Source organism: Heloderma suspectum, chromosome 3, assembly GCF_057233095.1.
Source record: "Heloderma suspectum isolate Gila_16-S chromosome 3, 16-S_ref, whole genome shotgun sequence".
NCBI classification, from domain to species: Eukaryota; Metazoa; Chordata; class Lepidosauria; order Squamata; family Helodermatidae; genus Heloderma; species Heloderma suspectum.
In genome coordinates this window covers 221,710,230-221,850,947 of record NC_139460.1, presented here as the reverse complement: position 1 = coordinate 221,850,947, position 140,718 = coordinate 221,710,230, and the positions used below count along the sequence as shown (strand labels likewise).

General features: G+C 42.1%; 1 protein-coding gene across 5 annotated transcripts; it reads left to right on the top strand.

The window, feature by feature from the left end:
• Nucleotides 1–36,498: 36,498 nt before the first annotated feature.
• Nucleotides 36,499–137,490, top strand: SGMS1 (sphingomyelin synthase 1). 5 transcript variants are annotated; one of them, XM_084845724.1, is made up of 8 exons: nucleotides 36,729–36,816; nucleotides 81,583–81,641; nucleotides 96,668–96,742; nucleotides 125,512–126,360; nucleotides 128,715–128,832; nucleotides 130,713–130,866; nucleotides 134,489–134,655; nucleotides 135,895–137,490. In XM_084845724.1, the coding sequence occupies exons 4-8, from the start codon at nucleotides 125,738–125,740 to the stop codon at nucleotides 136,072–136,074; spliced, it is 1,242 nt and encodes a 413-aa protein (XP_084701850.1). In that variant the 5' UTR covers nucleotides 36,729–36,816; nucleotides 81,583–81,641; nucleotides 96,668–96,742; nucleotides 125,512–125,737; the 3' UTR covers nucleotides 136,075–137,490. The 5 variants fall into 5 exon arrangements, with proteins under 5 accessions (XP_084701853.1, XP_084701852.1, XP_084701850.1 ...); XM_084845725.1 differs by lacking the exon at nucleotides 36,729–36,816 and adding an exon at nucleotides 37,084–37,123; XM_084845726.1 differs by lacking the exon at nucleotides 81,583–81,641 and having other exon boundaries at nucleotides 36,529–36,816.
• The last annotated feature ends 3,228 nt before the right edge of the window (nucleotides 137,491–140,718 follow it).

Here is a 140,718-nt window from a genome sequence, read left to right as displayed (position 1 = left end):
TTCTTGCCAAGAAAACCCCATGGAACGTATCACAAGGCTAAAAGATATGACGCCGGAAGATGAGCCCCTCAGGTCGGAAGGTGTCCAATATGCTGCTGGGGAAGAGCAGAGGGTATTTCCAAGTAGCGCCAGAAAGAGTGAAGCGGCTGGGCCAAACCCGAAAGGACACTCAGCTGTGGATGTGTCTGGTGGTGAAAAGAAAATCCGATGCTGTAAAGAACAATATTGTTTAGTAACCTGGAATGTCAGATCAATGAATCAAGGTAAGCTGGAGGTGGTCAAACATGAGATGGCAAGATTGAACATCGACATCTTGGGAATCAGCGAACTAAAATGGACAGGCATGGGCGAATTTAATTCAGGTGACCATCATATCTACTATTGTGGGCAAGAATCCCTTAGAAGAAATGGAGTAGCACTCATAGTCAACAAAAGGGTGGGAAAAGCAGTACTGGGGTACAATCTTAAAAATGATAGAATGATCTCAGTACGAATCCAAGGCAAACCATTCAACATCACAGTAATTCAAGTCTATGCCCCAACCACTGATGCCGAAGAAGCTGAGGTTGATCGGTTCTATGAAGACCTACAACACCTTCTAGAACTAACACCAAAAAAGATGTCCTCTTCATCATAGGGGATTGGAATGCTAAAGTAGGAAGTCAAGAAATCACCGGGATAACAGGCAGGCATGGCCTTGATGTACAAAATGAAGCAGGACAAAAGCTAATAAAGTTTTTCCAAGAGAACATGCTGATCATAGCAAACACTCTTTTCCAACAGCACAAGAGGCGACTCTACACATGGACGTCACCAGATGGACAATATCGAAATCAGATTGATTATGTCCTTTGCAGCCAAAGATGGAGAAGCTCCATACAGTCAGTAAAAACAAGATCTGGAGCTGACTGTGGCTCAGATCATGAGCTGCTTCTTGCAAAATTTCGGCTTAAATTGAAGAACGTCGGGAAAACCACTAAACCGTTCAGGTATGACCTAAATCATATCCCTGATGAATATACAGTGGAGGTGCGGAATAGATTTCAGGGATTAGACCTGATAGACAGAGTGCCTGAGGAACTATGGACGGAGGTCCGTAACATTGTTCAGGAGGCAGCAACGAAATCCGTCCCAAAGAAAAAGAAATGCAAGAAAGCCAAGTGGCTGTCTGATGAGGCTTTACAAGTAGCTGAGGAAAGAAGGGAAGCGAAAAGCAAGGGAGAAAGGGGAAGATATACCCAACTGAATGCAGAGTTCCAGAGAATAGCAAGGAGAGACAAGAAGGCCTTCTTAAATGAACAATGCAAAGAAATCGAGGAAAACAACAGAATGGGAAAGACTAGAGATCTCTTCAAGAAAATTGGAGATCTCAAGGGAACATTTTGTGCAAAGACGGGCATGATAAAGGACAAAGAAGGCAGGGACCTAACAGAAGCAGATGAGATTAAGAAGAGGTGGCAAGAATACACAGAAGAACTATACAGGAAAGATCTGAATGTCCCTGATAGCCATGATAGTGCGGTCACCTAACTTGAGCCGGACATCCTAGAGAGTGAAGTTAAGTGGGCCTTAGGAAGCATTAGTAACAACAAAGCTAGCGGAGATGACAGTATTCCAGCCGAGCTATTTAAAATCCTAAAAGATGATGCTGTTAAAGTGCTGCATTCAATATGCCAACAAATCTGGAACACTCAACAGTGGCCACAAGACTGGAAAAGGTCAGTTTACATTCCAATTCCAAAGAAGGGCAGCGCCAAAGAGTGTTCAAACTACCGCACAATTGCGCTCATTTCACATGCCAGCAAGGTGATGCTCAAAATCCTACAAGCTAGGCTTCAGCAGTATGCGAACCGAGAACTACCGGAAGTACAAGCTGGGTTTAGAAGAGGCAGAGGAACTAGAGATCAAATCGCCAACATTCGCTGCATCATGGAGAAAGCAAGAGAATTCCAGAAAAACGTCTATTTCTGCTTCATTGACTACGCTAAAGCCTTTGATTGTGTGGATCACAACAAACTGTGGCAAATTCTGAAAGTAATGGGAGTACCAGACCACCTTACCTGTCTCCTGAGAAACCTGTACGAGGGTCAAGAAGCAACAGTAAGAACCAGACATGGAACAACCGATTGGTTCAAAATTGGGAAAGGAGTACGACAAGGCTGCATATTGTCACCCTGCTTATTTAACTTATATGCAGAGTACATCATGAGAAATGCCGGATTGGATGAATCACAGGTCGGAATTAAGATTGCCGGGAGAATTATCAACAACCTCCGATATGCAGACGATACCACCGTAATGGCAGAAAGCGAAGAGGATCTCAAGAGCCTCTTGTTGAGGGTGAAAGAGGAGAGTGCAAAAGCTGGTTTGAAACTCAACATTAAAAAAACTAAGATCATGGCATCTGGCCCTATCACTTCCTGGCATATAGAAGGGGAAGAAATGGAAGCAATGACAGATTTTACTTTCTTGGGCTCCAAGATCACCGCAGATGGTGACTGTAGCCATGAAATTAAAAGACGCTTGCTCCTTGGGAGGAAAGCTATGGCCAACCTAGACAGCATAGTAAGAAGCAGAGACATCACCTTGCCAACAAAGGTCCGTCTAATCAAAGCTATGGTTTTCCCAGTAGTAATGTATGGCTGTGAGAGCTGGACTATAAGGAAGGCTGAGCGCCGAAGAATCGATGCTTTCGAACTGTGGTGCTGGAGAAGACTCTTACGAGTCCCCTGGACTGCAAGGAGGTCAAATCAGTCCATCCTAAAGGAAATCAACCGTGACTGCTCATTGGAAGGACAGATACTGAAGCTGAAGCGCAAATATTTTGGCCACCTAATGCGAAGAGAAAACTCCCTGGAAAAGACCCTGATGCTGGGAAAGACTGAAGGCAAAAGGAGAAGGGGACGGCAGGGGATGAGATGGCTAGATAGCATCACGGATGCAATGAATATGAACTTGAGCACGCTCCGGGAGAGAGCGCAGGACAGGAAGGCCTGGCGTGCTATGGTCCATGGGGTCACGAAGAGTCGGACACGACTGAACGACTGAACAACAACAACAAGAGGGTTTCTCCTAGAAAAAGATTGGTAATAACTGTGAAGCCTCCAAGTTGCTGCCTCTCCTGTCCAGCCCTCCTGGAGGCAGACAGAACCATCAGCACTCACCAGAGGCTGCCTGGGAGGAAGTGACAGGGGAAGAACCCAGAAGTGGCTGGTAGAGATTGGAGGACCCGGGACCACTGACATGAAGGCCAGAAAAGCCAAATGGGAAGTGGATCATAGAGAAACAGGAGAAGGGAACACCCTCTCCTCCCGTACTGAGGACACAAATGGGCCTAGAGCTGAGCGGAGGGCCAACACAAAAGCAGGGGCAGCCAGGGTCATCTGACAAACTGACTCCCAAGCGTCCTCAGTAAGATTTTTTTGTAGAAAATGTTGTGAGGAACAATTTTGATAATAGTTAATTTTCTCGTAGGAGCAATGGTTAACAAGATAAATGAGAAAAACAGATTCAGGCAGTGGCTATTTTGTTTTCATTCAGCACTTGATTCCCAATGCTCTAACAAGAATATTGGTACCACACTCATACCTCTATCATCAAGGAACCCACGGATAAATGGGAAAAAACATTTTAGGTGGTGGCCATTTTGTTTTCTCCCTGTAACTCACAACTGAAGAGGTTCTGAGCCTATCACCATTCAAAATTTGAATCCTCATGGTCTAACGAGAAGATTGTTACCTCACTCATACTTGTATCATCAAGTAACCCACGGATGGAGTTTTGACAACAGACTATCAGTCTTCATCATGGGCTTTCAAAAGCATAACTAAGGGTGCAATCCTATGCAAGTTTAGACAGAAGAAAGTCCTACAACTCCCAGCATTCCACAATGAGCATGGTTGGCAGGGGAATGTTGGGAGTTGTAGGGCTTTTTCTGTCTAAACTTGCATAGGATTGTGCCCTTAGAGCACAATTCTATGCATGTCTATGCAAGGTGCTTGAGCGGGTGATTGTAGGACAGCTCCAGGCACTGTTGAATGAAACGGATTATCCATTTCAATCGGGCTTCAGGCCTGATTTTGAAACGGAAACTGCCTTGGTCACCCTGTGGGATGACCTCTGCCGGGAGAGGGACAGGGGTAGTGCGACCATGTTGATTCCTCTGGACCTCTCAGCAGCTTTTGATACCATCGACCATGGTATCCTTCTGGATAGGTTGTCTGGGTTGGGAGTTGGAGGCACTGCACTACAGTGGTTCCGCTCCTACTTGGATGGCTGATTCCAGAAGGTGGTGCTGGGGGATTATTGCTCTGTGCCATGGCAATTGTGCCATGGGGTTCCACAGGGCTCTATTTTATCCCCTATGCTGTTTAGCATCTACATGAAACCGCTGGGGGAGGTTATCCAGAGGTATGGGCTGAGGTGCCATCAATATGCAGATGACACCCACCTATACCTCTCTTTCTCATCAAAACCAGGTGAGGCAGTGGCTGTTCTGAATCAGTGCCTGGGCATGGTAATGGACTGGATGAGGGCCTATTAAACTGAAACTCAATCCAGACAAGACGGAGGTACTGTTAGTGGGTGGTTCGTCTGCCCGGCTAGGTGATATTCAACCTGTTCTGGAGGGGGTTGCACTCCCCCTAAAGGATCACGTTCGTAGTTTGGGGGTGCTCTTGGATCCAGAACTGTCACTTGAGGCATAGGTGAACTCAGTGGCACGGAGCACTTTTTATCAGCTTAGGCTGGTATACCAACTACGCTCTTATCTGGATAGTGATAGCCTAGCTACAGTTATCCATGCTCTGATAACTTCTCGTCTGGATTACTGCAATGCGTTATACGTGGGGCTGCCTTTGAAAACAATCCGGAAACTTCAGCTGGTCCAAACTAGGGCAGCAAGATTGTTAACAGGGACTGGCCTGCGAGCTCATATTACACCAGGACTTTTCCAGCTGCACTGGCTGCCAGTCCATTTCCGGGCCCGATTCAAAGTGCTGGTATTAACATTTAAAGCCCTTAATGGGTTGGGGCCAGGTTACCTGAAGGATCGCCTCCTCCCATATGTGCCTGCCCAGACCTTAAGATAATTGTCAGCGGCCCTTCTCCGTGAACCCCTGCCAAAGGAAGTGAGGCGGGTGGCTGCTAGGAGGAGGGCTTTTTCTGCTGTGGCACCCCGGCTCTGGAATGAGCTCCCTAGTGAGGTTCGCCTGGCACCTACATTGCATTCATTTAGGCGTCAGGTGAAGACCTTTTTATTTTCCCAGGCATTTTAGCATTTTAGCTTTCTAAACTTTTAGCTTTGCTGTTTTAAATCTGTATAAAGTCCTGCACTGCTGCTAGGTTTTATTATGGTTGTATTGTTATATTGTGGTTTTAATGTTCTATATATTTTAAATTGCTTTATTGGGTGCTGTTTGGTTTTAATTTTTGAGAACTGCCCAGAGAGCTTTGGCTATTGGGTGATATAGAAATGAAATAAATAAATAAATAAATAAATAAAAATGTCTAGCCATATAAAAGTCCTACAGCTCCCAGCATTCTCCAGCCAGGACTATGCTGGAAATTATAGGACTTTTTTCAGTCTAAACATGCATAGGATTACACCCTAACTGATTTGCAGGATGCAGCCTCCTCAGAACCCACACTTGGTTTTTAGGAAACAAGTTTCCAGCTGCTGTGACTGCTGCAAAGGCTGAGAACGTCTGGCAAAAGATCAAAAGCAAGAAGGCAGCTGGACAGAAATGCCAGTGGCCACAGGAGAACTCCAATGCACTCCTTCATCTCTGTATATTTCCTTTTCCTATTTGTCCAGTTCATTCAGCCTCTTTGGAAACCCAGACCATTAGAGGTGGAATGAGCCATGCATAATAATTAGACCAAACGCATATCTAACTGATCATTCCTTTGTCTAGAGATGGGTGTTCTGGTTATTTTTGTTATCGCTTTTGTCACTTTCAGGGTAAAAGTAACAGCAGCACCTAGGAAACAATAAAGAACTATTAAACTTCAGCATAGCAGAAATTGGGCACTTTCAAGCAAGACCAGGTGTTCACGATCTTTCTAACTCGCCTCTTATTTTCCTCAGAAAAATGTGGATGGTGTAAAAGCCAGAATGATACTAAAAACAGTGGGATGTGCTATGCACACATGAGAAGAATATTTAAGAACAGAAATGCATTCAATATTATACTTTTATTAATCCTTTCAGAGCTAGAAGCCATCCAGAATAGAAAAGAATGGCCTGGAACATAAACTTGCAAGCCAGCCAAACCAATGAAATTCACCCTTCACATATGACTAGATGGGGCTAATGCAATACGCTACAAAAATCCAAGGAATTCATATTCTGGTACCTGTTCTGAGCAATGTTCAGTATTCCAGAAAAACAGCCAAGAATGCCAAGTCTATGTTAGCCAAATCAACCATATTCACAAACCACATATGACTAGAAAAGACTGATGCAAATAAGCCCCCAAACTTCCACAGAATCCACATTCCTGTACCCGTTCTGAGCAACAAATGGTATAAAAGGAGTGACTAGATTGACCTTTTCTGGTCCTCCCTCTTTGTAATCAAAATCTCCCCTCACCGGTTGTGTTCCTACTTCAGGGGAAAGATATGAGGACTCTTGCAGGTTGGAAACCACATGGTGCTGGTAGGAAGCTTTTTTTTTTTTTTTTTGGAATATATTTTTATTTATTTTATATGAATGAAATAAACAGTACCAAAACTACCAACAACCTCATCAATGCTGCAATTTCCCAGCAATACAATATTCTGATGAGGACACCACAATAACAAAAAGAGAAGGAAAAAGAAAAAAATAAAGGGAAAAGAGAGGAGGAAAGGAAGTGAAGAAAAAAAAAGAAAATTCTTTCCCCCTCGCTCCCCCCCTCCCTCAACCTCCCCTCTAATGAATTGAATTTAAGCTCCAACACCCCCCAGTCTCCAATGTCATTCTATTTTAAAGACTATATCTATAACCATAACAATCTTACAATTTAGTATACAACCTTACATTTCTATATTATATCATCAATCTTACATGAAAAAAGAGGTCTAGAACTCATTCCAAAAAGCCTAGTATTATTAGTAATTCTATCTATCAATAAAACTTAATATAAACGTTCAACATTCAGTAATATATTTTCTACTATATTATAAAAATAATAAAATAAAATTAAAATTAAAATAATTTTTATTTTTTATTTTGTTTTAAAATAAAAGCAAGAAAAAAACAAGAAATGAAAGAAAGTAAGCATATATATATATATATATATATATATATATAATCATTTATCTTCTGAGTTAGCCTAGGTCAAATAGACTAAATAGAAACAATTAACAAAGCTTGTTTAAAGATTCCAATTCATGGGTTTGTAACAAAGTTCTCATGCTTTTTTACGTTCAGCCAAGCCTCCGCCATTTCATGATTTTGAAACTTCTTCATCTGATCTTCAGACACAATACAGAGAGTAGCAGGATATTTTAAGTAGTATTGTAAATTCATTTGTTTTGCCAAGTTCTTTGCTTTCATAAATTGCCTTCTTTTATTCGCCACCTCTTTAATGTAGTCTGGAAATAGCATAACTTTATCTTCTTTCCAGGAAAGGCTTCGTGCCTCTCTAGCCAAACGTAGGATAAAATTCTTTGTGAAGACTTTTGCAAATTGAGCTATGATGCTGTAATCAGTCCCTTTAGCATTTGGCACATGAAATGCCTGCTCAATATCAAGTAAATAATCAGATTGAATAGGGAGTATTTCATGCAAAAGTTTATCCACAAAAACAAGCAATTTTACATCATTAGGCAAATTTTTAACCCCCAAAATACGTACATTGGATTTCTTCGTGAAGGCCTCCAGTTGAGAAATTCTATCAGAGGTGTTTTTAAAAGATAATTGTGTCATGGTTTCGTTTCCAGCCACACGGTCTTCAAGCTCATTAATTTTTGACTCCATTTTTTGCCATGGAGTCAAAAACAGCTCCTTGCAGGGTGGTGATGGAATTTTGGATTAAATCCAAACTCTTGACTTGCTCTGTAAATTGCGAAGATAAGGTCTTTATCAGTGTAAATAATTCACCTATATCTTCTCTTCTTGACACTTTTGACACAGAAGGTTCGGGGGGAGTATATGTGAGCTCCCTTCTCCTCAGCACAGACATGTTTCTCTCAGGCAGATCTTACAGGTTCTCAGATGTTCTCAAGTATTGTTAAAATCATCTGTCAAAGGTTGTTGATATTTCTTAAAGCATATATTATATGGGACACGTCAGCCCTGTTTTCTCCTATAAAATAGGACTCTCAGTACAGCTTTTTGCATTGGTAAAGCTCTGGGAAGATAGTCCTGGCATCCAGCCCCACCACTATCGCGTAGGAGTTACCTTTCTCCAAGATGTTGTCCAAAGCTTGCTTGCCTTGCTCCCCCTTTCCATTCCAGGGGGGAGATGAAAAGGTTTTTCAACCTTTTAAAAAGCTGTTTGAGAAAGCTCCCACAGAGCCCCGTGGGAAGCTACCAGAGCGACATTGGTCCCAACTGGAAGTCAGTAAGAAGCTTTTTGACTGCAAAAAGGCACACTGGAAAAGCAGTTAATTACCCTGCATTCAGTGCCCATATTGCAATCCTTCCTGCACCTCTTGCCTGTATTTCTCTGAAAACAAAAACAAATCAACTTCTTGAAGATCAGCCTCAGATTTACTGTATCATCATGTGTAGTTTGAGCCTCAGGGTTGTTACAGTTGTGCTTAGCACATTCTTAAACATCCTTATGCAGAAGTAAGCCCCACTGAGTTCAGTGCGTCTTATGCCCTAATAAATGAGATTAGGATTTATTGGTGCAATGGAAATTATACCCTACACCAGGTCTCTTTCTGTTCCTAGTTGTTTCCGATAACTGGCAAGAATTCAGGAGGTGATAAAAATCACTTGTTGATTTTCATCAATATTGCGCTTTTAAAAGTACAATGGGTTGCATCCAATTGCATCATTCTGCTAGCGTAAAGCTTCTACTGCTTGTGGAAACCCTGTTTTTATCCTTGCACAAGTGTCAGATCCAATACTTTGATTCTGCTTGCGCAAGTTGTTGCACAAGCCATTGTGAAATCTTTTGTGCAAGAGATTGCACAAGATGTTGCACAAACCAGGTTTCTGCAAGCTGTAGAAACTTTGCACTAGTGGAATGGCACCACTGGATACAACCCATTCACTCTGCTAGAAAAAGAGAGGTGGCAATTCTATATACCAAGTGAGCGTACCAACTTTGATGAAAATGCAAAAAGCCCAAACCTGGTACATTGGCTTGAAAAAGGAACAGAACCACAAAGACTGGATCTTAAGCTGAGGCTAGAAAATAGTATTTTATTTTTATGAAGAACACTCAACGTGTCTCTCTTCCTCAAAGTGTCTTCTTGCCCCCATTCTAGTTCGACAGAAATAACTCAGTATAATCATGAGGAACGTGAGTGGGAGAGTGCTGTTGCACTCATGTCCTGATTGTGGGCTTCCTGTGGGCATCTGATTGGCCACTGTATTAACAGAATGCTGGACTAGATGGATCCTTGGTCTGATGCAGCACGGCTCTTCCTATGTTCTTATACAAGAGTATAATACATTAATACTTTCTCACACCAGCTTCAGGCCTACCCCTTCCTGTGCTCTTCTGTTGTTTGTTGGTGCTCTTCCCTACCACATTCTCTTCTACCTTGGAAGAAACCCCACTGGGGGCAAGAGAGACAGGACCCTCTGAGTTTTCTGTTTTAGACATGTGGAAGGAATGAAGGTTTCAAACCCTCCAATTGTACTTATCTTATGTAATAGCTAATTAAAAGGGGAAGGGCGTAAGGATACATTGGATGCTGAAAATCAGTGCCGAATAGGAAAAAACCAAATTCAAGTAATTAATACTTTAACATTATATTATTTATTAATTCTAATAAAAATTAAAAATAAGTCCCAACATATGCCCCTCATATCCCTATTTACCAGGATAGTCCCTGTTTTGTGATCCTAATTTGTCTCTGTTTTTATCTTTTGAGGATGCCTTGTCAAAGTTTTGTGAGTGTCATTTGCTAGTTTTGTTAGGCTTCAGGGTTCAGCTCTGTACCCCAGCTCTCTACAAGTTAAGACTGAAATCCTGTACCCACTTAGCTGGGAGAAAGTGCCACTGAAATCAGTGGGACCTAATTCTGAATAGACATGCATATGATTGCACTAAAACCTTTGAGTGAGCAATGGATGCCTCATATCTCTTCTCTAGCATGTAAATAAATGCATGTTCCTAAAAACAACAATGAACAATGCATTACACAACCTGCCATATCACACACTGCAACTACTGATGCATGTTTTGAACTGTTGATAACATATGGGCTATTCAGCCATTAGCCTGCCACACATATGGAATTTGCATGGAGCGAGACCACCCCTGCCCTCTGCAGAATCAGTAAAATGCTGGGAAGGAGAACCTGTGCATGTAGAGCTGTGCGTACAAAGGCTCTCTACGTCGGGTTGGATCCGATTTAGTCATGCTTTCATTTTGTTTTTATCACGTTTTATTATTGTACGCTGCCTTGGGGAGGCTTCTGCCTCGAAAGCCGGCCATTAAATATTTAAATAAATAAATAAATAAATAAATGCATGCTTAGAGTAGACTTGTTATAGAAATTTCAGCTTTAATTTGTCTAGTTTAGCTTAAGCTGTTCTATGTAGCTAGATTTTTGTGTGTGTTCTACCTCGTATAAAACTGCCATCTTGGCAAAGACACAGTGCCTTATCAGAGACTCAAGAATGTCAAGAATGTAGTATGCAAGAGTACGTGACTATCTCTCTGCTGTCTTTCTACGCATGCTTGAGTGTTGCAGGGCGTTGTTTGTGCCAGCTAGCCAAAGAAATTAGTAGAGAACAGGTATAAGACAACCCCCAAAGACTTTGTGTATATAAGCTTCTGGATCACATTACTTGGTTGCCATCTTTCTTGGTGCGTTAGCCCCAAAGGTTGCCTTATTTTGCAGAATAAAATCGTGTTGGGCCAGATCTCTGCCTCCTCTCGTTCTTGGTAAACAAATTGGATGAGTCTACCAGGGATACAATTTTTGCAACAGACCTATTACCATCAGTGGGACTTAAGTTAGTCATGACTTTTCCCATTGATTTCAATGGGTCTGCTCTAAGGATGACTAAATCTGGATCCAACTACAGATCAGGAACCCTGCTGTCTAAGTGAGCGACTCATGCTACAACTCTTCTCCCTAACACACCAGCTTGTTATGTGCAGGATGGAGGTGTGGATTTCCCCTCATGGGGGAAGTCTGCTTATTATGTAGAGACGACTATTTGTCTAGAACCTGTTATATCTTAGACAAGCTTTCCCCAGCCTGGTGCCCTCCACATGTGTTGGACTACAACTCCCATAATTCCCAGCCACCGTTATGGGAGTTGTAATTCAACACATCTTGAGGACACCAGGTTGGGGAAGGCTTCCTTGGACCATGTGCTTCAATCATGTGGTATTACCACCTTGTGTGGGGAAAGTAAGAAAGTGGTATCCTAAACATATGCTGAATTTTAACACATCCATTGTTGTTCTTAAACCTTCTCACAAATCTGCAATGATTCACACCCATTGACAAGACTTCTTCCTGGGGGAAATCACACTGAGGCTGCCTAATAAGCAGAGTGCCAGCTCCCAGAAACTAACCAGATTGCTGTTATTAGCGGCCCACAAACAGATTATTAAGCATTGCAAACATCCCTCCCTGGCATGTTACAGTGAATGGATAATTAACACACATGGTGGATAATAAGCATGGAAAAACTAACGTCAGTGTTCAAAAATAAACCAGAGATGCTGGATGAAGTTTGGACAACACCCTGAGTGGGCGGGCTGAATAATGAGCTGTAATGGGATAGAACAGAAAAATGGACATGTATCTCAGGGCAATTGTCTCTGTTATAGTGTCTTCACACAGCACCCATAGCAAACTGAGTATCATGTGAAGGGTACTCAAAAGACTGCCTCTCCCTATATGATTCTGCATGCCCACTCAGGTCCTTTTGAGAGGCCCTGTTATGTGTCCCACCACTCAGGGCCAGCCTCAAAGGTAGGTGTGGTTGGGCACTTGCTGAGGGCCCATGCACCATCAGGGCTCTACTAAAAAGAGCCTCCTGGACTTGCTCCTCTTTTCACCATTGTAACTTGCTTGTTCACCTATCTCTTGTGATGATGAGGAGCAATAGCAGCTAGTGACAATAGCAATGAGAAGGTACTCATTGAGGGTGTCTTGCCCAAGGCACCTCCAAAACCTGGAGCCAACATGCCACCACTGGCAAAGGTTTGGTTGGTGGGTAGGCAGGGCAAGGCTGTCTCCACTGTGGTGTGCAGGCTTTGGAACTCTCTGCCCAGGGAGGTTTGACTGGCCCCATCATTGATGGTGCTTCAATGCCTTATAAAAACACTTTTTTTTCACTGTGCTTTTAGCCCGGGGACTTGAATGTTATGCTTCTGTACTCCCTGGGCAGAGGGAGTTAGGCTGCTTTTACACCATCTTATCATACATTGTTTTTACTTTGCTGCCATTACCTGTTTTTTTGTTTGCCACCTTGGAGAACCAGCTATTGGGACAGAAAGCATAGGCCAGAAAGATTTTAAATAAATAAAGATGTCCTACCCTGCCTTGCCATCTAATTCATACTTCCTTCCATAGTTACACGTTTTCTCTTTTTTCAAACTTCCACCTGATTCTTTTGCTTTTTTAAAATTTCGATTTAAGTTCAAAATATAGCAAATGTAATAAAGCTTCCATTAGATTCTGCATATAATAACACTAAAATGAATCACTTGTTTTATGATAGTTTTTCCAAATCAGTTTTTTAAAAGGGGAAAATAGCAAAGAGTCCTCAGAGAACTCCATCTGGGTTGGCTACTGTCTGGCATCTAATATCTGAGGGTAGACGAAGTAACTCTCTTCTTTGACCTACCAGATGGTGACCTGGTCCAAACGTCTTGGCTTCATAGCTTTAATAGCATCCATTTTCCCCATTCAGTTTTATATTAAACACAGGAATTGAAGAAGCTGCTCTGTACAAAGTTGAACTGTTGGTTCATTCAGCTCAGTACTGTTTATATTGACTGGCAGCAGCTTGCTAGGGTTTCAGTCCTGGTTCTTTCCTGGCACTATCTGGAGATAGCAGGGACTGAACCTGGAACCTTCTGCAAGCAAAGCATATGCTCCACACACTGAGTTATGGCTGTCCTTTAGCAAGTTAAAACAAGTATTTTGGAGTTATGTTTTATGTCCTGGACTATGTGGGAGGAACCTACACTGTGTGGCTCCTCCCCACAATGTGAACCCTGAGGAAACTAAGTCAACAGTGGTCTGGGGAGAAGCTGAAGCACAAGCTCTTCTTGCATGGTCCTGGGTGTCTCAAATTAATGGGTAGCATAGGAGGGTTCCTGCACCAGCTGTATAACATGAATACTCTGCCAGAGGGAGGTGGAGCAAAAAGGATCAGGAAAGAAGAATCACAAGCTGATACAGCAGCTTTCTGGACACTGCATCCCATAAAATGGTACACTTGGCTTGGGACGCAATCCTATGGCTGCTAGTCAGCAAGTAGATGGCCATAGGATAGGTCGGTTCCCGGAAAACTGACCCCCAACCCCTCCCGTGCTGCTTCGTGGGCAGCGCAGATAGGCCCCGTGCTCTTAAGATCAGCATGAAGCGGCAAAAGCGGGGCATTCCTGGGGGCAGGGTGGGGTGGGAAGGTCAGAAATACCAGTATGACACACCTTATTTGTCATCCGGCTGCCACTTCCTTTGCTCTGAGGTCCTGTGGCTAGACGTGGCTAGACAGGTGTCTAGCCGCAAAAGCAGGGCAGTGGGAGCGAGGAGGACATCCTCTCCTCACCACCCCTCCCGCCCTGCACTCAATAGGTGGTCAGCCCTGTGATCGGAGGTGACCCTCGATCCACATAGGATTGCTCCCATAGTGACTTTTCTGACCCTGAGGAATTAAGGCTGAGAAAGGAGCCCATGATGGCTTGATCTTCCCCATCTAGCACTTAAGTCAGGGCCCAGCTTCATTTGGGAATATGGTAGAAATAGATAAGATTCTGTGGGATGGTTCCTAAAAACTATAAGGTTGAGACAAAACCCTCTGTCACTACTCCCTTGGATTAATTAAGTTACTTTTTATTATAAGTGGAGCCTGCAAATTTTTAAATCTAGGTTTCCCCATGGAGTCAAATTAGCTTGAGAAAGTGGTTCAAAATGTAATTGATGTGACATTATATGCCACACATGTCCTCCATTCCATTTTTCCTCCAACAGTTAGCCAGCATTCTGGGGTCACCAAGCATGCTCAGTCCTCATTGGCCTGTTTTTCCCCCTAAAATCCCCCCACTTTTTTCTACTCTGCAAACCTCAGAGTTTCCCCATAATGGCTGATACCTCCCTCCTGTATATGGATGGTGCTGTTTTGACTGCATAAGGATACACACTTGTAGAACAAGCTCACTGTTAATAAGGTGATACTTCCTGTACAACTGTATTGCCAAAGAACACAGTAATAATAAGCAAAACATAAACAGAATTAAAATGATTAAAAATGTTGATTTAAGATGTCTTTTCTTGGGACATGAGGCCCTACAATAAACGGCGATCCCTTAACAGAAGCACTAAGACTGCAATCCTATTTTCCCATACTTGGGAGTAAATTACACTGAAGTTGCGGGGGTCTTACTTTTGAGAAAAGATGCATAGGTTCAGGTTGTAACACACTATCCAAAATGAGGATCAGGCTAAAAGCAATTGAGCTAATTGCACTTATTGTTTCCAGCTAAGCCATATCCTGAATTCTTGGCTTAACTGGGTCATTCTAGGAAGTGTCATCTTGGGTATGTTTATGTACCAAACAAGAGAGTAAGTGAACCCTAAGGGGCTGGACTGTTTTTCACAATAAATCACTTTTCAGCACCTTGGACTTCTTAAATTTATTTTGGGGCTGGTGTCATCCTCCCACCTTTTGATTCTCATTTGTGTATGCACCTTTATTTTATTTTTAGATGTCTGTCCCACCTTTTATTCTTAAAAAAGGGGGGGAAACATAGACGGCTAGCGATATGATAGTTGAAAACAATTCAAAATATCCATAAAAATAGTAAAAACAAAACATAGAACAAGCAAGCAGTAAGTGGTCTTAATTCAGTTTGCCCTCTAGACATTTTGGACTACAACTCCTGTCATCCCTGACCATTGGCCACTCTGGCTGAGGATTGTGGGAGTTGTAGTCAATTGTGTAGTGGAGCCAGGGCTCGAAGGGATGTGGTACCGATTAGCAGGGGTGCTGATGTCATCTTCCACCCCCTATCCCCCAAGAGTTCCTTGTTTCCTCTGAGCTTAGCTGAGATCCCCTCAGTTTCTGGAGGGAAATTAATCTTCCCAGCAGCAGTATATTGTTCCCTGTGGTGATGCAAAGTATTTTGGGGTGGCTTGGTCTTGAAGGACAGTTAAGGGCACAATCCTATAGGTTGCACCCTTGTTAGATGGAATCCTCCGAACTCAGAGGCTTCTGTATACCCAATGCTCTGTTGGGCTTCAGCCTGCAGGGAAGGAGGAGCAATGGAGGTGACTTTTGCCTCTGGAGTTCATCACACGTGCTTTTATTCTGTTATTGAGATGGCTCTCTCAAAGAAGTTTGCGGGTTCTTTAGATGACACGATTACCCTCCAGGGTGTCTCCTGCGTCCTGCCATTTCCTCCAGCCTATCTCGTGTTTTCCCCAAATGCAAAAAATGTGGCATTTTTTCCAGCTCACGGAACAAGAGCACTATGACCTCCATGTGAAATTCTCCAATAGCAGGAGAAACCGCTGTGTCTGCCTGCTGTGGGCGTTTGTTTTCAGTTGTTGGGGGCACAGTCAGGATGAGATTTGACAGGAGCGAGGGCAAGAATCCTCTGCCAATTGCGTCTCCTGCCTCGGCATTTCTCAATCAGAGGGAGGGTAAAATGCCTCCCTGCAACAAAGGGACACATCTGATCCCCCACCCCACCAAGCTCAGAAGCAATGTCCTCTGTTGTTTCAGAGCAGCCTATTAAGTTCAATGGGGCTTACTCCCAAGTAAGTGTGCCGAGGGTTGCAAACTTACAGGGTGATCTTATGTCTACACAGAAATAAGTCAGAGGTTTCCTGGGGGCTGCAAGAAAACAGTACAGCAGAAGTTAAGCTACGAAAACAAGACTCCCCCGCCCCCGCTCCTTTGCACACGTGCCAGGGAGGGAGGGAGGCACTCCTTCGGTTCAAACTACGTGGCTGCCATGTAAAGCCCTTCCTAATCCTGCAAAGAAACTGAAGCAGGAAGCTCTGGAAAGGATGTGGGCTTTTGTGAGTTTATTTGCTTAACGTAGAAACATCCTCTCTGTGCTCATGCTTTTTTTCTCTAGATGGGCCTGTGAGCTAGCGTCGTGGTGGTGTGCTGGCAAGGACTGGGCTGGGGAGGCCATAGGAAACATCATGTCCTGGCCTCTCCTCACCCTTCCCACTGAACACTCCCTTTCAGACCTGAAGTCCTCTGAGGCTACTTTTGCAACTTTGGAAAGCAGCCAGCATGTTTTTTTCCAAGGTGGCTGCGGGGGGTGGGCAGGGAAGGATCGGACTGGGGAGTCCTACTTCTGAAGTCATAGTAGTGTCTATACCCCGGGGGCAGGGAACTTCCAAAGAATCCTATGGTCCCTGGGACACTCTCCCAGAACCATAGAATTGCTGTCCCCAACCCATTAGCTTTACAAAAGGCCTGCTCCTGGTGGTGATGAAAACTACTAGAATAGGTTTGTTGATAGACATCAACACAGCTGCCTGGATTTTTGGACTCTCCTTGGGGCCATGGCTATGGGAACTGTCATGAGGACCACCTGCACTTCAAAATTTACCACCAGTCATTGTAGTCCAAAACATCTGGAGGGCACCAAGGTGGGAAGGCTGCAAGCAGGGATGTGATGAGGACTTGCTGAGAGGTGGTGAGGTAAGGGGTGGGGAAATCTGGCCTTGCACTTTTCAGTGAATATATATGAAGTGGCCCATGTCATCTGGAAATCTTTTTAGAGTTGGACTGGATGACAGATGAGAACTGGTTCAGAAAGGTAACTTCCTCTCGTGTGCAATATGCCTGTATGAAGTGGACTTTCCCCTTAAAACTACAGAGCAACACCCTCTTAATAGCTCTACTCAAATACATGCTAGTCAGAGAGTGAGAGAATCACACCTTTAATTAGTGCAGAGGCAAGAAGAAAACATCATATGATAGGAAGAACTGGGAGGTGTCCACAAATGCACTCTCTCAGTGTACCCTGAAAAGTATTGCAATGTCAGCAAAGCAAAGGTAGCAGTTCCAGCAGAAAGAACATTTGGTTGCCTCTTCAAAGTTCATGTGGCTCTGAGTCACATCTTTTTCCCATTCAATCTCTGCTGTTGGGTAATCTTGTATTTATATAACAATGAACAGATCACTGGATTTCTGTTCCTATAACTCTGAATGAAGAGCAGGCACTGGATGAATCCATGTGGATTTGAGCACAAAAGTTTTGAAAGCATCTGAACTTTGGTGTGCAACAATGCTGAAGAATAATGAAAGGTCCTTTAGAAAGGTAATGTACGTATTATTTATTGATTTGGTATATCCCACCTCAATTCCAAGAAGCTCAAGGCAATAGACATGGGTCCCCTCTTTTATCTTCTCAACAACCCTGTGAGGTAGGTTAGGTGGAAGAGAAAGTAGCCTTAGTTCACCATGTGAGCTTCACTGGGAATTTGTACCAGGTCTCCTCAATCCTAGTCTGATTAGAGCGTATTTAAAGAATTCCATGGATGGCATCCATCTTAATGATGCCATTAGGTGGGAATGAATGGAAGAACATGTTAACACCACAATGGTTTCAATCTTTCCAAACATCTGATAACGCAAACAGAACACAGCACTGACTGATGACATATTTTCCTGATTATTGAGTAAATATTAACTCAAATTGTTAACATACATCTGAGCGAATGAAAAACACTGTGCTGCAATGACTAGTTGCTACAATTGCGCTGACAGGACTGGCTCGCCTAGTAGGTGTGTAAGTTTACTTCCTATGCAAGCAATGTTGGGGTGGGTGGGTGCAAATCATCTCTCACCTACAAGGCTGGACTCTGTTCCTAGTCCCACACTAGAAGTCTTGTTCTGCACACTTGTATTGTGCTAAATTGCTCAGGAAGGTTCCCCTCTGTTTAGAATATTTCATGTGTGTGTGTGTGTGTGTATTTTCCCAATATTCAAAGCAGTTTACACAGCAATAAAAGAATACAATTTGAAAGAAAATAAATACCATCAGCAACACCAAACACTCTGAATCTGACTGCTACAACAGGGGAGCAGAAACTCCAGCCTGGGGGCCAAATCTGGCCTTCCAAGGTTCCCCAGATGGCCACACACACCTCTCTTGGCCCCATACCCTTTCCCCCCACTATCAATTGTTCAGTGGTTTCCAATTTTTTGTGCAGATTTTTCCCCCTTCTAAAAGGTTGAAATGCCTAAGGGCTGAGTTACTGGCAGTAAGAGCTTTAAGCTAAAATAAAAGCTGGTATTTTTTGCCTCACCCCATGTGCCTTTGGTCCCATCTACCACTGGAATGAACCCCCCCAGGAGCTTGTCAGACATGGAATTTGACCCTTGGGCAGAAAGGGGTTCAGCACCCCTGAACTGGGGAAACAGGTAAAAGCCTGGTAAAAAAAGAAGGCAAGTCTTGGGGTGTTTTGAGACAGACAGCTCCTCCTAGTGGATATGTGTCAAGCAGAGGTAGCTGTCATAACTCAAGGCATGCCAAATCTCTCCCGCACACACACTTTTGCAGGATCGTTTATCCCCCATAAAAGTGTGTGTGTATGGGGAGTGGGATATTTGGTGACTTTCTGGGGGCAGGAACATTTTAAGAATGTTTTGAAGAATGTACATTTAAATACAAGAGGGTCAAGGTTTTTCCTGCCCCCCACCCTGAAGCTTTGCTGCCTCTTCAGCAGTTGGGCTGTATTCCTGGGCGAGAATGTCATGTAGCATCGTTCCCAGAGGGATTCTGCTCCAGGAATGCAGCCAGGCTGCAGAGTGCTGTCAACCTAAGCAATGGCAAAGCTCTTTTCTGTTAAAAAGAAAAAGAGACAAGCAAAACCCGCTGGCACCTTGTATTTACAGGTAGGACAACTCCACTGAAAGTTCTTAACCCCCCCGCCCCCATTGATCCAATTTTCAAGGAGCGTTTTTGCCTCACTCCTGCCAAAACTTGCACAATTCAGGTGGGCTGAAAACGTCAGGCCCAGCACTAGTCCTAACTTTCACTGAGAAGAAGTTCCACAGCGTTGGAGTGGTTCCTGCAAAAGCCCTAATCCAAGCTATAGCCAAAGCCTGCGAGTGGACTCATATGGGGAAAGATGGTCCTTATGATATGACATTCTCAGCAGAGGTTTAAAGGTGAAAACTAGCACCTTGCATATTGGGCCTGGAAGTAGATTGGCAACTAATGTAATTGGTGCAGAACAAACTGGCTATGAACACATCTTCCAACACCAGTCAAGACAGTGTGCAACAGCTTCTGCACGATTTCAAGCTTCTGAGGTATCTTCCAAGGGAAGCCCCAGAGAGAGCACATTGCAGTAATCAAGCCTGGAAGTTACAGAAGCCCGGCAAGAGCTGTCTAGAAGAGAGGAAAGTCTCTAGATTAGCGGGGGGGGGGGGGAGAAGCACTCCTGGTAGCAGCTCTGGCCTGTTTCTCAAGAAGTAATGCTGGATGCAGAAGCCCTCAGCTCTTGGCCTGATCAAAGCCTGGGTTATAGGCTAGTCCCATACAGGCCACAGCCATTTCCTAACAGCACTATCAGGAATAGAGGTGACCAAAGGAAGTGGAAATAACTGGGGTGGTACTGCCTGTCCCTTGTGCAACTTAAGGGGTTTGGTACAAGAGATCTGTCAGATGTTTTCAGCAATATGATCCTTCTGACACAGGAAAACAGTATTTCAGCCTGCTCTATACTGCCAAAACAGGGTACTTATAGAATATTGTTTCCTACAGGGTCTTCACAGTTAGCAGTTCTGTTTCAATGTTATCACACACCACAGCAGTTAACACCAATGGTTTCAACCTAGCCCAAGGGTGGGATGCCTCTGCTGCTATTACTCCTCTGAACATGTTTGTGTGAACATAACCGGTTTATATTTAATTTTGTATGTACAGGTCAATTTGTATGGTTGCTAGTGGGAATCCCCCTCCCCTGAGGTCTGTTAAAAGATGTACAGATGACAGATTGCGACATACTTGTCCCATATTCCTATTTACTTTCCTGGCTGCCACTACAATTCCACCCGTCTCCCAATCTGATGCGGATTAATGAAATGTGCATATTCCTGCAATCTGTTGCCCATATGGCTAGGATTCCTTTTGTCTGGAGTACAGATCAGTATTACTGACAGCCTTCTTAATCCAGGTGCCAAAAAAACCAACATAAATTATCAATCTCTCATAAGAGTGTTCAGCTTCCTGATTTAAACATCTTAATGGCATCAAACTGCTGGAACATCTGAGTCCATAAAGAGCACTTGAAGACTCTCTTTCCACCTGCTTTTGCTTTTCTTTAACACTTCCCCACTTAAACTCTGTTCCTGAGACAATACATTTGAACCAAGGACCAGTGTGAGCCAACTGTACTCTTTTGACTCTCACGAACATTTGCATATTTCAAGTAGGACTGAGAAACAATCCCATTCTATGCAATGTTTTCAAGAAGGGCCATATTTTGCTGTCAAGGATGTACAAGTGATACTTGGATGATCTTTTCTAGATGATCTTTTTTTTTTTTGCTATTGGAAAGCCACATTAGGTTCCAAGAACTAATCAGTATAGCTTAAGACTTCCTTGTATTCATTTTGTCTTGCATGTATACACATATTTTTAAAAGAAAAGCTCTATTTAGAATATAGAAAATTAAGGTTTTTCATGAATTTAGAAAGGTACCCAGCTGCTCTTCCTATTTATTTATTTATTATTTATTTATTTCATTTCTATACCGCCCAATAGCCGAAGCTCTCTGGGCGGTTCACAAAAACCTAGTACTGCTTTCAGATGCTGTGTTGGTGTATTCCACTTGGTGGCATCATATTTCTGTACAATCAGACATGGCAAAGAGAGGCATAGGTCAGTGCTGATAATGAATAAGTTCTATTGGCTAAAGGAAAATTACAAGTATGTTTCCTTCTGATTCAATAATATAGATCAGGATGCATTTGCATATCTTCCATATTTCTTTCTGGTACTGTCCCTCAAATACAGGGTTTTGTGTAGATATAGATTTCCAGGTATGCTTAGAATACCATTACTACTTAAATGTATAACAATAATGATAGCAGGGCCAGCATTAGGGGAAGGCATGGTTGGGCACCTGCTAAGGGCCCATACCCCAGTAGGGAGTCCCCTGGAGTTGCTCCTCTTCTTCAGCATTGCAACCTGCTTTTTCACTTGCCTTTCACTTTGGTCCCAGCAATGGTGGTGAAAAGGAGCAGCAGCAGATGACACTGCCTACTTGCTCACTGCCTCTCTGCCTGTGAAGCCAGCAAGTGGTAGCAATGATGAGAAAGATGAAGAAGAGCAATAGCAGCTAGTGACAATGGTGGTGAGAAGGTAGACTTGTAGGTGGAAATGGACACATAGCCCAATCTACTTCTGCAAGGCAGGAACACCTTCCCTTACAACTGGTGTCAATCCAGTTGCCCAATACATTTATTTTTTTAAAAAAAATATTTTTATTTAATCTTTATTAATGAAATATACAATACCAAACATACCAACAACCTGAACCCAATACACTCATTGATGAAGCAACAAAATCCCAATATCTTTGATGATGCAAGGATGGCAAATGGATCTACCAAATCATAGAACCATTATTTAGATCCCAGTCATCATCTTGTTGCATTTTTTGCTATATGGATTTCATGCTGAACTAATGCCAGGAGAACTTCAGCCACCCAAGGTACTCCAAATACTTCCAATGCCTGTTCAAACATATGGTCAATGTTTTCAGCTGGCAATGGTGCACATTCCACTATAGTTTAGATGATGCAGCACAATCCTAAACTGTTTCCACGGAGCTAAAGTGGATTTTAGCAAGGCCTCTTTTAATCATCTTGGTAATGCTGGTGGTTTCGTGCTGTTGCTGTTTTTGTTTTTACTGACAAACAAATGCCCTTGGATTTTTAATTGGGTTTGCTTGATCTGTTTTCATGGTGCTCCTGTATTTATGGATCTTTTATTTTGCTGCTGTGATTTGTTAGTTTTAGTCAAAGTTGTTATTGTGATGTTTTTAAAGTATTAAATTTTGTTAGCCACCTTGAACTTTCTAGGAAATCTGGGATTTAAAAAAAGACATGAATAAATTAATGTGTACATAGTATTTCAACCTTAGGTTGAAATAATAGAAACATAGAATAGTAGGGTTGGAAGGGGCCTATAAGACCATCAAGTCCAATGCCCTGCTTAATGCAGGTATCCAAGTCAAAGCCTCCCTGACAGGTGGCTGTCCAGCTTCATCTTGAATGCCTCCAGTATGGGAGAACCCACTATCTCCCTAGGTACAAAATCCTATGTATTTCATAGAAACAGGTCCTGTTGAAACTATTCTACATCCTTCCAAGTAACTATCCTTAGGACCAGGCTATTAACTTAAATAGTTATAGTGTTGGATCCAAAGGAGCCCTTCCATGAGTAGCAGGGAACCTTTGGATCCAACCCAGAATGTTTGTAATTGTTTTCCATATTTGTTTCCTCTGAATTGAATTGATCCTCAACCTTTTATTTACTTCATATAGACATATACTGAAGTGGGGTTTTGAACAAAAACTCCATTTAATGGCAGATTCCCTGTAGTTTAGCTATGTTTCTAAACTAATTTGATTTAAATTCTCTCTCCCTCAAGGGTATTAGCTATTTTCTATCCCTGGTGCTGGCATTATAATGGGTGACACATCAGAATTAATAAAGATTAATGGTAATGTACTTCCTAGCAGAGCCAATATAAGCACAAATCTCTTTTCATTCCTGAACTCTCTCCTTGCTGATCTCCATTTCACACTGTTAATATTTCTATTAACCTTTCTTACCTGTGCTATCAAAACATCAGTGATTTACAGTATCTTTTGACTGGGCTTCCCTAACCCCTTGAATCTTCAACCATGGTAAAGAAACAACAATTAATTAGTCTTTTCATATTCTGTGCAGTGGAGACATGGGAGAGGTTTATATAAAATATATCAGTGTCATAAAGAGATGTAATACGGAAAAAGTATTCACATAATCTTGACAACGCAAAAAGTCAAGGAAATCCGCTGAAATTGATAGGTCACAGGGTTAAGTAACATATGGGATTGCACCAAATCTCACCAGTGTAAATAGACCTGAGGAAAGATGGCTGAAGGCTGCTGATATCATGACTCCCCTTGCCCCGCTCTAAGCTTCTGTAGGCAACATGAACACGCTTACTGGCATGGGTAAGTGCTCATCCCCAAAAGTAAATAAAAATGTAATGTAAATAATTTGAAATTAAATTTAGCAATCTGGAGTGGGGGTGGGGGAGTGTATTTATTTTTACCAGTAGTAAAAGTACACAAACACAATATATACAGCACTCTGACAACAAATGGAAATGATACTGGTGGGGAAAGTTTCATTTCCTCAGCAATAATATGATGCTCCCTACCATTTAGTTAAAAGAAATGTGATTTCTTCACAGCTGAAGTGCTACTTTTCAAAATACTGGCTGGATCCTCCAAAATGAAAATGAATTTCCAGTGCAATGAAGGAATAATCTGGAAAAGTTCTGAGTGAGACTAGTACTCCACCTTTGTTGGACAATTTTCAGTGATTGTAACCTGAAGATGTGGACAAGGTGCCTGGTCAATTCCAGCCAATCACTTGTGTGCTTGACCTTCAACCATCATGCCTTATTAAATCTAGCAGGGAAGGGATGTTCGGCAGTGTTCTGGAGGATGTAAATGACATTTTGAGAGATGGATTTGTCCCAGCTTCTTTAAAACAAGCAATAATTCCATCACTCCTGAAAGAGCCTAACCTGGATGCAGAATATGCCAACAACTATAGGCTGGTGGCCAACAATCCTTTCCTGGATAAAGTGCTTCATAGAGTGGTGACCAATCAACTCCAGGCACTCTTGAATGAAACTGATTTTCTGGATCCATTTCAATTTGGCTTCAGGCCTGGTTTTGAGACAGACACTGCCTTTGTCACCCTGTGGGATGATCTCTGCCAAAAGATAGAGGGGGAGTGTGACCCTTTTGATTCTCTTGAATCTCTCGGGGTCTTTTGATACCACTGACTATTGTATCCTTCTGGATAGGCTGAGTTGGGTGTGGAAAGCACTGATTGGCAGTGGTTTCACTCCTATTTGGTGGTGGTGGGGAATTACAGGTGTTGTTAAGAGACCATTGCTCAACACATTGGCAGTTGGCTTTGGGATCCTACATAGTTCTATCTATTTTCCCCCTATGCTGTTTAACATCTACCACTGAATGAGGTCATCTGGAGATTTGGATTAAATGTTACCAGTATGTGGGTGACACCCAGCTTTATCTCTCCTTTCTATCAAATGCATGTGAGACTGTGGATGTTGTATGTGGTAATGGACTAGATAAAGGTGAATCAACTGAAACTCAATTCAGACAGAGGTACCGCTGGTGGGTAATTAGTCCAATGAGGTGAGTGGTGTTCAAACTAGTTTTGGAAGGGGTTGCACCCCTTAAAGGATCAAGTTCACAGTCTGTGGGTCCTTACAGGACCAGTGTTGTTGCTAGAGGCTCATGTAGCCTCTGTGGCTTGGGCTGTCTTCACACCTGGCATATTATCCCACTACAAACCAGTCCTTTTGATTTGGGATCTTTTCCAGGATTTAGACTGGGCCTGAATACAGGGATCTCATATAGCACTTCCCTCCGCTCTATACCTTTTCATGGCTGGACAGAGCTGCATGGAAAAATCAGGACAGAAGGGGGCTGCTGGCCCCATGTCCCCTCCCCTCATCATCAGTTCCTGTAACATGATTGATGGCTCCGCCCCATCACTCCACTCCTCCACAGCAGGAGGGAAGTCAAAGGAAGCCCTTCTAGTGACTGCGATAGTGGGCTATGGGAGATGGTCCCCTGCCCCGCTCTTTCCTCTGACCTTGTGGCGAGGGAGAGAGAGTCTTCTCGGTGGTGTACCCCAAGGTTGCTGGCACTGTTAGTCCTTCTCTGCTAAATATGTCAGTGTGTAATGGAATTAAATGCAGTACATTGCTTCCACTACTGAGTTTGAAGGGTATGCGGATTTCCGGGTTCCCAACTATAGAAGTAAGAAATCCACAAACGGACTTGTATACAGTCAATGTACCAAGCCATCCCTAACAGCCCCTGCCCACTTAGGCGACCGCTTCACAGGGACACCTTCGTCATTAGACCTGGTATGCTCCCCCCCCCCGCACTGTTGTTGCTCTTTGCCCTTATTCTGGCTTCCCAACAACCCTGTAAGGTGGGCTAGGGGAAGAGATAGTGGTTGGCTTGTTTCCCAATCGTACGGCTGTTTTCACAGGCATGAGTGCAAGTCCATTCAATGGCTGTATGAAAAAAGCCCAACAAACTGGTGAGCAAAAGGGAGAAGAAGCAGTCAGTGAAGTCAATGAGAGGGGGAAGTTCCAAGTAAATGCATTGAAGGGGATGGGAGCCCCAATTTAAAGTGCTAGTTCTAACCTTCAAAGCCCATAAAAGCATGCGACCGGGTTACCTCAAAGATGGCCTTCTCTTGCATATGCCTACCCAAATGGTAAGATAATCTTCAGAGACTCTTAACTCTGTGTGCCCCCACCAAATGAGCTACTAAGTAATTGTTGTGAACCACCTAGAGACCTTTGGCTATTGGGAGGTACAGAAATGTAATAAATAAATAAGTAGTGTTGCTATTAAGTAGGGTAGCTACTGAGGAAAGGGCTTTCCTTGTGATGGCACCCTGGCTATGGAATAGCTTTCCTATTCCTAAAGGTGTCATCTTTTCAGCATTGGGTGAAGAATTTTTAGGGTGAAATCCTATTACCATGATTGTAAGCCTCCGGATGTGGAGGCTTATAGTTATCCTATGCAGGGCGGGAGGAGCAGCAGAGGTGATCTTTGCCTCCCTGTCCTCCCACCCTGCATTTTTGCTGGACTGGCTTTTTTGCCCGTCTACTGAAAACGTCTCGGAGGGGGAGGGAAGGAGGCCAGAGAGCCCTCAGGGTAGAGTATCCTGAGGCCTTAGGACTCCCCTCTCAGCCAATCAAAATGCCTCCCCCCCCCCCCGCGGTCATATTCCTGGCCTTGGCGAAGCAGCTGGTGTGTTTCTTTCCACACCGGTCGCGAGGGGGAGGGGAGCTGAGCTCCAACTGTCAGTTTGATCTGGGAAGCTGAACTATCCTATGGCATCTCAGATGCTGTCTAGGGGCCATAGGATCGTTCCCTTATTCACCCAGGCCTTTTAAACAACTTGCATTTAAAACAACTATATCCTTATTTATTTATTTATTTATTGCATTTATACCCCGCCTTTCTCCCTCTCGCAAGGAACTCAAGGCGGCTTACATTATCCTCCTCCTCACCGTTGTATCCTCACAACAACAACCCTGTGAGGTAGGTTGGGCTGGGAGTGTGTGACTGGCCCAAAGTCACCCAGTGAGCTTCCATGGCCGAGTGGGGACTAGAACCCGGATCTCCCGGCTCCCAGTCCGTCACTCTCACCACTACACTACACTGGCTCTCTTGAATATCCTTGAATTGTGCTTTACTTGAATAATCATCTGAACTGCAAATCTGGTTTTATTTTCCTTGGCTAGTAAGTTTTTGGTTCATTTTATTGTCTTTTTTGTTGTATTTTCATTATTGTTATTTGTATTTTAATATTGTGTCTTATTCTTTGTTGTATGAGCTACTTACAGAGCATATGCTGCTGAGTGGCCATACAAATTTACTAACTTCCTAAAATACTATACCAATGAATCTGGTATAGACTCATTCCCTCTAAACCAGTTTTGAATTATTTGTCCTATATCTGTTTTAGTAGTTCCGCATGAGATAAAGAGGCTTTAATTTATTTGATCTACTAGAGAGGACTGTACCTCAGGTAAAAGGGTACAGTGATTTGGTAAAACCGCTAGTCAGGCTCAAAACTCTCTATGCATAAAATAATAAAATCATCATAAAAACTTAGGATGGTTACAGAGCTCTCTTATACTTTACCATTTTTCAACATGCATATGAACTGTTCACAAGCTGAGGTCTCCTGTAGAAAATCAAAATGTTGATATAGTTTATAACTGTTCTATCCCTAGTTTTCCTCTTCCAGCCCACTATATTCCAAAATAGGCTTCTTCTAATCAGAAAGAGGAATTATAACCACCAATAAGAGGAATTATCAGGTAAACATCAATGGTTTAATTTCTCTAGTGCTTCTTCCTCATCAAAGAAAACACAGCCACTTTTCACTGGTCAAGTTTGTTAGGCCTGAAAAAGGGATCAGAAGTTGGAGGAGAACCCAATTCATCAGGTTATAAAAACAGAAAACTTGACCAATCCTTGGAGCACAAGGAATCAGTAGTTGATCTGACAAGATTAAATTCCAACCTTTGGAATTTGTCCATGCTCTTTTTCTGATCTTATTTTCCAGTAACCAATTAAGAGTCAATTAATCTTAACAGAAAGTTAAGATTAGCTGCAATAAAATATTTCAAACTGGTAATTATATCCTTTCCCATACATTTATTCAGCCAATAAAATCTATTTATTATCGAACAGTTCATTAATTGCATAGGAAAATTAATCCTAGCCACTGCCAAAAGCAGTATTATCATTAGACAACTGAAGATAACAGACACTTCTCTAAGAGCCTTCCATTTAGATAATTATTTAATTTTGGGCAAATTATAAGTCTGGAATAATGGTGTGATATACTGTAGTTCTTGACTGGTAACTGTGAAATATTGTTGCTGTGGCTGCAGTGAACTCCTGTAATAAAATTCTATTTTAAACTCTGTGTGACTTCAGCCTGCAAAAATCGTGCGATCTGAAAATCATGTTTCAAGTCCAAATGTGGAGAAGCTCCTTTTTAGTTTCACACAGCTTTCTCCCATCAGACCTGAACATAAGACCAGGTCCATGTAGTCTAGAATTGTATTTCCTATAGTTGCCAGCCATGTTGTGATCAACTAGTTTTACAAGAGGGCCTGTTTAAGGACTAGACGGAGAAGAGGCCCCCCACCGACATTTTCTGTCAAATCTTGTTGCACAGTTAGCTATCCAACCCTCTTACCTAGGGCATGATTTGGCCCTAGGATCTCTAGTTGCTGACCCATAGTCTAGTGACTTTAGCTGGACTTGTGACAAGGGACATCTCCAGACTTCTGCCTTGAGACTATGCAGCTTTGGCTCCTATAAAACCACTTCTTTTCAGGTTGAGGGCTCTCCCTCTCCATCCCCATCCTTTGAGCACTTACATTTCTAAAGAAAAAAATAAAGGAAGAAAGAAAGGGGCAAGGTTCATATGTTAGAACCATGAGCAAATACAATTTCATATTAACTGTTTTTAGCTTCATTGCAGCAGTGTGGACCAAAATGGAAAAAAGCCTTTTATCTAATAGCCATGGTCTATATCTCAGGATCTCGGAAAGCTTAGCAGGAAAACTCCCTCCCTAGGTTTTAGCAATTTCAGCCAAGTCATTATAACCCGAAGAAACTTAATGCTACAGGAAGGTATGTATACAGATTTCGCCTAAAAACACAATGTTGCAGCATGGTTTACATTCCCTCTCTGCAGAAATGTTGAAAACATCAAGTTAAAAAAACCTTGGGTTTTGGAATGCACCTACACAGCTTATGTAATCTTTAATGAAGATAAACAACATGATCGTGCCTGGACTGTATGATGGATGGAAAAGGTTTAAATTATGGGAGGGACCAAACTGGATAATACCAGCAGGCTCAAAGAAAAGCCGTCACAGTGGCTCTGTAATATCTCAGTTTGCCAGACCATGTAATAGAGATCTCAGCAGCAACCCCACTTGCTCACTGCTTGAGTCATTGCTAATGAAATACCATAGAGGCAGCAGCAGTGATAAATTGTCCCTACATCTCTAAAGGGACTAAAGGATCCCATTTTAGGGTGTTATGAAATGCTCTTGCAGATGTACAAATGGGAACAGCACCCTAATCAATCAAGGTAGTTCGGCATGTGGTGATCCAAGACTGAATTCAAGTCTGTTAAAAACATTTAAAAAGGTAAATACTCAAAAATCTCACATAAATGAGGACATTAAGGATGAAAATACATCCACTTTCAGAATTATTAAAATGCTCTACAGGTTGTTACAAAGTAACCTAATATTTGAGAAATAAGATTGAATTATCTTCTCTATATATATAAACAAGCAATGTTAAGTTTGGTACATAAAAATGCAGTAGGCATAATTTCACAAATAGCCAAAGGAGACATTTAGGGAAAAGAAAGGTAACAAGTGCTAAAACCTGTCACAGGATCTATATGATATAGCAGCCTTCCCCAGTCTGGTGCTGGCTGGGGAATGCTAGTTGTCGTCCAACACATCTGGAGGGCACAGGTTGGGAAATGCTGGGATGTAGCTTTGCTTCATTCCTTCAGTTACAACAGATGAAATGGCAAGCAGCCCAGAAAGACATGTATCTCTACAACAGATGCTACAGAAACCATTCCACAGAAAGACTGCACTGGCTAATGCAGACTTACTGTGCAGGAGCTCAATAACAACCAGATTTCAATCTAACCATCTTCAAAAAATTTCAAGGATGCCAGACTGCTGAATTATTATTTATAAACATATCCATCTAGAGTGGAAAGTCCATAATTTCGGTACATAATATGGAAAGTTTATTTGTGTGTGTGTGGGAAGCAAACAAGACATACACATGTTTCAATACATGTGTACTGAAGCAATCAAGCTTCTACAGTAGTCATGCTGTGCAGTGGCCAGTGCTTAACAACTGAAATGCGGAAAGACTGCCCGACTCTTTGAATATTGCTTCAATACCAAACCATTTAAGGAAAGAGGAAAATCAATAGCCCTTTTCACCTCCCCACTCACACCTCCATTAAAAGATTTTGTCATATCATCTTCAGCATCCATTGTTGTTAACTGATCCAAAATGTGATCATGAGCCGTCATTAGGAAACACTGCTAGAATTCTGCTTAAAGCCCAACTCACCTTAAGCAGAACTACAAACTGAGACAAAGCTGTTGTATAAAGGCAGCCAAAAGAACAGTTCAGGAAGAATGAAATTAGCACAAAATGGAACCACTAAGGCAACAGATTAAGGCAGGAGTTCAGACATGCTGTCATCCTTTCATATTCTTCAGAAATAGCTTACATGAAAAATGTATAAATCAATCCATTACCATATGTACAACTAAAGCAGCCTTCCCCAACTGGATGTCCTCCAGGTGTTTTGGACTTCAACACCCATCAGCCCCAGCCAATATGGCCGATAGTCAGGAATGCAGGGAATTATAGTCCAAAACTTCTGGAGGATACCAGGTTGGGAAAGACTGAACTAGGGGGAGGAAGTGGGAGTATGCTTCTATTCACCACAGAACTTTTGCATGGATGTTAAGTAAATGTATTTGAAACCCCAGGGGTGCTCATTCAAGACCTACCATAGCGGCACCTGCTGTCTTAAAGGCACCTCCAAAATATTTTCATTGTATATAGCCCATATAAAATAATGTTTTATGGGTTTCCTCCAAAATCACAAAGGGGGAAGAGGAAATAAACGAGATAAGACCTTCTGGGGAAGAATAAATAACCTTGTGATTAGCAGCCGCTAAATGATGTGGCAGCAAGTTGAGGTTGGGAGCACACATGGGCCTGTCATAGAATCCATTCCCTAAGCTTAATAGACTTTTACATCTCTTTATCCACGTGCCATATTTCTAGATCCTCTTCTAGACCTCCAGTTCAGTGCAGAAGTCACATTTTCCTAATACATGGTTTTGTGATCTTTAATCCCTTCTCTTATCACCACCTGTATCCACATCAAGCCTTTTTAGCTCGGTTCTTTGCTGCTTTGGATAACTGCATATAGAACATTGAAAATTTAAAAACAAAACAAAAACACTTTTATTGGAAACCAGGATGACAAAGAAAGAGGAAGTTAGGAATAAAGAGCATTTTGCATTCCTGTTAGTGACTGAAAAAAAAATCTTAAGGCTGAGATTTCATTTTCTTATTTGCGTCTGCAACAGAACTGAGAAAGGGCTTGTTTTGTTGTTAGTTCAGATGAGGCTGACTTTTCCAATATGAATTACAAATAGAAGCCATGAAGTTCCTCTACTATCAGGAAATACTGCAATCAAACCAATCTATACAGAAGCACATGTAATATTTTTGAAATAGCAATTGCCCATTTCTCTGAAGTATGCTTGTAGATAATAGAAAAGATACATACAGAAAAATTATTTGCACAGTGATTTAGTGCTGGAAATTTCCTGGTTGCCCTGTAGGATTATGATTCAAATCCTATGCTCCCCTTGCCACAGGCTTTGGGAAGAGCCAGAGCTCAGTAAGTAGAATACCTATTTTGCATGAAAAAGATCCCTGGTTCAGTCCCAGGCATCACCAGTTAAAGGGCGTCCAGACCCAAGATACCTAATATCTTGACAGCACTGGGCTGGACAGACCAAATACCCTGTAACATGGTCCCCAACAGGTCCCCTGGGCACCACTGTGCCTACTGATCTCTTATTTGGCAGCCACCAGGCTCCCTGCCCCTCCTGATTTTAATTTTTTAAAAAAATTGTTTAATTAAGAATGTTTTTAATTGGGATGCTGATAAGCTGCAAACTGGAGCACTGGCCTCCGTTGACATCTTTATTTCCAAGAATGCCTTTGGGCCCCAGAGGCAGGCTTAGAAAATAACAATGGTGGGTACACTTCGCTTCGTGCCCAGTCCCACAGAAAAAAGAAAAAGGTCAACTGGGGAGGTAGTAGGGAGCATCCTGGGGGGCTAGAAGGGGTGGGTGGGAGAAAGGGGTGTTCTGCCTGTGCTTATGTGTGCATGCTTTAAATGTTTTCTGGGGGTGGGCTAGCCAATTTGTTTATTTTGGTGTGGGTTGGCCTTTTACTTGTGTATGTCTGAGCATCACCAGTTTGCCTTCTGTGAAATGGATATTTTGTTGAGATGCTGCAAGGGTAGATATGTCATTTGGGACTGTCCCCACTTCTGTCTTCTGTTCCATATCCTGGCCAAGTTACTTGTCTCTGAGCCCCATCGGTTTTCCTTGTTCTACAAAATGGGTGGTGGAGCAGAAAACCGTGGACTCACAAGACTGGTTTTGTGTTTTGGTGCTCAGCCCCTACCTCTCCTTGTGCTTAGATTCTTGGGCAAGTTACTTATCTTTTAGCCTCACCTGTTTGCCTTCTGGGAAATGGGTGTTTTGTGACTGGCCACATCCACTATCATAGCATTTTGCGAATGGATAACCCCTCTCTTCCCCTGCCAATGGCAGATTTGGAATTGCATTACATTACAATAATGCATTCATTATTTCGTATAATCCAGCTTTGGGGGCATTCATTTATGTAACATTTACTTCATCTAAAGTGCTTTACAGTGTGCAAAGGTATTCCAGCCTGGGCCCAGTCAGGAATTAATCTCAATAATTAACAATTTTAGACCAGCTATTACTGCAAGGAAGACATTGTAGTGAAAGCCTATACTAACTCATTGTTACAGAGGAGGTCGTCTGGTCTTTTGGCAGAGGTATCTTAAAATATGTTGACTACTGATAAAAGTTCATCTACTTGTATTTGGAGTGGCTACATGCCTTTTTCAACATAGGTACACACAGTTGGGAGCTACATCTCCTAACTATAAGTACCTGTAGCATGCATAGTTTTGAAGACATGTAACTGACAAGAAGGCCTGGCGTGCTATGGTCCATGGGGTCACGAAGAGTTGGACACGACTGAACAACAACAACAACAACTGATTCAAACATCTAACCATTTCAGAGGATACATGACATATTTGTAACATGTGCCCATTAAAAGGATAACATAGCATCTTTTACTATCTGACTTATTTATCACTTATAGATCCATTCTACACCCTCCCAGTCTCAAGACATTGCTCTTCCTTATCCATTCAACTGACTTGGTTTGCACAATCAAAACAGTTTATTTAAGCCATGGTGGGCTGCCGTACGTGCTGGGCAAGATTTAAATATTCAATGCCTGGCTGCGGCTTGTTGTGTCATGCGAACCTGGGTGGCAGGTGTTCTCCAAGGGTTAAACAACCCTCACATAACCCATGGTTTCTTGCTATGTTATGGGAGGGTTGTTTAACCCTTGTACAACCCCCACTGCCTAGGTTCTCATGACACAAGCTGTGGATGGGCACTGAATATTAAAAATGGCCACTAGCACACACTGTAGCCCACTTATTCGATCATGCAAACGGCCCATTTTTTCTAGCAGTTCAGAGGCCCATCTCCTTCACAACCACCTCATATCTCTTCCCTGTTTCCCTCATTTCAGAATACCACATCAAATATATTTCTGTCTGTGGACTGGCACACTGGTGCAGATTCAGCATTATAATTGGGGACTGGAGCAGTAGTTAAAAAAAAAACACCTGAGCCCACAATCCCAAGAGGAGAAGTGCATCTCTACAGGCAAAAATTAAATAGCATTGGGATATGGAAAAATGGAAATGAAATGTGACAAGAATTATGGTGTTGCAGACATATCCTAAAGTCACTAGAACCATGATTCTCTGCATGTGCAAGTGACCTTTACTAAGGAAGCACAAGTAATTGAAAGCAGAGGCATGAGCTCTTGCCTGTTTCTGGCTTTTGGTTGCTAACAGAGGACTCCTCCTTGGTTTAATATATCAAGCTTTCAATACTAGTTGTATTATATACGCAAATAGCCAGCCCATTGGTTGCTGAATTTATATAGGAGAGATGAACTGCAAAAATTCCAAGTCAGAGTCTGACTTTGGCTGAGGAGTAATCTGGAATTTTGTTGATTCTTTCCCCTTTACCTAATTTACCACATCTTGCTCTTTTTGTACTCTATACCCCTGCCCCAAGTCTCTTCAAAGTCTGCGGTATATTTTTGTCCCTTCTGTTTTTTAACTCCTTCCTCATTACTTTTCTTTTGAGTTTCTTCCTTAAACCACTGAACGATTTATCATATAGCAAGGTCTAAAGGTTTAGAGATTCCTTGAACCTTGAAGTGTAAGTGCTTCTATAACAGGTTATTTGTTATGGTTGTCACCTAGGAACAATGTTCAAAACTGCTGTTGCTTCTGTTACTTCTCTGTAGGTTCTGTTACTTCTCTCATGTGAATTACTGCCTGTAACATCTTATAGACAAGGGAAAGGCAATCTTTTTGGTCCCATAGGTTCATTTGGCAATATGAGAAACTGTCCTGGGCACCACCACAGAATGGCTGCTGTGAGAGGCATGGCAAAGAAATCTGCCCAAAAGACCGAATACAAAGCAGAGGTGGGTTCAGAGTCCCAACACACAAAACAACTCCTTTGAACCCAGTTTTCTGTGCCAACATAAACCTATTTCACATAAGGCAAAAACTCTTTTTCTGTCTCCTCTCTGCCAGACAAATCATTCCCCACCTCTTTTTCTCTCTCACCCCAGTATACAACAGCACCTGAGGGAGTAAACTAACCCTCATTAAATTATCTTGTGCCTAAGTCCTCTCTTTCATAAAGGGAGCCAGAAGATACCATGCTACATCTTAGACATATCCTTTAAACATGATTATTTGGAAACAGATCCTACAGAAACGAGCAGAACTAGTATTAAGTAAATGTGTTTAGAACTGAGGTGGCTGATTACTCATTTGCTGGGAGCCCTCAGTATATTCTACAACCTGCCATTCATGAGGATCTTCCTTCTGTGATAGGATAGTGATCTGGTTGGCACGTAATGGCTATCTAGTTGTTTAACCCATAGTTAGTCATGGCTGCATGGCAGCAAGCGAGTGCGCTGCCTCCCATCCACTCTTCGCTTCCGCTTTCAATAAACAACCCAGGAACGCCCAGAGTTAACACAACAACAAGCCATGGGCAATTGTTGGGCTAACCCTGGGTTGTTTAACTCCTAAACATCCAAGAGTTCCGGGTTTGGACATAACGATAACAACCCCAAATGCCCCAGGGTGTTCCTGGATTGTTGACTGAATGTGGAAGCAACACGTGCACGGGAGGCAGCACACTGGCTTGCTGCTGCTCAGCCCTGACAATTCCTTGGTTAAACAACCCAGGAATTGTCATTATGTGTAACCTGGGTTGGTCATTTTTATTTTGCTAGTAGTCCTACTTCAGTGATCTTTAACAGCCTGCCATATAGAAATAGAAGGAGCTGAAACTTTTCCCCTCCCATCACAGTTTATCTCAATGCCAGGAAAAGCCTGTTCGGTGCCTCTGCACTGGGCTGCAATCCTATGCAAACTTATCTGAAAGTCAGCCACACTAACTCAATAGGATTTACTTCTAGGTAAACATAAGTTCAAACCACAATCCAATGCACACTTGCTCCTAAGTAAACAACTGGACACCATGGGACTTACATCTGAATAAATCTATTTCAATATGAAGGTACACACAGCTCATAGCTGGTTTCCCAATCAGGAGTTAACTCTTTCTGCCTTATTCATCCCCCCCCACTCCATTTTAAAAATTAAAATACATTTATACGAACGTTAAAACAAAACACTTCTTGTAAGAAGCACATTTGTATTTGTAAATACATTTACAAATGGCAGAATATTATCCTCGATATGGGGTCTAACCATTCAAATTGGTCATAACCCAGTGACAAAGAGTTTTTAAAAAAAAAAAAACAAATAGGCTCCCTACTTCATTAACGCATCCAGCCGGATTCTTATTCATTTTTACACCCCACCCCACCCTTCCTCCAAGGAGCTCAACACAGTATATACGGTTCTCCCCCGACCCCATTTTTTCCTCACAACAACCCTGTGAGGTGGGTTAGGTTAAGCTCCGTGCGTGTGAGCGGCCCCAGAGCTGAGCAAGAATTTGGACCTGGCTCTCCCCAGTCACCAGACTGGCTCTCTCAACCTCCGCCAGAAAGCCACGCCGACTGCCTCCTGACGTCCATATATGCCCGACTCGCCGCCCTTTCCTCCAAGCGGGCGCTCGTGGCCCTTGACCTCATCACCCCCTTTCTCAGGCAGGCCACCGCGGGCTCATCGTCGCCTCGCTTGCAAGACCGACTGAGCGGCGAGGGCCAGTCTGGCGAGCCTCACGTAGGCCACGCGCGGAACGCCGGCTCCTGCGGCGCTGGTACGCCGCCGCGCCGCGCCGCCTTCTTCCAGCAGGCGGGGCTACCGGGACGTAAGATGGCTGCGCAGAGTGACAAGGCCCGTCACGTGGGAGCGTCGTCGCTCTCCAGTCCGCTCGCCCGACCGCCTGTCCCCTCCTACGTCGCGGTCCGGGACCCCACGGGCCGCCAGAGGCTGCCGGCGCTGCTGTTATTGCTGCACGTTGCAGCGGGCGGACCAACGAGCAGGCAGCCCGTCTAGGGAGACCCGCCCAGCCTCCACCTAAAGCCAGCCCGACGCCCCGGCCGGTCCTGCTGCCGCTGCACGCCAGGCTCCTTTGGGCGTCCCGCGCTTGCAACCGGGACTCGGGAGGCGGCCCGCGGAGGGAAAGGTGAGTGCCCCGTCGGGCGCCCCCCCGCAGCAGCTGCAGTTCTTGCCCTTCCCGGGGTAGCTGCCAAAGGCGGCGTCGGGGGAACGGGAGCGCGGGCAGGGAGAGGGGCACTTAGGGAAGGGTGGGAAACATTCGCAGAGACGGAGGTGGGGGGAAGAGCTGACCCGCCAGAGTCCGGAGAGTTGCGGAGGAAGGTGGGGGCGAAAGGCCCTCGCTCTCCGTATAAGGGCATGATGGGCTGGGTTGTCGGGAAGACGGAAAGGCCCGGGGGGGGGGGCGGGGAGTCGCTCGAGGAACTGGAGCTCAGGTATTATGGTGGTTGTTGTTCGCCCTCTTTCCCCCAAGTACTTGGCCAGGGAGCGGCATGGTGCTGCGATGGGGCTGGGGGACGTGGGATGGATGCATGCTTGGACGCGGGGATGAGGGAGCGGGTGGGGAGGGGGAAGAGGAGTACGGAGTGCAGCCGGGGGAGAGGTCGAGGTATGGTGTGTTGCGTGGGGACGGGGCTGCGGTTGGCCAGGTGAGTTGCTATGAGATGGGGGAGGAGGAGGAGGAAATTGAGGCTGAGGGGACTCGGCGTCGTGGCCAGGCGGAGGTGACCAAGTCACAAACCGGTCCGGGGGCGGGGGGGGGGCGCACAACCGAACTGCTCAGGTAGATGGTTACCACTGGAGAGGGGGCCAGGAGTTTGGGTGTTCGGGGTAGGGCGTGTGTGTGAGGTGGGGCGGCAGCACTGCAGTGCTAAGCAGGATTACTGGCAGGCTGGACCTATGCAGGTTTACTTGGAGGTAAGTCCCGCCGGGTTCGATGGGGCTGATGCTCAAGTGTGCATAAGAAGGCAGCTTGAGGTAAACCTGTGGCAGGAAGTGGTTAGGAAGGCCAGCGTAGTCAAGTGTGTTTGTGAGCGCGGGTTCTGATTCAGAGTACTCCAGCATATGGTTGAGTGTGTGCGTGGCCAGTAGCCTACATGATGTTTGGGGATGAGAGCTAGTCAATAACAATGCTTAGCACTTAAGTAGCATTTTATAAAAATTCAGTGAAACTGCTTCATATGCGTCATGGCAGTAATCCTTGCAGCAAGCCTGCAAGTTAGGGCAGTATTATATACCATAGGAGTGGGCAACCTCAGGCCCAGGGGCCAAATCTGGCTCTCTGGGGTTCCCCAGATAGCTATGCCCACTTTCCCTGACCCCACCCTCTTTCCTGGCTTTTAAGCAGTCTCTCCCCCTCTTCCCCAATTCTTAGGGTGCAATCCTATGCGTGTTTAGACAGAAAAAAGCCCTACAACTCCCAGCACGGCCCAGCCATGTATGTAGGAAATGTCTAACCTAAGGCTTAGTTACTGGCAGTAACAGCTTTAAGCTACAATATGCTAGAATTGTTAGTTGTTGTTGTTGTTGTTTGTAATTTGGCCCTAAACCTTTTGCCTTTGGTCCTTCCCACCACTGGAATGTGTCCCCTGCAGCTTAGAGAAGACATTGAATTTGTTACTTGGGCTGAAAGAGGTTCCCCAAGCCTAATATAATAGGGCATCTCTACACAAGCCTAAAATCCTGCATTGGAAACCAGGCTTTCTGCTTCCATTTTAAATGCAAGATCACAATGACTGCCCTTCCCCCCCCTTCTCCCTGTATCTGAGTCTTCCATTATCTTTCATTGATCTCACTTTTCCTCTTTTCACAGAGGGAACTCAAGTGGAACACAATGGGGTAATTGGATAGCTTATTATCTGCAATCTATTTAAAAACGGAACAAAGGGCATTTAGTGCAGGAGATGCCCTGGAGGGTCAGGGCTCATCTAAAGAGCCCACAAAAATCTGTGAAGGAACAATCTCAATTGCAGGATAAAAGCGGGGTGGCATTGGCTGAGATGTGATGGTTTCCTTAAGGCTCTCTACTGAGTACATGGCTGAGGTAGGATTTGAACTAGTTATTTAGAAAGCTGTTAGAGGTGTGGAACGGTTAGTTTTCATAATGGAGGACACAAGGATTCAGACGAAGGTTAAAAAGGGTTAGAGTTGTGCAGCTGTCGGAGGTTGATTATTAAAGTAAATTATTTAAGCAATAGTGGAGTTGGTTAGCATTCTGGCTGTCTGGGACCTTCGTGCTGATAGAATTTGCTAGTCCCTTTAGGTTTGCTGTGGTGAATAGTACTAGCAAAACATTCAGGTTCCTAAATCATGTGCCATATTATATGCTTATTAGGATTGCCAAAGATCCCTTATTGTAGTGCAGGGTTGGGCAGACTTTAAGCTTGTGGGATCTACTCTTTTTTTAAATTAAAACCCCAAGATCTACTAAGCGGAGTCTGACCCAAAAGACATAGACTTTGAACGAGAGAATTCTAAGCCCACCAGTACTGAACAAAGTAGCAGCACCCCATGCGTTCTTAATTTCAGCAGTATAATTTAGGTTATTTTGCTGCCATTGTTAAACATTTGAAAGTCAGAAAGCCTTGCTGATCCAGAGATCTACCAGTAGATCCAGATCTACCTTCTGCCCACCCATATTTTGAAGTACGATTATTCTGACTAGATCACCAACATTCCATTGAGTGTGATCACTGTCTTTTAAATAAATGCATTATCTTCAGGTTGTTGTGTTGTTGTTGTTGTTGTTGTTATAGTTTGACGCTATGAAATAGCAGCTGTACAGGCAGATGAAAGGTCTTACTGTAAGGGGAACTCTCCACTTATCTATTTGCTAGCTCTTTGCTAAAACAATTTCCTGTCCTCCTGTAAGGTCAGGTATAGCCTTGCTGTCATGTGGGGGGGGGGGGCGGGTACAGCATTTTAAAAGCAAATAACATTCTAAAACAGTTCCAAGTGATCTGTGCTTCAATGCTGGAAAGGAACTCTTATCTGCAGACTGTAAAGTGGTGGTTCTTCTGCCATTCGTTTTCTTATAGTTTTCAGTAGGCAGCCATGAGTCAAAGAATTTGTGTATTTAGGTGTTGAAGTTGGAATGATGGTATTATATTGTACATTGGTGGAGTTGAGATCTACTGTTAAAGTCCCTTTACAAATGACACAATCCTGGTTACGCAGCTGGGTAACTTTTTGAAAAAGAGAGGCCAGGGTTGAATCATTGTTTGTATCTTTTCCAGGTGTTCTAGTAGATACATAAATCTATGGATATTAGAATCCTTCAGCGTATCTCATGTGGCTGGAGTAATTCAAGGTAGTAAGACCGAGAGTGCTTCTGGGAGGAGAGGCAGCAATTCAGTGCGTAAAGCACATGCTTTGCATGCAAAAGGTCACAAGATCAACCCCTGACATCTCCAGGCAAGGCTGGGGAGAGTGCTATCTGAAACCCTGGAGAGGCACTGCCAGTCAGATGAACCACTGGTCTGACTGATAAGACAGCTCTGTATAGCTAAACTCCACCCTGACTGAAGGTTTGCTATGATGACGGGAACAGAGCCTGTGCTCAGTCCTCTAGGCAAAGTAGCACTTCTTGAGCTGCCAACTATTTATACAAAATAGTAAAACCAGCTCCGAGACTGGTTTTACAGACTGAGATAATAATTACAGGCTGTTAGTATGTCAGTAGTTTGGCTAATCCATGTGTTTAAATCACCTGCGTATTTTGAATATAGGATATTCCCGTATTTTGTTGGTGGACTTGTATCCTGGTTGTGTTGTCTCACTAGAAGTTTCACCTCTTGCACATGTTCATTTAGGACAGGGATGGGAAACATGTGGCCCTCCAGATATTGTTGGACTCCAGATCTCATCAGCCTTCACTATTGGTTGTTCTGGCTTGGGCTGATGGGAGTTGCAGTCAAACAACATCTGGAGGACTACGCATTCCCCACCCTGGACTTAAGAGTTTCTTCATATGTTATGTTTTTTAGGTGTACGGTTAAGATGACGCTTGCGTATATGCAAAAAACAAACTAAAGATGTGAAGATGGCAAACATGTATTTGAAATTACGTGTACACTCATCAGAGTTGGAATTGATGTGTTTATCCTTATTCAGCATACACTGCATGGCAAATCTGGATTGGGTTTTTTTTGGTAGTGTGTGAAATGGCCTTTAGAACATTGAGTTAAAAATGCATTCAGTTTCCCAGGCATATTGTCAGGATCTGCAAACAGACAATAGCATAAATTATGTTTGTTGGGTGATTTACACATTCCATTGAGGCAGTAGTAGTGAAAATATGAGCAACTGGCATAACTTCTCTTCTGCTGTCTAGTGTTATGTGTGAACAGAGAACTTGTGCATCTTTCTCCGTGGTGATTTTATTTAGAATTCTGTCTTGCAACCACTGGAACTATCACTGAATAATATTGCTTCAGTAATGCCACTTCTTCCACCCTGTATCAGGAGGTGTCCTAGGACTTGCCAAGCTTCCACATTCTGCAAATCCCAGGTACCTGATCTGTACCATGTGGGTCAGGCTTCATTTCTGGGTGAAAATATAAACTTTCTTCAGATTTATAAAAATTGTTAGCTAGTTGTCCTCTGTTTAAGACAGTGATGGAGAACCTACAGTCCTCCAGGTGTTGTTGGACTACAGCTCCCATAATCTGACCAGTGGTCGTGCTGGCTGGGACTGATGGGAGTTGGGGTCCGGCAACATCTGGAGGGCCACAGGTTCCCAACTCCTAGTTTAAGTTCTTAGGAACTAATGACACTTGGTTGTTCACAGAATAAAGTTTTATGCATGAACTGAATGGAAACTGAGAGATGACTCCTTGGTATGTAATCTAGTACATGGTACAATATGGCCTGGATGCCATTATACCATAAAATCTTTCCATCTGTCCCTTAAGAGTTCCAAATGTTACACAGGAATTGCAGTCAAGATGTGTGAGTCACATGTGCTTCTGCTGTCTCTGCTTTTGTGTAATGTACAAAATTGTGCTCTGATGTTGTTGACTTTGATTTGGAAACAATTATAAATACAGTCTTGAAACAATGCTTTTCGAGGGGAGCAGTATCTGTTTTGAAAAAGTTATTTACAGACTCAAATAATGTGAGGTGTTATCTTTTATCTTGGTAGATGGGCATTACTCCTAGACTTACTGTGCTCCAAATGTGGCTTTGTGTAAAATATTAGTATTGGTTAAATGAGATACTGTAATCTTTAGTTACAGATGGTGAGCTGAAGCACAGTCAGAAATAAAGAATTTTTGCACTTTGTGCAGCAGGGAATTCAAACCATAATCTAGATTCTTACAACAGGCTACTTGAAAGAGACTCCTGGTAATGTGCTAGTATATTAAGGACTTCAGCCTTATATTTTGATCTTATGCTCTGCTGTACATATGTTACTGTTTTAGCAACTGCAGTACAAGTCAGTAGTATATCCACTAGTTTTATTTAATTAACTTCTGCACAACTTTGCTTCCATTGAGATATTTGTTGAAGTGGGGCATGTTTGTTTTAGTTAATCAGTGGCTTCCCCTGCTTCCTTTAGATTTTTAGTATTCAACCTTGGCTCAGGTCTGATTAAATGCTAAAAATATAACAGGATATATAGAAGTCGTATTTCCAACACACCAAGGTCTGTACCAAAGTCTGCAAATTCCTAATTACTGGTTTAATGTATTTTAATTTGTTGTTGGTTTTAGTTTGTCCTGCTGAACTTGCAAACAACAGATCATCTGCTATAATTAAGCTTGCAGTCCTAAACGCATCCACTTGGAAGTAAACCATAGCTGAAATGTAGTTTGATCTCTAGTTCAGTGCTCTCAGTTTTGGTGTGGTAGCGTGGTTACCAATGTGCATAAAACTAGTTTTTGAAAGATTGAAATGATTGTTTATAGAATTGGGCCATTAGAGAAAATGTTATCTATGTTGTTGGTATTATCTCTCACATTCCATCTCAGACCGATATGTAAAATTTCCACAATATCATTTTGTAATGCACTTTGACCTCCTATTGCTGACTTGGCACACTACGCAAACTTCTGGCACAATCTTTCCTTTGTTTTCAAGTAATAACTTGCCACACTATTTCAGAAGTTTCTCTGGCTCTGCCAAACCAGAAGAGGCCTATTCATATACAGAATAGAACATAATTGTTGTGAAATGTTCTGCAGTACTACCACCTGTGTACTGAAAGGCACTGTAAAGACACTTGCTTGGACCCTTGCCTGTGAGAGCTCGGCACACTCAATCAGACTCTTTCAAAGGTGCCACAGCACTTTTCAGTGTTTGGACGCTGTAACTATGGTTGGAAAGTATCCCCACCCCCCACCCCCATGCCTTCTCCTCCTAGGAGCAATATGAATATTTGATATCAAGCCAAAGCACAAAGCTATTTTTCTAAGTTGTTTAATTGTGATAAATCAGTGCAATGTAAATGTGTCTAATTGCAAAAGTAGCATAACACGTACTTATTGTGGTATTAAAAGAAATTCCATTTGGGGTGGGAAAGCCATTGGGCAAGTACTGAACAATACAGTGTTGCATCTTTTGGGAGGAAACTTACTTTCTTGCTCTAAAAAAGAACTAAACTTGTGATACCTTTTATGTTGTCCAATGAAGAAGACTTTAGTTCAGTCCAGTTCATTATGGCCATAGCAGAGCTTTGGCTTTGAATTAGTTTCAAAGCCAGAGCTCTGCTATGAAAATCCTCTGTTTCTTATTTATGGGGAGGTCAGCTTAACCAATTAAGCAGATGAACATTTAAAAGGGGAATAAGACTGAGTTTCTCAAGATGAAATCACTGGGTTTAAATGACAAATGGATCATAGCGCTGGTAAATATACAATGATATACAGGAAATTAAGTGAGGGACTCCCTTGTTTGACATGGAATCTACCACTTGAGCCTGATATCTAGGTACTGTAGATCTCTTTCAGACCACAAGACCTGCTTTCTATTTAAAGATGGTAAAAATGCATGTTACGTTAAGAGCTCTTAGGAAATTATTTAATTTAATACAGAGAACCTAATACAGTTACAGGCTCAGTAGTATTCTCACAGCTACATGTTCCTGTTCTGCTTTAGGAATATAATAAAAGATAACCATGTATTTAAATATATAGGTAGATGACAAGATAGGGCTTGCATAGTTAAGAAAGGTAGGGGAATTTGAGGGTACTTCAAAGACTTAACCATTTTATTATGGCATAAGCTTTCCTGGGTTAGAGCTCACTGGTTGTAATAATGAAGTACTTTGGAAAGTATTATAAGTATAGATTTATTGTTGCAGCACTTCTCTGTCATTGCAGTTTACCCCAGCTAGATGTAACAGTAAGCCAAAGGTAATTCTATATTATCAGTAGCTTATATATAAAGTCAAGAGAGTATATATTCATTTTAATAAGTTACATAGGTTACAAACTTTTGTATTCAAATAAAAGCAAAAGTTGCGATAGAAATTTGGTTCTTAATTTGAGTCCCCTGGAGGTATCTGTAGAAATGATAAATTATAAACTTCTGTAACTGAAAGGCTAAAAGAAAACGCTTATCTTAAAAAACAATATAGGTAATACTTCTTCATAGGGTAGTAGTCTGTAATTTTCAAAGTGATAGTATTATCATTTAAGATGTATTTGTGTTGAGCTGTAAGATAATAACAAATATGTTTGGTGATATTTTGTACAGTTTACATAAATGTAGGCAGGCAATGGCTGGCTGACAAATAGAACTTTCTGTTTGGGATATTCATTACTTCCTGGCACCTTTCCTCCTCAACCACACACACCAAAATGTTAAGGGCAAAATGGGGAATATATTAGATTAGACATATAACACATTTGACTTCCATATGCAGATACTCTGGCAACATTTGAAAAATCAGATGGATGTGAATGAGAGTCCTGTTCTCAATTTTTTAGAAGCAATTTGTGCTTTTTTTTAGAGAGCAATCCTATGGTCCCTAGATAGCGTCTAGACCCCTAGACATAGCAGATCTGGGAATCTGTGCTCCGTCTCCTCTCCCTCCCAGCTGGCATAGAAAGAACTGCATTGGCTGCCTCTCTGAGGTTGGGAACCTGACCTTGGAGAGGGGGTCAAGGAGGCATTTCAGTGGGCAGGGAGGGGACTCGAGAAGCCAGTATATGAACTATCCCAAGGCCTCTCCAGCCTCCTCCCCTCCTCCTCTGGAATGCCCCAGCTATATGGGCAAAAAAAGGCCAGCTAGTGAAAATGCAGAGCAGGAGGAGCAGCAGTGGCGACAATTGCTTCCGCTGCTCCTCCCGCTCTGTGTTGGATGCTCGTAAGCCTCCGAGTTCAGAGGATTACAAACACCACGGGTGGAAGTCATAGGATTGTGCCTTTGAAGTATTTCTGTCCCACTCCTCAGCCCAAAAGGCTCCCAGTGCAGCTTATGTGCAGTCAGTAAACAAAGCAGTCCCTGCTCACAAGTGCACGGTCTGAAAAGACAGGACTCACAAGGAAAAAGGGAAGAAGAAAAAATTAAGTGCAATCCTATGCATGGATAGACGGAAAAGAGTCCTATGACTCCCAGTATTCCCTATCCAGCCATGCTGTTTGGGGAATGCTGGGAATTGTAGGACTTTATTCTGTCCATACATAGGATTGCGCTCTGATTCCTCACTCATCTCCCTCTGTATAGCAAGCAGGAATGGCTTTCAGTTGTAGTTCAGCAACTTCAAGTAATGAGGGACAGGAAGGAGGGAAAACGTCAATTGCCTTCAGTCAGATAAAACACATATAAATACATTTGCAGTTTCCCATCATGAGCCACAGGTCTTCAACTCTGTTTCTTGTATGACCGTTCATTCCAGCATACTGTGAAATGTGACAAGTCTCTCTTGCCAACTGACATTCCCATAGCTAGGATGCCCAGGAGTCCTGTAATTGTTAATCTTAATTCTAAAATGTTACTTTGGCACTGAAAATATAGCATAGTTGACACTCTTTTTGCCTTCTGGTTCTGAATATTGAGCATACCTGCTTGATACCTCTTTCTCTCCGCTGTGGATGCTAGGAACTTGTATTTTTATTGATTTTATTTAGAAGATATATCCAGCCTTTCCCTAAAAATCCAAGGTGGTTTACAGTCTCAAAACATGTGTTAATCTAGGGTCCTGTCAGGACCTTTACCAAAATAGATTTGGGATAAGCGAAAGTGAGACAAAGTCACAAATGAATCAGTTCAACGATTTATTTATTACACATGTGGTGGTAAGCGAATGCAGAAATAAAGCAAAGCACCTCACATGTCCCTTGTGCTGACTGAAGCTTGCAACTTCCCCACAGCCACGCATGTATCTGGGTCCCAATCAAGATACACAGGGTGTCTCTCCATGGACCGATAATCAATTCTCCAAGTTGGTATGCATGGAGATTCTCCTTGGAGGGAGACCAACTTGGCATGCTTTAAACAAGGCTTATATACCTTTTCTTCTATGCCCTAGTGGATGCATAAAGCATCACAGTCAAGGCAATAAATTCCCTTCTTCAAGGGAAAGAAGGCAATTCCAATCTGGGCTCAGAAGCTTTCCATCTCTTCATGGAGGTACAGCACTGCACTCTTATCTGAGAGGGACCAGAGCGACCTGACAAGGATCAAACAGCTTTGTGCTTGCGAAACTGGCCTTGATAATAGCTTTACCGTGTGAGGTAGCCTACTTTGTTACCTAGATGCTGCCTTCTATACTGTATTAACACAGGCCTCTATGCACTTAACAAACTGTGTAGAGCGTGACTGTGGAAACTCATTGTACTCCTTTACTCACCATGTCTTCCGGTGTAACCCCCTACAAAACAATAAACAGTATCAAATAACAATATGACTAAAAGTTGAATTTTTTTAGTTGGAGCTGAGATATTTGCAGTTATGACACTCTCATGGAATGGGGAACAGCTTTCTTTGCCAGTCTTCTGGGAATTGGACAATAGATGACTGTCTTAACCCATTCCCTTGAGCTGCTTTCCTGATGAAAGTCCTCCCCCAAAAGGAAAGACACATTGTGGGCAAGAGTCATAAGCTGATTGGTTGGTGCAATTTTAGGTTTGCATGCTGGGGTGCCTTTATATATATCACAGAAGTTAATCTTTGTCTGGAAAGTTTCAAACAGGTTGGGGATTTATGAGTGGTGGTTTGAATGGATTAGCTCAAGTACGGTGAGCTGTTTCCTGGGAAATTCTTTTTGTTATACTTTGAACAGTTACACAGAAATGAATGCTTAGCGTTTTATGGTTTGTACTAGCCAGTGAAACTGTTTTTGAATGGCAGGCATATGGAAGGAGTACCTGGAGCAGGTTTTGAACACTGCCAGTTTCGGGAGCAGAGCATCAACTGCAGTTATTTGTTATTTATATTTCTGATGTATTTAGGAGCTAAATCTAAGCATAGAGAAACTGTAACTGTTTGAGAATTACTATGATTGAAAAATGACAAATTGTCATTAAAATATAAATATCACAGTACGTTGAAGCACAACCTTGATTAAAAATATATTTGCATCACTGTTGCAGTGACAAGAAAAAAATTAGTTTGCATTTTTTAGGTTATTTCCAACAGGATGTAATTTACAAATTCGGAAAGTCTGGTAATTCACATATTAACAAATATTGCACCCCTGTGTACTGTATTGTCAGGGTGGACAGTGAGCCCATAGAACCTCAGAGCAGTTCTGATTCTGAGGAGGAACAGCCATCCATGGGAGAGGAGCGCGTTCATCCCTCCCAGGCCCTGCAGCTGGCAGAGATTCCTCCTGCCGGCATTCCAGACATAGATAGCAGTCCTGGGAGTGAAAGAGCGTGGGAGGAGGGCTCGATGCAGACGCAAAGAGGGACGAGCTATGGAGGGCATGGAAAGGAGGCGTAGCACCCGTTTGGTGTGCAAGCAATGGTTGTGTCCAGAGGACCCAAGGGAAAAGGGGAGGGACTCTCCCTAGCCCATAAGTTTAGGGTCTGCAAGTGATTCTCGTTCAAACGGGGACCAAGCTGTCAGGGGGCCCTAGCCGGCCTCTTTCAGTCTACTCCAGTAGCCAACTTCAGACACAGACAAAGGATTCCTTTCAAGGCTTTATTCCATTTACAACTTAATAACTCTATCACCAGCGACTAAGCTATGAACAGCAGAGTAACCTATGCCCTGGGTTGGAAACAGTTGGTCCCTGCAGTTGATCAGCTGCTTTCCTTTCACTCAGGGCTGCAACATGCCTTCTGCATATGTTTCACACAATGCATCCTATCTAGTATCTTCACTCTCCATCCATGGTTTAACAGCTAATCAGCTGTTTGGTCAACATCAATGGGCTTTGCTTTAAGACCATAAAGGGTTGCTGCCTTATGCCTGTTAGAAAGCAGAACGTTGCTAAGGCTATAGTATTGCAACCCAACAGGGCACAACAAGACAATGAACTTATTTTAGAAAAGTAGGATTGGATCAAGACCAAAACTGTTCTGGCTATCCACACGGGGGGGGGAACCCTTCCTTTTCTCATGAACAAAGATACTTGTTCACAGAAAAATTAATAGACATTTGTATGGTGTGGTGTGCTCTGAAAATAAAAGATGGAAGGCTTGATACAGCTATATAATTATTCTGGTATGTATTTTATTAAAAATAATTGTTCTCTAGTATCGTGCTTGTCACCTGAATTTTTTCTGAATGAATGACAGCTGAGATTTGCTTTGGAGAACACTGGACACATTATTTTCATGCTTTGAATGAGCTTGCCAGGTTGTTGAACAGCAAGGAGTGTTAATACCCTGTTGAAAAGGCAAGTCAAATGTATTACTGAACTTAATTTGTTGGGGAAGATATTTTTTTTAAACCTTCCAATTTGATATGTTTGACACTGAACAAAACTGTAGGAAATTAGAAGCAAGGTATCTCCAAGAAGTATTGTCATAACCTTGCTTTAGTTGAGTCCACTGTGAAATAGCAGATGTGTGTTTACAGAAAACAAAGAGAGATCCATTATTGTTTGTCAGCATAAACAATGCCTGGAATAGATCCATATTGTGGAGTTATCCAGTTGGGACTTTTGTTGTCATTCGAGGTGTGTCTTCCCCTTTGCATCCCTTCCTTGTCCCACAGTAAGGGCGCAATCCTATTCAGATAGGTGGCCGCCTCCAAATGCGGAGGTGACCGCCTATCCAATGCAGGGCAGGAGAAGCATGGAGGGGATTGTTTCCTCCACACTCCTCCTGCCCTGCATTTTCGGTTAGACAGCCGATTGTAGCTGCCTAGCCACGGGAGGGCTGAGCGGGGGAGGAGGCTGCTGTATGACATATTGGATGTGTCGTACAGGAATTTCCTCCCTCCCTACCCCAGAACGCCCCTTTTTGGCAGCTCTGTGCTCCTCTTGTGAGCATGGAGGATGGGGCAGTTCTGTGCTGCCTCTGAGGCAACGCGGAGGTGGGGGGAGGTCAGTTCCCAGAAAACCAGATATCCTGTGGCTGTCTAGCCGCTGTCTAGCAGGCATAGGATTGCTCCCTCTGTCTATTAAGTTTTGAAGAAAATGTCTGTTGTGTGCAAGACTCTGTTGATCTCTGCTAGCAATGTTTTGGGCCATGAATAGGTTTGTTATTGTTTTTGTTGTTAATGGAGCTATTTTTCTAGCACTGTTTCCTTCTTATATTGTAAATACAGATACATTTTCCACCTGACACAAACCTACAATTTTAGTAGGACATATCTAAAGGTTTTTGGATACTCATTTGGCATATTTAAATTAATCAGTGCAGTATGTTCACTGATTGGGTGAGAGAGTACAAATGAGTTAGTTGACCATTGGGCTTTTAAGTTTATTAGATATTTGAATCAGCTCTTGTTTCTTAATTAGGCAGTCTTAAAACAGCCCCCCCCCCCCATATATAGATGAAAGGAATGATCTAAAGATGTTTGTGTACGGTCATTTCCTGGTCTCTTATTTGAAGGGAAGTGTTGCAGGGAAGCATTGTATACATAGAACTGCGTATATGTACCGGAGTTGCTGGAGTGCCAGAAAAGTGTTTCCTCCTGCTTGTTTATAATGCATTAATAATAAAACAGAATTCAGTAAGTCCGCAATCCAGTCTTTTCCATCCTGGGTACTCATAAGCCTCAGACTTATGAGTATCCAATGCAGAGCGAGTGGCGCATTGCATCTCCCACTCTGCATTTTAGCTAGACAGGTGACTTCGGCCATCTAGCAGAGGCTTTGGGCAGGGGGAGGGAAGGAGGCTGGGAGCGGATGTACACCACCTGCAGTGCAAAATAGCACTAATCAGGTTATCTCCCATCTCCATACACTGCTGTTAACATATTGATAGAATATAATAAGAAGTTGTACAATTAGTATTCATGATGATATCTTTGACCTAGGCTCTTTTTTACTAATTGTTGTAAGAAAATTTTGAAACCTGATTTAAATTTAAAAAATGGTTTAAATTTTTTAAAATGCTTTAAAAAAAAGAAAAAAAAAAGAAAATAATTGATTCTTATCAGCCCTGCCATGTCCCCAGTCTCCTTCCCTCCTCGCCCCCAAGAATGCCGCCGCATGAGCTCACATTTGTGAGCTCGTAACACCAGCCAGCATGGTTCTCTCCACTCTGGGGGTGAGGGAGGAGGCAGGGAGTGTGGTTTCTTGTCTCTGAGCCCTGTCTCTTAGCTCAGAGCCAGGAAACCAAAACACCCTGTGTCCCCCAGACACTGTCTAAGAGGCATGGGATTACTCTCTAAATGTATTTAGAATTTATAGAAGTTAGAGTTTTGTTCTGTCTGCATGTAGAAGAGTAGCATGTAGATGCTGAGCAATCTGTGTGTCTACTTTTAAGATACTTGCTCGGGTTTGTTCTATAACAGTACTGGCTTTTGACTCTTTCATGCATCTGAAGTGCAAAAGGAGTCAAAATGTTACCCCCACCCTCCCCTATCCCTGCTTTGGACTAAGACCCTTCATTTTTTTTAATCCAATGAAGTGGAAGCTGAGATGAAGATGAAAAAAGGACACTATAGAATCTGCTGTTTGGAGCAATTGCATCATGGGAGAGCTGGCTCTATTCAGCTGTTTTTTGTTCATAATCATGTTTGACTGAGATATTACTTGATTGATGTTTCAAAAGCGGAGTATAGGTTTTGACTTCTTTGGTGGATGGATTGTCATAAGAGAAAATGGAAATGCCCAGCTAAATTTTGAATATGGTTGATATTCTGTCTGTGTGCCTACTAAAATAAATACAGCTACTTTTTCTTCCCCATCTCTGTCCTACTTATAATGGCTACTTCAAAAACTATAGTTTTCATGTAGTGAATTTTTACTACAAGTTATACCTGTGTCTAAAATTGGAAAACAAATTGATATTCATGTCTATTTGTGAATCAGACTTTTAAAAAAAGGGTTTTGCAAATATAACAATAACAGTATTTGTGGATCAGACATGACTCTGGGAGCTCAATAGTACATACATGTCATTCCAGCATAGAAATAAGTATAAATACTTGTGATGTATGAGTAAATGATCCCATGCATTGAAACAAATGTTGTGACAGATGTTTTAAATGTTGGTTTAGCCAGTATTATCAGAAGTGGAAATGTTAATGCTTAGGTCTGATTAGGTTCTCGATGTCAAAGGACAACTATCTCTAATCAGCCAGTTTAGGGCTAAATCACATGCTATGTTAAATAGGTAATGTGCAGCTGATCCTCACTCTTAATTCCATGTAAGTGGACAGGGTTCCTATCTGCATCAGGGCCAGCACATGTGGGTAGGGGATGTTTAGATCTTCCACTCAGCCATTTTTTTCTTTAAGTTCACCACTGCCCCTCTGTGTGGGGGCTAAAAAGAGAAACAAACTCCATTGTGCCAGTGGACATTAATGTAGCATGTAGGTTAGCCCTCAGTCATCTAACCAGTAGAACCTAGGTGTGCATAGAGGTGAACAATTTCCAGGCGTTTTGAAGCCATGGAGAAAAAACCTAGAAATTTTGGGGGAAAACTGAATATGCAACAAAGTTAAACTTATTCTTAACAACCTAAATGTATTCTTAACACATCTAAACTTATTTTAGTGCTTTAGTAATATACGATGCATGTTGTAAAAACTTGGCATACAGAGTTGCAGTATTTGGCACATTGACAACATTTACAGATCAGTTCTGTTCAGCTATTTTTTTAGGTCACTTTTTATGGTGAAATCCCTCCTAAAACATCTCACATAAAAGTATCCTATGCATCTTTACCCAGAAGTAAGACCCATCTTGTTTAGTGGAGCTTACTCCCAGTTTTGCAGCCTCAAAAATGTAAGTGCCTTAGTTTTGTACAATGGAGGGAGCAATCCTATGGCTGCTAGTCAGCGGCTAGACGGCCATAGGATATGTAGGTTTCTGGGAACTGACCTCGGAGCCCATGCTCCAAGGTCAGTTCCTGGAGAACTGACTTTCACCCCTTCTGCGCTGCCTCACAGGCAGTGCAGAACAGTCTTGCTCTCAGCACTCGGAAGAGGAAGCTGGAGCGGCCAAAACAGGGTGTTCTCGGGTGCTCCGGGGCAGGGAAGGCGGAAACGCCAGCACGACACATCCTATGTGTTGTCTGGCAGCCTCCTCCCCCGCTCCACCTTCTGGCGGCCAGACAGCTGAAATTGGCTGTCTAGCCACAAATGCAGGTCCAGAGAAGCGCGGAGGGAATGATCCCCTCTGTGCTTCTCCTGCCCTGCATTGCATAGGCGGTTGCCTCCGAATTTGGAGGCGGCTGCCTATCCCCATAGGATTGCGCTCTAAATTGTGAATATATTGAGAGAGAGAGAGAGATGGAAACTGCTGCATCTTATGCTACTTAAGCTCACATATCTTAATTGTTGCCATCTGAGAAGTAGGAAAAAATAAGAGTTGAAAATAGAAACCACAAATGTTGTAGTAAATAAAAGAGTATTATTTAGACAAAAATGGTCTTCTATAGTCATGATATTAAGGACTTATAACACATTTGGGTATCTAGTTTTCTAACAGAATCCACAAGAATTATTTCTATAGAATCCACAAGAATTATTTTCGAATACTGTAGATCATCTTAAATAAAAATCTTCATAGTATACATTTTGAGCAAGTAAAACCTTGCTTTAAAAGGCATTCTACTCATTCCAAAGGAGAAAATAAGTCATAGGAGATTTTCTTTAGTGTTCTTCAAAATTTCTAGTTTTTCCATTGGAACAATTGAAAAAACAACAACACTTGTCTCTTCCCAACCCCCGTAAGACCTTCATATCTCTAGGTATGCACAAATATTTATTGAATCTTTAGTTCATTGTTTAGTGAATTGCATAAATGGAGCATCCAGTCTTAAAGCATGGTCTTTGTCACCAGGGGTGCCCCTTCTGTCAGTGGGAACATGCCCCTTTCTCCTATTTTAATCCCATATAAATAATGTGACCATGTCAATACAGCAACTGTAGTTTAATAAGCCTTGTTACAGCATAGGATCATTAAAGTTAGTATTTGCAAGCTCAGACTCACTTCCTAAGGATTGTAGTAAGTTGTTGCAGGATAATGTGAAAAGCCCTCCAAAACAATACTGCTAAGTAGCTGCAGGACCAGGATGAATGCTATGGAGTACAGTAAGTAGAAGGAGGATCAGGATAAATGCCTACAGGACCAGATTGAAGATCCATGGTGTGGGGTAAGTAGCTGCAGGGCTAGGATGAATGCCTGTAGAGCAATAAAGGCAAGTAGCTGCAGGATCAGAGAGAATGCTTACATAGTGATGTCACCTGTAGATAGGTAGTTGTAGAGTCAGGTTGATCTGGTACTGAGTTTGCTGTAGAAGTGATAGGCTGGGTTTGGACGATCATCAGAGGAAAAGAAGCCAGTGGGGCTTCTTTTCCCTGTCCTACTCCTGTTGCTTACGCACCTGCCATTTCCCTAATTACCTGTGCTGCAGTGCAGATTGCTGTGTTGTCCAAAACTGATGAGGTGATTTTTGGGCTGTTTGGAAGCCACTCCTGCTGCATATCTTGCCAGGTTCTGATGCTATGACACTCCCCCCCCCCCCCCCGGCAAGGGTAATTAGGAAAAAGGCTGATGTGCAGGGCAGGGAAAAGTGACTTCTTTTCCCCTCCGATCGTCCAAACCCAGCCACTGAGTCTTTTCATGTCCACTTAATCTTTTATTTTCCTGACTGCTGCTGTCTGCACTGGAAAGTCTTTCTGTAGCTACTCCTCTGCTTCAGCTCTCTGGCCTTCTACTGAGCTAGCTGCTCTTCTCTCATTTCCTCTAGCTCCCTCCAGCCACTCCTCTTGACCTTCAATGGCTCCATACAGTCTTGCCTGAAAATTATTACATTGTGTATATTAAAATACTGCTTTTACTTGCTCTCTTCTCCAGTGTGCATACAGGATGAAAAACATGTAGAGGAGTAGCTTATTGTTAGAACAAATGGTTTCTTTCCCACATGCCTTATTTTAATAAGTGTGCGTGTTTATGTGTGAGAGAGAATGAACGAACATTGGCTCCTGTATCATCATCTAGTAAGTATAATCTTGCAGTCATTCATAAGCAGAGAGAATTGAAAGAAAAAAAAAGTATTTGCCTTACACCTAGATTGTCTGAACTTGAGAAAAAGGTAATTTTAATGAGCATATTTTGAATAGTGAAATTAATCATATACATATTTAACTTTGTCTTCCAAACTAAACATTCTTGATCTCCAGCTCTTTTTCAAAGGTCTGTTGCTGCTGTTGCTCATCAGTTTTTTCTTACTTAATCTAGTAGAGAAAGCGATCTTCTATTAACAACTGAGAACAGATGGCCTTTTAGACTGCTTCAAGGTACAATTCTATGCATGTATAGACAGAAGAAAATCCTACAACTCCAAGCATGCTGGGAGTTGTAGGACTGTTTTTCTGTCTAAATATACATAGGATTGCACCCTCAGTTACAACACTGTGGCTCAGCTCTAAAGTTTACTGAGTTTTTTGTTTTTCCTGTCTAGCTGATGATACTCATGTCCTGACCTCAGGGGAAGGTAGACCAAAGGAAAAGACAGAGTACATTATGCAGAGTTTGTAAATGGTAATTAAGCTGGAAATCTGAAGATTTGAATGGGAGGCTTAAGGTCTATATTATGAATTGTTAAATGGCTGATGTGGTGTGGTTTACCCAAACCCTCAATTTGAACTATTTAACTGTGCTTCAGTTTGATTGGGGAGCAACATATATCACTTGCATTCTGTATCTGATTATTATTCTGTTGGTGCTTATTAAAAAGAATGAATGCTTTGAAACTTAAGTTACTGAATTTGTACTGTTAAGTATATAATCAAACATGCAATGTAGAGGCTGCTTTGCATTTAGAGATTTATGGCACTTTGCACTTTTTGATATTATAATGTGACTGGTAGTTTTTGCTACTGGATTCCATTGTGGAATTGTTGGTATGCTCCTTTGTTCAGTCTTTCAGTCGTGTCCGACTCTTCGTGACCCCATGGACCATAGCACGCCAGGCCTTCCTGTCCTGCACTCTCTCCCGGAGCGTGCTCAAGTTCATATTCATTGCATCGGTGATGCTATCTAGCCATCTCATCCTCTGCCGTCCCCTTCTCCTTTTGCCTTCAGTCTTTCCCAGCATCAGGGTCTTTTCCAGAGAGTTTTCTCTTCACATTAGGTGGCCAAAATATTTGAGCTTCAGCTTCAGTATCTGTCCTTCCAATGAGCAGTCAGGGTTGATTTCCTTTAGGATTGACTGATTTGACCTGCTTGCAGTCCAGGGGACTCGTAAGAGTCTTCTCCAGCACCACAGTTCGAAAGCATCCATTCTTCGGCGCTCAGCCTTCCTTATAGTCCAGCTCTCACAGCCATACGTTGCTACTGGGAAAACCATAGCTTTGATTAGACGGACCTTTGTCGGCAAGGTGATGTCTCTGCTTCTTACTATGCTGTCTAGGTTTGCCATAGCTTTCCTCCCAAGGAGCAAGCGTCGTTTAATTTCATGGCTACAGTCACCATCTCCAGTGATCTTGGAGCCCAAGAAAGTAAAATCTGTCACTGCTTCCATTTCTTCCCCTTCTATATGCCAGGAACTGATAGGGCCAGATGCCATGATCTTAGTTTTCTTAATGTTGAGTTTCAAACCAGCTTTTGCACTCTCCTCTTTCACCCTCAACAAGAGGCTCTTGAGATCCTCTTTGCTTTCTGCCATTAGGGTGGTATCGTCTGCATATCTGAGGTTGTTGATAATTCTCCCGGCAATCTTAATTCCGACCTCTGATTCATCCAACCCGGCATTTCTCATGATGTACTCTGCATATAAGTTAAATAAGCAGGGTGACAATATGCAGCCTTGTCGTACTCCTTTCCCAATTTTGAACCACTCAGTTGTTCCATGTCTGGTTCTTACTATTGCTTCTTGACCCTCGTACAGGTTTCTCAGGAGACAGGTAAGGTGGTCTGGTACTCCCATCACTTTAGGAATTTGCCACAGTTTATTGTGATCCACACAATCAAAGGCTTTAGCGTAGTCAATGAAGCAGAAATAGACGTTTTTCTGGAATTCTCTTGCTTTCTCCATGATGCAGCGAATGTTGGCGATTTGATCTCTAGTTCCTCTGCCTCTTCGAAACCCAGCTTGTACTTCCGGTAGTTCTCGGTTCTCATACTGCTGAAGCCTAGCTTGTAGGATTTTGAGCATCACCTTGCTGGCATGTGAAATGAGCGCAATTGTGCGGTCGTTTGAACACTCTTTGGCGTTGCCCTTGTTTGGAATTGGAATGTAAACTGACCTTTTCCAGTCTTGTGGCCACTGTTGAGTGTTCCAAATGTGTTGGCATATTGAGTGCAGCACTTTAACAGCATCATCTTTTAGGATTTTAAATAGCTCAGCTGGAATACTGTCATCTCTACTAGCTTTGTTGTTAGTAATGCTTCCTGAGGCCCACTTGATTTCACTCTCTAGGATGTCCGGCTCAAGTTCAGTGACCGTGTATCATGGCTATCAAGTTCAGTGTATCATGGCTATCAGGGACATTAAGATCTTTCTTGTATAGTTCTTCTGTGTATTCTTTCCACCTCTTCTTAATCTCATCTGCATCTGTTAGGTCCCTTCCTTCTTTGTCCTTTATCATGCCCGTCTTTGCACAAAATGTTCCCTTGATCTCCAGTTTTCTTGAAGAGATCTCTAGTCTTTCCCATTCTGTTGTTTTCCTCGATTTCTTTGCATTGTTCATTTAAGAAGGCTTTCTTGTCTCTCCTTGCTATTCTCTGGAACTCTGCATTCAGTTGGATATATCTTCCCCTTTCTCCCTTGCTTTTCGCTTCCCTTCTTTCCTCAGCTACTTGTAAAGCCTCATCAGACAGCCACTTTGCTTTCTTGCATTTCTTTTTCTTTGGGATGGATTGAGTTGCTGCCTCCTGAACAATGTTACGGACCTCCGTCCATAGTTCCTCAGGCACTCTGTCTATCAGGTCTAATCCCTGAAATCTATTCCTCACCTCCACTGTATATTCATCAGGGATATGATTTAGGTCATACCTGAATGGTTTAGTGTTTTTCCCTACGTTCTTCAATTTAAGCCGAAATTTTGCAACAAGAAGCTCATGATCTGAGCCACAGTCAGCTGCAGGTCTTGTTTTGACTGACTGTATAGAGCTTCTCCATCTTTGGCTGCAAAGGACATAATCAATCTGATTTCGATATTGACCATCTGGTGATGTCCATGTGTAGAGTCGTCTCTTGTGCTGTTGGAAAAGCGTGTTTGCTATGATCAGCGTGTTCTCTTGGCAAAACTCTATTAGCCTTTGTCCTGCTTCATTTTGTACATCAAGGCCATGCCTGCCTGTTATCCCAGTGATTTCTTGACTTCCTACTTTAGCATTCCAATCCCCTATGATGAAGAGGACATCTTTTTTTGGTGTTAGTTCTAGAAGGTGTTGCAGGTCTTCATAGAACCGATCAACCTCAGCTTCTTCTCAGGTTGGGGCATAGACTTGAATTACTGTGTTGTTGAATGGTTTGCCTTGGATTCGTACTGAGATCATTCTATCATTTTTAAGATTGTACCCCAGTGCTGCTTTTCCCACCCTTTTGTTGACTATGAGTACTACTCCATTTCTTCTAAGGGATTCTTGCCCACAATAGTAGATATGATGGTCACCTGAATTAAATTCGCCCATGCTTGTCCATTTTAGTTCACTGATTCCCAAGATGTCGATGTTCAATCTTGCCATCTCATGTTTGACCACCTCCAGCTTACCTTGATTCATTGATCTTACATTCCAGGTTCCTAAACAAGATTGTTCTTTACAGCATCGGATTTTCTTTTCACCACCAGCCGCATCCACAGCTGAGTGTCCTTTCGGGTTTGGCCCAGCCACTTCACTCTTTCTGGCGCTACTTGGAAATTCCCTCTGCTCTTCCCCAGTAGTATATTGGACACCTTCCGACCTGAGGGGCTCATCTTCCGGCATCATCTCTTTTAGCCTTGTGATACGTTCCATGGGGTTTTCTTGGCAAGAATCCTGGAGTGGGTTGCCATTTCCTTCTCCAGTGGACCACATTTTGTCAGAACTCTCTGCCATGACCTGTCCGTCTTGGGTGGTCCTGCACGGCATAGCTTATGGCTTCACTGAGTTACGCAAGCCCCCTCGCCACAACAAGGCAGTGATCCATGAAGGGGCTCCTTAGCATATCCCTATAAATTTGCACTTAAAAGTGTTTGTACAGCAGGAAAGAAATGTGCAAATAATACATAACTCGATTAATTGTCAAGAGTTGGTCATCATGTATACTCAAAATAAACTTAGGGTGCAATCCTATGCATGTTAAGACAGAAAAAGAATGGGCGATTTAGGACTTACTTCAGTCTAAACATGCATACTATTGCATCCCTGGTTGCCCAGATTATGACATATGTAACAGCTGGTGGTCTTCTGTCGAGCCATTTCAGTGAATCCTAGTATTAGGATGTGCATTGCAAAAAGCTTCTTCCAAGCAGTACAATTTTTACTGCTGGGTTGTTGCTAACTATACCTCTTAAATATTTCTATACTATATTGAATATAGTAATTGGTTATTTTTAAAATTTTGTTAATGCTGACATTTGGGGAAAACATGTCCAAATGCTGTTCAGATGGCAAAGACTCTTTATGGCATTAAAATTTTTTTTTTTCAGAAGAATGTTAGTTTGACAGATCTGCAGAAATGCTCATGAAACTTGCATCTCCTTTTCATCAGACTTTAAAAATCCTGCCAAGTTCTTAACTTATATAAAAACTAACAATGGAACACATTATCATTTCCTGGCTACAGCAGTGACTAGTGCCCTATATATTCAAACTTTGCTGTTCCCCTATTTTTTTCAGCTGTAAGATGCTATGAATAATTTAGTCAGATGTTAATGATTGTCTTTTCAGTGTGCTGTACATATAACCGATGGTGTAATTGACACATTTTTTGCAGCTCTTGGTGGCTTTGAATGCTCTTGACCCATTTGTGCAAATAAATTGCAGTGCAAATAAACTCTCTGCCCTCTCACAAGCTATTCTCCAGATCAGAGGAATTTCTGGCCGCTTCCAATAATATGTCGCACTCTGTGGTTTTAATTTTTGTGAACCGCCCAGAGAACTTTGGCTATTGGGCAGTATAGAAATGAAATATAAACTACAGTTTATTTAATTTAACAAAAAATCCCTAAGGGCATAATCCTTTGCATGTAGGACTTTTTCTGTCTAAACAACTCCCAGCATTCCCTAGTGGCTGGGGAATGCTGAGAGTTGTAGGACCTTTTTCTCTCTAAACACGCATAGGATTGTGACCTAAGGCTGCAACCCTATACACACACTTACCTGGGAGTAAGCCCCACTGAATTCAGTAGAATTTATTTCTGAGTAGACATGCATAGGACTGTGCTGTAAGCCAAGGGGTTAAATCTGTTTCAGCCTGAGGGCTGAAGTCAGTTTAGGAGAAGCTCTCAGGAGCCATATTTCAGTGGGACCAAAATACAACCTCCCCCAAATATCAGCATCTTTTTGCTTAAATGTCTTCCTACCAGTAATTAGGCCTTAGGAGAGGTATTTCAACCTTTTAGAATGGGCGCTGGGAAACACACAAAAGCCAGGAAGCGATCAAATGGTTGGAGAAAATGGGTGTGGGCACCTGAGGAACCAAGAGGGCTGGATTGGGCCCACAGGCCTGAAGTTCTGTACCCCTGCTGTAAGCCATCTTTGGTATGTGTAGACCATTGGTGCTGTTTAGAAAATGAGCATAGTCTACATATGTATGCTTAATTGAATGTGAGTTCTGTTGAAAACCAAAGTATACCAAAATGCCATGTATAGGTATTTATTTTGATCAATTTATATCCAGCCCTTCCTTTCAGAATAGCATCTTGGTCTCACAATAATCCTGTGAGGTAGGTTTGACTGAGAGATAGTGACTTCCTCTAGGTCAGTCTCTACCTGGTCCCCTTCAAATCTTTTGGGCTATAATTCTCAGCACTCTAGACCATTGGTAATGCTTTGTGAAGCTGATGGTAGTTGTGATCCAAAACATCTGGAGGGCACCAAGGGGGGGAAGCCCATCTGGCTTGTAATTTATTTATTTTTTACATTTGTGTACCATCCAATAGCTAAAGCTCTCTGGGCGGTACACAAAAATTAAAACACAAAGCACAGCATAAAAACAATATAAAAAACAATATAAAAGCTTAAAATGACAGTATAAAAATACAACTAGAATAAAACCTAGCAGCAATGCAGAGAAAAATATACAGTAACAGATTTAAAACAGCAAAGCTAAAAGGCTAGAATACTAAAATGCTGAGGGGAAAAATGGTTTTCACCTGGCACGGGAAAGTGTATAACGTAGGCGCCAGGTGAACCTCTGTAGGGTGCTCATTCCACAGCCGGGGTACCACAGCAGAAAAGGCCCTCTTCCTGGTAGCCAGCTGCCTCACTTCCTTTGACAGGGGCTCCTGGAGAAGATCTTGGGATCGGTGCAGGTACATCTGGGAGGAGACTATCCTTCAGATAACCTGACCCGAAGCCATTCAGGGTTTTAAATGTTAATATTAGCACTATGAAGCAGGCTTGGACATGGACTGGCAGCCAGTACAGCTGGAAAAGCACTGGCAAGATACAATCATGTTGGCCACTCCCCGTTAACAATCTTGCTGCCCTGTTTTGGACCAGCTGAAGTTTCTGGACCCTTTCCAAAGGCAGCCCCACATATAACACATTGCAGTAATCCAGACAAGAGGTTATCAGAGTGGGTAACTGTAGTTAGGCTACTGTCAAGGGCTCCTTGGAGGCTTCTCTCAGTCTAATCCAGTAGCTAAGTCCAGACACAGACAAAGGGATTCTTTTCAAAGCTTTATTCCTCTTTTACAACTTAACAACTCTACTGTTAGCAACTAGATATGAGCAGCAGAGTACTTATGCCCTAAGTTGGAACAGTTGGTCCCCGTTTGAAGGAGAATCACTGGCAGACCCTGAATTTATGGTCTAGGGAGAGTCCCTCCCCCTTTCCCTTGGATCCTCTGGGCGCAACCATTGTTTGCGCGCCAACCGGGCACTACGCCTCCTTTCTGCGCCCTCCATTTGGCGCCGCTCCCTGCATCGGCGTCGCGCGTCCAGCAAGTCTGCTTCCTGTGCTCTGTCACTCCCGGGACTGCTATCTATGCTAGGAATGCCGGTGGGAGGAATCTCTGTCAGCTGTTGGCCCTGGGAAGGATGGGCGCGCTCCTCTCCGAGGAGCAGCTGCTCCTCCTCAGAATCAGAACTACTTTGGGATTCTATGGGCTCAGTGTCCACCCTGACAGCTACCTCTGTCCAGATAAGAGCGTAGTTGGTATATCAGTCTAAGCTGATGTTAAAGAATGGGGCATGCTACATATCTAATTATCTCAGCTTTAACAATCAGTTACATAGATCAGCTTTCCTTAACCTGGTGTCATCTAGATGTTTTGGACCAACTCCAATCAGCTTGGCCAATCAGGAATGCTGGGAGTTGTAGTCCAAAACATCGCAAGGGCACCATGTTGGGGAAGGCAGTTGGGGAAGGCTAGAGCACCATGTTGGGGAAGGCTAGAGCAATAGGAAGTCTAATGGCACATGCTAGATCCTGCAAAAACTCCAATAAGCATAAATGTCCCATACCAAATAAGTTGTTAAGGATTTACAAGGTAAAATAATTGAACCTATTTGTCAAGTTCTGGTTTTAGATGGCAGGCAATTAGCAATGTTTTTTCCATTTAAGAACATAATCAGTTATCAGTAATAGTACTAATAACTTTAGTATTGCTATCCAGAGCAATATTGGTAGTTTTATGTGTATGTGTTTTCCTTTCTCCATTCTTGAATTAATTATTGGAACCCATTTGCAACTGGGATTCCCTTTTTAAAATAATTCTGAGATGTCTGTGGTTTTGCAGATATGCAGCTGCTATTCTATCTCATGGACAAGGAAGTAAAGGAAAAGGCAGATGCTTAGAGATAAATGAAAAGGTGTATCTCCTTAATTTGCTCTTGTCGCTGATAAATGCATAGACTCAGGGTAATTTATTTAAAGAGATTGTCTGTCCTAAAGCTAAGGTTTGGTAAGATTGTATTAATCTTCACAACAGTACCGTTGGGTATTATTGAGTGAAACTGAGCTGGATTTAAACTTAGATCCCTTCAGTACAAGTCCAGCATCCTATTTACTGGACTACACTTCAAATTTACAGTTAACAAATCTTGAAATTGTACCATATAGCATGAAGTCTTGCTTTCAACCATGTTACAGAGGAGCTTTAGATGTGCTGGCTCCCTGACATGTGATTTGTGCGCTATGGACTTACTGGCATTGTTCTGATACTTTGGCTCAAGAATCCCTTTTTGTTCCCAAAGGCACAGCCTGAAAAAATGCCAGGAACAATGTTAACGTTCTGGAACTGCTGCAGAGGCTTTCTCCTTGATTAAATTAAAGAGGGTCTTTCCCTGTTGACCATAAAATTAAACGGTTTTACTCTTTCTCCCCCCCCATCCCACTGTATGTTGAACATATTAAGTTCACCATGATGTCTTCTCATGTCCATATTTAATGTCTATCCCTTTATTTAATCATCTTTACAACTGTATCTATTCTCTGGGAACACAATGGAAACCAAAAGGGTCTTGATCATGTCTCTTGGAATTTAAAGGATATGTTTCAACACAAATAACTAGAAGCTGTTGCCTGTGGAGTTTTGGCACCCCACTGGGTTGCCTACTTTGCTTCTATGGCTAGACACATCTGTGCCTGTATAGGAGTGTGTCTGTGAGCAGTGTTGAGCATTGTTTGTAGTATCTGTGGTTCTCCTTACAACCAGTGATTCCTGTGCACCTTGAGCCCCATGTACCACAGTGGTAACCACCAAGTATTGTGGTGGTTGCTTATATAAATACTTTAAAAATGAGCAACACCCCTGATGGTATACTGTCACTGTTATAACAATCTAGAAGAAATGGTTATGTATGTGCGGCTTCAGTTACTTACAATTTTTGCCTTGCAGGCTACCTACTATACTGATAACTATCAAAACAATATTTCAAAGGATAAACTAGCTGATAAGTAATTGTCCATTTTTTATTTTAAAACGTCACCATCAAAAAGTCTGAAGTGTATTATAGGCACACATCTCAAGTAATTTATTTACTTTGTGGTTTCATACAAGTATGGTGTAGGTATATCCATATATCATTGTATTAAAAATAACACTAAGCAGGAAATGGGATTTCTCATCTCTTAGGAACTTAGGGTTTCATCTCTTCCATCGTCTTTGGGAGGAAAAGGTAACATCAAAGCAGAAGATGCCTTCAGCGCCTTTGTACTCACTTTATTATGTTGTTCAGTTGTTAAGTCGTGTCCGACTCTTCGTGACCCCATGGACCATAGCACGCCAGGCCTTCCTGTCCTCCACTCTCTCCCAGGGTGTGCTCAAGTTCATATTCATTGCATTGGTGATGCTATCTAGCCATCTCATCCTCTGCCGTCCCCTTCTCCTTTTGCCTTCAATCTTTCCCAACATCAGGGTCTTTTCCAGTGACTTTTCTCTTCACATTAGGTGGCCAAAATATTTGAGCTTCAGCTTCAGTATCTGTCCTTCCAATGAGGAGTCAGGGTTGATTTCCTTTAGGATTGACTGATTTGACCTGCTTGCAGTCCAGGGGACTCGTAAGAGTCTTCTCCAGCACCACAGTTCGAAAGCATCCATTCTTCGGCGCTCAGCCTTCCTTATAGTCCAGCTCTCACAGCCATACGTTACTATTGGGAAAACTATAGCTTTGATTATACGAACCTTTGTTGGCAAGGTGATGTCTCTGCTTCTTACTATGCTGTCTAGGTGTGCCATAGCTTTCCTTCCAAGGAGCAAGCGTCTTTTAATTTCATGGCTACAGTCACCATCTGCGGTGATCTTGGAGCCCAAGAAAGTAAAATCTGTCACTGCTTCCATTTCTTCCCCTTCTATATGCCAGGAAGTGATGGGGCCAGATGCCATGATCATAGTTTTTTTAATGTTGAGTTTCAAACCAGCTTTTGCACTCTCCACTTTCACCCTCAACAAGAGGCTGTTTAGATCCTCTTCGCTTTCTTCCATTAGGGTGGTATCGACTGCGTATCTGAGGTTGTTGATAATTCTCCCGGCAATCTTAATTCCGACCTGTGATTCATCCAACCCGGCGTTTCTCATGATGTACTCTGCATATAAATTAAATAAGCAGGGCGACAATATACAGCCTTGTCGTACTCCTTTCCCAATTTTGAACCAATCGGATGTTCCATGTCTGGTTCTTACTGTTGCTTCTTGACCCTCGTACAGGTTTCTCAGGAGACAGGTAAGGTGGTCTGGTACTCCCATCTCTTGAAGAATTTGCCACAGTTTGTTGTGATCCACACAATCAAAGGCTTTAGTGTAGTCAATGAAGCAGAAAGAGATGTTTTTCTGGAATTCTCTTGCTCTCTCCATGATGCAGCGAATGTTGGCGATTTGATCTCTGGTTCCTCTGCCTCTTTGAAACCCCGCTTGTACTTCCGGTAGTTCTCGGTTCACGTACTGCTGAAGCCTAGCTTGTAGGATTTTGAGCATAACCTTGCTGGTATGTGAAATGAGCGCAATTGTGCTTTATTATAGAAGATATATAATTATGTCCCATCTGTCTGTGAACCTGCTTGTCCATCCCTTCCTCCTAAAATGTTCTGCTGATATGAATTTTTCTCCCATCAGAAAGTTGGGAGGGGGGCAAGGTAATGCACCAGATCTTGAATATAAACACACATACAATGTGATTTGAAAAGATTGAAGATGTTTATAGAAGGAAGAATATATGATTGGATAATGAGATTAGCTTTGATATATAGTCCAAAGAAAGACCAAGGAACATTTATTAGAACTACTTCAACAACATTTAAAAATGTTCAAGAGAAATAACCTATTTTAGGAGTAGTTTAAATTTAATTGGCAATCCTAAATTAGATCAAAACATCCCAATAAAAGTGATGAGAAAACACAAACTTTAAAGGAAATATTGAAGGAATTTGATTTAACAGACACTTGGACAGCAATACATCTGCTAGAATGCAATTTTACCTTTTATTCAACCAGGCATTAGCTGGTTTTGCACATAATGGTAACCCATGGTATGGATTGATGAATTCTGAGTTGTGGTGTGTGAACCCAGCTGCACTAATAAAGCATGGTTTGTTAACCTTGAACAGCCTGAACAGGCTTGGTTCACATGTAACCCCAATTCGTGGGTTCTTTAATCCATAAATTGGCCGGGGTAAGCAGATAAGTGCTCTGCCTCTGATATGCTCCTCACTTCCACTTTCAATTAGCATCTGCTCCAAATGGGAACCATGAGAAATGGGGCAGGGGAGGCTAGATCTCTCTTAAAAGGACTTGCTGGAGACTCAGGGAAGTGTGGAATAGAAGAAGGGCACCCACAAGTAAGTGTGTGTGTGTGTGTGTGTGTATAGTATCTATAAATATAATGATAATAATAAGTGTCAGCCCAACACTTAAAACCCTAGGGATCACCTTGCTAAGTGGGTGATCTTGTCCCCTTTTCCCAACCTGTCACTGCAATGGCTGTCAAATCATCCTATATACAGTCTTGTCAATTTCCTTGTATCATACTGCACTTCTGTTCTCTTTGACAGCTGAAACATACAAGGGCATTGACAAGGCTATATGTTTTTAACAGCCATAGGTGCACACTTGCACAAATATTAAAGACTGATAAAAAATAAAATAAAAACAAAATTACGAAGATATTTGCGTAAATTCCTGGGGCTGTAAAATTTTATATTATGGTCCCATTTGCACAAATCTCAGGGGCCAAAAAAAAGAGAAAAGCCAGGGAACAAAAAGGGTCCATGATCGGAGTGGGTAGTGGGATGAGATGTGCACACAATACGGGTTCTGCTGCACATGACCCTGGGATACCGGGTGGAGCACTGGGCAGGTGGGGAGAACAACTCACAGTGAGCCCGATCATCTGTTGGGCATGCTGTAGTTAGTTCCGAAGATAACTCACACTGCGTAGCTTATTGGCAGGGTGGGTTGTCGTGTCTTGTGAACATGGCCTTTGGGTTGTTTTAAGGTTAAACAACCCAGAGTTCACCTACAATTTGAAAGGCCATAAAGAAATATTGAGTAATTAAGAGAGCAATCCTATGGCCCGCTAGACACTGTCTAGCGGGCCATAGGATTTGCTTATTTCTGGGAACCGACTGCTCCACTCAACCATGCTGCCTTGGAGGCAGTGTGGAGGAGCCTCATCCTCCATGCTCGCAAGAGGAGCACAGAGCGACTGAAAAGGGGCTGTGTTGGGGGCATTCCGGGGCAGGGAGAGCGGAGCTGCACACATGACACAACCAATGTGTTGTACAGCAGCTTCCTCTCCTGGTCAGCCTTCCCTGCCACTAGATAGCTGAAAATGTCTGTCTAGCGAAAAATAGCAAGGCAGGAGAGGCGCGGAAGGAACAATCCCCCCATGCCTCTCCTGCCTTGCTTTGGATAGGTGGTTGCCTCTGAGGTCGGAGGTTGATGCCTATCTAGTTAGGATTGCGCCCTAACAGAAGAGGAAATAAAAATTGTAATATTTTTTTAAGCTACAGAGCACACCTGGATTAGATGGCTTTAATGGGACTTTTAATTAAAATGTGTACACACCTCACACTTATTGAAATTATTTAATAATAAATAATACTGTTGGAGTCCCACACATCACATCCTACATGTCTACTTGGAAGTAAGTCTCTTTTAATGCAATGGAACTTATTCCCAGGTAAGTGCTTGTAGGATTGCAGCCTTAAGACGATTACCCTTTAGGAGAGAAGAATTTAGAAACTTGGGAGAAACTGATAATCAACTTTTACAAACCATCCTCCATGTGTGGCAAAAGTGGCATAAGAAATTGATGTCTGTGACCCCTTTAACCCCAATTTTAGATCACCCATTACTTATATGAACAAGTATAAACAATTCAAAGGATGGGAAACAGATGATCTTTATAGAATAAGGGATTTATACACAAATGGAAAACCTTAAATCAGGAACTCAAATATTAGAACAACTGAAAAATGCCCGTACAGATTGGTTAGAAATTCTTCAGTTAATTAAGACTCCATAATCAAGACTCAAGCAAATAGGCCATTAACCAAATTTCAATTATAGATTACTCAGTCAGGCCACATAACAAAAAGAATAGATTAAACAATGTGTAAAATAGTAAAGGAAAACATGCAGGAGGATTAGAATGATTAAAACACATTTGGGAACATGACTTGGAAATTAAACCTGAAGATGAAAAATAGTGCTTTGGGAGAAAACATTAAAATCTGCTTTGGCACATATAAAAGAAAATACCCTTCTACTGATACCAGTAGTAATTTCAAATCATATTAATAGATTAAATACCCCAAAGTGCTGATGGGGATATGATAGCAGATTTTCTATTATACATATGTGGTAGTTATGTAATAAGATTAATCCATATTGGGATGCTATTTTTCAGGACATGTCTGCTGGAACTAAACGATTATCATATGGCCTCAGTTAGTTTTATTTATTTTTGACAATAATAATAAAGAAAACAAAGACTTGTCATACAAAGAATTACTGAATTCTATGCTGGTAACAGTGAGGATAGAGCTATTGAAAAGATGGAAAGACGTCAAATAATTAAATAACTTACACTGGTATATCCAGATTTGGACTACAGCATTACAAGAGAAGTTAACCCAACAGACAAGAGCAGTGACAGAAAAAAGTGACAGGAAAAACTGACTCAAGTTTATTGTGACATGGTATATCTGTTTATTGTGTTTATAAATAATAGGGAGAAAATAATGCCACCATCAACGTATGGCTCCTTCTGGAACGACATAGCAGAATAACTAAGATTGCACTTACCTAATTAAGGCTAAAATAATTATGAAAACTGATCATATATAAAGCATATATTGTAACCATGAACAACTGACTGCGAAGTGTTTAGTGGCTGAGTGTGATAAATACATAGTTTAGGGAGCAATCCTATAGGGATAGGCACCCAAACTCGGAGGTGACTGCCTATCCAATGCAGGGCAGGTGGAGTGCAGAGGAGATCTTCTCCATGCTCCGGCTGCCCTGCATTCGTAGCTAGATGGCCGATTTCAGCTGTCTAGCCACAGGACTTCGGAGTGGGGGGGGGGAGGCTAGACAGGCTAGTCCTGTGGCTAGACAGCTGAAATTGGCCATCTAGCCGTGAATGTAGGGCACTGTTCTTCTGCTCCGCACTGCTCTTCCGTGCCCAGAGCCCGGGTAGAATCTGTGCCGCCTACAAGGTGGTGGGGGAAGGGGTGGGGAGGCGTTTTTTGGGGGAACAAACCTCAGAGTGCAGGCTCCAAACTTGGTTCCTGAAAACTGAACAATCCTGTGGCTGTCTAGCTGCTGTCTAGCAGGCATAGAATTGTGCCTTAAATGTTAGAAATAAAATAATAGTGTACCCTGTGTACTCAAGTGCCATACAATCTTTGTATGCTGAACTTCTACTCCTCAAGGGGAAAAAAATCATGTTGTAACTTTCTGATAACCTTTGGGAATTTAGAAATATGCACTTGAAGTTCAGTCTTGAAATAAGTTAGACTGGTTTACAGTTTTTTTTAGCCGACAGTCAGTGAGTAAAATTGTCTAGTAAAAATATGCTCCCGTCTACTGGCAGCTTTCCACACCTACTGATGGTGCTGAAAAGAGGTCAGTGAGGCAAAACTGCCTTTTCTTTTTGTCTGTGTTGAATTTTAAATGTGTAATTGAACATCAGTACTGCATACAAGTGTATTTAAAATTAAATATTCACTCAGCTTAAGGGAAACCATTACCTGAACTTTCCTAGCTTTCCGAATTACCTGTGGGTTGTTGTTTTTTTGCCATCTCCTACTCATTTGTCAGTTTCCAGGCACTCCTTCCAGCTTTCTCTTGACCACTTTATACAGATAAGTGGAAAAATCCTTTTCCTAGAAGTAAAGCATATGTTATATGTAACTAATAATTTAGTGCCAGGATACAGCATAACACCTTCATTCAAACAAGAAAACTATTCTCCGCAATAAAGTGGAGCACGCTATTGCATTTTCCAACAAATGAAAACAAACCCTGCTCAGAAAGCTTTTAAACATGTTTAAAGGAAATGTTTTGAATAGGAATGTCATCTTCTTTCTCACAACTGAAATAAAAACCGCTATAGATTTGTAGTATGGTAAACTGAACAGAACATGTTCAAAACTTTCCTGATGAGTCAGGCTATTGCCCCACCTAAGTAATCCCTTTTAACATGATTGACTACTCCTGAGCCCTGATGGTTTAAATTTCTAGTTCTCAAATGGAGACAGCTTTTCTAACAAAGAGCCTACAAAAAAGATAGGGGGAGGAGGTTGCTTCAGTTGTACATAGGCACACACTTATGTGTTCTTTTTAACAATAAGAAAGTTGCATTCTCCATTGGTTGAGGCAGCATGTGGCCTCATTTTCTTCTCTACTAACAAAGAAACAATGAGCTTCCTCATGATCTTGGAAACATTGTCAGTCCATTTGGAACAGAAGAGACCACTGCATGCCAAAAACCTGTTGCATGTGAATTGTGGGGTTTGGATGTTGTATCTGATCACTTAAGAAAGATGTGTGTGGGTATTGCCAAAAAAGGGCTGGCAACAATAGGTGGGATTGGTGGCACTTTGAGTTCATGGCTACAACTGAAACTGGCAGGAACCAATATTGATGCCATGTGGAAGTTCCTACTATGAGAGGCAGGCTGACTCTGAGGGTCTGGGAAGGGAGGGCAAAGGGTGTGAAAGTGTAACAGGGCCCATTTAGCTTCTCTAGCTGCTGATGTGAAGGGTGAGAACTGCACTGCCACTTCCTTCAGTTGCTGTTTGTAAAGTTTCTGCTCAGAGAAAAAGGGCACGTTGCTAGAGGAAGTTGGCTGTGGGAGATTAATTGGGTGAATGGAGTATGTGAGTTCTTAATGGCTGTGGATATGTCTGAGTTGTGAATGGTGTATTAAGAGTGTGTGACAAGGATGTGCTTAGAAAATGCAGGGTTCCCTGGAGATGGTGCCTCCATCCCAGTGACTTGGTCCAGAAGGAGATATGGTATTTATTTATTACATTTATATCCCACCTTTCTTCCATCATGGAACTCAGGCTGGCTACATGTGCTTCCCAGGTGGTCTCCCCTCCAAGTACTCATCAGATTCAGACCTGCTTAGCTTCAGCAAGGTGGCTGCTTTGTATGCCTTCAGACCATGCCCTGAGATCCTATGGTTTGAGGAGGGGGCTGGGATATTGCAGTAGAACAGGTCACAGATGTTTATACGCTGTTCCCCTTCTACCCCCTCCTCCAGCTCTCATGTACTTGGTAGCTTATCCACTGTGCCCTCCTGTCTTGCGGTGCTGCTATTTAATGCCAGGTCGGTCTGCACTAAGACTGCACTCAATCACAATCTAATCATGGATGAGAAGGCCGATCTGGTGTGTATTACTGAGACCTGGATGGGTGAGCTGGGTGGGGTTGACCTGACTCAGCTCTGCTCACCTGGGTACTCGATGGAGCACAAACATAGGTTGGGGGGTGGGGGCAGGAGTCACCATGGTTCACAGAACCTCCATCTCCATCACCAGGAAACCACTCCACCTTGGAGCAGGCCTTGAGGGGCTGCACCTGGTGTTGGGCCATAGAGACAGACTGGGGATGCTGCTGGTGTACTGCCCACCCTGCTGGCCAGCAGCCTCCCTGACTGAGCTGGCAGAGGTGGTCTCAAGTGTGGTGTTGGAGGAACCTAGGATGGGAGTTCTGGCTGACTTGGACTTCCATGCTGTCTCTGGAGCTCCAGCTTGGGGCTTCATGGCCTCCATGACAACTATGGGGCTGTCTCAGTTTGATATCGGCCCAACACATGAAGCAGGGCATACCCTTGATTTGGTTTTTGCGCCAACCTATGAGATAAGTAATCTGAAAATTGGGGGGGTGGGTCCAAGTAATCCCATTGTCATGGTCAGATCACTTCCTAGTGAGATTTGAACTTATGGCATTACTTCCCTCCTACAGGGCTGAGGGACCCATTCAATGGTCCGCCCCAGGAGACTGATCAAATCTGATGGATTTTTGAATGCTCTTGGGGATTTCTCAGTGGAGTAAGCTGGTGATCCAGCCAGGGCCCTAGCCTCACTGTGGAACAATCAATCAAACTTGATTACACTCGAGTGCCCTCTCCAGTGCAGCGGAACCTGTTCTGCTCCCTGGTATACTGTGGAGCTACAGGCAATGAAACAGGCTGGATGTCAGCTAGAGCACAAATAGCACAAGTCTTGAAGTGAAGATGACTGAGCATGCTGTAGAGCACATGATCGTGCTGATGTGTGGCGGTGCGGGCAGCAAAGAAAGCTTGTTCGGCTGCCTCCATTGCATCCTCAAGTAGCCATCCAGGGGAGCTCATGGTCCAGGGACTTTTAACACTCTCCCCAACGAATGGGGCCCTGGTCCGCTCAAGGATCTGCTGTGACCTTTTTCCACTGCACTTTGAGGACAAAATCGCTTGTCTCCACAGCGAACCTGCTGCTATTGTTTGTGCAGTTCCAGTCAAGGTGTCTGACGCCCCCATCTGCCCGTTCTTGTGGGATCAGTTTCCATTGTTACGGCCTGATGACGTGGACAAGGTGCTTTCAGCAATACGACTGACCACATGCCCTCTCGGCCCTTGTCCTTCCTGACAAATAAAAGTTAGCCAAGGGGGATATGACTGGGTGGGCCCAAGGTGTGGTGAATGCTTCCCTTTGGGAAGGAGTGCTCCCTATTGTCCTTAGGGAGGCAGTAGTGCGACCACTCCAGAAGAAGCCCACTCTGGGCCCAAAGGTATTAGACAACTACTGCCCAGTTGCCAATACTCCTTCTTTAGGGAAGGTTCTGGAGAGGGTAGTGCCGGAACAACTGCAGCCTCCCTTGGAGCATATTAATTGTCTAAACCCATTTCAATCTGGGTTTCATCCTGGTTACGAGACTGAATCAGCCTTGGTCACCCTGATGGGTCACCTTCATTGAGAGAGGGATGGGGGGAGTGCAACTCTGTTAACTCTGCTCGCTCTCTCATCGGCTTTTGATACCATCAACCATGGTATCCTCCTGGATCAACTCTGTGGGATGGATATCAGAGGCACTGTGTTACAGTGGTTCTGGCTCTACCTGCGGGACCGATTTCAGAGAGTAACATTGGGTGACAGTTCCTCGGCCCCTTCGCAACTGATCCATGGGGTTCTGCAGGGTACCATCTTGTCCCCAATGTTATTTAACCTCTATATGAAGCTGCTGGGAGTGGTTATTAGGAGATTTGGAGCCAAGTGCCATCAGTATGTTGATGACATGCAGCTCTATTTCCCTGTGACATCTGAATCAGAAGAGGCTGTGCAAGTCCTGGCCCAGTGCCTGAACTCATGAGCTGGATGAGGGCCAATAAACTGAAACTGAATCCTGGCAAGACTGAAGCCCTGTGGGTGAGTGATTCCTGAGTCTGGGAGATAGGCTCATTGCCTGTTCTGAATGGGGTTGCACTCCATCTGAAAGATCAGGTCTGTAGTTTGGGGGTACTCCTAGATCTATCAGTGTCACTGGAAACCCAAGTAGCCATGGCGGCTCAGAGTGCCTTTTACCAGCTTTGGTTTGTTCTCCAGCTATGGCCTCTCCTGGACAGGGATAGCTTGGCCACAGTGGTACAGGTGCTAGTAACCTCAAGACTGGATCACTGCACTGTGCTGTATGGGGGGCTGCCATTAAGGCTCCTCTGGAAGATGGAGCTAGTGCAGAATGCAGCAGCTCAGCTGTTGTCAGAAGCTGCCCCTTTCCAGCATGTAACTCCTTTGCTGAGGGAACTGTACTGGCTGCCTATCTGCTACCGGGGCAGGTTTAAAGTTTTCGCACTAGTGTACAAAGCCCTAAACAATTTGGGACCAGGATACCTGAGAGAGTGCCTTCTCCCTTACCAACCTGCCCTGTAACTGAGGCCATCGGAGAGCATGTCCCTGGTGGTTCCACATGGACCTCTGGCCCGGTTGGAGTCCACCAGGAGAAGAACCTTCAGTGTGGCAGCCCCGTTTCTTTGGAATTCCTTGCCCCTGGAGGTCAGGCAGGCACCAACACTGCATTGTTTCCGGCACCTCCTGAAAACAGCACTGTTTTAAGGAGGCATTCCTTAATTGACCAGTCACAGTTTCTGTTGGCATTGTGTGTGTTTTTAAGTATAATTTTAATGTGGTGTTTTGATATTTTTATTCTTTTATTTTTTATCTTTTGTGTTCACTGCTCCAAAATCTGTTCTAGATGTGGAGCGGTATATAAATATTGTAAATAAAAATAAATTTCAGAACTTTCCAGAGCTAAGATAACCCTCAGTGCACACACTCAAGAGTCTGTGGCTTCTGCCATCCCATTGAACAAAGCTTTTTGGGGGGCCTTTTTAAGGTTCCTCAATTCTGCTTGTTAACCACGTGCTGTTTTGAACATGGTGGTACCTTTCCTGGTCTTGGTATACATTCTAGATAAGCTTGTGTTTTTGTGACTTGGAATAACCCCAAGGACTTTGGAAAAGTTTTACTCTCTTGATTTTTGCTTTCAACCTCTTTTTTAAAAAAATTATTATTAATTAATTAATCCCCTCACTTTTTAAGAAGTTTCCTCTTTTGAATGGTAGTCCATTGGATGTTATTGGCAACTTTTTGAAAATGAAATAATATAATTTTCATTAGCTACTTAATGCTTCACAAATGACAAAATCATTCCTACCATGACTGATTTCTATTATTGTTGTTCAGTTGTTAAGTCATGTCCGACTCTTCGTGACCATAGACGCCAGGCCTTCCTGTCCTCCGCTCTCTCCTGGAGTGTGCTCAAGTTCATATTCATTGCATCGGTGATGCTATCTAACCGTCTCATCCTCTGCCATCCCCTTCTCCTTTTGCCTTTAATCTTTCCCAGCATCAGGGTCTTTTTCAGGGAGTTTTCTCGTCGCATTAGGTGGCCAAAATATTTGAGCTTCAGTTTCAGTATCTGTCCTTCCAATGAGCACTCAGGGTTGATTTCCATTAGGATGGACTGATTTGACCTCCTTGCAGTCCAGGGGACTCGTAAGAGTCTTCTCTAGCACCACAGTTCGAAAGCATCAATTCTTCAGCGCTCAGCCTTCCTTATAGTCCAGCTCTCACAGCCATACGTTACTATTGGGAAAACCATAGCTTTGATTAGATGGACGTTTGTCGGCAAGGTGATGTCTCTGCTTCTTACTATGCTGTCTAGGTTTGCCATAGCTTTCCTCCCCAGGAGCAAGCGTCTTTTAATTTCATGGCTACAGTCACCGTCTGCGGTGATCTTGGAGCCCAAGAAAATGAAATCTGTCACTGCTTCCATTTCTTCCCCTTCTATATGTCAGGAAGTGATGGGGCCAGATGGAATGATCTTAGTTTTTTTTAATGTTGAGTTTCAGACCAGCTTTTGCACTCTCCTCTTTCACCCTCAACAAGAGACTCTTTAGATCCTCTTCACTTTCTGCCATTAGGGTGGTATCATCTGCATATCTGAGGTTGTTGATAATTCTCCCAGCAATCTTAATTCCAACCTGTGATTCATTCAACCCGGCGTTTCTCATGATGTACTCTGCATATAAATTAAATAAGCAGGGCGACAATATACAGCCTTGTCGTACTCCTTTCCCAATTTTGAACCAATCGGTTGTTCCATGTCTGGTTCTTACTGTTGCTTCTTGACCCTCATACAGGTTTCTCAGGAGACAGGTAAGGTGGTCTGGTACTCCCATCTCTTGAAGAATTTGGCACAGTTTGTTGTGATCCACACAATCAAAGGCTTTAGCGTAGTCAATGAAGCAGAAATAGACGTTTTCCTGGAATTCTCTTGCTTTCTCCATGATGCAGCGAATGTTGGCGATTTGATCTCTAGTTCCTCTGCCTTTTCGGAACCCAACTTGTACTTCCGGTAGTTCTCGGTTCACATACTGCTGAAGCCTAGCTTGTAGGATTTTGAGCATCACCTTGCTGGCATGTGAAATGAGCGCAATTGTACGGTAGTTCGAACACTCTTTGGCATTGCCCTTGTTTGGAATTGGAATGTAAACTGACCTTTTCCAGTCTTGTGGCCACTGCTGAGTGTTCCAAATTTGTTGGCATATTGAGTGCAACACCTTAACAGCATCATCTTTTAGGTTTTAAATAGCTCAGCTGGAATACTGTCATCTCCGCTAGCTTTGTTGTTACTAATGCTTCCTAAGGCCCACTTGACTTCACTCTCTAGGATGTCCGGCTCAAGTTCAGTGACCGCACTGTCATGGCTGTCAGGGACATTCGATCTTTCCTGTATAGTTCTTCTGTGTATTCTTTCCACCTCTTCTTAATTTCATCTGCTTCTGTTAGGTCCCTGCCTTCTTTGTCTTTTATCATGCCCGTTTTTGCACAAAACGTTCCCTTGATATTTCTGATTTTCTTGAAGAGATCTCTAGTCTTTCCCATTCTGTTGTTTTCCTCGATTTCTTTGCATTGTTCATTTAAGAAGGCTTTCTTGTCACTCCTTGTTATTCTCTGGAACTCTGCATTCAGTTGGGTATATCTTTCCCTTTCTCCCTTGCTTTTTGCTTCTCTTCTTTTCTCAGCTACTTGTAAAGCCTCATCAGCCACCTTGCTTTCTTGCATCTTTGGGATGGATTTCGTTGCTGCCTCCTGAACAATGTTATGGACCTCCGTCCATAGCTCCTCAGGCACTCTGTCTATCAGGTCTAATCCCTTAAATCGATTCGGCACCTCCACTATATATTCATCAGGGATATGACTTAGGTCATACCTAAATGGTTTAGTAGTTTTGCCTATGTTCTTCAATTTAAGCCGAAATTCTGCAATCAGAAGCTCTTGATCTGAGCCAAAGTCAGCTCCAGGTCTTGTTTTTACTGACTGTATAGGGCTTCTCCATCTTTGGCTGCAAAGTACATAATCAATCTGATTTCGATATTAACCATCTGTTGATGTCCATGTGTAGAGTCACCTCTTGTGCTGTTGGAAAAGAGTGTTTGCTATGATCAGCGTGTTCTCTTGGCAAAACTCTATTAGCCTTTGTCCTGCTTCATTTTGTACACCAAGGCCATGCTTGCCTGTTATCCCAGTTATTTCTTGACTTCCTACTTTAGCATTCCAATCCCCTATGATGAAAAGGACATCTTGGGGGGGGGTAGTTCTAGAAGGTGTTGTAGGTCTTCATAGAACCGATCAACCTCAGCTTCTTCAGCCTCAGTGGTTGGGGCATAGACTTGAATTACTGTGTTGTTGAATGGTTTGCCTTGGATTTGTACTGAGATCATTCTATCGTTTTTGAGATTGTACCCCAGTACTGCTTTTCCCACCGTTTTATTGACTATGAGTGCTACTCCATTTCTTCTAAGGGATTCTTGCCCACAGTAGTAGATATAATGGTCACCTGAATTAAATTCGCCCATGCTTGTCCATTTTAGTTTGCTGATTCCCAAGATGTCCATGTTCAATCTTGCCATCTCATGTTTGACCACCTCCAGCTTACCTTGATTCATTGACCTTACATTCCAGGTTCCTAAACAAGATTGTTCTTTACAGCATCGGATTTTCTTTTCACCACCAGACACATCCACAGCTGAGTGTCCTTTCAGCTTTGGCCCAGCCGCTTTACTCTTTCTGGAGCTACTTGGAAATTCCCTCTGCTCTTCCCCAGTAGTATATTGGACACCTTCCGACCTGAGGGGCTCATCTTCCGGCATCATCTCTTTTAGCCTTGTGATACGTTCCATGGGGTTTTCTTGGCAGGAATACTGGAGTGGGTTGCCATTTCCTTCTCCAGTGGACCACATTTTGTCAGAACTCTCCGCCATGACCTGTCCGTCTTGAGTGGCCCTGCACGGCATAGCTTATGGCTTCACTGAGTTACGCAAGCCCCTTTGCCACAACAAGGCAGTGATCCATGAAGCGGTTCTATTATTGGAAGAGTGTAATTAAAAGATTTTTAAACAATGTATTAGATTCCAAATGAGTACTTGTTCCTCAGAAAACCATTTTTGGTTGCTGCCTCCCTTCATATTCACTTGTTTGTTGACAATTCACTTGTTAATTTGACAGTTGTTACTGTTCCCCTTAATTTAGTCAATCGTTCCTTTTTCACTTGGGTTAGAATCCTATTTCTGGTATCTTCCATGGAAAATTCAGGTACAATCATATTTTAATCTCTTTGTAAAGTACTATGTTTGAGCAGGGAAATGTTCATCTTATTTGAACAGATCAGTTTTCCTGTGTGGCAGTACCACACCTACACAGATTTCTAGCTGCTAGGACTGGAGGTGAGATGCCTGTTGCAAGGCCCGCAGCCTGATAGTAAGATGAGGTAAGGCTGTTAGCAAAAACCCTGTCACTCATGGTGCTTACATTAGTTTTGTCTGAACAATGCTCTTATGATTGCTTTGGATTTGGGCAGAATTGCGTGTGAAAGAAACGTCTGGTTACATGCTTTTACGATTTCATATTTTGGTGGCTTTTAGACATTTAATACAGCAATCAAATAATGTATTACGGATATAAATACATTAAATTACTAGTGTGGCGTCCTTTTGATTATGGAAAAATTGCAATTTTTAAATGGTTTTAGTACAGCAGAAGGAAGATTTTAATTCAGCTCATGGTCCTTTATGCTTCCCTTTTGATTCTCATGTATACAATGAATAACAGGTTAATCTGAGCTCTCTGTTCTTGTGTTATACAGCAGGAATGATGTATGATTAGATAGAAACAATGTTCTAATTGTAACAGTATGTTGAAAAGTTCACTTCATACTGTTCTGGAGAAAAAAAATAAAGCAAGTCACTTGACAAATTGAGACAAGGAGAGTTTATCAAGTCATGTTTTTCCTGATTTTCAGTCCATAGAATTGTGAAATGTGATAATCTTTATACCTGCAGCAAAATGGCTTCAAAGCCTCAGTTGATGCAATTTTGTAGGCACAGGCAAGCTCTTGTCCAGATTACTAAGGCTTCCTTTTCTTGTGGAGAGGGATGAAGGCCTCCATGACTCAATGGCAGACCATAAGGCTATGGATCTAGAAGCTCCCAGATTTAATTCTGGACATCTCCAGTTAAAAGAATGTCATATGGGAAAGATTTCTGCCTGAGACCTTGAAGACTTAGGAACGTATGCTACTGATGGAATGGATTCCATCTTTCCCTGTGCGTCCTAATCTGGAGGGTTGGGGGACCCTCCGGAGCTGATTTTTGAGGAGTTGGGGGCTGCAGATGGGAGGAGAGGAAGGGAAAGCCCCACTAAGCAAGTGGAAGTCTGCTCATTTGATGTTTTATGGAGCTGTTAATAGTGGACAACACATATATTACAATTACATTACATTATATTATATTACATTATCAGCTTATTAGAAAGATCTTCAGCTATTTCAGTCTGTATCAGCAAATATGGAGAATGCTGCGCATGTTAGATACTGATTATTATCATTTTTTGTGGTGATAGCTTTTATAACTTTTCTAGTTGAGCTTCATTAGCTAGCAAGGTGTAGGGGTATATGAACGTATGAGCTGCGATACAGTGGAGAATGCACCAAGCTAACCAGTCTGGCATGAAGGATCATGGGAATAATAGAATTGATTGGGCATTGATAGTGAATCTTCAAAATGAATACACATGGGTATCTGAATTATACCATATGGTCTTGCCTGTTACCTATATACAATCTAATCTTGCCTGGTATCCGTACACAGTCTAGTCTTTGCCTGTTACCGTGTAGGTTTGGCAGCTCAAACATGCAAGGCTCCAGGCAAGAACACCTTGTATATTTTTGACAGAGTTGCGCACTTGCACAACTCTGAAAAACCAATTAAAACAGAAAGAAAAGGGGGGATTTGTGTACATTCCCTGGGGCCAGAAAAATGAGAAAAATTATTTTGGCCCTGTTTCGCGAAAATAAAAGAATCATTTTAATTTTTATTTTAAAAGGTTCTGACTATGACCGGGGTTGTGATTGGAGTAGGGACAGGGGACTTGGCAGCAGTGTCCCCAGGGATACCAGGTGGAGCCAGCTGGAGGACCAAGGGGGAAGGAGGGGGGAACAACCCATGGTGGGCCCAATAACTGTTGGGCTCACCATGGGCTGTTCAGACGACAGCCCACGCTGCATAGTTTATTTTGCATGGTGGGTTGTCGTGTTGTGCAAATTCAGTCTTTGTCTCATTTTGCATTCCTTCCTTTTTCTTTTTCTTTTTTTTACCTATAGAGTCTTTAAAATATTCCCATATAGGGTCTTCATTATGAGCAGCACCCATGACAGTTTGAGGTTAGCAGCGCAATCCTATACATGTCTACTGAGAAATAAGTTCCACTGAGTTAAATAGGGCTAATTCCTAGGCAAGTGGTTATAGGATTGGAGGCTAAGTATGGTAATACAGGAAAATTCACATTGGACAGTGGTGTCTTTTCTTTCCTGTGTTACTCCTTTCTGATTAACTCTGTCTTGGCCTAGCCCTGCCCTCACAAAAATGAAGTGGGAAACAAAAATGAAATATCCATAACTGATGGGACAAGCAAGGTTCGATAGTTACTGGGCAGACTAGAACAGTTTTATTTTATCAGGTGAAATGCCTATGTTTAGGTAGAGTGTAAATATTTATATCTGAAAATGATCAGAATCGTTCATTTGGATAGAAAAGCCTCCTTTAACTCAATCTGTGTGGAAGAGGCCTTGATTTAGTTTAGAAATTAACTGTATGGCTTACATGCTTATATCTAGATTATTTTATTTATTTATTTATCTATTTATTTATTTCATTTATATCCCGCCATTTTTCCTCTTTAAGAAACCCAAGGCGGCATACATAATCCTCCTCCTCTCCATTTCATCCTCACAACAGCAACCCTGTGAGGTGGGTTGGACTGAGAGTCTGTGACTGGCCCAAAGTCACCCAGTGAGCTTCCGTGGCCGAGTGGGGACTAGAACCCGGATCTCCCGGCTCCCAGTCCGACACTTTTGCCACTACACCACACTGGTTCTCAATAATTAAATAATCTCATTAGATTATTTAATATTAACCTAGTTATTATTTAAGAGAAACATATTATGTACTTTTTAAAAACCTATTTACATTTTTAAAAATAAGTTTTCCTGATCTTTAAAGAAATCATCAATTTTTATCCACCATGCTATATTGTCTTTCTGTCTTAAGTGAATCCTCTGCCTTGCTTGGCCCACCCCCACCACCTAAGCACGGAACAACAGTGTATGAGCCCTTGGACAGCAACTTCTCTAATAATTTGGGTGTTCATTAACATTCATGTTCCCTTAATTAGGCTTGTCACATTAGCACAAAGTACCAATTGCTTAGGGTGCCGGGTGGGTGGGTATGCACAGCTAAGTAGTTTGCCTATGACTCAGGAAGGGAAGTAACTACTCTTAATCTGCACAGAAAGGTCAGCATTTCCTTCCTTGCCTGAGTCAGTCAGCAGATCTGAACAACACAGAAAATCCTTCCTGATCCCTAACATAGCAATCAATTATACTCTGAGACCAAAAATAACATTACCCACAGTATCAGTATTGGCTGTCATTTCCTAGTGTGCGCTGGGGTAGCTTTCTTGTAGCTTTTGTGGGTGGCAAGCTAAAGGGAAATTAGTTTGTTTTAGAACAGTCAACAGGCTTTCAAAGCCATTAATCACAGTGAGAAATAACAGTAAGCTCATGATTATAAAACAAAGTGGTGGTGCTTCTTAAGGGCAAAGGAACTTGGTCCACTGCGCCTAGTCCATTTAATCTGTGTCATATGCATCATAAGTAAAAATTCTGTTGTTCCTGGTTAAATAGTAACTGTCTGGTACTTCAACACTGGAGTAAATTGGGAGCAAGGAAAATGGTTAGTCATAAAGAACAAAGCTGCTTCAGTCTCCAAGGAACCTATTTAATATGGTCACTGCGAAGGCTATGGGAGAAATAATAACTTGAGGAAATGTGAACAGTATTGTGTCTAAATTTAGGGCCATGAAAGGTTTTTTTTTTCCAGAGATGAGCTCAGAGATGAGCTCTCTGTAAAGAAATATACATGCACGAGGTACATAGTTGGGAACTGAAGCAGTGAGTAGCAGTGAAAGAATTGGGTGCTTGAGGTGGTTAATGTTCTTTTCACTTTGCACACCTCATGTTCAAAAGTTAGCAGCTGAATACTTGTGAATGCCTCTGTGTTTCTGTGGTTGGGGACTTACTAAAGATTTCTACCTTGAAAAGTAAAATCGCAGTTTAGCTGAATTATTGAAAAGAGAAATTAAAGGCTTACTCTTTTCTGTTAATGTGTTTTTGTAGAAAGAAAAGTTGGAAAACTAAGAAGAAGATTGATTTGGGAAAGAAAGTTCCTTATAATGGTAAATGCCCTTCTATTCCTCTATTTAGTTTAATTTGTTCTACTTAGAAAAAATCGCATACTTATCTTAGAAGCTATATTTATTGGAACAATTTTCACATAATTGGCTAATTTTCACATTTATTGGCTAATAAATAACATAACAGAAGTTGCCCTGAGGCCTCAGGGTTTCAAAAGAGAGCATGATTTAAGAAATAAATCTATATAATGAGTTATTTGTTAAGCTGCTCTCAGAATTGTGCTTACCACCTATATGCTTACTGTTAATTTGCATAGTCCTAGAAAAAGGTGGAACCTTAAATTTGTGGTCAGATGTTTCAGGTGTGGCTATTGGAGTCGTAGCCATCCATCTGAGTTCTGGGTTCCTTTGCATTCTATGGTGGCTCAGTAGTCAGTGGTTCCCACTGAAGTTCTAATGTACAAAGAAAGTGACCTACAGTGTGGGGCTCAATTGTGGGATGGGATACTAATGATAAGCAGCAGATTACACCCTAACTCCAGTGGTGTCCCAGGTAACACCCCCCCATTCTCATCTCTCTCTCTCTCTCTCTCTCTCTCTCTCTCTCTCTGTCTCTCTTCATATCCATCCATCCATCTTATATACATGGGTTACCATTCCCTCCTATGGTGAAAAGTAGATTGTGGCACTTGGGGGCAATGACACTGTGTGGTGCAGCCTCCATGAATAGGACCTCCATGGGGGAAATGCATTATGTGTCTGTGTACAGAGTACCCTTCTCTCTCTCGCATCAGAATGATGGGCATTTTGTAATAATGGTCCTCACTGAAACATGCACACTTGGACTCCTTTAAGTTCATACATCTAAATTACTCAGTGCCTAAAATATCAGATATAATCTGTTATATTTTGCAGATGACAACAATGGGATCATTGCCCTTGTTGGGTTGGATCCGGACTTAGCTCTAGCTGGCAGGAGTTCTGCTCAGGGGACATCCTGCTGGCAGAAAGGTGGTACAGCAGCTGGCAACAGTGGCCTCCTGGCAGCAGTCATCACGTATTAGATTATCCACATAGTTCTGCTAGTGTGCCACCTCAGCTTGTGCCTCGCAATTAGGGATGGGAGGGAGGGCAAACCAGGGCTTGATAGGCAGGGAAAGGTGGGCAGATAGTAGAAAGGAAGGGAAGATGAGAGGAAGGAAGGGAAGGAAAAGGCAGGAGCAGTCCTGTGGTGGCAGAGTCTCTCCCTCATGGATAGGAAGGCAATCAAGCAGGTAGAAGAGGGAAGGAACCAAGGTAGTGGGTCCACTTGAGGTGCTTCCAGTGGCGATTCACTGGTGGAAGAGGGTAGGCAACTTTTGCCAGTTCCTCATCCCTCTGCAACCCCTGTAATCCTCTGAAAATCTGCTTTGGAGGATTGGGGGACCCACTGGAATAATTTTATTTATTTATTTATTAAATTTCTTAATTGCCCATCTGGCCGGTCACCTGGCCACCCTGGGCGATGTACAGTGGTACAATTTAAAACAGTAACATTATACATTAAAACATTATTTAAAAATACCCTAACCCACCCCAAATGCCTGCCTGAATAACCAAGTTTTCAGTGCATGTTGGAAGCTCATTAAAGAGGGGGCATGGCGAAGTTCCCTAGGGAGGGAGTTCCACAGAGTGGGGGCCACCACAGAGAAGGCCCTCTCCCTTGTCCTCACCAGCCTAGCTGTCTTGGCTGATGGGACAGAGAGAAGGCCATCTGAGGCTGATCCTATTAAGCAGCCTGTCTTGTGTTGCTGGAGGCGCTCCTTGAGATAGGCTGGGCCGGAACTGCATAGGGTTTTAAAGGTCAAAACCAACCCCTTGAATTTGGCCTGGAAAACAACTGGTAACCAGTGCAATGCCTTCAGCACCGGAGTGATGTGATCACACCGGCGGCTGCCTTTAATCAGGGGAGCCGCCGCATTCTGCACCAGCTGCAGTTTCCGAAACATCTTCAAGGGTAGCCCCATGTAGAGCGCATTACAGTAGTCTAGACGATAGGAGACCAGGGCATGCACTGCTGATGGGAACAGATGGTTGTGAAGGTAGGGGCGCAGCCGCCGTATCAGATGGAGTTGGTACAATGCTGTCCAGCTCATGGCTGACACCTGAGCCTCCATGGACAGCTAGGAGTCTAAAATGACCCCCAGGCTGTGGACCTGGTCTTTCAAGGGTAGCCATACCCCATTCAACACCAACCTACTCTTGTCTCCCACCAGAAGTACCTCAGTCTTGTCACGGTTCAGCTTCAGCTTATTCCTCCCCATCCAGCCACTCACCGTCTCCAGACATTTAGACAGGGATTCCATGGCCAACCCTGGTGAAGATTTGAATGAGAGGTAGAGCTGCATGTCATCCTCATATTGATGACACCGCACCCCAAACCTCCTGATGATAGCCCCCAGCGGCTTCACATAGATGTTAAATAGCATCAGGGAGAGGATGGAACCCTGTGGCACCCCACACGTGAATGGCCACAGGTCCAACACCTCCTCTCCCAGTGCTACCCCCTACCTGCTGGAGAGGAAGGACTGGAACCACCATAATACGATGTCTCCAATGCCCATCCTCTCCAGGTGGTCCAGGAGGATACTGTGGTGAACGGTATCAAAAGCTGCTGAGAGATCAAGGAGAACAAGGAAGGAGCATTCACCCCTATCCAAAGCCCTCCTCATATCATCCACCAAAGCGACCAAGGCCATTTCTGTCCCATGTCCACTCCTGAAGCCCAGTTGAAATGGATCTATATAATAGGCTTCTTCCAAGTGTGCTTTCAACTGCATCACCACCACCTGCTCAATCACCTTGCCCCAAAATGGCAGATTCGAGACCGGGTGAAAGTTGTTCAGAACTTGGGGATCCAAGGATGGCTTCTTTAAGAGCGGTCTTATCACTGCCTCCTTGAGGGCTGATGGCATCACTCCCTCCACAAGGGAGGCGTTCACCACCGCCCTGATCCCCTCACCCAATCTCTCTCTGCAGCTCATAATGAGCCAAGATGGGCAAGGTTCAAGTAAGCAGGTGGTCGGCCTTACAGATGAAAGTACCTTGTCCACTTCATCAGAAGGAAGAAGCTGGAACCGATCCCACAAAACTGGTTTGTCACAGGCCGCCTCTCGCTCGCTAACTGTATCCACAGTGCATGGAATAACACTCCTAATCCAATCAATTTTATCTGCAAAGTGCCTTGCCAAGGCCTCACAGGAGGCCTTAGAATGCTCCAGCGGTTCCGGAGCAACTGGACCGACCAGACTCCTGGGACAGCACTCTGCAGACGCGATAGAGGCAGCATAATATTCCTTTTTTGCTGCCTTCATCACGTGATAGGCTGAAGATACAGCCCTAGCCCATGTGTGATCGTCATCAGAGTAGTCATCTCACTTCCTGTTTCAGAGCTCGTAACCGCGGATTAAACCATGGTGCAGTTCGAACCCTGTTCAGGAAGAGAGGGCGTTTCGGAGCCACCCGATCTAATGCCCCAGTGATTGCAGCATTCCAGCCACCCAACAGACCCTCAACTGAGTGGCTGTTTGCATGCGCCGGAGAATCCCCAAGCGTGTTCAGGAATCCATTCGGATCCATAAGATGCCTGGGGCAGACCATTTTAATGGGTCCTCCACCCCTGCGGAGGGGTTGTGGAACCGAGAAGTCCAACGTCACCAGATAGTGATCTGACCATGACAAGGGGGTGGTGGATATACCCCCGACTTCCAGATCACTCCCCGCTTCTCCAGAAACAAACACAAGGTCTAGTGCATGACCGGCTACATGGGTGGTGAAGCTCCCAGGAAGCCATGGTCTCCATGAAGTCCTGAGTTGCACCTGTGAGGATGGCCTCTGAATGTACATTGAAGTCCCCCAACACCAATAAGTTAGTGGACTGCACACGCACATCAGAGACCACCTCAAGCACCTCGGCCAGGGAGTCAGTCGTGCAGTGGGGTGGACGGTACACATGCAGAATCCCCAGACTGCCCTTCGGGCCCAACCTCCAGTACATGCACTCAGCAACCTTGGTTTCCCAGAGAGGGGGTCTGGTGAAGACCAAGGACTCCTGGTAGATAACAGCCACTGCCCCTCCCCGATCCCCAGCCCTTGGCTGCTGTGCATACGAAAACCTGGCTGGGCACATGGCTGCCAGAGTTGGAGCAGCGGCCTCAGCCAGTCAGGTCTCCATAATACATGTCAGGTCTGCACCCTCATCCAGGATCCCCAGGATGAGGGAGGTTTTCTGGTTAACAGACCTGGCACTGCAGAGCAGCAAACGAAAGTCAGAAGATGGAGTCACGCCTCCCCCAGCTATCCTTTGGCTCTGGACAGGCCCGGAACAGGGGACAGATGTTACTAATCTCCCCCTTGTTCCCCTTACCTGGCATGGTCTGCCCCTAGCGCTCTGCCAGTGCCTGCTACCCAGCCTCTGTATAGGCTGGCCCCCAACACTCCCCCCACTGCCTCCGTCAGGTGGACACATGCCTCCTTGCTTCCGCCTATCAGTCAGGCTACCCACCCCTAAAAACACAACAAACCCCCCCCCCCAACAGTTAAACAAAAATCAAAACAAAACATCCCCTTTACCAGTACTGGCTCTCCCAAGCCACCTCAGCCAGCCAGCTTATATGGTCCCTCCAAGAGGAACAAGTGGCGACAGTCAGCAGCAGCTGGCTCAGTACCTGGGGGCCTGGTCCTGCAGGGAATGTGGTGGTGGCGGTGGCCGCAGCAGCAGCAAGCAACAGGCATTGCCTCTTCCTGGATGGTGACTCTCCTACAGGTACTGGCTCTCCAGTAAGAGAGCTGCAGAGGAGACCAGTGAAAATTGCCTCCTCTCCCCTTTTGCTAGTGGGATCCCTCCACTGGATCAAAGCTTTTCTGTGGACAAAAGGAGTCCTCCTGTTTATGAAAGACTAAGTTTGGATCCACCCAGAGTTAGTGAAACGCATTTCAATAACATGCCTATTCACATGGGATTGGATCCGAACAGCTGCACAAGGTATTCTGAGTGTGCATTGGGGCTTTTCTGCCTTCTTCCTGCTGCAACCTCAGGCATCCTGTGATGCCCTCCTAAGTATTGGGGACACTCCAGAACAGGTTTTGATGCAGACACCCTCCAATGTGAGTGAAGTACATTCTACTCATGCACAAGACACTTTTGATCCATGCCATTGTTATAGTAACTATATTTTAATAATGAAGCAGTTTAGATGAGCTAATATTTCTGAGTTTGTGATTCTAGCTATCAGACTGTGAATGATCTCTTGTATTAAAAAGGACCTAATTGCAGTTTTGCAAATAAGACTACAAACGTACTACTTGCTTGACTTACCTACACAAACCTAGGTTAGTAATTGTGGCTTAGAAGAATTTTTTAAAAATAAAACTTCTGAGCCACTTTTTAATTTTGAAAATGCTAGGGCATAGAGTTCTAATAAATGTGCAGGTATGGAAACTTATCAATATATGAAAACTTGTATGGATTAGAGTTCATAGTATTGGCTTTGAATGAGCGGTGGGGTAGGGAAGAGAGAGAATGGTGAGTTGTTTGTGTCAAATAATGGTTATATGTTAATATTTTAAAAAGTTATTATTATATATATGTAAGAAAACTGTAGGTCTGTCACCCAATGAAGACATTTCAATAGATTAATCAATTAGGGCACAATTTTGAAATTGGAGGCTGATGACTATTCTATGCAGGGTGGGTAGAGCACCGAGGGGATCCCCTCCTCCATGATCTGGCCGCCCTGCACTTTTGCCTAGCCCATCTAGGTGCAGCGGGGAAGGTGGGGAAGGGGCCTGGAGACCCAATAGGAAGCTGTGTAAAGCAGCCTCCACAGTCTCCTCCACTCCCCACACCTGAGACTGCCCCTTTTGCCCGTCTCCATGCTCTGTTTCTGAGTGCCATGAGTAGCCAGTGCAGAGAGAATCACAGTGGCTACAAGGGAGAGTGGGTGGGAGTGTGGTTACTGCTCTGACCTTGGTTCCCAGAAACCAAGGAATCCTATGGCCCTCTTACCAATGTCTAGTGGCAATAGGATTGCTCCCTTAAGGGTACAATCCTATGCATGTTTAGACCGAAAAAGTCCTTCAGCTCCCAGCATTCCCCAGACAGCCATGCTGGGAGTTGTAGGACTTTTTTCTGTCTAAACGTGCATAGGATTGCGCCCTAAAGCTACCAAAATTTGCCTACAAATAATAAAATTGTTCTGAAGGGGGAAAAAAACTGCTTTGTTTTTAGAGGATGTATGTATGTGTTGAAGCAGACACTTAGCTTAGAAGAAATATTTCTCGTGTAACAGAGAAGGAGGAATACCTCATCTAAGATTCCACATGTTGTTTGCAATCTTTATAAGTATTCCTATTAAAAATAATTAACATTTAAAGGTGTTCGCTGATTAAAGCAATTATGTTTAGAATGCAATCCTATGTGTGTTTAGACAGAAAAAAATCCCACAACTTCCAATGTTCCCCAGCCAGACATTCTGGGAGTTGCAGGACTCTTTTTCTGTCTCAACATGCATAGGATTGCACCCTTAATTGATTATCCTAATTGGATTAATCAACTACATGTTACAACCTTAGGAAATGCAAAAAGTGGTGTATAATAATAAAATAAAGCAGTTTTAAAAACAGCAGTGAATCAGCATAAATAGAGAGCTTGGCAAAACAAAAAGTTCTCATTGGAACATCTAAAATAAACAAGGATATAGCTGGGCAGATCTCTCTTGTAAACAAGTTCTAAGTAAATCATCTCTGCCTGGTCACTCCGAGGAGATTCTTAAGTCACTGTAAGGAACACAACAAGTGATTTGTGTTTGGTCGCATCAGAAGGATGCTACCCTCAAAAGCTGTCTAGTGCAGGGGCTTAGTGGATGAAGGGGAAAGAGCCTATATAGATTACATCTCAAAGGGCCAAAAAGCCATGAAGTGGATCCAGGCTTGCTTAGAACGGAGCTCTGCTAATTAGATGCTTGCATAGGGGGAGGCAATTTTTGCCAGTTCTCACAGCAGCTCCCTGTACTTCTTGAAAAAAAACTGTTCCACAGGAGGACCCTCCGCAATAGTTTGTGAGGTGGTGTGAATGGTTGCAAAGGGAAGGAGGAAATGGGAAAAAAATTTCCTCCCCCAACTTCTCCAGCAAGAGACTCTACTGGATTTTGAACCCTTCCGCAAGTGGAAGATTGGATCCATGTGTTCCAGTCCCTTGCTGTGGGGCAGACCTATTCATGCTGTCCTGCATCTTGTACTTGAACAGTGATTTTCTTATAACAAATGTTTTACTTAAGGATTTGTGGAATAAGTGATTTGCGTTTCACATGGGGTCTATCTCTTTCCTTATCTATGGTAATATATCTTGAAAAGCATTCAATGCAAGATTGGGAAAAATATAAGGTAAGAGAACTGCTTAGTTCTAGTATAGATGCAGGAGAATCATCTTTGCTTGGTGTGTGTTTTTTAATTGTTTGTAATGGTATGTGTGTGGTGCAGTGGCGAGAGTGTTGGATTGGGAGTTGGGAGATCCGGGTTCTAGTCACCACTTGGCCATGGAAGCTCACTGGGTGACTTTGGGCCAGTCATAGACTCTCAGCCCAGCCTACGTCACAGGGTTGTTGTTGTGAGGATAAAATGGAGAGGAGGAGGAGGATTATGTACGCCACCTTGGGTTCCTTAAAGAGGAAAAAGGGTGGGATATAAATGTAATAAGTAAATAAATAATGTAATAAATGTAGTAAATAAATATATATGTTTGGAATTTCATTGTAGTTTGACACAAGGTTTCTTCAGTTGTTCATTCCAAAATCACTTCAGAGCACCATATTATGCCCATGTAAACAACAACAACAACAAAAAAGCTTGTCTCTTTCCTAATTTTAACCAGAAGAGACATGATAATATATGCTCCTCCTGCTAGCTTAAACAAGAGGTTTAGAGCAGTTTGGAACAAGAGTTCGAGTCTAGATTGTGTCACTAGCATAATATGAAATAGTTCGTAGTAGTTTGTCTCCTGAACCTGTAGAATAAGTATATGCACACAGCAAAGAGATCGAGGAAGAACTAATGCATTCTTGTTTTAATAAACAGATGAGTCTCTTTTACAGTCAGGTGTCAGAGTTGCTAGGAGAGGGAAATATTGACAATAACAGAAATGGAAACAGTGGTTCTTTTTAGGATAGGAATAATGCCAATTTAGTCCATTGAACCCTAAGACATAGTTGCGTATTTCTTTTACTCTTTAAATATTGGAAAAACAATTTCATGGAGGACTGTATCATACAGGAGGAACATGGATATGAAAGGATATCGGAGACCGACAGCCATGTATTTAGATTTGTAGAACATCTGATGTCAGGAATGCCTTCATTTCTGCTTGTTTTACCTGATACCACTTCATGATGGGTAATGTCTCTTCTCAGCCAGCAGGAGCATATTTCTTCCGCAGATCTCTTGGTTGGAGAAGAAACTGCCCCTTCTCCCTATATATGCCTCTGCCTTAGCAGCTATTGGTCAGGCTCTACTGACTGAAGGACGATGGGATCTTTCTGAGGTTTTAAAAAAATTATCTTGCCATAGTCACTGAGACAGCCTTCCCCACACTGGAGCCTCGAGGTGTTTTGGACTTCAACTCCCATCAGCCTTAGCCAGTATACCCAGTGATCAGGAATGCTGGGAGCTGTAGTCCAAAACACATGGAAGACTGCACTGAGGAATTGACTATACTTCAAAAGCTGTGCCAGAGAGAAATATGAGGTGAAGGGCTCTCCTTCCCAACTCCACCAGTAAATGTTCTTTATGGGGCAGATACTTGGTCTGTCTCTCCCACACCAGCTGATTTTTAATAGTGTATTGTGCTTGTTTTGGGCATTTTGCCATTTCCCCATTTCTTCCCCTACACATTCTCATACAATCTCTGATGTGGGTTTAAAAGGTACTATTCTAGGCATGATGGCAATTATTAATACTTAAGAGTATTATTACCTGCCATTATACTTTGGTAGTGCTGCATATTCTATTGCAATAAACGTTCCACTCTAGTTCAGAAATAACATTTTTATTCATATATTATAGTCCATAATGTGTGTTTTCTGTTTTAAGCCTGCAAGTTTCTGTTGAAATCCTGGCAATTCTAGCTTTTTTCTCTTTTTTAAAAATAAAAAGCTCTCATTGTGTTGGAAACATGAGGTCATTGTGTTTGTTGCAAAGGCTGTGTAATCATAATACAAGTAAAACAACCTCACTGCATACTTTGATGAGCCTAAATAAGAAGTGGGCCAACAGTGAAACCTGCTTCAAGACATGTGCTGCATTAAGCTATAGCAATCTTGACAGAGGGTAGAATTTATTCCATTCGTGGACATGAAAACAGAGTAACTTCAGCTGAACAGGGTGTAGTGTTATGATGTAGTCTACTTTCGCCATGAGTTTTCCACTGAATTGTTAATGGTGATACTTAGTTACTGATGGGTTTGAAAAATAATCACCATCTTCCTCTGTGAAACCACAAAATGTAAGTTAACCTAAGTTTCAGTTTATCTATCCCATAGATGGTTCAGAAACTCCAGCTTGTGCAGAATGCGGCCACCCAAGTGTTGGTGGGGGCGAGGCGATTTGATCATATTACGCCCATACTGTGCCAGCTGCACTGGTTACCGGTGCATTTCCAAGCCCAATTCAAAGTGCTGGTTTTGACCTTTAAAGCCTTAAACGGTTTGGGACCAAGTTACTTGAAGAACCACCTACACCTATATCAGCCTTCCCACACTTTAAGATCAGAAAGAGAGGCCCTTCTCATTTGCCTACCCGTGACAGCAGCCAGGTGGGTGACCACATGTGAGAGGGCCTTCTCTGCAGTGGCCCCATATCTTTGGAACAAGCTGCCATTGGAGGTCCACCATGCTCCGTCATTGCAGACTTTTAAGAAGGCCTTGAAAACACATTATTTTACCTTAGCCTTCTATTGATATGACTGCTATTGTTGCTGTTGCTGCTTTGAACGTCATTGTTGGTTTTATTGTTGGGTTTTATTGTTTTTATATTTTTATCACTTTTAATATTTTAATTGTTTTTATGTATTATATTGTTGTAAGCTGTGTTGGGAGAGCTTCTGCCCTGAAAGGTGGCCAAGAAAGATTAAATAAATAGGATTTCTGAATCTCGACTCAGGTTCAGCATCTGAGTTGAGGTGGACAGCTTCCAAATTGGTCTGAGCAAAATCAGGCCATTTTCTGAAGTGTGTATCAGAGTCTGAGTCAAATCTTGTGGTCGATGCACACCTCTAGAGATAACCAATAAAGCCTTAACTGGCTTGAACCTAGGTATCCCTCCATGAACAAGGAAGCTGGAGCAGGGAACTCAATGAGAGCTCTTAACCCAGCAAAGGTCTGGGAGGAGGCTGCTTATACAAGCTCTCAGCTGCTACTTTTCCTGGTTCAGTGGTTGCAGCTGGGTCTGCTTCTTCATTGTCTGCAGCTGGGACTTTTCTCTCCTCCTGGGTGAGAGGTCTTCTGGTGGCCAGGTGTGTGCTCTGATGATGACTCAGACTCTTTCAGCTGGCCTGCTGCCTTTGCTCTGGAGAGCTGCAGGAGAGGGAGGAGAGTCAGGAACCAAGGCAGGGTTTGGAATGGAGTCAGAGGGTTTCTTCAGGGCTCCAGGCAAAGCAGACCTATGACAGGGCTCCTGAGGTTACGCCACATCATCTGTGGGAGTAGGTTTGCTCTGGAATCCCAATCCTCCTCCTCCAGAGTGGTCTCTCCTGGGTTTGGGTTGGCTGGGAGCCTGACAGTACCTGAAGGACATCTTCATCCCCATAAGCCCACAGTCATCAGAGCCCTTCCCTGTGTCCATCTCTCTATCTTCTGAAGTTAAGCAAGTGGTGTTCAGGGAGAGGGCTTTTTGGGGGCATGGCACCCTGTCTTGGAATGCCCTCTGCAGAGAGGCTTGCCCGATATAAACTTGATGACACTATGGTGCCAGATAAAGAGCCTTTTTATTTGCTTGTGCATTTTAGCAAATGTTTGTTTAATTACATTTTTGTGGCTACACATCAACAGATATTCTTTGGGTAGCTTACAGAACGGAAAGCAAAACAAAAACAATATTAAACATATAATATAGAGCAATTAAAACCAGAAAATAATAACCACAGAGCATAAAACTTTCCTTCTAGTGGAGACAGAGCAATTAGCAGTTCAACAAACAAACAAACAAATGTTGAGAGACCTGGCTTTATTTAAAAGGCCTGAGTGAATTAAAAAAGAAAAGTATTCACTTGGTGCCAAAAGGTTCTTTCTGTTCTGCTGAATTGTTTGGGTTTGGTTTAAGTATTTATATTTATTTTAAGAGTTTATAAAGTGTACCTTTATAAAAATGGATCTCAGGGTAGTATACAGTCAGGGTCAGAAATGTTGGAACAAGGATTACTGTTTTGGCAGTTGGCCTCTGTACACCACCACATTGAAGTTGAAAGGAAACACACCCAGATGGGAGCGAAGTCAGGACTTTCAGCTGTAATTCAAGGGGTTTGAAAAAAGTGGGGCACTAACCATTCAGGAAGGACAGCCGGTGGCATACACAATGAATGGCTGACAAGCAGCTGCATGGCCAGGGGTGGCCTGTTTCCTGGGTACCCCATGACCAATCAAGCAGATAAAAGGCCTGGAGGTGGTTCATGCTCTTAATGCATGGGCAGATTGGTATGGGAAGAGAGACCCCTTCAGATATTTGGTCTGTTTAGGACTTTAAAGGTAAAGCACCAGCACTTTGAATTGGACTCAGTAGTGAATAGGCAGCCAATGTATTTTTGTCAGAACTAATGTAATATGGCTTCATCTAGAAAACCAGATAGAATTCTGACAGCCAACTTCTGTAGTAGGTGAAGCTTCTGAACTGTTTAAAGGGCAGCCCCACATATAACACATTGCATAATCCAGCCTCGATGTGACCAGAGCATAGATCAGTGTGGCAAGGATATCTCTATCCAAGAAAGGCTGCAGTTGATGAACCAACTGAAGTCTGTAAAAGGTGCTCTAAGTCACTGAGGCCATTTGGACCTCTAGTGACAGTTGGGTCAAGGACTACCCCAAGCTGTGCACTTGCTCCTTCAGTGGAAGAGAAGATGTTTTAGGAATAATGAAGGCTGTTAGGGATGGAAGCATTCATTTTCTAAGGCTTGGCTTGGCTAACATTCAAAAGTCTTTTTGATTTTTTGGAAACATTTCTGACATGAGTGGAGTAAAGCCCACTCATCTCTAGAATGTATGACAAATACAATAAACCCCAACAAATGTTTGTCAAAACTGTATAGCTTCTGTGGAGAGCTGCTGCTCAATGCGTTTGATGCCACTCTAAAAAGTATATTTGAAGCAGTGTGCTAATTTATCATAAAATTTTGTGTAAGATAAAGGCAGCATTTGTCTGCTACTACGGCAATAGATGTTGACATGGAAATCACGCTGAAACAATTAAAAAAGATAAAGTGACTCATTTTCAAAGAATGGAAATATTTCTGTTGGGTTTTACAAATGACTTGTCACTCTAAATCATTTGTCACTCTGTTTTGTTTGGAGCTGTAACTACAGCAATGCATTTTGGAAACGCCCTTTGGGCTAATACAAGCTAAGGCAGGGCTTCTTTTAGGAAAGAGCCCCAGACTCTTCTGAGAATATGAAGTTCAGTGTGGTTTCTAACGCACATGACAAAAATGCTGAACTGATCAAAGAGTAAGAAAGGAAGCTCAACATTTCTTTTTACTGTGGTTGTATACAAAGACTTCCCAGGTTTTCACAGTTCTATTCCTATTAACAATTCTATTGTGAAAAGGAACTTACATCCTGTCCCATATAGATTTTGGCACTTGCCTTGTTAATTAAAATGCTTTGAAAAATAAGTAATATGCAAATTAGCAGCAGTCCTATGGTTTATGGTGAATTCCTGATAGGGCTCATTCTGTGTCAAAAGTACTGTTTACATGCTATGTAAAAACCATAACTATGTAAAGATCATAGTTATGTAAAGACCATAACCTATGGCCTGGTTCAGACGATCGCTCCAGGCTTCACAAACCATAGTTCTGAACTTGGGAACCTGGTTCTTCCTCTCCTCAATCCTGTTGCGCACTGGTTTTGACATGAAAATCCTGACTTGAATTAAGCCAGAGTTCCTTCTTACATCCAAGCTGGGGAACTCTGACTTAATCGCAGTTAACAAACCAGAAATTGGATCCACAATCTGCCTTCCATTGACAGAAGGGCTCCACTCATGGAAGGTGCCTCTGCCTCCAAAAATGACTAAACTTGGATCCAACCCCAGGAAAATAAGCCAGGATGTGATAACTACATAAGGATTGGGAATAGCAGAGAATCCATGTCCCCAAGTAACAGAGTTACTCATGCAGTTATTGGCAGCAGAGCATCTGAGAAGAACACAGATCTAAATTCAGTCCAAACCACGTAGCTCAATTTAAAGGCTTGGCATGGCAAAACATCCTCACATATATACAACTTCCTCTATATCTGTAGAAAGTGCTAAGAGTATGAAGTAGCCTGATTTCCAGTGTACAACGTTAGGGCAGTATCCAACGGTGACATTCCGCAAACTCAAATAGCACTAGCAGAGCTCCGCTGAATCTTTCCACTGTATGAGTGGTTGCCTGTTGTGTTTGCACAACTGGTTGTGAAAGCAGTTGCACAACTGGTTGCACAAGTGGAATATGCAACAGGTTGTGCAAGCATAATGCACAACTGTGTTTGCACAGCCACGCTTGCACAATTGTAACTTCAGTTGGATTCTTCTCTTGCACATAGTTCAGAACCTAGTTTCTGCTAGCACGACATCATTTGCACTAATGGAACAACACAGTTGGATACTTGCCTTTGTTTTGATATTAGCCCTTATTCAAGTATTCTTTTGTATTTTGAAAACATGTGAGATGGGAGAACAAGCATTCTCCCATCTCATTAGCTCTGCCCTGCTTCCCCACCCCCCACACACCCAATCACTGTCCCCATTGTCCTACATGACTGGGAGGAATAACTTCTGCTGTGGGGAGCCTTCTCTACTTGGCTAGGCTCCCTGTGCAATGTCGAACCTTAATTTTCCAGGATTCTGTGTTGTGTGGTGAGCCTATATGAGTAGAGAAGTAATTCCTTCAACTGGTGGAGGTGACATGGACGGAGCTAGTGCCAGAATAGGGCTATTAGACACCAGAACACACTTCTGTAGCACCATGCGCATGTTCTTGCTGTTTTTACTTTGAAACAGCATCTGCTTCTGTTCTTGGAAACTGGCCAGATTCTTCCAGCATAGCTACGTTCTTCTCAAAACGTATAAGGTTGGTCTTGTTACAGTCTGGGGCCCTGTATCTCACTGGATCAAAGAATCTACTTGTTCGGCTCCTAAGCCAGAGACAGGACAATGAGGCAAGGATGTTAACATCAACAACATTTCGTTTTTTGTTTTTCTTTGTTTTGGGGCCGTGTGCTGTTCTGTTACAAGCTATATATATATCAATAACGTATTTTGTGTTCTGATGAAATAAAATGGCTTTTTCTTAACTATTCTGCAGTTACAATTGTGTAGCTCTGTACTGCTCCATTAGTTCTTGAAGAAATACCTCATTGACAAGGGTCCCAAAATTATTAAGGCAGTTGAAATGTGCTACACATGTCATTTTTATTCCCCTTCCTCCTTTTATCACAGCAACTGGCTCTTCAGCACAGAGTAAGCAGATCTGCAGAAATAGTGCGTTGTGAGTTCCAGACCAGATTGGGGAAGGGGACACTTGTAGCGGTGCCTAGGAATAAAATGAGACCTACTACACGTGCATAGGACTTTCCTTGTCAGTTGCTATAAAAATGTTTTTCTTTTTATGGTTGGAAGGAGGGGGGAGTTCCAGCAGCACCAGGCACGTATCTGTGTTCACAAGATTAACATTGTATTTATTAGTAATATAGAATGTGTGTAAGTGGTGGAAGGAATATGGGAATATATCAGTGTGCAAGAAGCTACCATGCTTAGAATTACAAGATTTTTTGTCTCGGTAGGAGGCAACTCAAAGGCATGACATCAACAAATTGAGAGGATGGGTGACACTGCTATGACTTCAAGGAGACAGATAGGTAAGGAACCTCCCTTTCTTTAAAAGGTACATTTACGAAGTACTGAAACAAGAAAAAAAGGCATCTGCCTCATTAAATACCCCCCCCCCCCACACACACACACACACCAACACACACGTGCAAAACTATAAAACCGGAGTTCTTTAACCGATGCAAACTTGTCTATTAGACTTGTACTAGCAAACGTATCTGCATAGGGTGGTTTGTGGTTTTAAGTAGATCCTTTCAAAGGATATGCTCTGTAAAGGCTGTATTAGGCTGTTTCACATTTCTGTTATGCTATAATGAGTTAATGTCTCCTCGTACTTTGTAAACACTTAAAAAAACTAAAATGGGTGTTAACAAGTGGTCCTTCATTATTATACTGTTTCATCCATATACATATTCTCCACATCACATTTTCTTCATGAATTCTTAAAAGCAAGTCTGGCACCCCCAGCAAGGAGCATCTTTGCTCCCCCTGCCCTCAGCTTCCATTTGTTTGACTTTTGAATCCCTTATTTTTTAATTGCATTTGTAGCCTATTTCACAACTTTGGCATAAACAGTTTGCATGCATGATTTAATTTTGTCATAAGATGACAAATTTGCATGCGTAGATCTGTATATATCCATTTATTAATGTCATATATAAGCAAATAAAAACAAAATGGTTCCCTCCTCCTAAGCTTATAGAAGTTTTAAAATGTAAAAATGACTAAAACCTACTAACATCAAGAAACTGAATACAGGGTGGACCAATATAAATAACATTAGAATAGGTGACAGCCTTAGAATATTAATCTGTCTCTATTAGTTCAAGATCGTTTTTCTTGCCATTGCCCTCACAAACTGAAGCATAGTGTTGGACAGAGATCTAAAGACTGGTCAATATTATTTTTTGTTGAAAGTGAAAGTGACGTCACTTTCCTATTGGTTATCATCTCTGAGCTGTTATCAAAGATTAATGAGCCTCAGTTTCAAAAAGCTATGCTCTCTCACATACCCCAAGTCTGGCTTCTCCCAAGCCCAGTGACTTTCAGGTAGTTGCCTGGGATGCCTCCCCTAAACTGCTTAAAAGTACTAAATATTAGCAATAGAGTAGTGCTAGAAGGACAATTTTAATGCATTAAGTTGCCCTTCTGGTCTGGATTTGCATCCGTTCCTTTTGTTCTTGATAGGCTGTGATATATGCACGCAGAGTTGTAGTTACATTGAATCTGAAAATGATACTCCCCCCGTTTTTGCTTTGCATAATGTTGCAAGTATCCCAGTCCTTCCTTTGCTCCTGACTGTTTCCATGTGGTATAATTTGCATATCTGCTTAGTCTCTGTATGTTTCTCTTCTCTTCCCTCTACCATCCAAAAGTATATGACTGTTAATTATTTGTATCTCCATGGCTTCACTGCAATATGAAACTTTTATAAACACTTCTTTCTTCTGATGTTACTCAAATTAATTTCAATACCTCTAATTCCAATATCTGCTAAGCAGTCAAGGGACAGGTTTGGAGCATTTTTAAGACGTAACTTAAAGGAGTTGGCTGTCTAAGGGACCACCTGTCTTGCTATAAACCTGCCTGCTTACTAAGATCTACAGGAGAGGTCCATTTGTCAGGCACATCTGAAAGGGCTTTCTCCTGTCTTGCACTCAAACTATGGAATGCGCTCCCCAAAGAACCACAATTGCCCCCCACTCTTTGGCCTTTAGAAAGGGTGTAAAGATGCATATTTTCAATTGAGCCTTTTAAAATGTGTATTTTTAATGGTTTAATATTTTACTGTATTTAATTACTTGTTTTTATTGTTGCAAGGTTTTATTGGTTTAAATTGTTGTACACTACTTTGATGGCTTTTTAGGATATAAGGTGGAATATAAATGTTAATAATAATAAATAGATCCATTCCAATCAGGTTTCAGGCCTGGTTATGGGACGGAAACAGCCTTGGGCACCCTGGTTGATGACTTACGCCAGGGAATGGATGGGGGGAGTGCAATCCTTTTGGTTCTTCTGGACCTCTCAGCGGCTTTCAATACCATCGACCATGGTATCCCTCTGGATCATTTATCCAGAGGCACAGTTGGGAGTTGTGCTTGGGAGGCACAGTTTTAAAGTGGTTCTGGTCCTTTCTGGAGGAGCGGTCTCAGAAGGTGGTGCTGGGGGACTTCAGTTCCACCTCATGGCCATTAGCCTGTGGGGTGCCGCAAGGGGTGGCATTTTTTAACATCTACATGAAACTGCTGGGGGAAGTCATCAGGAGGTTTGGGCTGAAATGGCATCAGTATGCGGATGATACTCAGCTCTACCTCTCGTTTCCATCTGCACATCCCAAGGAGGCTGTGGAACTCTTGAACCAGTGTCTGGAGGCTGTTTTGGGATGGATGAGGGTGAACAAGCTGAAACTTAATACAGACAAGATGGAGGTACTGTGGGTTGGGAAACGAACAACTTCGGATGAAGATTTACAACTGGTCTTAGATGGGGTTGCACTCCCCCTGAAAGACCAAGTGCGCAGTCTGGGAGTCCTCCTGGACTCTGAGCTAACTGGGGACACCTAGGTGGCTGCAGTGTCCAGGAGTGCTTTTTACCAGCTTAGGCTGGTACACCAACTGTGGCCCTATCTGGAGATGATGGACCTTGCCTCAGATATCCACACACTAGTCACGTCCAGGCTGGACTACTGTAATGTGCTATACGTAGGGCTGCCTTTGAAGACGGTTCAAAAACTCCAGCTTGTGCAGAAAGGTGGCCACCCAAGTATTGGTGGGGGTGAGGCAATTCGATCATATAACTCCTATACTGCGCCAGCTGCACTGGTTACTGGTGCATTTCCGAGCGCAGTTCAAAGTGCTGGTTTTGACCTTTAAGCCTTAAACGGTTTGGGACCAAGTTCCTTGAAGGACCGCTTTCACCCATATCAGCCTTCCTGCACTTGAAGATCAGAAAGAGAGGCCCTTCTCATTTGCCCACCCATGAGATCAGTCAGGTGGGTGACCACACGTGAGAGGGCCTTCTCTGCAGTGGCCCCACATCTTTGGAACAAGCTGCCATCAGAGGTCAGCCATGCTCCATGGCAGCCTTGAAAACACATTATTTTACCTTGGTCTTCTATTGATGTGACTGCTAATGTTGCTGCTGTTAACACCATTGTTGGTTTTATTTTTGGTTTTTATTGTTTTTGTTGTTTTTATGTTTTTTCACTTTTAATATTTTAACTCTTTTTATGTATTATATTGTTGTAAGCCACCTTGGGAGGGCATAATAAATGACCTATAGCCAAAGTTTTTGATGATAAATTCCAAACAATATATAAAATGCAGTTTTAGACTGTGTGGAGTATTTCCAAAGCTCTTGTGAATGTTCACCCCACCTGACTAATGTCAGTACCACAGCAGTCTTCCTGTCTCTAGGCTAGCTGGGATATTTCCCTTATCAATTGATTGCCTGTGTCCCTCTTTCCTTCAAGACAACTCCTTTCCTTAGATTTCAGGTTTTCAGGAAACCAGGTACATATCTGAATGCACATGTTTGGTGTTCAAAAAACCTCAGTCCAAACCATATACCCTTGGCATACTTGTGCTTGGCCTAGGGCTCACCAGGATTAAGTCATAGACTCTGTGTTCAGTACGAGGGCTGAGTCCTGGAATTTGTGACACAAAGTTGCCTCCGAGCATGTGAAGATTGTATTACTTTCACAGCAGCTTGAACGTTTGTTGTTAGAAAGTACTACTGCTCCCCACCTTCTTTGCCAGCATAAGTGTAAGCAGAGAACACAGTCCTCTGCCACAAAAAAACCTTTCCTGTTGCTCCTTCACATTTTTCTTGTACCTCCTGTGAAAAGTGTGTTGATGTTTTTATCCAAAACTCCCTGCCACTGGAGTGCCCCCATGCAGGCAAGCATTCCATTCTCACACACACACACATACACATGCATGCGCGCGCACACACACACACACACACACACATGGATGCACTTGTGCCAGAGCTCAGGCCAGGGCTCTTTCAGTACTAGAGCTGATCCCAGAGAACATGACTGTTCCATTCCCTGCATATAAAAGCTCATTCCATCAGGTTTTCCACCAAATAAAGAGATTTCTGAAGGAGGACAGAACCACCTCAGAATGAACTTAGGTCTCCTGCTCTGTTCTACTGGCTGAATAAGCTGGAGGAATCAACAGTCCTCAGGTTGGGAGATCTGAAAATAGCAGCACACACAAATACATATATTACTTTCTCTATGAGGCACATTCTGTTTGTGACAACAGTTTCACCACCAGTAGGACAATGCAATCAATATTGACTGCGCAGAGTGGCAATATAGGAATGCCTTTTAAATGGTTTTCCATTTGTACAATAGACATTATCTCAAGTTGTGTTCTGATCTTAATAGTCATTCTATGTAACTATGCATATGAACACAAATATTTAGGTCATTTTAAAATTCTTTTTAATGCAAGATGGAAGTACCTATGTCAATCCAGTGTGCTGACTTGAAATTAACTTGATGTAGCATGAGCTACCATGAGGCTTTCCTCCCCACATGTGAGATTTGTTTAAACATTGGTTTCAAATAGTTGTTGTTTGTACTTCATGATAAAAACATTAATTACATGGAGGAAAACTCTTTGTGTTTAAGGTGTTAAATTTGTGCCATTTTGCCATAATATAGTTACCAGTTCATAAAATAATATAGGTAGATGATTATGTATTACATATCATATAGCTAGATCATTACATATATAAAACATTTATTCTAAATTGTTAATAGAAAACAAGAGCCCCATAGAAACAGATGTTAACCTCACATAATAGCTCAAATAATCTTGTTCTGTTGTACTTAGCTCACATTACATTTCAATATCTTGCAGCACTTCAAATAATTTTTATAATACAGTTAGAATACTTTACCTTGCAAATCAATATTATCCAATTTTATTTTCTTAATACTTTGAAAGTGAAAATGCTGTGTGGTTTTGTTCAAACAGGAGTGATCCTTTTGTTTGCAATATCTGGGGGAGCTTGAAGCCAGGTTGTTTTTGTTAAAAGCATTTGAACTGCATTTTACTGTAAAGAACAGGGGGAGAGTATCTCAGAATTTTTCCAAAACCAGAATGGTTATATTCCAGATATATGTTAAAATATTTCTTTCTCCCCCTTTTTTTAAACATTGAAGTTGCAGCTACAAATGTACAGCATCAGTCTCTCCTTGAGGGTAAAATCTCTTGCACTCTGCCATCTATCCCATGAAGATTTAGTTTTGTGGGCCTCCCACCATACACAAGCACATCATATACACACAACACACCCACACAATGCTTTAGGGCGCAGTCCTGCCAGGATAATCGGCCGCGTCTGAACTAAGAGATTGCTGACTGTCCAATGCACAGCAGGTGGAACATGGAGGGGATCCTCTCCTCTGTGCTCTGGTTGCCCTGCATTTGCGGCTAGACAGCCGGTTTTCGTTGTCTACCTAGGGACTTCAGAGCGGGAGGGGGGAAGGCTTCATAGCACATAGGAAGCATCACAATGATGCTTACATGGTCTTCTCCCCGCTCCCAGGAATACCCCCTTTTTGCCTGCTCCACGCTTAGTTTATGAGTGCGGAGACGGGGAAGAACCATGCCGCCGACGAGAGGGTGGGGAGAGCGGTTCCCAGAAACCGAAAAATCCTATGGCCATCTAGACACTGTCTAGCGGCCATAGAATTGCTCTCTTAGTACTGAAGTTTCTTTAGTTAATACATGAAGTGCCCTAAGTGTGACAGCTTGACCAACATGCTCCTTTACTTGTTTGTGGAGTGGCGGCAGAAAATTTTCTGGGTCGTTAGATTGTCTATTGGGTTTGAGTTCATATTTTAATTGCCCTGGAATATGCATTATGAACATGGTATACAAATGGTATTAATAAATATTTTGTTCATTGATTGCTCTAGTATTGCCCCAGATATACACTCTAGTGGCTAACAATGTATCTCTTTTCTTTGTGAAGTTTCCCATTTTATTTATATATACATAATCTCCATTGATGCTGTTCTTACATGTACTGAAAAATTTTCACTGCTGTACAGAGTGCTTGCATAAATTGTTGCTTGATTGTATAGTTTCATGAAATGGCATGGGAGTTGAAGGAACAGGCTACTGAAAACAAGTTGTTAAACTATATTGATAGCTGCCCTGAAAGCAATGCTAATAGGTAAGGCTATATTTTAAAAATGAAATAAACTGAGTATAAGGGGGTTTATAAATGAACTATAAACCATTAATCTTATGACTAATGGAAATGATGAAAGGCTCAGTGAATTTGGCTGGCCTATGATCAATAAGTAACAGACTGAGCTCTATATCTGATATGAAATTGCAGTATGTACTTTGTGCTTTTGAGGTGCAGAAGTACACAGGAGTTTGTACAATCTGAAGCATTAGCTAATCCTTCTCCCTTCTTGGAATATAATCTCTGAGAGAACATAATTTCTTAATGTGTCTGATCTTTTGACCTTTGTCCTGTGCACAGTGCATTTGCACACCTTCCCCATTAATCATGTAGCTGACGTAATTCTTATGGAAAAGTAGTGACACTGTGGCAGGAGAAAGACAGAACAAAGTAACAATCCTTTCTGGTCAGTCTTGCATTGACATTTCCTGCTGTATTGCGTAGGAAATGTTAAAGCTCAGCAAGAAAAATTCCCTTGTTTTCCCCTTCATGTCTTGATTAAAGAATTAATTTTAACTACTGTTTTGATGTATTTTTATTACAATATACATAGTTGCTTTTCAGTACTTAGTTAGGCAATGCCATACAGGTGATTGCTATATATTCGCAATTAATGCTGCAATTCTATGCATATTTGCTTGGAAGTAAGCCCCATTGAACTCAGTGGGATTTACATTTGAGTAACTGTGTTTAGCATTGGATTGTAAGACTGCAATCCTGCACACACTTACCTGGAATAAGTCTCATTGAACTCAGGTGTGGGCCGGAGCAGGTGGGGGCGGTGGGAGAACAGTACTTCCAAGTAGGCAAGCATAAAATTGTGCTACAAGACTCGCAAATCTGATTACTCTTCATCCATACTGGACTATGCCTCCCACCATGCCATGCTGGCTGGAGATGGTGGGAGTTGTAGTCCAACACACGGGGGTGGGGTGCCAGGTTGGGGAAGGCTGTTATAGTGTGTCATTTCCATCAGCTTTCTGTGTTCTTACTTGCTGTTTTTGTTTTTTTCCTTCTCTTATTCAAGAATGTGTTGTAGTGCCTTGATAATTTATAGCATATAGCACCTCCATCCACCATGTTTTACTTTTTCTCATCTCCTTAATTAGTCTGCTGGGTCTCATAAGCAACAATATTTTGACACAACATTGGCATACTACCGATTGTGGTACCTCTGTTTGGGAATATTTACCTGACCAGCACCCACAGTAGTAATTAGGAAAAGTTGTTATACCTGCTGTGTTGTATTGGGAAGTATTTCTAAGACTAGAGGCGCTGGCATATCAGTACTGGTAATGGAACAGCATTGAATGTGTAGAGCTTTTCTACATGAGGCATTTATTGTGTGTTCATCATTCCTTACTTGCAGTTGGTTATGGGTTCTTTAGATAGCGTCGTAATCCTTCGGTTTCGCTTTTGTTTTTTAAGACCACTCTCCCTGGGTTTTTAGAGTGGGGAAAATGGGGTATTCTGAAAGGGAAAGCAAATGTATTTTCCTACTTGCGTATTTGCCCTATTCCAGCATAGCACAGCACCTTTTCAAGGTTATGTTGCAAAAAAACAGGAAAGGAAAAAGCTCTTTGTACAGAGCTCAGAGCTCAATTCTGCAACAAAACCAAAATAGATACAGCGATTAACAACCTCGTGTAGAAAAGCTCCAAATCAATCAGGCCTCATTAAACGTATTTAACTGCTGTAACTGCAGTATTTATTACTTACACCAGTAGAAATCCAATTATCAACTGGGCTGCCAGTAAGATCAGAATGCCACCAGTGCAATTAAACCATTGATGACATGTGCCTTTGTTACAGGATCTTGGGCTTAAAAGCTCAATGCAGTGAACATAATTGTTACCATATAATTCACTTTAGAAACTTCTTTTTCCTGTAATTATTTGATTTTTTTTGGCTCAATACAGTGAACATAATTGTTACCATATAATTCATTTTAGAAACTTCTTTTTCCTGTAATTATTTGATTTTTTTTTTTTTTGGCATTAAGCAGTGATGACAGAATAATTTGATAAAAAATAGGATCACTTTTCCACAGTTTGTTTTAAATGCACTCTTTTTGTGATGTCATTTCATAGGCCTATTAATGTAATAGCTTTGTTTGTAAAACAAAACAAAGTATTTTGAGCATCTGCAAACACTTTTGTAGGGAGGAGTTGTAATGGATTTCAAACTGTGACAGAAATTTACTTAAATTTAATAAAGCTGAGCTTTAAAAAGTTTTGACTATCCTGTCTATAGTTACTGTACTGTTAAAAAAAATGCCCGCTTTCAGGAGAAAACTGAAAATCCTAAAACTGCCCTGTTCATTTTTAAACTCCTAAAAACCACACCCAGCGTACCATGAAATCTACATTCTCTTGGCACACCCAGCCTCATTCATCTGTGCAGACTGCATTGAAATGCATCTAGCTTTCGTGAACTGCAATAGGCTTATAAATTCTCTCTAACGGGACATAGCTCCACCCACGTAAGTCACAGGCTTCCCCCAGATGAACTGGATTTCCCAGAATAGTTTTACTCCTCCTTCTTTTCTTAAAAGCTGCTGACGTAGATTTGTGCATAGTGGACAGGGAAATGCATCTGTAGGAAAACGCGTGAGTTTTGTGCAAGAGGGTTTTATTTAAAAGCTTTATTTAGGCATATATAATTTACAGCATGTATTGTTTTGCTGCTTTCTGTGTGACTTTTTCATGGAGTTCTTTCTGTTTACTATGAGTGGGGTGGGGAGAGATTGTAGACTCTATTTACACCTCTGTGCACACAGCAGGGGAAGTTTCATTAAAGCTCTGAAAGAGCCATGAAAGTAACATTCTCAAATAAGGGTGCTTTCACGTCAGTATGCCAAAATATCTTTTACAAGGAAAAAGTAGCAAGCTGAACAAAAGAACATTTTCTTAGTTGAACTTGGAATAATTATTGCATGTATTTTAATATATGGTGGTGCTCTTTGAATTCTTAGAAATGTTCAGAAATAAGGAAGGCTTGCAAACTGAAACAAAAAGCAGATTTAAAATGTGTTTAAAAGTTAATGGTGAATATAGTTAGTTCTAAGCATACTATCTTTTATAATAGCAGTTGCTACCACTGTTTCTCTTTTATGAAGTACTTTTTATGTCCTTGTATGAACAGGTTATTTCAAAAGCAGGCTGGTTGCGGGGTCCACTGTGCTGCCATCTCATTGTTTGCCTGTTTATTTCTCACAGGTTTGCTAAATGAAGCTGTTTCATTATTTGGGTCAATAGTAATCTCTATATAAAATATCCCAGTCAAGGATGCCTTAATACTTCTTCAATCAGTTTGCCCATGTTGTATCTTTAATAATCCCTTAGTGACTCACTGCATAATAGGATTATGGTAAGATGTCACAAATGTTTATATGGAGATGAAATGGGAAGAGAGCAGGATATTTTTAACATCTTTAGATGCAACACAGGTGTTAGGAAGAGGGCGGGTGCGTATCTTATGATGAACTACAGTTGGAGGTCCATTGTCCCTACGTTTCACGTAATTTAGGTAATATTAGTAATTCTTGAGGGGAATTTTCGAGTTATGGGATCTACAGGTATTTTCTTAGTGAAATAAGCACTTCTAAAACCAGAAAGCCTTAGGTTCTCTAAAAAATACACTGTATTGTCTTAAAAATGCGCTATTTTCTGATCATACTGTTTAACATCTTTAGCAAATGTAACTTTTGTTCTCCACTCCAAGGACAAAAACAAAACTTACCTTAAATCTGTATCTAGCAGCTGTATCTTTTTTTCATTTTTACTCTAGACTAAGTGGAAGGGCCCAGTCCAGTTCAGGCCCACCTATTCTTGGGTAAAAATGAAAAAAAGAAAAGAAAAGGCATAGCTGCTAGATATAGATTTAAAGTAATGTCTGTTTTGGCCCTAAGCAATGCCTAGGGTCTATAAAATTGTTTATAGTTACTTGCTGAACTTGAAAACATTGTGAAAACCAATTTTTAAGGGCAGAGGCTTTTTATCAGTATGGACAAAAGGTGCGTATAGGAACTATGCTATGTAAGTTAACATTAGAACTTACATTTAAGTTTGGATAAAACCATAGTAAATTTGCTTTTTCAAAGCATTTTAAAGATCTTATTCTTGTTTAGAAACTCTTGTAATCAGCACTGGACTTTTCCTTAGCAGGTTGGCTTCAGAAAATGAAAGCAAATGCTGGCATGCAATTTCTTCCTCTTTCAGCTGATTTTACAGACCTTTGTAATATAAGGAGACACCATGTGGGGAGGTAGTCTTTATAGCTAAACCTCAGTAAGATGGGATTAAAAGACGTAACACTTTTCAAATATGGGAGAGCGTGCAAGTGGTCCTCTACAATGAGTGGAGGAGCAGTATAGGCTGAGTTCCATGGAACTAATATATTGGAGGAAATGGGATGGGGTGGGGGACAAACATTTTGGTTCACATAAAATTTACTCTGAAGTACAGAACTCATTTCAGCGTATTAAAATTTTGTGAAAAATGGGTGCGAATAGGCTGTGTTGTTCTCTGTTGCCACACCCAGATACCAACAGGATAATGGCTTCAGGAGAATTTTTTGATGGTGATGTAAGTAGTTGCTGTTGTCCCAGTGAAGCCTCTATAATTCTGCCCTTGTATATTGTTTTTCTTTCCTATGACTAACATCTGTGCCTGTTTCCATAGCTTACTCTCAATACCACAACATGTATCGTGACTTTTTGAATCACTACAGCACCACATGATTAAGATAATATAACTGACCTAAGCCATAATATTTATGCACAGGCAAAAGCAAATGCAGGCTCCTGTTGAGTTATAAAGTACACAGTTCTAGCAATTTTGAGCTGCAAAACTAAGCTCACGTCCTGGCCACAATCCACAGAACCGTGTGACTAACTCTAGCGGACACACTCCTCACCCCAAGCAGCAGCTCTCTGCCTGCCCATGTGGCCCAAGCCAAGCTGGTTTTGAAATTCAAGGGGAGAGGGGAGTTCAAAGAACCTTACAGTGAGCCTAGCCTTTTGGTGCTCTGTGGATTATTGCACCAACATTACTACTAAGCCAAAACACCTTACTAGTGCTCTGCAAATTATAGATAGAGTAGTTCTTAGTCAGGTGGCTCGTCTTAATTGTGTAGAGTCATCTCCTGCCACAGGGCAAATTTAGAACATTATCACTGTCTTTCTGCTACACGTTTTGGAAAGAGAAGCTTTATAGAGTAGATCCTTACACTAGGCAGGAAATTAACAGTACTGTACAATTTTTCATGGATCACTGCCTTGTTGTGGCGAAGGGGCTTGCGTAACTCAGTGAAGCCATAAGCTATGCCGTGCAGGGCCACTCAAGACGGACAGGTCATGGTGGAGAGTTCTGACAAAACGTGGTCCACTGGAGAAGGAAATGGCAACCCACTCCAGTATTCTTGCCAAGAAAACCCCATGGAACGTATCACAAGGCTAAAAGATATGATGCCGGAAGATGAGCCCCTCAGGTCGGAAGGTGTCCAATATACTACTGGGGAAGAGCAGAGGGAATTTCCAAGTAGCGCCAGAAAGAGTGAAGCGGCTGGGCCAAAGCTGAAAGGACACTCAGCTGTGGATGTGTCTGGTGGTGAAAAGAAAATCCGATGCTGTAAAGACCAATCTTGTTTAGGAACCTGGAATGTAAGGTCAATGAATCAAGGTAAGCTGGAGGTGGTCAAACATGAGATGGCAAGATTGAACATGGACATCTTGGGAATCAGCGAACTAAAATGGACAAGCATGGGCGAATTTAATTCAGGTGACCATTATATCTACTACTGTGGGCAAGAATCCCTTAGAAGAAATGGAGTAGCACTCATAGTCAACTAAAGGCTGGGAAAAGCAGTACTGAGGTACAATCTCAAAAACAATAGAATGATCTCAGTACAAATCCAAGGCAAACCATTCAACATCACAGTAATTCAAGTCTATGCCCCAACCACTGAGGCCAAAGAAGCTGAGGTTGATCGGTTCTATGAAGACCTACAGCACCTTCTAGAACTAACACCAAAAAAAAGATGTCCTCTTCATCATAGGGGATTGGAATGCTAAAGTAGGAAGTCAAGAAATCACCGGGATAACAGGCAAGCATGGCCTTGGTGTACAAAATGAAGCAGGACAAAGGCTAATAGAGTTTTGCCAAGAGAACACGCTGATCATCGCAAACACTCTTTTCCAACAGCACAAGAGGCGACTCTACACATGGACATCACCAGATGGTCAGTATCGAAATCAGATTGATTATGTACTTTGCAGCCAAAGATGGAGAAGCTCTGTACAGTCAGTAAAAACAAGACCTGGAGCTGACTGTGGCTCAGATCATGAGCTTCTTGTTGCAAAATTTCGGCTTAAATTGAAGAATGTAGGGAAAACCACTAAACCATACAAGTATGATCTAAATCATATCCCTTATGAGTTTACAGTGGAGGTGAGGGATGGATGTAAGGGATTAGACCTGATAGACAGAGTGCCTGAGGAACTATGGATGGAGGTCCATAACATTGTTCAGGAGGCAGCAACTCAATCCATCCCAAAGAAATAGAAATGCAAGAAAGCAAAGTGGCTGTCTGATGAGACTTTACAAGTAGCTGAGGAAAGAAGGGACGCGAAAAGCAAGGGAGAAAGGGAAAGATATATCCAACTGAATGCAGAGTTCCAGAGAATAGCAAGGAGAGACAAGAAAGCCTTCTTAAATGAACAATGCAAAGAAATCAAGGAAAACAATAGAATGGGAAAGACCAGAGATCTTTTCAAGAAAATTGGAGATAGCAAGGGAACGTTTTGTGCAAAGACGGGCATGATAAAGGACAAAGAAGGCAGGGACCTAACAGAAGCAGATGAGATTAAGAAGAGGTGGCAAGAATACACAGAAGAACTATACAGGAAAGATCTGAATGTTCCTGATAGCCATGATAGTGTGGTCACTGAACTTGAGCCAGACATCCTAGAGAGTGAAGTCAAGTGGGCCTTAGGAAGCATTACTAACAACAAAGCTAGCGGAGATGACAGTATTCCAGCTGAGCTATTTAAGATCCTAAAAGATGATGCTGTTAAAGTGCTGCACTCAATATGCCAACAAATTTGGAACACTCAGCAGTGGCCACAAGACTGGAAAAGGTCAGTTTATATTCTAATTCCAAAGAAGGGCAATGCCAAAGAGTGTTCAAACTACCGTACAATTGTGCTCATTTCACATGCCAGCAAGGTGATGCTCAAAATCCTACAAGCTAGGCTTCAGCAGTATGTGAACCGAGAACTACCGGAAGTACAAGCTGGGTTTCGAAGAGGCAGAGGAACTAGAGATCAAATCGCCAACATTCGCTGGATCATGGAGAAAGCAAGAGAATTCCAGAAAAATGTCTATTTCTGCTTCATTGACTACGCTAAAGCCTTTGATTGTGTGGATCACAACAAACTGTGGCAGATTCTTAAAAGAGATGGGAGTACCAGACCACCTTACCTGTCTCCTGAGAAACTTGTACGAGGGTCAAGAGGCAACAGTAAGAACCAGACGTGGAACAACCGATTGGTTCAAAATTGGGAAAGGAGTACGACAAGGCTGTATATTGTCGCCCTGCTTATTTAACTTATATGCAGAGTACATCATGAGAAACGCCGGGTTGGATGAATCACAGGTCAGAATTAAGATTGCTAGGAGAATTATCAACAACCTCAGATATGCAGACGATACCACCCTAATGGCAGAAAGCGAAGAGGATCTCAAGAGCCTCTTGTTGAGGGTGAAAGTGGAGAGTGCAAAAGCTGGTTTGAAACTCAACATTAAAAAAACTATGATCATGGCATCTGGCCCCATCACTTCCTAGCATATAGAAGGGGAAGAAATGGAAGCAGTGACAGATTTTATTTTCTTGGGCTCCAAGATCACCGCAGATGGTGACTGTAGCCATGAAATTAAAAGACGCTTGCTCCTTGGGAGGAAAGCTATGGCAAACCTAGACAGCATAGTAAGAAGCAGAGACATCACCTTGCCGACAAAGGTCCGTCTAATCAAAGCTATGGTTTTCCCAGTAGTAATGTATGGCTGTGAGAGCTGGACTATAAGGATGGCTGAGTGCCGAAGAATTGATGCTTTCAAACTGGTGCTGGAGAAGACTCTTACGAGTCCTCTGGACTGCAAGGAGGTCAAATCAGTCCATCCTAAAGGAAATCAACCCTGACTGCTCATTGGAAGGACAGATACTGAAACTGAAGCTCAAATATTTTGGCCACCTAATGTGAAGAGAAAAGTCACTGGAAAAGACCCTGATGTTGGGAAAGATTGAAGGCAAAAGGAGAAGGGGACGGCAGAGGATGAGATGGCTAGATAGCATCACCGATGCAATGAATATGAACTTGAGCACACTCTGGGAGAGAGTGGAGGACAGGAAGGCCTGGCGTGCTATGGTCCATGGGGTCATGAAGAGTCGGACACGACTGAACGACTGAACAACAACAACAACAACAACTGATGGGGAAATTAGCATTTGTCTGTATTTTTTACTTACAATACACAAGTGTCAAGATATGAGAGAAGTTTGCAGCCTAGCTTCCCTATGCATGCTAGCCTCAAAAGGTTTTTTTTTTTCTTTGAGGTCTGCAGCATATTGTCATAATACTTAATGCTAAGGGTCCATTTATTTAGACTCTGATGAGGTCATTGTGTACAGGCCTGCATGATAACGTTTGACCTGTTGCACACACCTGATCTTCCAATATTTCATGGCATGATGGAAGTAGCTCATAGATTTGTAGATTTGCTATGAAAGTTTAGTATAGCTAAAACCTTCATGGTGAAACTTGTAGGTTAAATATGGAGTTCAGGAAAGACTACTGACAGAGGAAGCATGAATAATTTGTGCTACTGTTGCTTGGCCAACTGTTGGGCAACATTTTCTAAATTTGATTCAAGAGCTATCTGAATTAAAGTCTCCCCCCGCCCCCCATGTTATCTTCTACTATAAGCTCATGGCCTACCAGCATAATGTAGGAATATTACACCAGAACAGCATTCTTCCTCTGCCCTCCATTTTCATTTATACATGTCCAGTAATGTATATATGCACATGAAGATGAAGTCGGCGTCATTTTGGCTTTTATTTAACTTCCTTTGTTGAGTTTGTGATTTTGTATTATATGCATAAGAGCCAGGTTCTTTGAATACGAAAACAGGATTGTCCTGCTCAAGTTTAGATCTCAGTTCAAATGTTACCTCAACCTTAACTTAAACTCATAGTAGATAAATAGCTCTTAACCACACTTCCTCAACCCTGCCTTGCTTGGTGCGTTTAAAACACTTTTCATTCTCAGGTGTGTTTAAAATGATTAATTTTAATAATTCATATGAGTATTTATGGTGGGAAAGATTGAAAGCAAAAGGAGAAGGGGATGGCAGAGGATGAGATGGTTAGATAGCATCACTGATGCAATGAATATGAACTTGAGCACGCTCCAGGAGAGAGCGGAGGACAGGAAGGCCTGGCGTGCTATGGTCCATGGGGTCACGAAGAGTCGGACAAGACTTAACGACTGAACAACAACAACAACAATTTATGGTGAAAACATTTTCAACTAGTATTTTAAATTACTTGCATTGACTTTTAACTGCAGAAGGTAGAAAATGCAATAATTGGATTGTAAAGAACTAGCAAGTTGCTTTTTCTTGCCATGGTTTTTCAGAATTACCTATTTGGTTTATGGTTCTCAGTTTAAGTTGTGACCTGCTATTTGTATTGTACTCTCCTTAAAATGCTTCAAACGTGAAATACCCAGCTCATAGTAAATCCTGGAAGTGATCCAATGTATCCCACTAGCCTGATAGGGTTTGTTTTTCTCCCAAAGAACATTACAAATAAGAGTTCTGAATTTGCACTATGAGAGTGTTAACTCCTATATCAAGATAAACCCAACTTGGACTTAATCTTCTAGGGTCATGTTCACTCATGTGGTCCTGCAGTACTTTGTAATGGTGTTTTGTTTGTTTTGCACGCATGGGAATGTACAAAATGTATTTTACAAAAGTAAAAAAATCTACTGCAGTCCTCTTGAAGTTGTATAATCTACTCCCTCACAACACACAAACACAAAATGGAATTTATTACAGACAAAATATTATGTTATTTTACCTACCCTGTTTTGAAGAGTTGCTGGAGATAGAATAATCCCTATTTAATTTAGGTGTTAGTAGTTTCACTTTCCCATTCTGCTTCACTAGGGGTTAGTCAGACCCCTGATAGTTTAGTAAGTTAAATGTTTTTGTTTTGTTTTTTAAGAAAATGTAAAGTGGGGGGTGAAACACCAGAGGATAGCTGGCCCCATAATCATTGAGGAGTATGAAGTAGTTTTCTAGAAAGAAAATTTTACAAATATTTCAAACAGCTGCTAGGGTTGCAGCAACCCTACTGGATGATGAGGTTAAGGCAACATAATGCAGTTGAGTATGAAGTAAACCTCCTTAAATGCAGGACAATCAGATGGTTCAATTTACCCTATTTATTTCTGGAGTGAGTTTAGCAAAAGGGAAGGAGAAGGATGTGGCGGGGCAGGGAGGTCTGTAATATGTTTTAAGGTGACAAAGCAAGAAATAGATGGTGGTTTAACTGACTGCTTCCTAGTTTGTGCAGATTAATACTTACCGCCTGATCCTGTGTATTTTTATTTGAATGTAAATCCTACTAAGATCAATAGGACTTACTCCCTAAGTAAGCGCACATAGGATTGCAACTGTGCAGCCAAATCCTATATAAGGTTCATCAACTAAATACAAGCAAGTTCAACATAAATGTATGAAAATTGCAGGGATTGTGTATTTTATAAAAGTACCTTTACAAAACGCTTCACATACTGAGATAATTCTCAGTAGTCCTTATAACAGCCTTATTATTCTCAAGCCTCAGATGGTGAGCAAAAGGGTGAGGCTGAGGCCTGGTGAGTTCATATTTGGAGCAGAAAGGGTTCCAAAAATAATATTGTAGCAAAGATTTGAACTAGAGGGAGGTTCCACCAGTGGGTGTGCCTTGCAGTGTTCTCCTTACCGGCAAACGTGTTGCTCAAGTCCCTACATTTTTCAACTGTTCAAACTTTTCTGCACACCCACATAACTGCTTTGTACTATGTGGACCTAGCTTCGTTTCTGGGCAAAGATATTAATTTGCATGCTTTCTTCATATTGGCCAACTGTCCTGTGTTTAAGACCTGGGTAATAAATGGGTTCTGGTTGCTAACAGAAGAACGTGTTTTGCATATACTGAATGGAAAACAGAGATGGCTGCTTGCAACGGTCATTTATTACATTTCTATTCTGCTGAATAGCCAAAGTTCTCTGGGGGGGTTCACAAAAGTGTAAACCCCCCAAATACGACGTGATAAAATATAAAACCTTTAAAGCTTGCAACAGAATAAAACCAAAGGATAATCTAGTGCAAGGGTTGGCAGTGTGACCCCTTCCTCACCCCAACCACTGCTATCACTGCAGCCACCACTTCTGCCTAGCTCTGCACTCAGCCAGGAAGTCCACAAGCAGGGAGAAGGGAGGACGCAGTGGAGGTGGGGAGGGCGGGAAGGGGCAGTAGCCAGCAGCTGCAGCAGCATGTGGTAAGGCGACAAACAGGAAAAGGTACAGGTGACAGAAGCTGCTGCAGCAGGTGGGAGGAAATTGGGGGCAGAAAGAAGAAGAAATTAAGAGGAAGGGTCCATAATGAATGATCAGTCCATAATAAATCAATATAAAAAGAACCTGACATGTTTAAATCATGCTGTGATCTATCAATCAGCTCAAACTAAACTCAAATTAATGCAACTATAGGCTTTATAAACATTCAAACCATCCTGGAATGAGCCAGTAATGATGTGCTGACATGCTGTTATTTCTGTAAAGAAAGCTACAGAGCATTAAACAGGCAAAAGGGGCAAAGGTGTAAGTGAGAGCCTTTTGTCTCTCTAGTTCATACTGCTTTGAAAACTGTTGGGAGATTATTCCCCTGGAAGAGCACAGCCTTGGCATTTCATTTCATTGAAGCATTTTTGCCACCTAATTTTTGGAGATCTCAGAACGTAGGAATTACGAGGGCCAAGCTGGACTGCCGTCCATAACAGACAATCAAAATAAAGATAATTGGTCTATTATGCTGAAGAAGAGCGGAAACAAAAATCTACCAGCTATGTTGTGTACTTGATATGGACAATGCAGCTTTTCCAGAATGGTGGTTTTCAAGGAATGAGGATGAGCTTCCATAGGGAGGCAGAACACAGGTTTTGCTCCAGTCTTCTCCTAGAATCAATTCTTTTAAAATGCACAAAGAATAAGACAGCCAAATTTGTGTTGTACATAGATTAGAGAACTAGTGTACTGTAGTGTTATGGGACTGAGCTGTGAACTGGATATCCCTGGTGTAGCATCCAATGCCGTCCTTGCGCAGGCAGCCCAGGCATGTCAGAGGCGGTGGCGGCACATGGGCAGGCAGCCTTGCCGCCATGTGAGCAACCTCTACCACTGGCGGTGGTGATGTAGTGCTTCCATGGGGAAGTGCCACAATGAACAGAAATGCTCATTTGCAGAGCTGCCACCACCAATATAGACAGCACAAATGGGCTTAGAGTTCAGACAGAGAACTTTTACCATCCCGTTCATAAATACTTCCTAAATATACTAGTTTAGTACATTCCTAAATATACTAGTTTATCCACACTGTGTATAATTTTAAACACTTCTATCATGTCTCTCCTTACTCACATTTCTTCTAAGCTGAAAAGCACCAAACTTTGTAAACTTTCCTCATAGGGGAATTCCTCCAGCACCTTGATCATTTTAGTTGCTCTTTTCTGCATGTTTTTCCAGCTCTACAATGAGCTACAATGAGGTCTTCCAAATGTCTCACACCATAGATTTGTATAAAGGTATTATGATATTGGCAATTTTATTTTCAATTCCTTTCCTAATTATCCCCAACATGTAAATAGGATGGGTGGGGGGGGGGGGAATGGGAAATGACTCTTAAAAACCAAAATTGTTGCAACCGATTAAACGGATCCACAAAAGCTTGTACCATATTAAAACTGTTAGTCTGATGCAAGAAAAACAGTGAAGGGTCATGTGGCACCTGAAACACTAGCACAGCTTGCTTGCCACTTGCCTAGTAAATAAATAAATAAATAAATAAATAAATAAATAAATAAATACCTTAATCGCCCATCTGGCCGGTCACCAGGCCACTGTGGGTGATGTACAATAATACAACAGTTTAAAACAATAACATTCCATACTAAAACATTGTATTTCTAAAAAATACCCTAACCTACCCCAAATGCCTGCCTGAACAACCACGTTTTTAATGCGTGGCGGAAGCTCATTAAAGAGAGCTCATTGTTACTCCTCTGGAAGTCAAAATGTAATTGTTTCCAATTGGTTTGCATGTTATTCATTGTGTTCCAGAATCAGATACAACAAGTGTTGTATCAAATATTTATTGTGGTTTGATGTACTTCCAGCCCATATACCCCCCCCCCCACACACACACCTTTTAGATTCTCTCAATAGATCTTACGTGGTAGACTGTTGCCTAAGCAGCTCATGCTGGAATTAACTTGCGCTTTTGGTTTTTTTGCTCCTTCTGGTTATTTTGGCTGTTCTTCTGTAATGCGTAACTGTTTCTGTATTCTAAACTCTTGTGATCATAAACTGAACTGGTTTGTTAAACATTCAGTGTTGCGTCTACATCCTTGAGTAGGAAGGGGGCTGGGGGCTGGAGAGAAGCATAGCTGCATTCTAACAGGGGAGCTTTTTAATAGACAATTTTGGCAAAAGCAATGAGCAGCATTGGCAACTGGGTAACCCCAATCTCCACTTTTAATGTTCTTGGTTTCTGGGAATTTTGTTGCCACTGCCAGTGCTGGTTAGAAAATCCTGTGAATCTGTCCTCGGAATAGTGGCATTTTTGGTCCTTTCATTCCTCTGTCCTACCCACCCACACAGGAAGTTTGTTCTCATTTAAATACTTATGTGGGTGCTTATCTTAAGCAAAGGAAGTGAGGATGGCAAAGAAGAAAATCAGCAAAATTTTTAGGAAGGCGTGCGGCAGAAATGCTTCTTACCTTCTTATTACCAACACTGCTCCACTTTTTCAAGTGATGGTTCAATATCCAAAGAACTTTTCTTTAGGGATATCCACACATACCTTATGATAATTCGGCATGGTTGTTTTTAAACTGGCTAACTTTTCAGCATCTGTTTGCGGAGCAGCTCTGCTGAAATGTAACTGAAGTTGTGGAGCTTCAATAACTTTATTGCAATATGTGAGACTTGCTGTGAACAAGGCAATATAGAAGATGCTACATTTAAAAAGGGCATGATAACCAAGTATTTCTGAATGGGATGGCAAAAGTTCTGTGTCTGAACTCTAAGCCCATTTGTGCTGTCTATTTTGGTGGTGGCAGCTCTGCAATACTCTCAGTTACTGCTACTTCATCTATCAAATAGAAAGTATCGCAGGAAAGCCACCAGGAAAATGTAAATGCTACAAGGACAGGAACTTTTGTGATAATAGTGAAAGAGAGCAGCAGTATGTTGGATATGTTTTGGTTAACAAGACAGGAATGCATGCTTAGTGCTCCATTTGTTAAATTTTTTACCCTGCTTTTCTGGTTGAAAGTCTCCACCCCCACCCCAGTGCAGCTAACAATATTAATAAAAACTATAAAATGCAGCACAGACAAACCCCATGGTGGTGGTGCTGATGATGATGATGGCCATTGGGCTGGATGTGCCTGATCTCGTCTGATCTCAGAAGCTAAGCAGGGTCAGCCCTGGTTAGTACTTGGATGGGAGACTGCCTGGGAATCAGGCTTCCTGCATTGAGCAGGGGGTTGGACTCGATGGTCTTGTAGGTCCCTTCCAACCCTATGATTCTATGATACTTTCTATGATTAAACTGAAGGGGTAGGGGGAAGGTACCAATAGGAGAACATAGTGGCATGAGCAGCAGGTAAATCAGTCAAATAAAGTTTTCTCCAAAGGCCCCAGAAGGCAAGCAGTAGATGGGGCCTGGAGGGCATTCCACAACTCTGGTACCACAACCCCAAAGCCCGTATCCTAGGTGCCCATCTACTACACTTCAGACAGTTGGGTTGGGGGACATGGAGCAGGGCCTCAGATATTCTGAGAGTCCGTGTAGGTATGTACAAAAAGAGACAGGCTTTTAAATATCCTGTCCCCAGATGACTGAGGGCTCTAAAGATCAGAACCAGCATTTTAAACTGGACCCAGAAACAAATTGGTAACCAATGTTGGAACAAAATGGCAGTAATATGCTCTAATTGGCAAGGTTGAATTAGTATTGTGGCAGCTGTATTTTGAACCAACTGAAATTTCCAAATACATTTGGAAGGCAGCCCCATGTGGAGCATGTTATAGCAGTCCAGTGTACATGGTAATACAACATGAATTACTGTGGCAAGGTCTGTTTTTTCAAGGATAGCTGGAAAATGAGCTTAAGCTGGAAAAAGGCACTCCTAGCTATGGCTGCCACCTGTGTATCTAATAGCAGTGCTGGGTCCAGAAAACCACCCTGTAAACCTGATTATTTAGAATAAGGTACAATCCCATCGAAAACAGGCTTTGCACACAATCCCAGCCTGGCAAAGCTCCCAGTCAGAGGTTTTCCATTTAACTAGGATTAGATTTCAGGTTTTTTTGCCTGCATTCAGTCTTTTGCTGACCTCAGACACTGATTCACAACTTTCATTGCCTTCCTAGAAACTGATGGAAAAGAAAGAGCTGGACATATCAGCATATTGATGACACTGAAACTCAGATCATGGGATAGCCTCATAGCAGTTTCATGTCAATGTTATGAGAGACAATATGGATCCTGTGGTACCCTGTAAGCTAGGGGTCCCCAACCTTTTTGGACCCATGGGCACATTTGAGACCATGATGTGGGCACCACCACAAAATGCCTGATCAGTGGCTCGCCACATTGGCGTCTGCCTTTCACATCTATGGATCTTAGGCTGTGTCTTAGTCAACAAAAAAATTTGCTTTGTGTCTACTGGACACTGCAATATCCCTTTAATAAGGGATTGCCTAATTCAGCTAATTGCTGGCAGTGCAATACAGCTAATGTTTCTTTTAAACATCTTTTGGCAATATCCAGTAGTTGCTTCTTTTTGCGGGGAGGTTATTACACAGAAAAATGTCATACTGACAGTCTTTAATATTTACAGATGTACATGCTCTTTTAAATTATTCACCTGCTTCATGGAAATTAACAAATCATTAGCCTAAATGGATTATCCATGCCCTTTTGACATCTAAAAAGACATTACACTGGAAGGATAAACACTCACTTCTTATAATGCAATGGATAGAGAACCTTACAACACTTTCAATATTTGAAAGAGTGGCATATAGATCTCACCTTCAAATGAGGAAAAATAATTTTTAAAAAAATCCTCAGGTGCCCATGGGCACCACATTGGGGACCCTGCTGTAAACCACTGGCCATGGCATGGAGCAGCAGTCTCCTAGCACTATGATCTGAGAGTGACTGAAGCCACCAAATAATTTAATTGTATTAATTTATTAAATGTATACACCACTCAGCTGTCTGATACCCTCAGTACAGTTTTCAGTAATAAAAAACACAAAACAACTATAAAATAGTAGCCTAAACAATCAAATAAGGAGTCCTCCTGACTCATTCCATCAGTGTGCCCTAGAAGGATACCACAGGCAATGATATTGAACACTGCTGTCAATGGTATCAAAAGGTCCATTGAGAATCATTAGGGACACACTCCTCCTATTTCTTGTTGTAGGTCATTCACTGGAATGACCCAAGGCTGTTTCAGTTCATAAACTTGATTGATATGGACCAGAAGAAACTGAATTAGAGTAGTCTTTAGAGGCATGCAGTTTTGAAAACCATACAGTTTATTATTCATAGTAGCCTTATTCTATGTGAGATTAAAATTGCATCAGGTGGTAAATAGCTTTAATTCAAGGTGATGATTTTAACTTGTAAAGCCTTATATGGTTCAGGACCACAATACCTGACGCAGCACCTCTCCCGACATGAACCTACCCATACACTAAGCTCAATGTCTAAGGTCCTCCTCTGGGCGCCTACTCCGAGGGAGGTTCAGAGGACAGCAACTAGGGAGAGAGTCTTCTCGGTCATGGCTCCCCAATTATGTAATGATCTCCCTGATGAGGCCCGCCTGGTACCAACACTGCCATCCTTTCGGCACCAGGTTAAGACTTTTCGCTTTTCCCAGGCATTTGACAGCATGTGATGAGTTTTAATTGACCCTGGATTTGTTTTATAGTTTGGCTAATTGTTCAAAGTTGTTTTTATATAAATGTTGTCTCTGTGTATACTATCTGTTGTATATTTTTTAAAATATTTTAAAAATTTTACATATTGTATTTTTAATGTTTTTAATCTTTGTAAACTGCCCAGAGAGCTTCAGTTATGGGGTAGTATAGAAATGTAATAAATAATAATAAATATCACAGAGTATTATGGAATGTTTCTGATTTATATACAGTCCATATGGTAGTGGGGAGGTGGGAGGAATTGTAAACAGTGAGGTCAGTAGAAAATTAAATTTAGAAAGTAACAATCACATTATTAACAGGTCATTCATAGTGCAGTTGTTGCTAATAACTTAGATATCCTGGCACTAGGTAAGCCTATTAATAGAGTTTATTCAATTTTGAATAAAAGTCACCAGCAGATTATTATATCTTTAAGGACACGATCTGTTTTTCCTTATCTACTTTTGGCTTTGCCTTCTGGGTGAAAAAACCCAATATCATTGTGTACAGATTTTCTTTCTCACCCAAACATCCCAAATCAGCTTTGTTTACCTAGGAGTTAACTCTTCATTGTGGCAATTCAGGCAAACCTCATATGCCTCAAGAGTAATCACCACACAAAAGACTCAGTTGTCTTTTTCACAAGTGGAGTCACTGCTGGGTACTTTCCCCCATGACTATGTGCAAGCGGCTTCAGCACATTTGGGAAGGTGGAGCTTTAAGCTGTTTCATTTTTTGCAACGCTGTAGTCATAGACATGCAAAAGTACAAGACTGGCAGTTTCTTTGTGTGGAGACTGGATTTCCTGGTTATTTTTGACACTTAAATTTTCTCATTAGAGAGGTAATGGTGACAGGTGCTCATAGGAGACAATGTAGATATCCAGGTATAAAATTGATGTGTTAAATCAAACCAGAAGCATGCGTGTGTGTTTCAGTAACCTTTCAATCTCTGTTACAATAATCCTTTTTTTAAAATAAAGTAGAGTTTAATTCTGGGTAGGATCTTAGGGCTGATTCACACAGGCATGCAGCACTAAGATCTAATCACTTGACTCATAACCGAGTGTGTGGTCTTTGTTTGTTCTGAAAAGACTAAATATCATGACAATACAGCTATTTTGAAAGTATATGATACTTGTTCATTTACTCATGCCTCAGACGTCTGTTCATCAAAATTGTGGCAAATTCACCTTGGCTTCCAGTCTCAGATCCATCACAAGGTCCTTGTCCTTAATTACAAAGTCATCTGTGACCTTGTCCCACCTTATCTCTCTGCTCTTATATCCCAACACGTACCTGCCTGTAAGAGTTGCTCATCCAGCCCACTGCCCTCCAAGAGTCTCCTGTTTGAGGAAACAGCACTCCCCTTTCTCGCTGATCTTACACCTTCCAGGATGCTTCCGTGGTGTCACTTCCCTTCCTTCCTCCAAATCCCCCCTCAAAACCCACTTTTTTCTGTTAAGCCTTCAACACACCCCTCTGGTCCCCATACCATACTTAGGAGTGGGCAATCTTTTTACCCATGAGGGCCACATGTCGAGGTAGGCACTGGGCCAGGGACAACATGCTGGTGGTGGGAGGGCCTGGGCTGGTGGTAGGTTAAACCCTCTTCTCCCTGGGCAAGGAAGGCTTTCATCTCCCTGCTTGGAGGGGGAGAGAGGGCTGCTCTAGTCCACCTTATCCCCATGGTTTCTCTCTCAAGCTTCTTATTCTTGATGGAGAAATCATGGAGTTCAGTGGGCTAGAGCAGCAAAAGCTACAGTATCCATACAAATTTTGCAGCAGGGGGAATTTGTGTGTGTGTGGGGGGGAGCACCAAGGCTCTTGTGGGCCAAATGGGAGATCCCCAGCTGAGGGCTGCATGTGCGCTGTGGTTTGCCCACATGTGCTGGACTGCAACTGAGCTCAGTACATGTAACTGAAATAATCATTCTTCATCCCTGCCTCCATTTCCCTCTCTTTCCACTGGTGCCTCCCATGTTTTGATAGCTAGATTGTAATCTCCTTATAGCAGGGACCTGTTCTCTCATTCTTTGTACAACATCCTGTACGTGGATGACAAGGGGCCAGTTCACATGATCGAACAGCCCACCATGGCTTATTTAACCCATGGCCTGTTCTAAATTTATGCAAGGATTGTTTAACCCTCGCATAATCCCTGCCACCTGGGTTTGCATAACATGACAAGCCGTGGCCAGGCAGTAAATATTCAAATCCTGACTGGCACAGTGGGCTATTTTGAACATGTGAACCGGTTCTATGAGCCTGTTCACACATCACAGCAGCCCACTGTGGTTTAGTTTACCGGCAAGGGTTGTTGCATTGTGGTGGGTGCCATTTTTGCATGGCGCCTGTGGGTGCCCAGGTTGTCATATCATGTGAACCTAGGCAACAGGGGTTGTTTGAGGAATCGAGAATCCTCAAATAACTCTAAAAAAAAAGCCATGGGTTATTTTAGAGTAGTCTAACCCTCAAACAACCCCTGCTGCCTGGGTTCACATGACAAGCCACAGCAAGCTGGGTGCCCACAGGCATCATACAAAAATTGCACCCATGGTTGCCCGGCACAATGTGACAGCCCCTGTGGGTAAATTAAGGCATGGTGGGCTGTCATGTCACGTGAACCAGGTCAATATGTAAATCCATGGTGAAGATAACTTTTGACTTCCTAAAGCAGGATATGCCATCAGAATCTTGAGACCCTATTTTGGTTGATTTATTGGTCCTTGAGTGATCTTTTGATGAGGAACTGCTGTCTTCTGTATTGCATATCTCCTTGGTTGGATAGATTATTTTATGTTCTCTCATTTTTTTTAATGTAGCACTGAAAATGAAGCAGTGTCATTTACCTGAATCTCCATAGAGTTTGAAAGATGTTGAGTAAAAGTCTGATTGTCCCCACAATTCCATTCTTATGAAAACATGTTTATAAGTAACATTGCTCCATCCATTCCCATCCAGACAACTTCTGGATGGAAGCTTTATTGCTTTCTCTCCCCCCACTGCCACACCCAGCAGCCCTTTTTAAAAAGCTGGTGAAACACTTCTGCAGCCTGCATTTAATCGTTAAGCACAATGTTTATTCTCTCTTTGTAATAGGTTTTTAAATTCCTAGGGAGAAATGGAAACTGCTTATCTGGCAGCTTACTGTTCAACACTACCTTTCTCCTATTTAGGAAATTTTGAATCGCAATATCCCCCAAATACCTAGCTATTCCCAAGTAGTGAAGTGTCTATTAAAATATTGTTTATGTTAATATTTATATTGAGGTGAAATATAAAATGCCAGCATATTGTTTAGAAGAAATTCAGAATTTCTGTAAATGTAATCTGAGTTTAACTGTGTCTGTGATGTATGCATGTGCTCTTCCCAGATGTGTATTTCTTCATGAGTTTATTAACAATGTTAGATTGATATTTGTGTGGATATTATGCAAGGTTGAAGAGTGCAATGAATACATGATGGCAATACCACATTCTGCGACTCCCCTTGATCTCCCTGCAATCGCAGCAATTAAAGCAAAGGCTGCTGAGGGGCAACAAACTGAGCTACACAGAAAAAACATTCCTCATTTGGCAAAGTACTTTTTGTGGCCTCAAACAGAAATACGAGGCTATTAGAATTCAAGAAAGTGAAACAGAGGAAAGGATTAGTTGCTTGTAGCATACCAAGGGCAGGCATGTTCACTGATTTCCACTGTATATTCTGGCTGTCGAATTGAGTCAGATCTAGGGTTCACAAGTATAGTTTTGGATATAGGCCATCTGTTCATTTGATGTCTTTCCTGACCCTGCCTTGCTTTGTTTTCATAAATTATATTATTTTACTATACCAGAGTTGTAGCCTACAACTTAAAAGGCTTGAGGATGGCTGGGATGGGGAGCTTTCACAATTGCTGTCCCATACAGAACAACATACTGCATTCTGAATCTGTGAAACATCCATTCGTGGGTGAATTCATTCCCCTCAAAGATGAGCATAGGAAGCTATTGCATTTGTAACACGTATGTGGAATGAAATTCTCTTTGATGTCTGTGAGAATTCTTATTTTTGCATATTATGGATGTAATTAATGTATTATTTGAATCGAGTCTGAGTGTCCAAGAGAGAGCGCTATCAGTCTTGATGGTTGGGTAGCCAAAAATGCCGATATTGGCCATAATTCTAAAGTGTTAAAAACTAGAATTTGCTTTTAAATGGCAACATCTAAATAGTTTATACTTTGTTATCCTTATTTCTTTTCCTTCACATACATTGCAATCATATTTTCAACATTTTCCTTGCACTTAGAGACAAGCTGGCTTGAGTACAATAAAACTATTTGATAATGATTTTTGGACAATGAGGGTAGAAATGGCCAAATCATATGCACATTCCACAACTGTGCTGAGTAATGTATTAGGGCAACAACTAAGAAATAACAGCCTCTTATCTGTGTGTTATTAAGAATGTAGAAATGAACCCCAGAATGTCAGGCAGGGCCGGCCATACCATGAAGCAGAGGGATGGCCAGCCCTACCTTGGGCAGGAGATCCTTGACTGTGGCAGTGGCTCCCTCCCCAGTCATTCCCATCCTCCTTATCCTGCACCTCAGTGGCAGCAATGTTTGTTTATTGCGGTTCTGTCTTACCTACATGTCACACATGGCGCCATTGAGAAAAGCCCTTAGTGAGCACATGGAGAGGCAGCCAACCCAGGCCACCCACTGTAATAGGAATCATGCATACATTGTTCTACTCATGTGATGCACACTGGCCCCACTGTTGCTGCATTGCAGCATTTGTTTGAATGATCAGTGAGCAGGCACCAGGCAGGGCAGTGAGCAAGAAGCAGTAAGGTGTGGAAGGAAAGAGCTGTGTGTGCTATGTAACCTGTCCTGCTCCCCATTAGCTAGCCTGCCACCCTTAGGTACAGTGAAGGATGGTGTCTCATCATCAGTGTTGAAGTAAGAGTCAGTTGCCAGTCTGGTCAGCTTCTGTATGTGGAATGTGGAGTGGGAGCATCATCTTGTCAGGCAGCAAAAATTCTTTGGGCCAGCCTAGATTCAAAGTCTTTGGAATAGCTCAGACACCCATTAGCACTAATTAATTTCTGGCACAAGTAAAGAAAAGAGCCAAATGCATCTGCTTGCATTAAAGCAAATACTGGTCCAATAGGGAGCACCGCTTGTAGAAATGAGTCTATAAGTTAATAGCAATTTTAAAAGTCCTAACCGCATCTCTCTTTTCCCCTCTTAACTCTAGAAAGGCAACAGCAGATGCAACATGAAGTGAACGTTTCCTTTACATGCCACATGTTGATATTTGTACCGGGCGATTTGAAGCTGCTCTGCATCAGCCTGCAAAACTGGTTTCTGCTGTGCTTTAGACAGGATGAGCAAGCCACAGAGGGGCTTCCTGTTCTGCAAAAATACTGACAACTGTCCTGTTCAAAGTGAATTTTAAGACTACATGCAAGTGTTCTGACGAAATGAAAGAAGTTCTGCACTGGTCACCTAAGGAGGTGGCAGATTGGTTGCTGGAGAATGCTATGCCAGAATACTGTGAACCATTGGAACATTTCACTGGGCAGGACTTGATCAATCTAATGAAGGAGGATTTTGAGAAGCCCCCTTTGTCACGCGTGTCTTCGGACAATGGCCAGCGACTGCTGTACATGATAGAGACTTTAAAAATGGAGCACCACATCGAGGCACACAAAAATGGGCATGCCAATGGCCACTTAATCATCGGTACAGAGGCCCCCTCCAGTGAAAATGGTTTCAACAACAAAACAAAACCAAACGGGATGCCAAATGGAATTAGGAAGGAAATGATAAAGATCCCCATGCCAGAGCCAGAACGTTCCCAGTATCCCATGGAATGGGGAAAGACACTTCTGGCTTTCCATTATGCGCTTTGTTGTTTAGTCCTTACAACAGTGACAGTTTCAGTTGTCCATGAACGAGTGCCTCCCAAGGAGGTGGAGCCACCCCTGCCAGATGCTTTTTTTGATCACTTTAGCCGGGTGCAATGGGCTTTTTCTATCTGTGAAATTAATGGCTTGATCCTTGTAGGACTCTGGGTAATTCAGTGGCTGCTCTTAAAATACAAGTAAGTAAATTTATCTCTTGATAACATTTCAGTCAGTCTTTTCACTGCTAATTAATTTTATTTTTAAGATTAATTTCATTTTCAGTATGCTGATTTTAAATTGCCTTTTAAAATAACAATACTCTCCACTGTGGCTTGTAAAACTGCTAAAATGTGCGTGGAGGGACTTGTAAAATAGCAATCAAGGGCAAGAACAGTATTTGGGCAGTAACCAATGGTGCCTGCACACTAACAGGACTAATTGCTAGCTCAGTAGGAAACTAAGGGGTCCTGAAGCAACCAAAAACAAACCTCCACTCACCTGCCCCATTCTGGAAATGAGCATTTCTGCTCATTCCCAGAGTTGCTTTACAAAATGCTAGCTTTCTAGCGGTTGGTCCTGCAGGCATAACAGAATGAGCAAAGGCGCAGCAACAGTATTTGATACTGTCCTTTGTATGAAATCCATATGTTAACTATTTTTCAGAATTGTTAACCTTACTTGGTCATAGTAAGATTTAAACCTGGTTTGCAAGTAATTATTTAGGAGGAAGTTGTCTACCAACCCATCTTGCTTTCATTGGTAAAGCTGAAGAGAAATTTTGGTTTGGAAAATCTGAGTGTTTTATGAGGGAAATTTTCCATTTATATTTCATATAATGCCCTGAATCCAAATAACTGTGTTACTAAAAATAGCTTAAAATCCTATGCCCCTGGATGGTCCTGAAGTCGCTCTTTGGATCCTGTTCATTATTACAATTCTATTCTATTCTATTATTAATGTTCACTGTGGATTGTATCAAATATTAGTTCTACTTAGAGTAGATCTGTTGAGATGAAAAATTAGACTAACATTGGATACAATCCTATGCGAGTACCCAGTTTCAGTGGGTCTACTCTTAAGTATGATCTAACTTGTCTGGATCGAACTTAGCTTTGGAGATGATCCTTTTCAGTTCCCAAGAGATTAAAAAAAAAATTAGCATTTTCTACAGGATTTATGTACTGATTGTTTGGAATTTTAGGGGGAATGATTTATAACCTTACTTTGCTACCAGTGCTTGTGTACTTAAACTGGAATCTGGCTTTTAAGAGTGCAAAGAAAATCAAAATACCTTTCATAAAATTTTTTCCCTAATGTATTATATGAAGAAGTTATTAGGATAAAATTTAAAAATCTGGAGGAAATGACACTTAATATTTAAGAATGTTTGCCTGAATCTCCAAACTAGTTAACATAGATATTAAGGGGCCTAGAATGAAGTTATACCACTTAGTGGCCAGCTACCCTTAATACTGAGTTTGTCTGTCTTCAAAGAATAAGAGCAACGCCTATCAATAAGACAATGGGCTGTATCCAATGCTGCTGCTCACTTATGCTATTGACATTGCACTAGCATAAGGAACCTTATGCTAGTGCTATGTCAGTAGTGTATTAGTGTATTGCTTTGGTTTTCCCTGGAAAACCTGTTGTGCCAGCATACACTATTATGTTACGCCAGAGGCTGCCTACACTCACGCTATGTCAATTGTATAATTGGAGCCGCAGCATTGGATACAGGCCAATATCCTTTTATTTTCTCCCACAAAGTGAATGGCTTCCATTAAGTTCTGTCAGAGAAAGTAAAGCATCTGTAAAGGGGGTGGGGGAACAGCTGAGATGACTGATAAAATTAGCATCAGAGATAGTGAGCAGATTTTGTTGCCACGTTATCAGTCTAGTTGATTCTTTTCAGAGTCTTTCTCCCATATAAATGAATGGTTCCTATTGTATTGGACGAACAGAAGTCTCTGCACAGTGTACATACAAGTCTGTTGCCTCTTCCATTCTGTGCAGGATTCTTGGTCGTGCTAAACTTCCAGTACACCGCTTCATGTTTCTCCAAAGGAATGAATGACGGCCATTCTTTTATATGAGAAAAAATCAAATTAAAATTAGATTCAGAGGCCTTAATGGAGAGGAGGCTGTAGTTGCACTCTTCCCCTGTAAATCAGACTGTCTGGAGTGAGAGATAGGTCTCATCCCCCCAGCTATGTCCTAGATTGCAGCACATACTTTGTCCAATAGCCTGCTTCTATCGGCACAGCTGCCCACAGTTCTCTTCATCATACTAGGAGAGAAAGTTGGGAACTGACTTTTATATATACAAATAATGTCAAGAGTCTGGCATTCTGTTCGTAGATTTGCTGCTGACATTGTCATCTTGAATTTCCTGGTCTATTCTGCATCCATTAAGTGGGAATAATATGTTACTTTAATGGAAAAAAGGATAGTATATTGTCCTAGAACATATAGATGGCATCTAGAGCAACACTCATTTTATCCTGAAACACTTCAATTGACACATTTCCCCCTCCACCCTTTTCCCCTGCAGGTCTATTATTGGCAGAAGATTTTTTTGTATAGTTGGCACACTGTACTTGTATCGGTGTATTACAATGTATGTAACTACACTCCCAGTACCTGGCATGCATTTCAACTGTTCTCCAAAGGTAATATTTTTATTGGCTATCATAATCTAACATCTCTCCCCCCCCCGCCCCCAGATTCTCCAGTATTTGGAACAGTTTAGTCAGACTGACGTATGAATTGCTTGCCAAGAGGAATTGGCAAGAATTCTTTCACAGCTAATCAGTATTGCTTGTTGCTCAGCCTTAGTGTTAACTAATGAACAGGTTCTGTCAGAATTTAGTTCAGGGTCTTCAGTGTACTCCACTCCAGTGGATGACCTAAAGGATGATGGTGTTTTAACTTTCGGCTTGAAAGCAATACTGGAATCAGTCCCATATCTCCTCCAACCTTCCTAACAGGTGATCACTGCTTTCAGAGCTGACCACAACCACTATGGACAGAACTGTAAGGCATGTCAATTTCCAAGGTGTAGATTAGAAATGTTGAACCTCTTTCAGCCCAAGGGCCAAAGTAAAGAGCAACAATTACCCTACACTAGACAAATTTTCTCCACAGTAATGAACATTTTTGAACATCATGAGTCTCCTCTCCCTCCCCCAAGAAAATCAGGTTTTAAAGTTTAACCATTTCTTAACCTCTTTAATTTTATTACATCTGATGGCCCTGTGTCTGCTGTAAGATATCTTCATAGACATGGCCATAACATAGAACTGAGCTGCTTACAGCCTCCAGGCTCCTGTTATTTATCTAGCTTTTGTGGTTATAGAGGAAGGTTTTTTGCTTTGTTTTGTTTTTAATGTGACAGCAGTGAGAACAGTACTATCAGAAACCAAAACAAACCCCAAATGCATTGTGAAGTGCAATCTCATCCTTAGTCCAGAGTTGTAATGTTTAGTAGATCAATTCCTCATTTATGGACTTTGGGAATTAACACTGTCAAAGCTTGTGGTCATCTCAGACCTCTGAAATCTCAGTTGATAATTGGGGAGTTTGCACTGCATTGCACCTTCCTTACCAGTCCTTTCCAGAAAATGCTGCATCATATTTTGTAACTCTGACTTGTTGTTTAGCTGTTCTGTCAATAGGCAAGCAAATTTCATTGCTTAAATGCGGACAGTTTATATTGAGAAGTCAGTTGAATGGCACTGTTCCTCAGAACGTCCAAAAACTGTCCACAGCCTCCACAGGGACAAGTGAGCTAGTGAAGTTTGAAGCCATAGAAATCAAATACCTGTGTAACATAATATGACCCCCTTTGCTTGTCCCCGGCTTATCTTTTCTTGACAGATCAAAGATCATTGTGGCCTCTGCAGTTCATAATTTCATAATCCTGTAATGTCAGAATGAAGACAAAGGCATGGGTGAATTAGAAATTGACCTACTAAGTCTGGCCTGAAAATTAGGAGATTGGAATTCAGAGTGCATTTGGGATTTGGTCCGGCTTCTGTTACTCTCACTGCTCATGCTTTGAGTGAATAGTGTCCATAAAGGATAATATGCATTTCAGCCATTTCTTAGCAACCACTATGTTTATGTAATGAGGATCTCCAAATGATTCAGACTTAATGGGGTCATCTGGCTAATAACAGAAAGAAGATGCTGCTGCTAAGCAGGTTACTTGCTTCTCTGTTTATATTTGTAATTATTTCAATAAAAATAATGAAAAGGTGATATTATTTAGGTTGATAATATTTTTCATGAATACAAAGTATTGGGGATCCTATGTCAGAGGTCTGTTTAGGATTATTTATCTTTTTAAAGGAAATTGCTATTTATTCATTGACTGCTGTGATGCATTCAATGTCATTGAATCTTATTATCTAATAAGTTTTTCCCTTAGAGTGTCATATTCTCAATGTAATCTCATCTGCTATCTTTCATAAGATCACTCTAAACTATGTGCACCTTGATGTGAAATAATGTGCTGATTTCTCTTCCCTCTCCCTTCCATTTCCCTCAGCTCTTTGGAGACTGGGAATCACACATGAGGAGGATAATGAAGCTGCTTGCTGGAGGCGGGCTCTCTATCACTGGATCACATGATATGTGTGGTGACTACCTATACAGTGGTCACACGGTGATGTTAACACTCACATACTTATTTATCAAAGAGTGTAAGTTTGACATTTCTAGTACCAGACTAAATAATGTATGTTACTTAGTGTGAGATGCTCCCCTCCTGCCAGTAAAATATTCCCCTCCTGCCAGTGCTTTTACCTTGATTATATTTTTCTTAGAAAGTACATCATAGGATACAAATATCCAACAATTAAAGAAACTCTTACCCAAGGGTGACAACATTTTTTGTTCTTTGATGAGAACATAAATATATATTTAACCCTTCTCTCCAGTCTACATATATTATTTCCCCAATCTTCTCTCATTCTGTCTGTCATTTCTACCAACTTGTTAGCACAGCTACTGAGCAATAGCACCCTAGCATAGCACAAATGGGAAAAAGAAAGAACACATCTCATCTTAATCATTTTTATTTGCTGGGATTGGACTGTAGTCTAACATTTTTTCCAAGGAAAAAATTTGCTGCAGGAAAGTTTGACGAAAATCAAATGAAGAGTTGCAAAGAATTAGTTAAACTGGCCTGGTATGGTTTGTTCAGTCACCTCTAATCTGCACCAACATATGTACAAAAAAACAGAACTGTCACTTGAGGCACAGGTGAACTCAGTGGCACGGAGCACTTTTTATCAGCTTAGGCTGGTATACCAACTACACCCTTATCTGGACAGAGATAGCCTAGCTACGGTGATCCATGCTCTGATAACTTCTCGTCCGGATTACTGCAATGCGTTACACGTGGGGCTGCCTTTGAAAACGGTCTGGAAACTTCAGCTGGTCCAAAATAGGGCAGCAAGATTGTTAACAGGGACTGGCCTGCGAGCTCATATTATGCCAGTACTTTTCCAGCTGCACTGGCTGCCAGTCCATCTCTGGGCCTGATTCAAAGTGCTGGTATTAACATTTAAAGCCCTTAACGGCTTGGGGCCAGGTTACCTGAAGGTTCGCCTCCTCCCATATGTGCCTGCCCGGACCTTAAGATCCGGAGGCCCTTCTCCGTGAGCCCCTGCCAAAGGAAGTGAGGCGGGTGGCTACTAGGAGGAGGGCTTTTTCTGCTGTGGCACCCTGGCTCTGGAATGAGCTCTCTGGTGAGGTTTGCCTGGCACCTACATTGTATTCATTTCCTTTTTATTTTCCCAGGCATTTTAGCTTTCTAAACTTTTAGCTTTGCTGTTTTAAATCTGTGTTTTAAACTCCTGCACTGCTGCTAGGTTTTATTGTGGTTGTATATTGTGGTTTTAATGTTCTATATATTTTAAATTGTTTTATTGTGTGCTGTTTGGTTTATTTTTTGTGAACCGCCCAGAGAGCTTCGGCTATTGGGCGGTATAGAAATGGAATGAATGAATGAATAAATAAATAAATAATAACATTTACAACTGGAGCAACTGACATTGCAAGAAAATGGGAGAAACTGTAGTAACACACCAGCTTAAGGCTTCAGTTTGTTTTGTTGTGATGTGCCTAATGAGCTTGATTCTGTGTAATTTCAGTATGATGAGTTTGTAAACCAGTTGCTGAATTGATTGATCAAACTGATAAATCAATCAATAGATACTTGTATCACCTGTAATTTATTCTAATAGAGTGGGTAAAATCCAGCTAGTGTACCTCCATTGCCAGAAGACATTCATCAGTACAACAGGGAGGGCGCAATTCTTCGTCCCTGTGGTCTCCCAAATCTACTCCAGAGAGTTGGGGGACCGCCTGGAGCAGAAAGGGTGCACTGCAAGGGGAGAGAGGATCACCACTCCCTTTTTTCTTTTTTACTAAAGGAAGCCTTCAGTCCGCAGAAGGATACTAGTTGGATTCCAGTCATTTTAGGGAGTTATGGATAGAGGGATGGATTCAACAGGAAAAAACCTATCTGTTCTTCTTTTGAAAAGTTAATTTTAAATAACTTTACTCACTAGTCTAATTGTTTCTTTGCTTAACTTGCTTCTTAAAATGCTAACCAGGGCAGTACAGTTTATTATTGTATTGTATTTTCAATATTGCATTTAAAAGTGAATTCATGCAAACTAAATGTTCTATTATCAAGAATTGAATTTGTGATCCTTGATAAATTCACCTCTAATTTGACTGTGAAGGTAATACATGCATAATTTCATTTTTCACTTTTGCTTTTGGTTCAAATTACAAATCACATTGTAGCCCCTCAGAGTAGGGGGTGGTTTACAGTGGAGAAGGGATAGGGGAAGAGGGTCCTTAACTCTTTCCTTCCCCTGCTAGTCATCCCCTCCCTCCCACCGCTATTCCAAACCCATTTAGCTTGCAAACATGAACCTGGAATCTCCTGGTGCTAGTGAGGGGAGAAAATCTTAGGAGCTTCTGAGGGAAAGAAAGCAGCAGGGAAGCTGATGAACACTCCTTTCTCTACAGCAGAGTTCTCTCTTCTGAGGGCAGCCGAAAACAGGGAGGCACCAAGTAGCCAAAAACTAAAGTGACTCAAAATGACAAAACTGCCTGTTTATTTTGTGCCAGCCCACCCAGTGTTTCAGAGATTTATTTTATGTATGTATTTATTTAAGAACATAAGAGCCATGTTGGATCAGACTAAGGTCCATTTAGTCCAGCATTCTGTTCATACTGTGGCCAACCAGATGCCCGTGGGAAACCCACAAGCAGGACATGAATGCAAGAACACCCTCCTGCCCATATTCCCCAGCAACTGCTGTACACTGGCATGCTTCCTCTGATACTGGAGGTAGCACATAGCCATCAGGACTAGTAGCCACTGATAGCCTTCTCCTCCAGGAATCTGTCTAACCCCCCTTTAAAGCCATCCAAATAGGTGGCCATCACTACAACTTGTAGAAGTGAGTTCCATAGTTTAACCATGCTCTGTGTGAAGAAGTACTTCCTTTTGTCTGTCCTGAATCTCCCGCTCATCAGCTTCATGGGAATACCCTGAGTTCTAGTATTATGAGAGAGGGAGAAAACTGTCTCCCTATCTGCTTTCTCCATACCATGCTTTATTTATTTACAGCATTTTACTATGTTCTTCAGCAAAAAAAAAAGGCTCCAGAATGGTTTACAAAGATAAATAATAAGACAGGGCCTGCTCTCAGGTTACAATCTAAAAGACACAACAGAAAAGGAAGAAAGGATTGGGAAAGGAGAAGGAAAAAAGCAGAATACCTTTCTCAGGGACTCCCTGCACTATCAAAACTCCAAAATGACAATGTTGGGCAGGTTGGCACAAAATAAACAGGCACTTTTGGGATTTCCCCCCCTCTTCTGTGGGCCTTTTGTAATGGAGAAGAAATAATGGGACTTACATTATATATGGCTGAAGTTTAAGGTGTAGTTTGACCCTAATAAAAGGCTCTGTTTCATTGGTGCTACTTCTGAAGCTTTTAAAAAATCACATACATCATAAACAAGAAATGTGTGTTTTAAGTTGAGATCTCACTTGAATGGCCACACTGTTCTCCCAAACATCCAAAGATTATGAAGTACTTGCAGGGACAGTGACAACTAGGGAGTTTTGTGGCCATGGAAATCTGTGAGATCAATATTCTCCCCCTCCTATTCCACATCACATTATTCCACTTGATGTGTATCCCATTTGAAGACTTGCAACTTCTTCCTGTGAAGGAGAAAATGCTATATGTATGGAATTCATGCATTAGACCTTATGTTTTCCCTTTATTTCAGATTCCCCTCGGCGACTCTGGTGGTATCATTGGATTTGCTGGGCTCTCAGCATAGTTGGGATGTTCTGTATTCTCCTGGCTCATGACCACTATACTGTGGATGTGGTGGTGGCTTACTACATCACTACAAGACTTTTCTGGTGGTATCACACAATGGCCAACCAACAAGTGAGTGTTTTACCCCTTCCCCAGTAATGAGAGTAATGTACTGGCTTAGGCCGATCTATTCCAATCCATTGAATGAACATTTTAGTTCAGAAATAGATCACTTCCTCTCTTGTATATCTTCATTTCTTGCATAACCATTTGTGTAAGGAATGTGAAAGAAAGGATGAATAATTTTTGTAAAGTGGAGGATTCCCAGTGCTATTAAAATAAACAAGCACCTGCCATGAAAGTGTCTGTTGCATTACTTTGAAGTGTGGAACTGGGATCTGTTTTTGTTAATGAGAAGAAAGGGTTCCTGGTGAAGAGTATGACTTGGGAAAATGACTCAAGTCCATAATTATTTCCCCAACATTAATATCTGTTAGGAGGATCCACGTGGGCCAACAAAAATACATAGTTTCTTCTCATGCTAGCATCATCTCCTTGTATGGCATCTGGCCACAACACTTTAGTTACATATGCTACAAATGTTCAAATATGTTTGCTCTAAAAATCTAAATTGTGCTTGGGGAGAGAGAATTCTCCTTCCTTGGTTCTTCTTTGTGAGAATAGGTGCCCTGAGTTGCAAAGACTGCCAAATGTCCTTAGGCATATTTAGAAACTCCTTTCTGTTTAATGCAGAAACTGGGAGGAGAGAATGAGCCTCCTTCAAGGCTTCTGATGTGCTGAATGTACAGGAAACTGAGACACCTTTTCTGTGGGTAGATGCATCAACTCAGCATACTTTAGGAGCACATAAATCTCCTGTGTTGGAGAGAGATTCAAGTCCCTTCCTTTCACTAGCCATTGGAAATGTGAAAGCAGGATGCATGATATATGAAACCAACCTTATTTATGGAGGTAGACTGTAAAAGGTCAGTGATGGTTGCTTGCGGTCTGCAGTCAGTTACATTTTCAGTAGCTAAATAGTTCTTATGGTACCTGGTCAGAGTGGCATATACCAGAGTTGTGTTATTCTGAACCCAACATATAGGAAGATTGGGAGAAGTAATTATTATACTCCCAGGAACATGGAGGCTGTTTCACACAGTATAATCCTGTGCTAAAAGAACGTGTGAGTGAATAATATGACTATGTTGACAGGGCCACTTGCCTAGATCTTTATCACCTGATCAGTAACCTCCCAGCAATGCCAAATCCATAGGAAAGACTCACATGATCACTGAAGAATAAATGCATTACTATGAGTGTGTTGTGTTTCTTTCCTGAGATCTTATTTGTAAATATTCTCTTTTGCAGGTGCTAAAGGAAGCTTCTCAGACTAACCTTCTTGCACGGGTATGGTGGTACAGGCCCTTCCAGTACTTTGAAAAGAATGTCCGAGGCATTGTACCGCACTCATATCATTGGCCATTTTCCTGGCAAGCACTGCATCTGGGTAGACAACCTAAATACAGCAGATTGGTGAATGACACATAACAGCTACAAAAAGGAAATGGCAAGAGAGCTGTCCAAAAGTGCTAAGAACTCCCCAAGATGAGATGCCATAAAAATTGAACTATTCCCTTTCCTCTGCCTTTTAACTGTTACCTTGACTTAAATCTATTCTCTTACCTGATTAGCACTGTGATATTTTTCTCTCTCCAAAGGATCTGCGATGGACAACAATAAAGAAATGGTAATTATCATGCACTGCACACATTTCTTGTTAATAGATTTTGGATTTGCATTGCTCATCACCATGTTTCTTTGTATATGATGCAGCAGCATAAACAAAAAAAGGCTTTTATATCATAAGTTCTGGTCTTTCCAGTCTCGTCTGGGAATAAAGCATATTATTTTCTTGGGAAAACATAATTTTCATATCTCTTGCCCCACAGATTGGGCTGTAAGCCATTTTCTAGCAAATGTCTATATGAAGGTTTCTAAATACCTGACTAGGATAATATACAGGAATCTTTCTACCTGTTTCACTGAATCTACAAATGATAGACACAGAAAGGTTTGGTAAACTTTGATTTTGTAAATCTGCAGTGACAGTGTCAAAAGGTGCAAAAAAATTATTCTGTTGTAAAGTGATTTTCTAAGTATTTCCTAACTTTATTTTTCAAAATGATATGCGTAAAAATAAAATCTAAAAAGATTTTTACATGTCAGAGAAAAGAGTTAAAATAAAAAATGCTTCTTGGGAGAGAGATTTGTCTGTTTCTAGTGCCTTTCTTGTCTTGATAGTATGGTCAGTAGGCAGTCTTTAAAAGTTTTTATTTAAAATAAAGTATTCCATGAAACCAAGATTATATGTATTGTACACATTACTAAATTTTGATTTTATATCTAAATTAAACTGGAAATCTGCTTGCAATGTTCAGATGACTGAGTTAGTGGGAAAACCAAATATGATAAGTCTTCACACATTGTGGGCAGGTTAGAATGAAATGTGCTTCTTAAATTATTTTATTGTCTACTCCATACATGGATTTTAACTATAGCAAGAAACCAGCCATGAATTCCTTTTTATAAGTTTTTTTTAATGATCATCAAATCAAAAATCAAAGTATAAACAATGTCTTGTCCCTGAATGAAAATATTGTTGAAAAACAATTGATTTCTTTAAAACAGAATTGTGCAGAAACTGCATGTAACTCTAAAATTTAAATCCTGCCATACATACTGTGTTTGGGGGGAAGTATTCTATCCTATACTTGCCAATGTGCAGAACAAAATAGTTTTTTAAGAATGAAGAAGCATATATATATCTATATATCTATAAATATATATATTCATTCTGTATTTTATGTGAAGCAGAGTTATCTTCTGTAGGGTTTTTTGTGTGTTCAACAAGGTGAAATTTGTATTGTAAAACAATAATGGTGAAGGACAATAAAAATGGCTTTTAAACAAATAGTCTGCTCATTTTAATGTAAAAAGTCTGGCTTTTTGTCTTTGATTCACTGTATTTGTGTTAGCTTTAGAATGTGGATTTAAATGTTCAACTAAGAACATTTTGTAGACTCTGTGTAGAGTTATTGGTACAATCATTATATGATTTGTCCCTTACATATTGTCAGTGAAGTAGAAACAAGGAAATGTGAAAGTATGATTAAAAATAGTCCTTTTGTCATAAAGCAATCTGATTTCAGAAAATCATGGTCTCCTAAATCAGAGATGGGTAACCTGTGTCCTTTCGGATGTTGTTGGACTCTGAGTCTCATCACCACCAGCCAGCATGGGCCATGGTTAGGGATGATGGGAGTTATAGCCCACATAGGTTGCCTACAACTATGTTATAGACCCAACCAGCTTTGCATCTCTCTTCTTTGTGTATGAAGAGGAGAAAGGTGAGCAAGTGGTTTTGGATCTGAAAAGGTTGAATACCATTCTAAACTTACTAGATTGTACATGCTACCATCCCCATCAAGAAACCTCACTGGCCATTCCCCCCTGGCTCCTGCATTTCCTACGTGACTTATTCCTCATCCATTATTCCTCTTATCCTCATGCCTCTTTATCTCCAGCCTGAAATAACTGGGTCTGTAGCAACTGCCTCCTGAACAGTGACCTGGTTTGCATGATCGCAGCTGGGGAAATACGCCATGGTGACTAAGTGAGCAAGACATGTTTGGGTGGCTGAGAGTGTTAAGAAGTAACGAAGGTGATAGGCAGGGATAGAATTGGAAATAATGGCAGGAAGATAGGAATGTTGGCATGTTGTTGTTGTTCAGTTAAGTCGTGTCCGGCTCTTCGTGACCCCATGGACCATAGCATCCCAGGCCTTCCTGTCCTCCACCCTCTCCTGGAGTGTGCTCAAGTTCATATTCATCGCATCGGTGATGCTATCTAGCCATCTCATCTTCTGCCGTCCCCTTTTCCTTTTGCCTTCAATCTTTCCCAGCATCAGGGTCTTTTCCAGTGAGTTTTCCCTTCGCATTAGGTGGCCAAAATATTTGAGCTTCAGCTTCAGTATCTTTCCTTCCAATGAGCAGTCAGGGTTGATTTCCTTTAGGATTGACTGATTTGACCTCCTTGCAGTCCAGGGGACTCGTAAGAGTCTTCTCCAGCACCACAGTTCGAAAGCATCAATTCTTCGGCGCTCAGCCTTCCTTATAGTCCAGCTCTCACAGCCATACATTACTACTGGGAAAACCATAGCTTTGATTATACGAACCTTTGTCGGCAAGGTGATGTCTCTGCTTCTTACTATGCTGTCTAGGTTTGCCATAGCTTTCCTCCCAAGGAGCAAGCGTCTTTTAATTTCACGGCTACAGTCACCATCTGCGGTGATCATGGAGCCCAAGAAAATAAAATCTGTCACTGCTTCCATTTCTTCCCCTTCTATATGCCAGGAAGTGATGGAGCCAGATGCCATGATCATAGCTTTTTAATGTTGAGTTTCAAACTTTTGCACTCTCCTCTTTCACCCTCAACAGGAGGCTCTTTAGATCCTCTTCACTTTCTGCCATTAGGGTGGTATCGTCTGCATATCTGAGGTTGTTGATAATTCTCCCGGCAATCTTAATTCCGACCTGTGATTCATCCAACCCGGCGTTTCTCATGATGTACTCTGCATATAAATTAAATAAGCAGGGCGACAATATACAGCCTTGTCGTACTCCTTTCCCATTTTGGAACCAATCGGTTGTTCAATGTCCGGTTCTTACTGTTGCTTCTTGACTCTCATACAGGTTTCTCAGGAGACAGGTAAGGTGGTCTGGTACTCCCATCTCTTTAAGAATTTGCCACAGTTTGTTGTGGTCCACACAATCAAAGGCTTTAGCGTAGTCAATGAAGCAGAAATAGACATTTTTCTGGAATTATCTTGCTTTCTCCATGATGCAGCGAATGTTGGCGATTTGATCTCTAGTTCCTCTGCCTCTTCGAAACCCAGCTTGTACTTCCGGTAGTTCTCGGTTCACATACTGCTGAAGCCTAGCTTGTAGGATTTTGAGCATAACCTTGCTGGTATGTGAAATGACCGCAATTGTACAGTAGTTTGAACACTCTTTGGCATTGCTCTTCTTTGGAATTGGAATGTAAACTCGCCTTTTCCAGTCTTGTGGCCATTGTTGAGTGTTCCAAATTTGTTGGCATATTGAGTGCAGCACTTTAACAGCATAATCTTTTAGGATTTTAAATAGCTCAGCTGGAATACTGTCATCTCCACTAGCTTTGTTGTTAGTAATGCTTCCTAAGGCCCACTTGACGTCACTCTCTAGGATGTCCGGCTCAAGTTCAGTGACCACACTATCATGGCTATCAGGGACATTCAGATCTTTCCTGTATAGTTCTTCTGTGTATTCTTTCCACCTCTTCTTAATCTCATTTGCTTCTGTTAGGTCCCTGCCTTCTTTGTCCTTTATCATGCCCGTCTTTGCACAAAACGTTCCCTTGAGATCTCCGATTTTCTTGAAGAGATCTCTAGTATTTCCCATTCTATTGTTTTCCTCAATTTCTTTGCATTGTTCATTTAAGAAGGCCTTCTTGTCTCTCCTTGCTATTCTCTGGAACTCTGCATTCAGTTGGATATATCTTCCCCTTTCTCCCTTGCTTTTCGCTTCCCTTCTTTCCTCAGCTACTTGTAAAGCCTCATCAGACAGCCACTTTTGCATTTCTTTTTCTTTGGGATGGATTGAGTTGCTGCCTCCTGAACAATGTTACGGATCTCCGTCCATAGTTCCTCAGGCACTCTATCAGGTCTAATCCCTTAAATCTTTTCGTCACCTCCACTGTATCATACACTGTATGTATGATATGATTTAGGTCATACCTGAATGGTTTAGTGGTTTTCCCTATGTTCTTCAATTTAAGCCGAAATTTTGCAATAAGGAGCTCATGATCTGAGCCACAGTCAGCTCCAGGTCTTGTTTTTATTGACTGTATAGAGCTTTTCCATCTTTGACTGCAAAGTACATAATCAATCTGATTTCGATATTGACTACCTGGTGATGTCCATGTGTAGAGTCACCTCTTGTGCTGTTGGAAAAGCGTGTTTGCTATGATCAGCGTGTTCTCTTGACAAAACTCTATTAGCCTTTGTCCTGCTTCATTTTGTACACCAAGGCCATACTTGCTTGTTATCCCGGTGATTTCTTGACTTCCTACTTTAGCATTCCAATCCCCTATGAA

Excerpts from the sequence above, each read along its gene's own strand:
- SGMS1 (XM_084845727.1), top strand. The coding sequence starts at position 125,738 with ATGAAAGAAGTTCTGCACTGGTCACCTAAGGAGGTGGCAGATTGGTTG. Across the intron at positions 126,361-128,714 it reads TGGCTGCTCTTAAAATACAA|GTCTATTATTGGCAGAAGAT; the intron begins GTAAGTAAATTT and ends TTTCCCCTGCAG. Across the intron at positions 128,833-130,712 it reads ATTTCAACTGTTCTCCAAAG|CTCTTTGGAGACTGGGAATC; the intron begins GTAATATTTTTA and ends CATTTCCCTCAG.